Raw genomic sequence first — 144,179 nt, forward strand, 5'->3', positions numbered from 1 at the left:
GGTCAATCTCCTGGCAAAAGTGGTATGGTATGGTCATAAGGTCTCCTGGGTGGTAATCCTTTCGGTTCAGTAAAAAGCTCAGAGAACTCTTGCAGTAGTGCTGCTATAGCTGGTGGCATAGATATTGTTAAAGCTTCAAATTCCACACTGCATAGCTGGATCACCTTGCAAATGTCCTCTCTGTGTTCTAGGTTGTATAGCTCACTAGCAATCACCATGCTACAGTCTGAAGACCCATATTGAATTCCACTTAGAGTGACCAATTTCCCTTGATGCTCAAAGTTTGTGTCTCTAATGGACTATCATTGGACTATGAGCTTTAAGCCAATCCATACCCAATATGACATCATAGCCACCCACCACTCACAGTTTGCCATCTCTTGATTATATGTTAGAGTTCGACCATTAGCTATTATCACTGTTAGTGGTGTATAGGTTCTGCAGATCCCTAACAAATGGACGGCACAATTCTTGTTGACAAAGTTGTGTGAGCTTCCAAAGTCTATCAGGGTCAAAACTTCTCTATTCTTAATCATACCCTTCAGCCTGATTGCAAGTCCACTAACAGCAGCAACAGAAATTAACGACATGTCCCCTTCAGTTTCAGTCAACTGTTCTTCTTCTGGCAATTGAGTTGCTCCTATCCACTAAAGAAATCCAGTATCTCCACAACATGTAGTTGCACTATCTGGACACAATGATGGTCTCGAGACCACTTTTCACCACACTTCATGCACAAGCCTTACACTCTTTGGTGTGCCCTCAGCACGGCCCGACGATCTTCAGTGACTGCAGTGTGAGCACTCTCGACACCTTGACGGTCATTCAGCTGATTTAGTGCTGGCATGTGGGTTCTGGTTTGTCCTCATCGTCGTCGATAGCTCGTCGTCGATTCAAAAAGCAATAGCGGTATCCAGTTCAGTCGGCCGATACAAAATAGCAAGCGCAGGAATCTCCTCTCTGAGCCCATCCATGAATTGTGTAACAAAAAACTAGGATTAGGTTACTTAATTTTTTAGCGTATTGTGCTACACTGTCGGTTTGTCGGAGATGTGAGAACTGACACGACACTCTTTGGAACACCTCCTTACCAAACTTTACGATGAGTATATGCACATACCCCTTCCAATTGGCCTGATGCGCTGCCGAATTGGACCGCAACCAGAGTGCAGCTTTTCCCACTAAATGCAATGTAGAAATACCTACCCACAAATCCTCTAGAACACTAACAACTCTGAAATATGCTTCACACCTCATATTCCATGCTCTAGAATTGTCCCCATCGAATTAGGAGAAATCCATCTGAGGAAGAAAGGATGATTGATGATGGGGTTGATGCCTCATGATCTACTACAACTCTCGAACTTAACCTCAGCCAGTTTGAAGGATTTTGGATAATTGAACATACCCTTGTTTAGAGGTGTAATTGGGAAGGATTTTTCCCCAACTACCATCCCCCGGTTCCAGTTGTCCACCCAGTGGCCATCCACCCTGAGTGCGGTGTTGATCCTCAATGAGAACTAGTCGCACTCCTTCTTCCACCCATCAGGCGGTGTGAGATGCAGTGCTACTAAGGGTGGCAGACTCAGCATCAGCAACAGAGGAGGCAAGTTTGTCGGCTTGATGGACAAGATTGGGTTCTTCACGATTTGCTCCACCTGTTGCCGCAACTCTCCCATCTCCTCATGAACTTCCTCTATTGCGAGCTTGATATTCAGCTTCCAGCTTGCAAGGTCCGACATGGTTTCTATGATCACCTTGTTCGATTCCTGAACAACCGCCAATGCCTTCATGATCTCACCCAGTTGCTTGTCCATGTCCATCACTTTGATCTGCTCATAGGTCCAGTACTGCAGCTTCTAAAGATAATTAGGAGCATCCAGGACGGCAGGCTCTGGTACCAGCTTGTTAGATTCTGATCGATCGAGAGAGCAACGGGGAGGGAGTTTGGAGAAGAAGATTCAAAGATTTGGGGGAAGAATGGTTATGTCTTTTTCTCCAAGAATAGAAGGTGACGGTGAGTTAGTTGTTTACATCTTTCTTGTCCCCCTCTCAGCTCTCCCTCTCTGTCTTAAACTAGCGCACTCATGCCTCACCTACACGGCCCACTCGGCCTCTGGGTATCAGATACTAGGCTTCCAGGCCCATGAGTTGTCTTGCACGTCAATTGGCCCATTCCTTAGTCGTGCCATGCTCATGCTCTTTCTCTCACCCATCTGATCATCTTCAGTACAAACTCTAGCTTTAGGCTTGCTGACAATGGAGAAGAACTCCCATGATGCAAACGGGGCATGAGTCAATGGTTGCACATGAGGTTGCACGGGCCGACCTCTTTGGCATGTTGGTCCCCATTTTCGTGGGCTTACGCGCTGACACGCTCGCCTAGGTCAGTTCCTCCCCTGCCGCCGGTGAGGTCATTGCGCAAGCTAAAGGAAGAACATCGTTGTTTTCTCTTTCTTTCCGCTTTCAAATATGGTTCAAGCCTTACAACGGTAGGGACAGCACTCGGGCCGTGCGAAGAGGCGAAATTCCTATGTATCAGTGAATCAAGAGGGAGTTCCAAAGTCGGTCGATGACATGGTTTCGTGCCATTGGTTGGGTGGGATGTGTGGTGGTATGAGATTTGGTTATTTTTTTACTTCAAAACACTTATCTCCTAAACCTGATATTCGTTTTGAAAACCATTTGAAGCGTGATGTTGTTTTCAATTAGTGCAACAAAACATGATACAAATATGGTATGTTTGATTTTGTAAAAAACAATATTTTGAATAAACTATTTTAACAATTCAAATAAACTATTTCAACAAATTACATAAAAAATTGAACGCATTATCATATAACAAACTGTTGAAATTGGTCTCATAAAATGCTGAAGATGGATGTAACAAAAAGTTGAATTAGTTCTTCAAAATAGTTGAATTAAGTTTCTCAAATTATTGAATCAGATCTTTTAAATTGTTGAACGTGGATGAGAGACGAAAACTTACAAAATGTCACACAATAGATCAAAGTATGAAGTTGTGAACTGAGGATAGCTCAAGTGTGACAGTGCGCGAGCGGTGGTGGCACTGATTTTCTACGTGCAGCTGTGCAAGTGGCAAGACGAAGACCTGATTTCTCTGGCCGTCGTCGCTTGGTTGAGTAGCTAGGTTCTTCATTTTCTTCTGCCCATCGGACACGGTTCGGTTGTGGCCAAATTTTCGTTCCGCCAGTCTTGACTAACCGGAGAAAGTGAGCAACTACATTGCCCATGAACACGAGTCACGGTCGTCTTTACGAGAAAATTAAGGCACTAACGCGCTGGCTGCCAAACTTGCTAGTTATCACCACATCTTCATCTGTCATACTCATAATTGTGAAGTTGTGATGGACAAGCATGCATTTTCGACTTGAACTCTTTGCCCGTGCGACGCCTATAAATACGACGTCCATGATCCACAAAGTTTCACCCACAAGCAGCAGCTAGCATAACTCGAACTCACAGGTTGCAAGCGAGGGATCGGACGAGCTGCCAGCCAAAGAGCAGCGGATGGCGTCCTTCAGCCGAGCCGCCCGTCTCCGCGTGCTCCTGCAGGTCGCGCTTCTCGTCGTCTCCGCGGTGCTCATGGGCAGCTCCGTTTGCCACGGTGCCCGCGATGGCGGTTAGTTCTCTTCCAAACTGCTCCTCCTCCCTTCGTCTTGCAGCAGCATTTGGTTGCGTTGCTGGATTACTAAGTACCAAGGAACCATGCGTGCTTGTGTGCATTTCCAGGGTTAATTGCTGGCACCCGCTGCGTGTGGTCTCCGTGGGCTGGATGGCCCAGTCGAGGACATGGTAGGGGTGGTGGTGGTCTTCGTCCCTGTGGTGGCGTCCCGATAGCAGCCACTCCACCAGCACCAATTGGAGAGATCCCTCGGCCCTGATGACCGCCTGATCACAGTCGCAGAGCTCCGAGGTGCACGACTCCAGTAATTGTAAAATAAAACGGATGAGACCGTCCCATCTCCTCTCCCATGCACTAGTCTTTAGCGTGAATAAACCTGGTGTCAGTGCAAATGGCCGGCGGCACTGCTGCTAGGTGCCGTGACATTGATATAGGGTGTACAACATTCAGTTCACAAGAAAGATCGACAGTGAGAACTGTTTTTCTTTCTCAAATATATAGAAGAGCTACGTGTTATTATATTAAGAAAAAAATAATTTTATTTATAAAGAAAATCAAGCTCGAAAACCTAACGAGCATTGCATTACAACACACGGAGCCCAGCACACACGCAAAACAAAGGGAGAAAGAAACGAAGGAATCCCCACCCCTAAATGATCAGACAACAAAGCACTGCTAAGTAGCCACAAGATGGCAAACACAACAAACAACATACAACTCGGCACTCCTGAACAACCAATGGCACCCGCACCAAACGATGCTACCCAGCCAGCAACAAAGCCCAGCTAGCACCTCAATCAGAACACCCTGACAACTCAACAAGAAGAGCCCTGCTCCCACGCCTGCGTAGGGAATCAAGGACGTCCTAAGAGGGATTAAATTAGGACACTTAAAACTATTAGCTCTAAAACTTTCACAAGATAAGTCTATCTCAATTTCTATCTAAATGTGCTCTAGTCTTATCTATGTGTTTACTCTACCGCTTAAGAGAATTGCAAGGTAAATTGCAATTATGTAAATACGAAAACATAAATGAGGTAGAGAGACAAACTTTGCATAAGAGATTTTTATCCCGTGGTAACGGTGGCACATAAGCCACCCCTAGTCTACGTTGGAGCTCCACAAAGGATATGCTCTCAGTCGCTAAATCTCTTCCGGTCACGGCTCTTGAGATACCAAGTCACCAAGACAAAGCCTCAAGCACGATGAGCCACCAAGCCACCAATACGAGGTCTCACCACTAACCTCTCTTCCGGACACTTTAACGCGTATTCACTTCAGAGCTTTATTCACAAAGACAAGGCCTCTGCGTCCCCGTATAATCCTCTTGTCGCTATTCTACACCAAGTCGGAAGGTCAACAAGTTACCGACGAGTCACAAAGACTCCAAGGTGCTAGCGTACCTCTTGGAACACGTTTGGATCACTCATTGATCCGCACTCTAGGTTACAGCACCTAGCAACTCTTCTCTTTAGGCATATAAACACTAATCACTCACTAATGCTGTGCTTAATCGCATTGGATGAACACTTTATGCTCTTAGATGGCTTGAATGTCTTCTTAGGTTACAAGAGTTTCTTTGGACTCCAGCAGCTCCAAATGAATAAGTGGAAGGGTATTTATACGATCAACCCTGCGGACTAGCCGTTATCCCAACGGCTCAAATATTCTGTGAACACCGGATGATCCGGCGTTAATAGAGGTACAAGCACTAGACCATTCGGTGTGTACATTCTCATAAACTAGCCATTGGAACTCCACGTAGCTCTTCTTCTGAAGAGGATGTATACACCGGAGTATCCGGTGAGTTATCCTAAGCCAGACCGCACCAAACTTCTTCTATGCACAAAATACTCCAGCGTGCACTGTCTTCATCACCGGACCTTTCGGTATGTTGAACTTCTCTTTTTCTGGAACTTCCACACCTTCTGTTAAATGCTTCGGTGAAGCCTCCGATGTGTTATCCATCTCATCACCGGATCATCCGGTTCCTTATAATCCATTTCTTCCAAAAGTACCAAACTTTTGTTAATTAGTCTGGTGTACATCTCTTCTGATCGCCGGACCTTCTGGTGAGTGCAATCCACTCTGACTCCTTCTGACAGAATTGCTCCGGCGTGTACACTCTATATCATGGGATCTTCCGGTGAGGCAAACTGCCTCTGGACATAATGCTCCGTTGAGTGCAATTCTTCCAGCGCCGGACCTTCAGGTGAGAACAAATTCTTTGGGACTTTTTCCAATTCAATCAAATTTTATTCCGGCTGCGGTGGCTTCTTGATGTATTGTATCCATGAGACCTACTAACATATATTCTTGACAAACATGTTAGTCTCAATGACTATATTGTCATTAATCACCAAAATCGTAATCATGGCCTAATAGACTATTTTTGTTACAACCTCATGACAACTCGATCGGCGGCTCGCACTCCAAACAACAAGCAACAGATGGGTCCTGGGACGTCGGAGCATGTCCACTGCTGTGAAGCACCAAAAGGTGACGGGAAGCCCAGCCGAACAGGAGAACGACAAACAATTGGGGTTGGAGAGCCCTACAAGAAGTGTCGCTGCTTGTAGCATCAAAAGCCAGAGGGATTCACCCGAAGAAATCTCGAGGGGAAGCTTCAACACAACACCTCTAGGGAGGTAATGACGCCCTCGGGTGTCACAGTCGTCGGCAATGGCGTGAAGCCTGCCAGGGCTTTCGCCCATATTTCTCCAACCACGGCATCGACAGATCGACCAGAGCTGCAAGTGCAGCAAGCAGACTACACCTGCAAGAGCAGCAAGCAGGAACACACAGCACAACGGGTCAATGGAAAGGCTCGAGCAACTCATCCAACAACAGGCAACGATTGGGGGTAGCGCAGCCGGCCCAACATCAACGACCACGTGACGCCAAGAAGAGACAAGGCGCCGAGCAGGCCGGCCAAGCCGCCGAGCGCCATAAGCCACGCGACGTCGAGAAGAGAGGAGCACAATCTGTAGGTGGCAGCTGCAGATGCTGCCGTCGGCGAGGCTCGGAAAAAGGCCAGAGGCACACGCGCCCATGGCGTTGATGAGGAATGTCAAGCCGACGCTGCCGGAGACCAGCCCACGATCAGGCGAGACAGCCTGGGGAGTGAGGGATGAAACAACGGGCAGGGTGGATGACCGCCAGACTGCAAAGAGCGGATTCGGCCCCAACAGAAGCGGATCCAGCCCTGAGACGCCTGGATCCGACCGACCGGAGACGACGGTGGCCGGATTTGCCGGCACAATGAACAACCAAGGGGGTGGGGGAGGAGAAAGAAGGGAAGAACGGTGGGGGAGAGAAAGGAAACGCGGCTGTGATTCCTGGCTTCGGGCCGTCGTAGGCCGCCGCCAACGACGACTGGATCTAGCTAGATGTGGGGGGGGAGTTGGGCTGAGATAGGAGTCGCCCCCGAATCGCTAGAGCGGGCGACGCGGGAGGAGGTATGATGCAGTGAGAACTGTGGTAACAAATCTCACCTTCAGCTTCACTGCACAAGCCCCCTTGTGAATTCTGGCAGCTCTTTTGTTTTCATGCGATGCGACGCTAGTAACACGATCCGATGAAATATGATGCCGTTTAATCATGGTGAAGTTAAAGTTGCAAAAGAAACATCCTCACACGTTACATTACACAAAAACTCTGAAGCAGAATAAACACATCCAAATAAGCTAGATTTATCCAGTTTTGAGTACGCTCCCTGCTCAAGAGTGGCTATACGCATACAAGAGTCAGCGCAATTGTTTCTTTGAATGCCCAGATGGTTTAATCTCCATTGTACATGAGTTTCTGTAATGGCGGAGGAGATAAAAGGGCTGTATAATATTTTATTCAGATGCCACGGTTTCTAGCTCAAAGCTTGAATCATTTCTCAGCCGGCTTACTGGTTGAATGTTTGCAGGTTACTCCCTGGCCTTGCCTTGTCATCTCATTACCAGCAACAAGGAAGTACGCAGTGTGCCTGGAGAAAGAAAACAATATTAATACAGTACTGGTTACTTGTGTAATATATTGATACAGGAGCCAGTAAGAATTCAATCTTAATACAGACCTAAAGAAGTTCATCATTTTTGGTTTTGTGTCTGCGTCTATGCTTGCAGTAGTGTCCAAAGCTTGCTGCATGTGGTGTAACCATCTCTCTGCAGCTTGGTGAGTAACCGGGAATGGTCGATGCCGTGCTATAAGGGCAGGATGTCCTACAAGAAAATTAGAAAAAAAACAGACAGTGGGATTTTACGAGTCCAAATGACCAAATCCACAATACAAACTCAAAGTAACAGAGCATTGACATTAGGTCAATATGGCATAATATTAACCACAACAAAATGGATTGACAACCAAAAGTGACATGCAACCGGGAAATATTCATTTCTTCAGTCATTCTGTGTAGATCATCAAACAAAGGGAAATACAAAAGCATGAGATGATGAGACAAAACTTATTCAATCTATTAGTGGATACAAAATACAAAAATCATCCTTAATGGGGAATTTTTAACTTATATACTTTCAATGAAGCAAGTGTGTCTAGCAACCGGATAAAGCCAGTCCTCTTACAAAACCAAGCCAAAGCTCTAAGAGCAACTTGTCGACTAGAATCAGGAGAGCTGTGCTAAACAGACCCTTAATATATACTCTCCCCATATGAGTTGACTAACGAACAGATCATTGGATCAGTGGACAGCCAGTTGACCACCCAACAGAGCACTAGATCATTGCCGCGTGCTCCAGGGATGAAGCACTCCAACAAGCAATACTGCGGTCAAGGAGATATGCTGCTGGCTAACACGAAAAAACAACGGGGTTGCGGTCTTGCGGATGGGATAATATTACTGAGAATGTAAATATACATAGCAGAATTACATACCCTGCCTTCTCGCCTAAATGGCTAGGCTTAGCAAGGAACACTTCTTCGTATCAATTTCATTTCATTCTAGACGTGAAAGCTATGAAGGACCAGTGAGCGTTTCTACTTATATACTAGCTGTAGGACATCCATATATGACTTTATGTAACCATCATCTTTAATAAGAGTGGAGAATCAGCTGAAAGAACAGCATGGATGCTCCTCTGCGCTAAACCCAAACAAGAAATTCCCCCAAGATCTAACCAACACCACAGAAAATGAATCGTCCCCCATTTCCTCATTTTACCCAATTCAGAAATTGGTTTCTTTTCAATTGGAAATTCAGAAATTGGTTGATGCGCTCAACTATCACTTGTCCCTCAAACACCCGAGGACCACCATCACCACACGCCCTGGAACAAATAAATTACAGGAGCCTTACAGTTCCAGACAGACTCCAGAGACGAAGAGTGGCAAGCTAGATCAGATACCTCTCCTCTGGGAGAAGAGCGGCGGGCCGCCCATGCGCTGCACCAGGAACTCGTACTGGTTCCGGATGGCGTCCTCCTTCTTTGACACCGCAAATATCTCCCGGAACCACTCCTCCTCGTCCTCGTAGACCCTGTTCGATAGACAGCAACCTAGATCGGATCGAATCAAAGCAGAGGGGAGGAACAGGGGGCCCGGCGGACGGACCTGGTGTAGAAGTTGGTGTAGAGGTCGACGAAGGGCTGCGGGGTGCCGCCGAGCGCCTCGAAGACGTTGCCGTCGTCGATGGCGAAGGCGTCGCCGACCGCCACGCCGCTCCACTCCGACGCCTTCTCCTGCAGTGACTGCATCCCGCCGCAGCGCTCGTTGGCCGAGTTGACTTGGCTGGAGCACGAGGACAAGTGAAGCGAGGCGATGTGTGGCCGTGTTGCTCACGCGACGCGCTCCTCGCTTTATAGCGGCCACGCTCCCGCGGCCAATCGGGTGGCGCGCGCGCGGTCCAGGTTTATGCGGGGCCCAGGTGTCGGTGAGCGAGTGCCCTGCGCGGCCATGTCGACATGCTGTGTCATGCATGCCGGCATTTGGCGGCGGTATCTGAGGGCTGACTACCCACAGGATTACAGACGCCCGCGGTTACAAGCAGCTGGTTTGTCATTTTTTTCACCTCGGCTTACAAGTTCCAATTAGATTCTTCTTAAAATGTCGGCTTTGGCCTATAAATTAACAAGTATTCTAGATTGTTGAGGTGTCTTGTTCCCAAAATGCTCTGATTAGATAAAAACAACCAGCTCATTAGACTTGCTTTTTCTAATGTATCAGCACTGGGTGCACATATTGCTAGGGTTTTGCATGACAAGGGGCAAGAGTACGTGCGCATGGGTTATTAAGTGGCGCAATGCCCACATAATGTGTCACGTAAAGCGGCATTAAAATTTGATGGTACTTGATGTTGCGTAGAAATGCTTCTCCAATATCACTAAAAGAAGCGGTAATATCTTTTCTTCATAGTGACTCTAAGTTTAGTTCAACTAGCAAGATAGCATACGTTAATAGTATGGCTAGTCTCCAAGTAATATTTTTGTCACAATAACCTTTAATTAATTGTATTTTTTATTTAGGTGTTTATTTTTTAATAATTTGATTCTTTTTTTCAAAGACAATTTTTATATGGATCTTTCCTTTTATTTTAACCCTAATTTTAATTATTATTTATTTTATTTGATTTGATTTTTATTTAGATATTTTATTTTATTTTATTTTATTTAGACTCTTTATTTAGATATTTAGAAATCTTGCTGGAGGTTAAGGTAATAAAAGTCGGTGTGTCATGATATCGCGTGGCCAGTGAGATTTTACACGGGGAGGCCACGTTGCAGGCTCGGACATGCACAATTTTAGACCTTCGGCAGCGCTGTGCAAGAGAAAAAGAGTAGAGATGGGTGTGGAGTGATTGTAAATCTATTTTAGTGTAACTCAATCAACTAGCTAGTTATTTTGATTAGATCAAAATAATTAGATAATTAATTAAATTATACTAATATAGATTTGTGGATATTTATTGGTGATTCACGTCAATACTAAAAGAGAGTAGGGAGAAGAGGAAGAGAAAGACCACGACTCGGTGGGAGGCAGTGGTGGCAGTGGCAAGGGCCGTGGGGTAGCTGGATAGTGAGGCAAGCGAGTAGGAGCGTCGAATCAAATATAGACGGATATAGCTCATCTTATTTTATATTATATTTTTTTTTATAGTCAAAGCTATCATCAAAGTGAGTATACAGAGTGATCGCTGAGATATAAAAACTAAAAGTGTTTAATATTATCTATCTACAGATATATAACAATCTATCTATATATTATTATATTTTAAAATAAAATTATAATAAAACTATCCAATAACACCAAACATTCGCATAATTCGAGCCTATTTCCACCAGTACTAGCCTGGTGCGAAGCTCAGACCCACAGCGGAGCAGGGCCTGTGGTGCTAGGGCCGGGGCGGCACGACACGCTACGTGGGTGCTTCGGCGAGGCGTGTCACGTTGAAATCAGAGTCACTCGTGCTGAAAGCTCCATATAAAATATTTGCTCCCTCTAAAGATAATCATTCAAGATTTCAAGTCTTCCTTTGATTCAACGAATCAACGTCATCCTATCGACGCGCAAGGGGGACAACCAGGGTTAACGACAGATTTAAAAACAGTTTTAATGGTTAGAGCTACTAGCTTTAACTATTAAAGCTCTAACTATTAAAGTACATTTTTTAAAATTATATAAAATTTATTATTTTTAATTTTGCATACCTTTTAAAGAAGGATAATACTGAAATAAAGTTTGTTTTGTACTCAGAGCTATCTCTTAAAGATATCTCATTAAGATTATCCTCCATATCTGCAAAATAAAGACTAACAGCTAGCTCTTATCTTCTGCTCTACTTCCTTCTTTTCGCTCCACATATGTAAAATTAAAACTAACAACTAGCAATTATCTTCACCTCTACTTATATCTCTCGTCTTTACGTTAGAGCTGTCTTAACCATTGAAGCTATCCTAATGATGATTTAGTTTTCTCTTTTTTTACACGAGGAAGTCACCCCACACGTGATGGTCGACGTGCCACGCATCAGGAGTCAGGATTGACAAAAGTGCGACGATGTCTGTCGGCGTCGGTGATCCTAGTGTGCGCTTCGGCGTCCTTGTCAATTTGGTTTTGGTTAGGGCAGTGAGGCGACGGTTTAGTAGTTCTAGCCAGTTTCTCAGTTGGGATTGTAGCAACTAAATTAGTGGCACCTGTGACCTGACGGCAGTTATTCCGAAAATTCTTCTCTGCGCGTGCGCTTTGCGTGGGTCCAAGTAATTTTTTTTAATTACTTTCTCAAACTTCTGAGCTAAAATTTTCTCGTAAATTTTTTAATCAAAATTTTCTCATTTAAATTTTTTTCACAATATTTATTTAGCTAAAAAAAATTGATAAAAAATAGGAAGAAAAAAATTAAAAAGAAAAGAACGAGAGGCTGCGGAAAGTGCGAGAGGAGGTCTGCCAGGGCATGCGTGCGAAATAGCAGGTCCCAGTTGTACTCAACTGATCAACCAGGCTATAAAAAAAAACCAACGCAACCAAGCCAAACAACATCAGACCGTACCGCGCTGGCTCGCTGACCTTGACCCTCGCACGATTTATTTTTTGCAGCCCTGACACGATGACATCACAACTCACGAGCCGCGGCTGCATGCACAAGAGGGCCGGGGTGCACTGCCACGAATTAAACGCTAGAGATAGACTGTGCAGGAGCAGGACGGCATCGACGTGGTTGCGCGCGCGAGATAGACTGCACGAGGCCTGCATCCGGCCGGCGGCCCCCATTTGGACATCCGGCCGTGCCCCACGTACGGTTTTGCTACGTCTGGCCGGCGGGCGGCAGGGGACGCTCGTTTAAATCTCACGAGTCACGGACCCGCTCGCCTTCTCTCCTCACAGTCACACGTCGCGCCCGTGCACGTACGGGAGGAGAGGCAAGCGGGTGTGTAGAGGGAGAGGGAGGGAGAGAGGCACCGAGCGGCGCGGCGGCCATGGCGAGCGGGCGCAATGGCGGCGGCAGCAAGGAGCGGCCGGACGAGAACGGCGGGGGGCTCTTCGAGATGCCGGAGATCAAGTTCACCATGCTCTTCATCAGCGGCCGCTTCGTCGACGCCATCTCAGGTGCTTACGCTTTTGCTTCTTGCTCCTCTTGTGGATTGTCCTTAATCGACTCAAAGGGTAAGGGCAAGCTAATGTCCGCAGTTTTTACAAGTCAAATCATATCCATGCCTCGCACAAAACGTGCGCGCTTGCTGCTCCGATCCGCACATGGATTCGTCCGCGCCACCCGGCGAAGTCCTACAATTTGCATACACAGTTACGTACACGATGTGTGAGTTGTGACGGATATGCCAAGTGTGAAACTCAGGGGCTCGATCTGCCTCGTTAAAATGGCATGATGAAAGGAATCTCCCTCCATAGCGAACCACGACGGTGCATGGAAACCTGACGGGATCCGCAGGGCTTCACGTCCTTGCCCACGCGAGGGCGCGCGTGTCCGCCGGTTCGTTGGGGCATGTGATATCCGTGGTCCGATGGGATCCGGTACGAGCATGCATCTGTGAGATGCAACGATTCGTATCAAGGCTAATGCCAAATGACTAGTCCTTTCCACTTCTGGCGCAATTTTGGGACTCTGCAACAGAAGAAACATACACCATCTCTCTCTTTCTCTGTTCGTTTGCCCAGCTCCAGTGTAGTTGCTTGGCCTGCACATAGCTTTCTCGTAGATATAAGGTCATTTGGATTCCTTCCCTGCATCTACCAAACGCAAAATGACAGCGAGAACACGACCTGCAGCCCGCCCGTAACCTTCCTTACATGCTTCGGTGATGTTCGCACCTTGATATGATCGAATGACACAAAGTTATTTGCTAGCGAACTAATATCAACATGGCATGGTGATTGGATGAATGCGCACAGTTTATTCCACTAGGCTAGGTGAGACTGAGACTTGGGTAGAGCCGACCAGCTCAGCCCGCTCTGCTTGCCTCTTCGTACGTGGAAACGAGGGGTAGTTCGCGAATAGAGTCTCGTATGCCTTACACCCTTTGAGTCGATTAAGGACAGACATTGTTACCGTTCGCTTAAATATTTTTCCGTACTTTTTATGTATCTAAATAACTTAAGGAGATGAGTCGATTACTTTACACCGTTGTGGTTATTTGACCGTAGTGGTTATTTGGCTTGTGAATCTTTGATGTGAGTGGTATATAACTGACGAGGTGCCTAGGGTTGTCGGAGCGTGGACCTAGGTAACCTCCACGCCGATAACCATAAGAACAAACGATCGGGCGGGTTTGAGAATTAAAGGTTCTCATGGTGCCAAGAGATTGGGTTTATGTCATATAGGTAAAGAATGTAAATCTGTAGAGTTAAAAAAATATTCGAATAGTCACGATGTCAGTTATAAGCATACTTATTGTTTCATTGGATATCATAGTAGAGTTCGATATAAAATATGGCGTTTGGCATGTATAGGCTGTCGCAATGTGTTCTGTTGGTAGAGCATAAAAAGCCCAGCCCTATAAAAACCAAGGCCAGTCCGATTTTGGTCTGCCCATGTTGGACCATTGACTGTTGTGGGTCGAGCATGGGCAGCAAGCTGCAGCCCAAAATGAATCGGGCCTAGCTTGAAACATTAAATTTAAATGTTTTGTGTGTAAAGTAATAAGTGACGGGTTATTTGTTACCCGTTACTTATGACTTAATAACTAATTATAATACTTATATATACTTAGTTCACTAATATTTTTTATTTTTCTTATTTTTTATCACTAAGCAGTATTAGAATAGGAAATATATATAATTTTTGCTCAAGTTTAATGTAAGGGGTGGTGGCTATGGATACAAACGCGCGTTCTGAAAATGGTGCAGAAACTTCGGGGGAGGGGCGAGAACTCAATCTTCCAAGCCATAGTTGGCCTCGAAAAATTCACCGAACCGGATAAAGTTGAGGAGAAACGGATGTAACTTTTTCTGTAGATGTCTCTAGAGTAAAAAATTTAAAATCCAAGTTCGTATGTAAAAGTTATGCCCATTTTACCAGATGTACTCTGGAACACCTATCAAATTGCGATCGTTTGCATGAGACATTCAGAAATTCATAAAATATTAATACAATTTTATAGGTAAATTATAACTAGTCACCTATCAAATTTTATATATAAATATTAATATATATTTTATATGTAAAATAAAAAAATCAATCATTAGTGACAGGTCAAGATTACGACCCGCCACCTATAATCTTCGTGACCGTCACTTATGACCTTCGGCAAAAAAGGTAAAAGGATAAAATATCCGATGTCTATCACAAACACACGATAGCTGAGGTGGTAACACGCACACGTGAGAGGAGGTGGTGGGTTCGATTCCCACTTGACGTAAAGACAGAAAATAGTGCTAAAAAATAGAAATGACCCATGGTCAATGGTGATAGGCATGTGTTGGAATGGCTCGGCTGAAAAAGTATCTTTTTTTAACTTTTTTTGGTCAAAAAACACGAAAACGTAAATCAATGATGCGTTTAGGTGACACCCATAACGATTGTGAGCCGTTATTTTTGAGCTTTTTTCGCGTAGTGATTCAAAGTGTGATATCTTGTTCGATGTTTAGATTTATTTGGGTTAAAACTTGTTGATTTCACATTCAAAACTTGTGACATATTGTCGAATGTTTGTATTTATTTGAGTAGAAAATTGAACTATTTTTATTTTCAGAAGTTGTGTACCTCGACATTAAAATCCCTTCTTAACCAGTATGCGGCCGTAGGCGGGGGGGGGGGGGGGCTGTGAGGTGACACTAGTAAAACACCGTCCAGTAGAATCGGTAACACGGCACAAGCAGAAGCGTCACCCGTTAGAAAGTTTGCAAAGTAGTAATGTAGCAAACCCTATTTTAGGCCCGTTTGAAACACGAGAATATTTTTACTTTCTAGAATTGAATTGTCTAGTTTATAGGAGCGAGGGGCAGCACCCGGAAGTTGAACGTTTTTATTATATATTTTTAAATAAAAAATGTTAATATATGTGTCTGTTTTGAAAAATTGCAAATCTAGAGTTACGTCTCCCATTAAAAGTGTGACATATTTAAAAATAAAAAATATTGTGTTCTAATGATCTCAAAATTGATAACACTATTGAAATAGTCATAAAAAATCTGAAAAAAAAATCTATGGTGTAGAGGACAAAGTCTATATTTGCAATTTTTCAAAACGGGTGCACATATTTGCAAATTTTGATTTAACAAATATAAAAAAATCTCTAGAAGTGCTTAGAAGAAGTCAACATGCATCAACTTATACTAGATGGTCTGGCTCGGCGGAAACGGCCCAGTCCGACACAGCCAGTCCAAAAATGCTCCAGTCCAATAGTCACTATCCAGTACAGTACTCCTAGTGGTCGGGCCGGCATCTGGATCAAGCGCCGCCATGGCAACGTCGTCTTGCCAACAAGACTATTCCTCTACTACAGTAGAGAGCAAGCAAAAAAAGACGTTTCAGTCGGCACCGCCATTTCTAGTTGCTTCCCCCTCCTCTCCAGCTGCCTCTCCGACGCCAGAGAGGGAGGGGAAACATGTTATGTTGCTTCTTATGTATATATTTTCCTAGTTTGTTAGATCTGAGTAGTTAGATGCTAGATTTGCCCATGGTTGGGTGTTTGTTATGGGCTTTTGTCTCCCTCTTTCTCTTCCCTGGTGATGGTAGCCTCAGTGGTGCTATCGTGTTGCAGGGGCTCATCGCCAGTGCTGTAGTCTAGGTGGAGGGTTTCTTCCTAGGCTTTTGGTCCCGATAGTCTTCTTCGTCCGCTCCGGCAATGGTCTGCGGAATTGTTTCCTCCTTGACTTCTCCGACAACGGCGACGGCGACGACGTCTTCTCCAGCGAGGGTCGAGGGAGTATGTCTGCTGGTTGCGATTGGGGGGAAGTTCTTCATCCCCTTTGCTACAGTGTGTTGTTCTGTTGGTCATTTTGGCGCGCGGTCCGATGGCATTGATGCTTGTTCTAGGCCTCCATCTTTGTTGAGGGTGGAGGTGCTAGTGGTCGTCTGCCTCTCCCAGATTGGGCATGGAGGTGCCTTTGTTCATTCATCGGGAATATGTGCTTCGAGCAGTGGCTCTAGGGTACTGGATACTGTGCCCTCTTCGTTAATGCCGGGAGGAAGAGAATGGAGAGTGTTCCCTGCTGTGGTCGACCTGGGCTATTCTATGCTTGCTCGGCTACTGGCGGACCATACGGTCGACAGGCGGTGGCCTTTGGAGTGGAGGGTGAATGCGAGGAGGCCCCTGTTGTCTCTTCTGTATTTTCTTTCTTTTACAGGGTGCTGCATGTAATTTGGGGATGTACTGTCTTGTCTTTTTAATATACAACGACGCTGTCGTGGCCTGCGCGCGCAAGATGTCCAGCTTCGGGCTCGTGTCGTCGCAGACACAATACTTCCTAGCTAAGATGCTCTCGGACGGGGAGTTGGTGCGCACCGTGTGCTAGGAAAGATCAATCAGCATGATTTGGGGATCGTAACCGGAAGTAGGTTCACTTCATTTTTTAATCGATGAAGTCTTTTCTCCCTCCTAAAAATGAAAGATCCAGGTTAAATTGGCCTTCCAAAAAAAGCGCCGCCACGGCATTTCCCCGACACGGTCAGCTGCTCGATTCCACCCCTAGAAAATTATGCGGTTCACGGTTTGCCGATTCAAGTCGTAGGCGAGTCGTCAGCGGAGTGTGCTCGTTTTGACTCCTGGCGTCTTTCGGAATCAAACGAGGCGGCTGGTGCGCCGCCTTCAGCGCGCCTGTTCGATATATATACACCTCGCCGCGCCGCTCCCTGCTTCATCACCTCGCAGCTGCACACGAGGTCTACACACGCCCACAGCTAGCTCACCACGGCTACTCTTTTCACGTTTTCCATCAATGGCGGGAGCGTGATCCAGCTCGGTCAGGTCCCTGGCGGCTCTCCTCTCGGCGTTCTTCTTCCTGCCGGGGCCGATGCAACCCGCACGCGGCCGGCACGAGGGGGCGCCGGCGAGCAGGATCGACGGCCGGGCCGTCGACCAGGGGGTCGCCTACGCGCTCATGCTCGTCGCGCTCCTTGTCACCTACATCCTCCACTAGGCTTATTTATTTCGCTGCGGGCTCCATCTTGAGTAACGTATATTCTGTCGCAGAGTAAGTGTAAATTGGTCGATTGGAGCTCTTAGCCTTGCATTTTTTTTTCCCGCTTTCCTTCTTTCGATGCATGTATGCATGTAGCCTGGAGAAAAAAGCCTAGTGCGTCACTCCGCTGTGCATGGGCTCGTGTTGCGGATATCGAGGATCTGTTCTGTTGTAACCTTTATGTTTCAGTCCATGGGGCTTCCAGTTGCATGTGGCTGAGAAGTTTGAGCCCTCTATCGACAAAATTGTGAATGGTATTCGTCTCACCCATGTGGCTGGTCTAGACCGTGACTTTGTAAAAGTTGATTCTCCCAAAATTGATTATGGATTGGATTTTGATATACGTGATACCCTAGTGGATAGTCTTAAAATATCATCCATCAGAATGCACAAAAGCCGATCTAAATTAGCTAGTGGATTTTAACATAAATATATCGGTTTTCAAGATAGGCTATTTCTTTCAACTTCTTGATTCTAGGTGAAGGAATCCAGAATCAAAAGCTATAACAAATATCCTCATTGAGGCCTATTTGGTTACTGCCTTTGAAACACCAAACCAATTCACAGGCAATGTCAATTTACGAGCAAATTAAAATTGGATTATGTCAATTTACATGGAAACCTAAATTCTGGTAATGAGAAAATGTTCTTTGAATTGTGGCAAACCAATTGGACTTTGTAAAAGTTGATTCTCCCAAAATTGATTATAGATTGGATTTTGATATACGTGATACCCTAGTGGATAGCCTTAAAATATCATCCATCAGAATCCACAAAACAGATCTAGATCAGCGAGTGGATTCTAACAAAATATATCGGTTTTCAAGGTAGGCTTATTTCTTTCAACTTCTTGATTCTAGGTGAAGGTATCTAGAATCAAAAGCTACAACAAACATGTCCTCGTTGACGCTATTTGGTTACTGCCCTTGAAACACCAAACCAATTCACGGGCAATGTCAATTTACGAGCAAATCAAAATTGGATTATGTCAATTTACATGGAAACCTAAATTCTGGTAATGAGAAAATGTTCTTTGAATTGTGGCAAACCAAGCTTTGGCTGAGGAAATTTGTGGGCGAGCACTCCGATTGCCTACGTTGGTGTCGGATTTTATTGGGTCAACGTGGGTGCAGCCAAATTCCATTCGCAGTACCACGAGCCCCCGGTTCAGACACCTTCAGTAACCAAGACTGAATTCAATTCATAGATAACTATAGCAGTCACAAGCGGATAAAAGTGTCTGAACATGTCTGATCGCTCGAACTCTGTACTTGTCGATCACCTTCTTCAGTGAAATATAATAGCAGCAGCATTCCAACGAATCCCCTGGAAAACAACTGGACGAAAGCTGGTACGCAAAGAAGCAACCCAAATTTTTTTTTAGAGAAAACGTTTCATCAAAATTGCTACCGTAAAGACGGGTAACCAGCAGAGGCAGTAAATCAGAGAACTCGTAATCAGGGCAAGCAAAGAGTATGAAATCTGGAACCAGGTGTACCAAATCTTGACTACTTGTCATTACCATGAGACTTTGCAACAAATCCGCACGAAGTTTCTAGAAATCACTGCACATGCCCTACAGATTCACATCCCCATCTATGATCCAAAATCAGTGACCACAACACAAACTACACATTTGATTGACCACCGATTCACACAAACTAAGCCGCCAGGATTCAAATCAGCGCCGATCATCACTTGCCGCCGGCCGCCAGGGGCGCGCCGACCGCCTTGCCGCGGAGCTTGACCTCGAGCGCGCGCTCCATCTTGGCGAGCACGGCCTGCACGGGCGCGGCCTTGCCGCTGTCGTACTCCTGCACTACCTGCGCGCGCTCGTTGATGCGCTTCGCCAGCTCCGCCTGGCTCCACCCCTTCGCCACGCGCGCCTTCTGGATCGCCGCTCGCACCTCCGCCGCCACCCGCTCCACCGCCGCCGGTTCCGTCGTCTCGTCCAGCTTCCTCGCGGGCGCGGACGCCGCCGCCGCCGCGGAGGAGTGCTTGTTCGTGCCCGCCGCCGCCTTCCGCACCGTCTCCACGGGCGCTCCCGAGCGAAGCGCCTGGTTCACCGCCTTCGTCGACTTGAGGTCGGAGGCCTTCGGCTTCGTCCGCCGCAGCACCACCGGCTCCCAGTCCTGGGTGATGTTGCCACTCAGCCTCCCCGTCGGCATCTCTCTCTCTCTCTCGTATTTGTGATATTTCTGGCGGGCGAGAGGGGGTGGAGCCTTGGAGCCTTGGAGGCATATATTTATTGACTAGAGGGTGGTAATGGCGGTCGGGAAGGTTCCTGAAAGGGGAGGCTCGTGTGTTCTAGAAGGTCCCGTAGGGGTACGGCTGCATCTGAGCCGTTGGGTTTTTGCAGGACAGGGCTGCGGATGGGTTACAGAGACTTGGGTGCCACGGAAAACGGAATCTCTTCCCCGGTCGAAGTATCGGCGCCCACGGAAAGGCGAGGATATTTGAAGACTACTTTTGCTGCTCACGCGCTCTTGGATTACTATGACCAGAAATGCTTCATCGGGAACTAAGGTATGAGCGATTGCAAGGACACCAAAACGGGTTTTCCTGACTTTTGCAAGATCGTTTGCACGTTTTTCGACATCAAATTGGTTTATAAATTTGTGTTATAACCTTTTTTTTTGCGACGAATCGTATTATAACTTGTATCAGTGATTTTGAATTTTATTAGGAACTTTTTCTAGGTTCATACAATACATACTAGTCAAAAAACACTTATAAATGGTTTGATTCTATATTATTGATTTTTTTAACATCGGATCTTCTTTTCGAAGCCAGGATGTGTGAGACGAGAGGCTCAGCCTCCGATCGGCTTCCTTCATTTTTGGAGGTTTGTCCTTAGGCTACAGAACCATTCACCTGTATTATTGATTTAATTACACTTTCGATGCACGCCATAGCTTTTATGTTAATTAGTCTTATAAATTTGTTCTAAAAATATTAATTATTCCTACACTGTCAAATGGAAAACACATACAATAAGCGTAATATGTAGTTTTCTTAGTTACCACAATATTAAAGTGTTTCTTAAATTCCCACAATGGGTGCTAAGAAAGCTTAGGCAAATGTACCCTGGAAAATAAGTGTGTTCTATATCCATGTAAAATTTCAAGAATAAATTCAATTCAATACCATCAAGAATAAAAGACAAATTGTTAGTGTAACAATGTACATGTACCGTTGCATTTACAATTCTTCTCTACAAATATTTTGCACAATAGTTTAAAAAAACTAGTACATATATTTTTTCTATCTTATAATCTTTGCGTGAGTGTTTGCGCGCTCCGCCTTGCTAAGTTCACGTGTGAACTGTTTATAAAACTTAATTCATCATTTTCAGTATAATAACACCTAGTTCTCCTATGTATTAAAGAAAAGCAAGCGAGATTGAATTTGTTTCTCAAACTTTGCGAGCATATATACCATGCACTAACATCGTTAAAATACGTTTCAAAAACTGTACAGCTATTTTTAAAAATACTTTTGAAGAACTTGTACATATGTCTTGGAGATTTTGCACAATTTTGAAAAGTTAACTCGTAGTGTTGCTACAGTAACTTAGCAACCAGGTCATCTAAAGTCAAACACAGACCCACCAATCCTCGTCAGAACCCCGCCCGCTTCCCGAGACCCGTTTACCCGCAAGTTCGTTACCTGTCTTCTCCTTCCCTCTCTCCCACTGTCCCACAGTCCCACTCGCGATCCTGCGCGCCCCTCCCTTCCCTCCGCCACACTCCCCGTTCTCACATCCGCGCCGTCACCGCCGCCTCCGACGTCGCAATGGTAAGGCCCCTTCCCCTCGCCACCAGCCACCCCGCGCGCTTGGCCCGCCTCAGCGCCTGGTCTGGCTCGCTTCGCGTGAAATGCTAGATCCGGATGCAAGCCTGTCCCGTATGGCCTAGCTGGATCCCGCTACTGTTCGCCGAGCCGAGATCCGCGGCTGGACCAATGGATTCATGCGTGGATCTAGGGCTCTGACGTGTTCTGTGCTTGTGCGTATACTGACCGGTTCATTTCATTTGTGTTTGTTTTTGTCGGTTGTTGTTGATGGGCATGATGAGGCAGCCGCTCCGCTTAGAGATTAAGGTAATTTCGGGATTGCCTGGTTAGGTCCGGTTAATTTTGCATTGTTTCTGTTGTAATTGTTGGCGTTGTTTCTCTGACGGGTTTGTGTTTGACTGGATCAGAGGAAGCTCGCACAGAGGTCGGAGAGGGTCAAGTCCGTGGATTTGCATCCCACGGAACCATGGTAAGTCTGCTGGGTGTTTGTTGTCTTAGCCGTGAAGATGTACTGGTTTTTTTTTAAAGATGGATGTACTGTGCATTTGAGCTACCGGAATGTTGGATTCTTTGACTAATGGGTTTCTGTTCAATTCAGGATCATGTCAAGTCTTTATTCTGGCAGCGTCTGCATCTGGAACTACCAAACACAGGTAGGCCGCTCTTATAATTCTCAAAATTAGTTGTTTGTGTGGTCTGGCTAGTAAGATGAAGCTCTTCACCAACTAGTTAATTCGATGCATTTGTTAGTTCATGAGTGGACGTTTGCTATCTACAATATATCTAAGGAAAAGATCAGATGTTGTGCAGTGCTTAGTGAGAACTTAAGAATAATAAATTGTCAGCCTCTTATCAGCCTTTCATATATACTTTGATAGTGGATAATTTTGTGATATGTCAATAATAATGAACTGTCATGTAAGAAATCACCGTAAATTCTAGATGGCAAACAAAATGAAGTCCTTTAATCTTTTTACATGCTGCACACAACCCAATTAGGAAGATCATACTTGTTACTTGTATTTGTGGGTCTAAAGACTGTAGTAATGTTCTCCTTAAGATGAGAACTACTTGCATGCAAGGAATTTGTGAGGAAGTTCTAAACAGAAGGTAAGGCCTAACAATTCATTTTGAGAAATAGAAACATAGGGTTATTGCCTATTGGTTCTGTAGCAACTTATCAGTTACTTCCTATGATTCCAAATGTAAGTTGTTTAGGACATTGACATGGTCTCCAATGTGACATTTTGACTAGTGATTTCTATGAAAATATATTATTTCAAATAAAAAGAATTATATAACGTGAAAGTATTTTTTATGATGAATCCAGTAATATCAATTTTATGTTCTCAATCTACATACTTATTTATATACTACAACAACAACAACAACAATAACAACAACAACAACAAAGCCTTTTAGTCCCCAACAAGTTGGGGTAGGCTACAATTATTTATATACTGATGGTCAAATTTTAAAAAAGTTTGACCAACACATATCCAAAAGCGACTTACATTTGGAATTAGAGGGAATATCATGGATGTACAAATGCATGCAAAACCAACTCAGCTAGTATAGCCGGGTCCGGTTGGGTTGTTTGTTTTGGGTGTATTAGTTCTTTAGTGGGTGCTGAATGGACTGATACTGTTTAGGTAGTGTTACCATAGGATACAACTCGCGATATCCGAAGGGATTTAGGGAATTCTGAGGTGGTTCATCAGTGATCAGTCAAAGCTGGGAAACTCTACCAGATACTGGGTGATGTCCGGTGCCCTTTAGCAGTGATCAGATGATCTCTTCTGGTGGCTGACAGAGATGTGGTGAATTTTCAATGCAAGTATTGTGGAGTAGAATACTATATGTGAATGCAGAGATGGGCTCGTTGAGTCAACAAGACAGCCTTGCACATAGTTTTTGTTTTGGTCACACCATCCAGTAGAAAAGGAGTTTGATAACGGAATTTCAATGTCTACTTTTCAGTCTTTTTCTCGCAGCTGTCAAGCTGAAATATTATATGGTTTTGCACATATGATGTAAAATTTGAACTAATTAAGCTGTGTTATTTTATTGCCAGACAATGGTGAAATCATTTGAAGTCAGTGAGTTACCAGGCAAGCTTTCTCACTTTACTGTTTACATTTCATCGTGTATGCCATTGTGCCATTATGCTAATGTGACCATGTTAATTGCAGTTCGTTCTTCTAAATTCATTGCACGGAAGCAATGGGTTGTGGCTGGTGCTGATGACATGTTTATCCGTGTGTATAACTATAATACAATGGATAAGGTCAAGGTGTTCGAAGCTCACACTGATTACATCAGGTGTGTGGCTGTTCACCCAACCCTGCCTTATGTGTTGTCATCGTCAGATGACATGCTGATAAAACTTTGGGACTGGGATAAGGGCTGGATGTGTACCCACATCTTTGAGGGGCACTCTCACTATGTCATGCAAGTCACCTTTAACCCAAAGGACACAAATACTTTTGCCAGTGCTTCTCTTGATCGTACTGTAAAGGTATACCTCTTTCCGTTTGATTTTTGTTTCACTTTCCTCTTTCATGAGCCATAGCAAGCAGTTTCCTGTACTTGAATTTTCAGATCTGGAGTCTTGGTTCTCCTGATCCGAACTTCACATTGGATGGTCATTCAAAAGGCGTGAACTGTGTCGATTACTTCACTGGTGGTGATCGGCCATATCTAATTACAGGCTCTGATGATCAAACTGCGAAGGTGTGGCATCCTCATTTAGCGATGCACCTCTGAGCATTTAGGAGTTAGGATATTGTTATCATGCATTAATTCTTTTATTTGAAACAGGTTTGGGATTACCAAACAAAGAGCTGTGTTCAGACACTTGAAGGCCATGCCCATAATGTGTCTGCTGTATGTTTCCATCCCGAGCTTCCAATAATAATGACAGGTTCAGAGGACGGAACTGTTCGCCTATGGCACTCCACTACCTACAGGTACTTCTGTTGGTTCTGTTGGTCTTGTGATACTCCATCTATGTGTTTACTTCTTCATATAAACGGTGTTCTTGCATTCTCATCTCTATCCAGAAGTTGTGGCCAAACTGAATCTAACCAAAACTCTCCTGGTCAGGCTCAGCAAAGTGTTGTCATTAAATAAACAGGCTAGTATAATGCTACTTGTGTAATACATCAGTTCATAATTTGAAGAAAAACCACCTTGTCCCTTTCTGACCATGGAATGCAGTTAGAATTTCTCAGCCACATTGAAAACTGCAACCAAACATTAGAAAATAGAGTGAACTTTGGTATGTACAAATGATAATAGTTGATCTATAGTAACAAGCAGAGTCACAGATTTAGATTTGTAAAATTTCTGGGACATTCACAGGTTTCAATAACTGGGTTGGGCACCCCTTACCAGTCCGGTTTTCTTGATTTCAAGTTTTCTCCATGTTTGCTAGGAATTTTCTATAAATTGTGTCTAAAATAACATATCTTGCCAAATACTTCTCAGATCATACAGAACAACAAAAAATGACACTTTTGTTGGGGGGCTAAAAGATAAGCGAGTGTTAACTGGCCGCCTGGCCGGTTCCTGCCAGTTTTTATACCCTGATTACAAGTATACTTGCCATTTAACTTTTCTTATGTATGTTTAAGGATGTTTTTGTCATTGCTGGTATGAAGAGTGATCGTCGTATTGTTACAGTACGTGATATTTGCCCCCCTGATGATTTTCCATGCTATCTAAGATCAGATGCAATATTAGAAAACTTATTTGCACCTGGTAGTTGTTTAGTCTGTAAGGTTCAATCAATCATCAATCACAGTTTGTTAAACTCGTTTGCAACTTCTGCGTAGCGGAACGATATCACATTTTGATTCCTTTTGAAATCAGAGGGGAAACTTGTTAACAAGAGTATTTGATGTGACTACAATATTTAAAGGTCTATGATGACACTCTCCCTTGTCTTGTGACCTTGTTCTTCCCATGTCTGGATTCTGGCCCTGTGAATATCATAACATGCAATTTGTGGCAGACCTTGAATTTGAACTCACTCTATGTTTTTGTTGTTCTTAGGTTATGAATTTAGCTTTTCTATTCATATAAACTAGATAGTAAATTGCGGTTGGTGCTCTTGCAGGCTCGAGAACACACTTAACTATGGCCTTGAAAGAGTTTGGGCATTAGGTTATATGAAGGGCTCCAGAAGGTAATGAAGTTTTTCTTTCTACTTTTGTTCTTTTTTTCTCCGAATTCAGAATTGGGCTCTCGATTATATTCAATTTCTGCAGAGTTGTGATTGGATATGATGAAGGAACAATAATGATAAAGATTGGCCGTGAAGAACCTGTTGCTAGCATGGATAGCAGTGGCAAAATCATATGGGCGAAGCACAATGAAATTCAAACTGTTAATATCAAGGCAGTTGGTGCAGACACTGAGGTTGTCTTTGTAAACTGTGTTATGCTGTAAAATGGCTGCTTTCATGAACTAATATATCTACTCTTTAATTTGCTTTTTTTTTGTCAGATCGCAGATGGAGAACGTTTACCACTGGCTGTGAAGGAGCTAGGAAGTTGTGATCTTTACCCACAAGTAGGTTTCTGTTCAATAATAATTGAATTCCTTGTTGAATCACCATTTTTTTGCCCATGGTACAGTAGTTTCGAATAAAGGAGCTTCCTATGTTTCTGCATGGTTTTCCATTGAAGCTAAATACTTTAATGCAGTGAAATGTGTCAATACCTAAGTGAAATTGAACATTTTTTAGCATTTGACTGTTTTTTCTGTTTAGGCTCTGCTTTTCTCTGGAAACTAGATTTTTCTTACCTATTGCTGATTAGTAAAGTTCCTATTATTTATATTGGTGTTCCTGAACCATCCCAAGCAATCAAGGGTATGGAAGTCAGAACTCATATGTTACTTATGAAATTTGGCTTGACGGGGCTAAAAATTGCGCATGATGCTTCTAACAAATATTGGATACTTTGGGTATGTAAGCTTCCTTTTTTATGGAAGCGAGAAGGCATAGGTTTGCACTGAAAACTTTATTTGCTTCTAAATTCCGTTAGCAAAGTAAAAGAATATTGGGAACTAATCCTTTGTGTTCTTTTAGAGTTTACGGCACAATCCAAATGGGAGATTTGTTGTTGTATGTGGAGATGGAGAGTATATAATCTACACAGCGCTGGCATGGAGAAATAGATCCTTTGGGTCTGCTCTTGAAATTGTCTGGTCAATTGACGGAGAATATGCTGTCAGGGAAAGCACGTCAAAAATTAAGTTCTACAGTAAAAATTTTCAGGTTTGCTTTCTATGTAACATGTTTTATGACTGGTTATTTTTATTCTCTTTGTTACTAGTCAGTTCTAGTTTATACTCGAAATTTAGAATGTTTAACCACACTTGAGATATCATAAAAGAGTGCTCTCGGTACTCCGATGCGTTGGGATTGCTGAGTGCCTGAACCTTGTAAACACTCCCATTTTTTATGCCTCGAGAGACTAGATACTATAGACAGCATTGAGTATATGTAATCTGTTTGAAGAATAGCAATTGAGTTGTCATGTGCTGTTACTTATATAGTGAACTCCAAGTTTCGAACTAGGAAAATTTTGTGACTAACATGGAAGAAGAAGAAGAAGCACCCAAAGCCCTTTTTTTATGAAACAATGACACCTAAAACAGAGGCAGCATGCATTTTGATTGAGCGCAGCTGAAGCTAAATGTCAGTTTGGAACACCTTATAGTGCCTATTATATCACATGTGTCTAAATTTTATTATTGTTTCTCAAACATAATCTGATAGGAGAAGTTGTAATTTCAGGAGAGGAAAAGTATAAGACCCACATTCTCTGCAGAACGTATATATGGGGGAGTATTGCTTGCTATGTGTACGAATGACTTCATTTGCTTCTATGACTGGGCAGAGTGCAGGTTGATACGCCGAATTGATGTGATTGTAAAAGTGAGTTGTTTCTTTGCTTAAAGAATGGATATCCATGATGTGTTTTTGTTCTTGTTATGTTGTACACTGCTGGAATTAATTACTTTGCATGTTGCAGAAACTATATTGGGCTGACAGTGGCGATTTGGTAACAATAGCAAGTGATTCATCATTCTACATTTTGAAGTACAATGTGAGTTGATGTTATCACGTGCAGTATATAAATAACTGTTTTTCATTCTTTTGGCCCAGCACATCTTGTATTGTCCCATTTGGGCATATGACAATTTTATCTTTGTAACCTTGTTTATAATTTACTAACACAACTGCAACATGATAACTTCCAGAGGGATTTAGTTTCTTCTCATCTAGATGGAGGGGGCTCAGTTGGTGAGGAAGGTGTGGAAGATGCCTTTGAATTGCTTCATGAGATAAATGAGCGTGTCCGTACCGGGTTATGGGTCGGAGATTGTTTTATATACAATAATTCTTCATGGCGGCTAAATTACTGTGTGGGAGGAGAGGTGAGCACTTAATTTCACCATATCAGTATAATCTTGTGTTTATAACCTTTTTGGTGATTTGGTTTTATGTGCTATCTATTTACCATTCCATTCCATGTGTTACAGGTTACTACAATGTTTCACTTGGATCGGCCGATGTATTTGTTAGGATATCTTGCTAACCAAAGTCGTGTCTATCTTATCGACAAGGAGTTCAAGTAAGTGGTATCCTTATTTACTCTTAATGTTCCTTCATGATGCCCTTTCGTGATGAACTTTTTTGACTAACAATTTTGGTTATTGCAGTGTGGTGGGTTATAGTTTACTACTCAGTTTGATTGAGTACAAAACACTCGTGATGCGTGGAGATTTGGAACGTGCAAATTCTGTTTTACCATCAATACGAAAGGAACAACACAACAGGTGTGCCCCATCCGTCAATTGATTGTAATGGGTGTTACATTGTAGTAACATGATTTACTTATTGTGCCCCAGTTTTTACATGATTTACTTTTGGCTTGCAGTGTGGCACATTTCCTTGAATCACGTGGCATGTTAGAGGAAGCCCTTGAAATAGCAACTGACCCTAATTACAGATTTGACCTAGCTGTGCAGCTTGGTAGTCTGGAAGTTGCAAAGGCATGGTGCAATTTTATTGTTTATCTCTACACCATTGAGGATACATCATCCAAGAAATTATTTCCTTTCATGTGTACCCTCAACTATTTGCGTTGCAGGAAATTGCTGTTGAGGCGCGAAGTGAGTCGAAGTGGAAGCAGTTGGGTGAACTAGCTATGTCCACTGGAAAGGTATATTTGTGCTTAATGCGTATTGTTTACTACATTACTCAATATGCATATTTTTAACGACTATTATGGTCTGATCTGATATATGAGTTGTACTAGTTATTAGTGATGAAGAAAATGAGTAGTAGCAAATACAAGGCAATCTTGATGATTTGTTTGTAGCCTTAAAAATATTTCTCAATAAATCTTGTCTTGAATCAGAATTTTCTGTTAGGTTCAGCTTGTCTTGTTTGTTCTATGGACTAGTATCTTTATAGTTATATGTTTTTTCCCCTTTCTCTAGAATGCAAACATGTGGACTTATACAACTACCTTACATGCCATGTACTGCAGCTCGAGATGGCAGAGGACTGTCTGCTTCAAGCTACAGACCTTAGCGGCTTGCTGCTTCTATATTCATCTCTTGGAGATGCTGAAGGGATCACGAAACTAGCATCCATGGCTAAAGAGAAAGGAAAGAACAATGTTGCTTTTCTTTGCTTGTTTATGCTAGGCAAATTGGAAGAATGCCTTCAATTGTTGGTTGATAGGTATACTTCTGCAATGCATATTGTGCTGTTTAATAAAATCTTGTTTTGGACAACTCTTTCTCACTGCATGCTGACAATTTGGTCATTCCTTGTACAGCAACCGTATTCCGGAAGCAGCATTGATGGCACGATCCTATCTACCAAGCAAAGTTTCTGATATTGTATCAGCATGGAAAAAGGACCTTCAAAAGGTAACTTCCTAATAAATTATTACTTTGCTCATGTTCCTGGTTCCATTACACTCCACATCTTCCCGTAACATTGAAGACTTAAAATGGTGTTGCTTCGTTGTTCTCTTAAGCATAAAAATGTTACCTCAATTTGTAAGAACATATATCTGCATGTTATTTGATATGCATTAGATTGGTGTGATCTGTTCTCCTGGTTTCTGGCTGTTGTTAGTGCCACTTCCTTTCTTATAATATGTACCCTCTGCGATACTGTCAACAACAGGAGTTTTGGGAAACTAAAGCCGTGGGTAGTTTTGTATTAAAGATCGATTTCTGGGTAATGATCACCCTATTTGAGGTGGTAACTGACCGCTTTGGGGTTGTCGAGTATGTAAAATTAGTTGTGAAGACTGAAGACAAAGCAGTATTGTTAAAGTTGTGAAGATAAAGCAACATTATTAAAAGAAAATAGGTCGTACTTGGAGTACTCCTGTATGTATCATACTGTCTTTGATATCACCAAAGACCAATATTGAGATGTAAAAAGAAAAATCAATTTTGGGCTTTGAAATTTCCTAGTACTACACTGACCAGTTTTGGGAAACCTGGTTTGCATTGTTATGGGATGCTGAGAAATCATGCATCATGTTTATGTTCATCAAATCTAATAATTGAGATCCAACATCTATGACACTGAATTCAAAATGGTCGATGTGTTTTCTGCAACTGTGTTCATACAAAAAAGGATATTGCTTCATGGTTTCTTTATTGTGTCAATGCATACACTCTGCTGTCGTTATTCTAGCTATTAGCAACTGTTAGTCCATTAGTTTTTTATTGGTGTTTGTTTATTAGGTGAACTCCAATGCTGCAGAATCTCTGGCAGATCCTGCTGAGTACCCAAACCTGTTTGAAGACTGGCAAATTGCTCTCAATGTAGAAGCTACCCTTGCTCCCAAAAGGTACTTATTCTCCCTTGCAGGAGATAGAGCTTAAATTAATGTATCAAGTTTTCCCTAATATCCTCCCATGCTCCTTCCATATAGATAGACAATCATTAATAATATGCAGTAACAATATAAGGTAAAGGATGGGGTCTCCTCCCCTCCCCTCCCACCCAAGCGGTGGCCCTCTCCCTCCCCACCTTGGTGGCGCCGCCCTCCACAACCTCACGCTAGACTCCACTCTGGACCTAGCGGCCATCTCCCTGACGCCCTCTCCCCTTTCGAAGCTGGCGTCTCCCCTGCTCTCTCCTGTTGCGGAGCCTTTTGTTTCGGCAGGGCGCTCCAAGGAGTTGCGGTGGTTGGACGTCACACCCCTATCCGATGGTCGTAGCCAAGCTCGCTCCCTCGGCCTGGGCTCCTACCGGGACGTCATGGTCACCTCTCCTCCTCGGAAGGCTTTGGCTCCCCCCTCCCCCTCCCCCAACGATGCACACGGCGCCGGCACCAGCGCTTGATTGGCGCGTTGCCACCCCAAAGAAGGCTTGTCCAGTTATCCGCTTCGAGGTTCGCCGTGTTCCTTCGTCGGAGCGTGGTCCAGACGTGGATGGCTGGACCAAGGTGGTGCCTTGGAAGTCTCGCCGGGTTCAAAGTGCTCGGTCGTCGAGGTCGGTTTCGGCGGACCTCAGGGGAAAGTGTTTCAATTGCTTCGCCCTGGATCACCGTGCGGCTGTCTGCCGTTGCCACACCCGCTTCTTCCGCTACCGTGGCCTAGGCCACAAGCCCTGGTGTGCCCCCGGTCTCGCTCTTTGTCGCGTTCCTCGGCTTCAACCATGGAACCTGATGTTGTCTAGGGCGAGCGGCGCTCGGTGTGGCACCATATCTCCCCCCTCGGTGTGGGTACGAGTTCCTCGTCTCAGGCAGATGCGAGCCAAGTTGCACCGGCAGGGATGAAATGTGCCAACAATGAAGATCGTGGGAGAAGGCCGCGTCGGCACCCGCGTCGTCGTCTGGCTTCCTTAGTGGCTGGTGGTTCTGTTCCTCCGGCCCCCTCAGACTCGGATGTGGCTACTGGTGCCTTTTCGGCCTTGGACTGATGCGTGATTGACTGCTCTGATTGCATCGCCCAAGCGGAGGTGTCTCTCAGCAGGGCCGTGTTCTTAACCATCATTGGCTCACGGCTGACAATGTCTTCGCGCGAGGCGGCAGAGGCCATTGCTAACTGCTTTGAGCTTGACGTCAGCTCGCTCTCGATCCATCGCACAAGGCCGAGGACTTCCTCCTCCTGCCAGATGAGCAGACGGTGGGGCGTGTGATCAACTGAGGGTAACCGGTTCATTCTCCGAGCTTCAGCATGATGATTAAGCCTTGGACACGTCCCACCCATGCGACTGGCATCTCTTTGCCATTGCGGGTTGACCTATCCGTAACTGGTGTACTGGCCCATGCATGGGAGCTCTCGACGGCGGAGCAGTTGCTGAGTTCCTGTTGCTGGATTCAAGGCCTCCACCCGACCACGGCCGATTGTTCAGATCTTTCTGTGTTTCGGCTCACTGCATGGACCTCCGACTTGGAGTGCATCCCATCCCAGAAGCAGCTTAGCATCATCGAGCCGGATTTTCAGGGATTCGTGGAGGGTCCTCCGGTGAAGAGGTCCTTGGCATACAACATCGTCATCCTCATAATAGATGTGATGGATTTTTCTTTGCCGTTAGAACCACCGTCATCGTCGGAGGCTGAGGACGACCGTAGAATTCGACGTCGTGTCCAGCATGCAAGCGAGTCCCATTCTTCCGGGGGAGGTGCAGCCAATTCTGCTGACAAAGGAGTCGTTGCTCCCGGCAGTGATGCTCAAGGCAGCCATGGGGGGGCCCTTGCGGGGTTTTGTCTTGGACGTTGGCAGACACGGCACAGACAGGGCCCACTGCTTCGCCGGCTCCCATGCCCATACATGGCTTCGGGACCATAACAGTTCAAGTTTCCCAAGGCGATTTACTGTCGGTGGTGGTCGAAGTGCTCCCAGTCTCTACTCACGAGGGGCTGGTGGTTCTCGATTAACCCTCGTTGCTACCACAAGTTGGTGATGGCGCACCTTCCCCGATGGTGGGCGCCGACCTCCTAGTTAATGCACACGATGAACTCGAGAGTTCTCTTTCCTGGACGCCAGCACGCGTGGGGGATCTTTTGGCTCCCAGTCCGCAGGTTCGAGAGGCGGCCGAGGTCATAGTGATCGATGGGGATGTGGCCTTAGCTATCAACCAAGTTCTGGCTCCCTCGTCTCTCGTGCGCGCAACTGCCCTCAGCTAGAAGTCAACACACCGATTCATTTTTCTACTACTGGGCGGGACTCTGGGCTTTCTATAGTCCCTCGCTCGGCTGGGCCTGCTGAATTTGACCGCTTCTGTCTCGAGATGTGCTCGGTGGTCTACTCGCGCCAGGCCAGCAAACAAAAAACGTCGAAGCCTCTACGCCATCATCTCCTACGATGTTCATGAACAATCACTAAACCAATGGAGGCGGTGCTGGTAGCCCCAGCCATTCGCAAGAGACGGGCTAAGGTGCTCCCACAGGATTTTGTTCCTAGACAGAGCGGCCGTATCGCCAACAGGAACTCGGCCGCTCCCAGTGACCAGCAAGCTACTTCCTAAGTCATGTGCCCTCTTGGTTTCTTAGATGCCTCAACGACGAAGCTCTGGAAAATTATGCACAGGTGTTCCGTGACGCCTCAACGACGAAGCTCTGGAAAATTATGCACGGGTGTTCCGCACGCTGCTGAGTCATGTTCACATTGAAGTACTAGCGGCACTGTTTGGATGGACTACTGCTCCCGTAGCTTAGGCGTAGTTGGCCGAGGCCGCCGTTGCCGCTATCTAGTCAGAGGTAGTTCTTGGTCGTTTCCTTCTAGAGTGTATCAACGAATAGTGCTAAAGTTCTCATTTGGAATGCTTGTGGCCTGAACTATAAAGCAAGGCAGGACGTGGTGCGTGGTGTTGTGGATTCTTGCCGCATGGACATTGTATGTATATAGGAAACTAAATTGGCCTATATCTCTGTGCGTGATGCCCTCTCTATTCTAGGCTCCACCTTCGACAGCTTTGCTTTCCTTCTGGTGGCCGAAACAAGGGGAGGTATTCTTGTGGTATCGAAAGGAGACTCTTATGTGGCTGAAGCTCATCGTGTTGAGGCACTCGATGTCTGTCAAGTTCAATTTGGTGGTCGATGATCCCGCTTGGTGGTTCACGGGCGTGTATGGTCTGCAACATGATGATGAAAAATTGGTTTTCTGCAGGAGATGAGGGACATTCAAGCTCTCTGCGCTGGTCCTTGGATTCTCGTCAGGGATTTCAATTTGATTTATCAAGTTGAGGACAAGAACAACACAAACATCAACAGAGCAATGATGGGTCGTTTCTGCCGTGTTGTCAATGATCTTGAGCTGAAAGAATCACTCTAATTGGTCGCCGGTATACATGGTCAAACAAACGCGAAGCTCCCACTCTGGTCAAGCTTGATAGAGTGCTTTGTACGGCTGATTGGGAATTAATTTACCCGGATTGCTTTTTGCAAAGCCATGCAGCTGAAATGTCTGACCAATGCCCTCTAATTTTTGGTCTCAGAGGTGGGGTGCGAGGGAAACGGAGATTTCACTTTGAGAGTTTTTGGACTAAGTTGGAGGGTTTTCACGAAGCGGTCGCTGCTTGTTGGGAGGAGCCGATGGATGCTACTTGCCCGGTTGAGAGGCTCTCGATTAAGTTCAAGAGACTTTCTCGGGCCTTGCAATCCGCTGGTCACCGGCGAGTTGGACTTGTAAAACAACAACTAATGCTCGTTAGAGAGGTGCTGCACCGCATTGAGATTGCGCAAGACTCGTCCACTCACTAGTGATGAAGCTTGGCTTAGGGGTGAGCTAGGACGTCATTGTCTTGTGCTCGTTTCTCTCAAGCAGACAATCGCTCGCCTACGCTCTCGCATTGGTTGGTTGGCGGAAGGCGATGCTAACACCTCCTTGTTCCATCTCCAAGCTAGTTTTCGGAAGAGGAAAATTTTCATTGTCAAGCTCCAAAAGGGAGACCATATCATGACTGCTCAAGAGGACAAGCAGCAAGTGGTTCTTGATTTTTATGAAGCCCTTCTTGGTACAGCTAAACCAAGAACATATACTCTTTATCTCAATTTTTTTCACGGGATGCTATGGATCTCTCTTCCTTGGACACCCCTCACCGAAGATGAAGTGTGGGCTTCTATCTTGGACCTACCTTGTGATAAGGCTCACAGTCCTGATGGCTACATGGGTCGCTTTTATCGCTCATGTTGGAATGTGATCAAGTTCGACATTATGGCAACTCTTCTCACTTTACAAATTGGAGATGGGAGAAAGATGGGGCTTCTCAATTCAGCTTTTCTGACCTTATTGCCCAAGAAGGTGGATGCTATTCATGCTAAGGACTTCTGGTCGATAAGCCTTATCCATAGCTTCGCTGAACTTGTGGCTAAAATTATGGCTAATCGGCTTGCACCACGGCTAGCCATTATTGTTTCCTCTAACCAGAGTGCGTTTGTTCGGGGGAGGTGTATTCATGATAATTACATTTTGGTGCAGCAAACGGTGAAGCTTCTCCACCGCCAACGTGAGTCTCGATTATTCTTCAAACTTGATATCTCGAAGGCTTTTGACACAGTTTCTTGGGCTTTTCTTATGGAGGTTCTTTCTCATTTGGGATTCGGTCGTATGTGGTGCAACCTAGTTTGCATTTTGCTCTCTTTGGCAACCACCCGTGTGCTATTAAACGGTGAGCCCGGGGAAGTGATAAAGCATCGGCGAGGCTCATGGCAAGGGGGCCTCCCCCCCCCCCCCTGTTCCTATTGGTGATGGATGTGTTTAACATCTTCTTGAAAGCAAGTGAATTGGGTCTCTTGCAGCCTATCACCACCCGTGTGTCAAGCCAGCAGATGTCATTATATGCGGATGAGGTTGTCCTGTTTCTTCGTCCAACACACAATGAGCTGTAGCTCACCAAAGACATTCTTTCTCATTTCGAGGATGCGTTGGGGCTCCGCACCAACTTGCAAAAATGTTTTACGGTTTCTATCCGCTGTCAAGATCGGGAACTTTGAAGTGATTGATGCATCCTTGCCTTGTGGGAAGTCTGAGCTCCCCTATAATTATCTGGGACTACTCGTCTCGGATAAGAAGCTCCGTAAGGCTAATTTGCTACCATGGATTGATAAGGTGTCGGACAAACTGCCTAGTTGGAAAGCGGTGCTCATGAACAGGGTTGGGCGCACCATTTTAGTTCGATTTGTGCTTACTGCCATTCCGGTATACATCTTGATCGCTTTGGATATGCCAAAGTGGGCCATTAGAGCTATCAACAAGATTCGTCGCGGTTTTCTTTGGAATGGGAGAAAACATGCCAATGGTGGAAATTGTCTTGTTGCATGGACTAAGTATGTCGTCCGCTGGAGTTAGGAGGGGTGGGCATTCATAACTTGGAAATGCTAGGCTGGGCGCTTCGTATGAGGTGGCTTTGGTTCATGAAAACACAACCGGATCGTCCATGGGCCGGTCTCCAGCTACCGGTTCACATCAGTTCCACTGCCATGTTTGCCATTTCGGTTACTACTTAGGTCGGGAATGGCCACAATATGTTGTTCTGGTCGGATCGTTGGGTTCACTATCACCCGCTGTTGGAGATGGCGTCGACCTTGGTTGCTGCAGTACCTAAGTGCATCACCAACATGCGGACGGTGGTCCAAGCCCTGCACGATCGCCGGTGGGTGCAGGATATCTGTGGCGGTCTATCATCGAGTCCTTGCAGGTTTGGGATGCCATGGAGGTCGATTTGCTACCAGATGAGGATGATCTCCAGGTTTGGACGCACAGGCACGGGACAATTCTCCACAAGGTCTGCCTACAAGGCATTCTTCTCGGGTTCGATCGGCTCCGAACCTTGGAAGAGATTGTGGCGATTGTGGGCTCCGCTGAAGTGCAAGATTTTCTTATGGCTTGCAGTCCGCAACCGGTGCTGGACCTTCGACCGCTTAGCTCGTCGCAGTCTGCCCCACTCGGATCGCTGACCGCTTTGTGATCAAGAGGATGAGACCGTTCAGCACCTACTTACTAACTGCATGTTTGCAAGAGAAATTTGGTTGAGGATTCTTTCCAGAGTTGGCCTGGCCTCACTCACACCAAACCAGGAGGATACGATGTTTGCGGAATGGTAGCGTAAGGCCCACCGGCAACTGGAGAAACAACACCGGAAAGGGTTCAACTCCCTTGTCATCTTAGGTGTGTGATGAATTTGGAAACACCGTAACGATTGTGTTTTCAGTGGAGAAGCTCCAAGAGTTTAAGTGGCCCTCCAGGAGATTGCTAATGAGATTAATCTTTGGTGTTTAGCAGGCGTGGGGGCTCAGAGCCCAATGGCCGGTTTAGGGTCAAGTGTTGGTCGAGTTTTTTGTTCAGTGGCGTGTTTGTAATCGTTGCACGCTATTAGGGGGGGGGGGGGTTGTGTTGTGTTCGGGTGGTGTTGGGTCCCGTAACGGGGGTACGTCTGTACTAGTCTGCTTCTTTTCTCTTTAATACAAAGATACGCAGCTCTCCTGCATGTTCGAGAAAAAAATATAAGGTAATCCGGCAATCTGCAATGTTGTTTTGTACTATTTTGTTATTTGCTTTGATATGTATTCATGCTTGCTATGCTGGAGAGCAAAGTAATAGATTAGCATAAACTCATGCAAGAATTATGCTTTGTTAGTTAAAATCCTTAAGATTGATCCTTCAGCATTGTTTACCACACTCATTGCCGCTTCCTTTGGTGATTATTCTCATGCTGAATTGCAATATTTGGAATGAAGATTAGTATTTAACGGTTAAAAAGCAATTTTAGTTGGACACTATTTGAATTTTTCTACCAAAGATTGTTGACTGATTACTGAAGAATTAGATTCACTGTTAAATCGTCCGTGGAAGAGCGTGCCAAAGGCTGATTTAAGAACAGACTTCTTGATCTTGGAGTAAATTTGACAACATGTATAACAACTTGTAAGATGGGTTTAGCTAGGTAAAAAACTTGACAATCACTCAAATGAGTCATAAAAAATATTTAAGTAGTGCATGTTGAGTAAAAAGCGCACAATATGGCACATCCACACACGCATGGTACTGATTTGAAGTCCACCACAACATTAGACGTGGAAGGCTACTCCCACCTGACCTCTCCAGTCTCCCCCATCATCCTCCATGGTTCCCTTGGATATTGTAGCTTCGGTGCTTAGTTATTGGGATCGTGGAACGATGCAGCCATCCTTGTCCTGTGAACTTTGTCCCAGAACGCGGGTCAAGGTCGATGTGAGACACAGATTGGGTTGCCGCCGGGTTGCCGCCGGGACATGAATGGTACGCAAGTTAGAAGGCAACAACGTAGCTTGCGTGGGAGAGGAGCATAGCTTTGGTTGCACAGTCCGCATTCTCCGGCAAAATTGAGGGCAACACAGAGATGATGCTGACGAGGGCTTCCCAAATTGCTAGCCGCTGGTGCAAGGTGGTGGCTCGTGGTAAGCGATCTGTGTTAGCGGTAGAGGTTCTCTGGGGCTGTTTGGTTGCTGCCCTCGTCGAGAGGTGCCTGAGCCTGAGCAAGCCGGAGAGGTGCCTGAGAGGTGTTTGGTTGCTACCTTGAGCACCTCTCAGGCTCAGGCTCAGGCGTCCGATTTTGGACGCTTGAGACTCGCGTCTCTGAAGCGCTCCATGCCTGGGTCAATGCGGCGCTGCTTCCATTGCTGCCTCCGTCGACGGCACAACGAGAGGTCGCTACTGCATCACCACGCAGTTGCCTGAGTCTCCATGATGTCGCGACGACACAACGAGAGCTTGCGGAGGTGCCTGAGCCCGACGCTGTAGGGTGCTGCGTTGCTCGCCAATGATGACCCCACGACCAACCGCCCCAAAGGTGATCCCCAGCTCCTGCAGCTCCTTAGCCTCCCTGTTGGCCGACCTCACCACCGGCGAGCTCCAATTCATAGGCAACCGCTGCCACCACCAAGAAGAAGAGGCCCCAACTCGTCCGGTCCGCCGCCACCACCAAGAAGCAACCCCATCCATCGGCGTCCTGGTCGCAAGCCTCCTCACCGGTGACGGCAGCTATTGGAGTCATTGAGATCCAAATCGTGGTACTATTCCCCTTTCCCAAACCGCCCCCAATCCGTGAAATCGGCCACCAAAATCCCGTAGTATCTCTCAAATTGATCATTCCATAACCTTCTTCACCTCCTAGCAGTTCCGTTTTGGTGCTCTCCGCCTCCTCTCTGGCCCAGCCTCGCCGCCGGCGTGCTCCTCCGAACAGGTCTGAGCTAACAGTGAAAACATGTTTGGTCCTTCCGCGTATTCTCAACCACAAAGCGCATTTTCAGTTTTCCGCTTTGTTCTCAGGCACAAGATAGCAATCAAACAAGAAGGGGTTATCCATGCTTGAGCAGGCAGATGCATCGCACGTCTCAGGAATGGTTCAGGCAGCTACTTTCATCAGGCATGGAGCCGAGGGCAGCAACCAAACATGCCCTCTGTGCCTTAGTGGGAGAAGAGGGGGAAAGGCAGACGTGGGCAGGCGGCGGCGTGGCGACTTGTGCTTGAGTTCAGTCGTGGAGGGTTAGGGCATGATAAGTGAATGTGGGCTTTGGGCTTTGGCAGTGGGAAGAGAGAAGGGATTGTTCCATCCTTGTTCGGTTAGGCTGGGCCAAAACAATCCATTGCCCTTTTTCTTTTTCTTCTTTTTTTTTAGTTTTCTGCAGCTTTTGTGTAGTTTATCAAATTTTTTTTTGTTTGGGCTGAGTGGGGTAGTGGCTCAATTATCCTCATATTCCTTCTTTTTTTACATATACGCGCTATATTTCCAACATATGTACTACAACCTATTGTAGCATCCCGGGTCATCGTCCCAAAAAATCTTGGTTCACGTTCCACGTTCCGTACCATCATCCCCAAGAGGTATACTCCCCATTGTATCGCATTTTTTGGTATGTGGCGTACCGCCTTTGGCGTCCCCATTCCTCGACCCCATGGTCCCTGGAACCTGGTGACTAAGCTTTGGTGCAGTCACCGTGGCACCTCATCTTAGCCACTTACCCAGCCAGGGTTCTCATGGACAGGGAGATCTAGGCAGGGTGGCTGGCAAGGTGATGTATGGAGAGGATGCACAGGTGAAGCGCTGACAGTGGCAGCAACAAATTAAGTCACCAATGCTTTTGTGGTAGGCAGAGAGGAGAATGGGAGAGATGGAGAGAGCTGGAGGAATGAGAGTAGTTTTTGTTCCTTTCCTTTTTCTTTTTGTAAAAGGATAGACTGAGCACAACCATGTTGCATCTCATTTAGTTCCATGCTTGCCTTCCTCTTCTATGGTGTGCGATTTTGAATCATCTTGTACCACTTAAACTAGTTTTATTATTCATTTGAGCAAAGTTTTATGACTTGCACACAATCACCCCTCAAGTTTTTTTACCTGTGGTGCAATTTACTCAAATGTAATATGGGTTACGGGAACATTTGGACAAATGCTTTGTTAGATATACTTCTTTCCTTCTAATTTTTATCCTGACAATTATTGAATAGGGGTATCTATCCACCTGCTGAGGAATACATAACTTACACGGAGAGGTCCAATGAAAGCCTTGTGGAAGCTTTCAAAAGTATGAATGTACAAGAAGAGGTACCAAGTGAGAATGGAGATCCTGCTCATGAGGTATTACACTTAAACAGGATGTTTTAGCTGTTGATTCTTCCCATAGTTGATAGCATCATCTATGTTAGACATGATCTCATAATTATATTTTTTGGGTGTGGTGGTGGTGAGGGAGGGGGGTTGACAATGGTTTTGGATGGGTTCCAATCTTTTGATTATCCCCCTAGAATGATAGGAGCAACAGGTACCAATATAGAAACATATATGCATAAACTTTCTGCTGTCTTTTATCATTTGTACTGCTTCTGGTATTGCTCCTCTGGTTTTATTGCATGACTTTGACACCAAATGAACTTCAACAGGTTATTGAGGATGATGGAGTTGAGGAAAGTCAAGAGGATGCCGTTGAAGTTGAAGCCGATGATTCAACAGATGGTGTTCTTGTGAATGGGAATGATGGTGAGGAACACTGGGGTATGAACAATGAAGGAACTTCATCAGCATAAAAGCAGTAGTTATGCAAGTGTACAGTCCAAAATCTTCTTAGTCTAGTCTTTTTTATCCTAAACCTACCAAAAATATTTAGATTAACTATCTGGAGAATGGTGCTAGTGTCTCCATTCTGCACACAGTAGTATCCTGAGTCACTTGACCACGGGCGGATCCAGGAGGGGTGCTGGGGGAGGGGGGGCTGCCGCACCCCCTGCCAGCATGCTGCCAGCATGCAGCTCCTTTAGGGAGAGAAGGTGATGTAGGAGGAGAGGGAAGAAGGAGAGGAAAAAAGAGCAAAGGAAGGAGAGGAAAAAGAGCAAAGGAGGTGGATGAAGGAGATCAGCACCCCCCTTGAGCCTCCGCTGGCTCCACCCCTGCTTGACCACACCCTTTATCACTAGACTGCGTACATACTAGGGCACATATGGGTTAGAAATCCTATTCACGAGAAGAACTTGATATAGATATTTTGATACCTGATATAATAATTCAAAACATGGGTTGGAAATCTTATTTTTATAATGATATCAATATTTAGGTACCTGGTATGAATATTCATAAAAATCATTCTACGGCAGTGAATTGATTTATCAGCTGGGCCCAGTATCAAGTAATTAGTAATCTAGTTGATTTTGGGAAGAGGTGTATAGTTCTTTTCACTAGGTTAGTCCTAGATATGTGCACTTCTTGATGATCCCACCGTGATCTGCACTAATTTTAGAGAAAGCACAAGGTTTCAATCTGTTTTTTTGAAGCCAACACAAACTCAGCGAGTTTCATTGAAAACTGAATGTTGACAATGGTTATGTTAGGTTTGTTTCTAGACAGGATGCTGCATGGCTTCACTCATTTTGAAAATCCAAAAGGGATGGTCTACCCGGCTCTATAACGATCAACCTTGCCACTAAAAATTGGTGCATTAAGAATATTGAAATATTGAATTAGATTTTACAAGGTTGTAATGTTATATTCATTGGAGTTATTATATTGAAAAGATAGTGTTTTGTATATGACTATATTTGCTGTAAAAAAAACTGTGCTCAATCATGGATAGTAGACACTAAGATGAACTCAATTAAACAAATGTAATATTTACACAGTGAATCATTTCATTCTTTTTAATTATTCCTTGTCGACTCTGAGCAATTTGAGTTGTTGATGCAAATAATTTGATTCGTCTCAAAGCCTTTTGTCAACTAATGGTTAACCTTTCTCTCTTTTTTTTTTCTTACTGCTACTTTGATTTTTTTTCAGTGCTAACTCCTGATCAATAGCAGAGGTATTACGACAGCTTCCTGCAGCAGCAGCAGTTTTTTTTTTTTTTTTTTGTAAAGGTTAGTATCAACATTATACAAGTCACAGAAAAATTAAATGATTAGAGAATATTGGTTCTCATATCCTTAAATGAATTCAAGTAGTATGATGTTTTTGTATATTCGTTTGGTATGCCCATGATCCTTGTATTCGAAACGAAATTTCTATCCCCAAGCCAGGGTGGACATTCATAACAGTTTTTCCCGGCATAAATTGTGGATTAAAAATATTATTCTCACTATTGTAGGTTACCACCTGTTGTTCAGACACGAGACAGACATGTAAAAGCAGTTCCTCTCCATTTGTACCGAGGATTTAGGAACAGTCTTGGACGATTAATCAGCACTTGGTCAAGTGTCATATAACAAATTTTGCAATTCGATTCTTTTGGGGGGCTTTTGGAAGCTTTACAGCTTTGTAGATTCGGGGTATGTTATAGATGGTCCTACCCTTTATATGTTTACTGTATGTGAAGATACTGCATTCTTTGAGGTTGGAATTCGTTTGTGGACGGAATTTCTGTACCCAGTGGTACATGTAATAGTTGTGTTTTGGTTCAATAATCGTCTCATATTTGTTCCCCCACAGTCAGTGACCTGTACAATTTGTTACATTTTTCTTCAATATTGGAAGTAGTTACTCGGTAACTTTGTTTTGTATGTAAAGGTTTGGCTGTATAGACTAGTTTTATATCCCCAAGCAATGTGCCCCTCGAATTCTGACATCATACTTTTGTTGTATTTTGCTCCTTAGCTGCAGATGCATTATGTACTGGCGAATGGTGCCATAGAATCTGCAGAATGTGCTGTCCCCATGGGTAAACCAACATGCTTCGTGAATGAATTTAAAAAAACGCGCACCTCTCGGGATGCCTGTTTACTTGTAGATAAAACTTGCTTAAGGAAAACACCGTCTGTTATTCAAGAGAACAAGTGCGGTGAGGGAATCATGACAAAAAAGTTGTTGAACAACGCATGCAACACAAGCACCCTGGACTTATCCCTTTTGAAATAGTTTTGGATCTGGGCAGAAAGAGCACGATTTCTAGCTACAAATTGGTAGACCAAGACAGGGAGGGGTGTCGTAGCATCTAGATCTTTAGATAAATAGTAAGTATTTTAGTAATTAATGATAATTATACTATTGTGACTAAAAACTTAGTTCATAATGATAATTGAGTATTTTTAGCCCCTAAGTTGATTATGTGGACGATAATTATACTATTGTGACTAAAAACTTAGTTCATAATGATAATTGAGTATTTTTAGCCCCTAAGTTGATTATATGGACGATCAAAGGATTTGTGCATCAAAATTAAGGATTTTCTAGTTTAGAGTAGTGTAGGTTATTTTTACTTAGTTTTTTGACTGTACTATAAAGAGGGGCTAAAAGTAGTAGCTTGACCCAGTGAGTCTACACTTGGTTTGATGCACACGTGTGAAATTCTAGTACTATGTAGCTCATAGAAGCTCATAGGTGACATGTCGAGAAGCTAGAACTCAAGAAACTTTGAATTGGACGAGCTCAGAGAAAATTTACCCTACCTGATGATCTGATCTATGTGAAGTAATCTCACTGGAGCATATGGTTATCTCAAGACAGAAAACACTCTAGATGCACCGGATGCTCCGATAAACAAAGTGATGTAATCACCAGATGATTTTCTAGGTGACACGTGGCCAAAATTGTTAGAAGTGTTACACCAGATAGTCTGGTGTTAATGTGGTGACAACACCAGTCTGTTTTTAGCAGAAAGGGCATTGCCAGGAAACAGTTCACCGGATTATCCGGTGATGCAATGATGATTGCATCGGACTAATTATTCCAGAGGCAATTTCAAGGCAAGAATTTTGAACCTCAGATCACTAGAGGGTCCGGTGAAGATGGTGTGTATACCAGACCAATTCTTACAGAGAACAATTTCTTGTGGCAGAACAAATTTCACTCACCGGATGGTCCAGTGAAGGCAAGAATGGATCACCGGAGTAATATTTTCAAAGAGGGTTGTTTCTGTTGGATTGAAGGAGTTCTGCTCACTGGATAGTCAGGTGATAAACAAATATGCACACCAGAGCTTTTCTACGAGAGAAGATTTTGAGGCCAAAAGAAGTTTAACCCACAGGATAGTCTGGTGATGGTAATGAAATCATCACCGGAGCATATTTTCCAAAAAGGGTTGCAATGGGCAATTTAGCTAGTTTGTACTAACAGGATGGTTCGGTGTTAGGTCGGTGTTCACCGGATGATGGCACAAGACTATTTCTCAGCAGTAACGGCTAATGACAGCTGGTATTGTGGCAATGGAAGTTTGTACTCACCGGATTGTTTGGCGTGAGTAAGGAGATACTCACCAGATCATCATGTGTTAACAAAAAAGTGGGTGGTTAGGCAATGACTATAATTTGGATCTCTATCCTATAAATACTCCTCTACTTGGTTTCATTTGGCTCTCTTGTGACTCAGAGGAGTTCATATACTGTGTGTATCATCAAGAAGCAAGAGAGAGCACTTGAGTTAATTTCCAAGTTACTAATTGAAGATTAAGGATATTATTAGTGTTTGAAGAGTAGCAAGTGTGCATCTAGCTATAGTCTAGGCTTGATCTTGACCAAGTGAAGCTATTAGCTTGTTACTCTTGGTGGTTGGCAACAACTAGCCGATCTTTGGTGATTGGTGATGTCTCGGTGAGCTCTTGGAGTTCTTGCGGGAGCCCTGGAAAGAGCTATGTACTTGGTTTGATGCCCGCCAATTTGAAGATGGAGAAGTGAAAATCATGAGGGAACATTTGAGTCTTGGTGACTCAATGAGGAGCAATATACTTGGTGGATGCTCCAACAAGGACTAGGAGGAGTGCCAACTCCTTGATACCTCGAGAAAAAAATCCGGTGTTCTCTTGTCCATTTCCTTAGTATTCCGTAATTTGATTTGAGCATTTACATTCTTGCAAGCTTTCAATTCTGCATTTTTTTAGTGTCTTTGCTTGCTTGTTTAGTTGACTTCTCCTAACTTGTTCGTGTAGTCGCATTTCTTTTTATCTAGGCTAAGGTTGTTATTTGTTATAGTTTTCGGTAGAAGTTTTTAATTGCCCAATTCACTCCTCCTCTTAGGCCATTTGATACATTCAATTGGTATTAGAGCCTCGCGCTCTTGATAGTCTTAAAATCCTAAAGCAATGACCCTAGGGAGTGGAAGTAGCGTACCAAAGTTCAAGGGAAAGAACTTCGCATATTGAAAAGTTCGCATGGTGAGCTATCTTGAGACTATTTCCCTCGAAGTTTGGCTAGCCGTCTCCATTAGGTTTGATCAATATTTTACCGACCAACAAGTTAGGTGAAATGGTAAGGCTAAGAATGCTATATTTGAGGGAATTAGTGAAGAGGTCTTTTCTAGAGTTAGGAGCAATAAATTTGTTAATGAGATATGGACCACTCTTTGTGAAATTCATGATAGGTCTAGAAAAATTTATGAGGAAAGATATCATGTGCTTATGAATGCTCTTAATCAATTCAAGATGCTTCCTATTGAGTATGCAATGATATGTATTCTCGCATGAATATGCTTGTGAAAGAACTCAATTCTCTTAAACTCACTCAATTATCTCAATGAGACGTTATTCGTAGAATCTTGATGGTGCTTCCCAAGCCGTAATACAACATTGTTATCTCTCTTCTTCATGAAAGGGACATCAATGACATGACCATCACCGATACCGTTGGGAAGATATATACTCATAAGATGTTCTTGTTTGGAGATCATGAGTCTTCATCCAAGAAGAATCTTGCTCTCAAGTTAAATATAGTTGACAAGAAGAAGAAGAAGATAAAGCTCCCATCATCAAGTGAAAGCGTGAAGATGATGATGATGATGATGACTCCGATGCTGAGCTTTCTCTTCTCATGAGAAGAACTATAAGGATGATCTCTAAGTTTCAAAAGAAGAGCTACAACTATGATCCTAAGAAGAAAAAAATTTCGCCCAAAAAAATTGATAAGTTCAGTGACAGAGATAAGAAGAAGTGCTATAATTGTGATAACCTTGGTCAAATATCATACGATTGCCCTCATCTCGACAAGAGAAATAAGAATAAGTCCAAGAAGATTAATGCAATTGAGAATCAGGACAAGAACAAGAAGAAGGATCAAGATAAGAGTAAGAAGAAGATATTCAACAAGAACGGTGGATGCCAAAAGACCTACATTGTTGGTGAATAGATCTCCGGCGAAAGCTCAAGTGATGATTCAAGCGATGATGAAGACAAAACTTGAGCATATTGATTTGAAATACAAATATCAAGAACTTGAGTTAGCTTATGATGACATTGATCCTAGCATGAATGAATTGCCTACTATTGATATTATTAAGGTCAATACATCTACTTCTTGTGATGATCTTTTTGATGTACCATGCTCCTTTTCATGTGATAATATATCATCTTCTAAGACTAACCATGCAAGAGAGTAAGAGATTGAGTATGAGATTGCAAGTCTAAAGTCATGTGTGGCCCAATTGACTAAGGGGGAGAGTATAAGCACAAGAAAATTCTCATGAAGAATGCATTGTACTACAACAAGAGAGGCCTTGGATGCTTTCCAACTCGGTAAAAAAGGTCATCAAGACATCAGAGATAGAGAATTGCTTCATCAAGGAAGTTGGTTCATATTGCCAATATTGTCAAGTCATTGGTCACCACACAAGGGTGTGTCTAATTCCTACTAAATCCCTTCCTACTTTACCTTTCAAGTACAAGTCTATTTTCAATGATTACCATTTTCTATTGCATAAACTTAAAAGTGATAAAATCATGGCTAAATTCATTGGAACTCAAGCTAAGGGAAAGCTTCCTATGAAAATTTGGGCGTCTAAATCTCTTGTGTCTCACTTAAAAGGTACCAAACTTGGTTGGGTACCTAAACAAAAAGTTTGATTTTATGTGTGTAGGTGAACTACAAAGCCGGTGACAAGTATTGGGTGCTTGATAGTGGATATACACAACATATGACCGGCGATATAAAGATGTTCACCTAACTAGAAGATGATGTGGGAGATCATGACAAAATCACCTTTAGTGATAACTCTAAGGCAAATATGGTAGGTTTAGGTAAAATAACAATCTTCAATGATCTCTCTATTTTCAATGTTCTTTTAGTAGAGTCGTTTAGCTCTAATTTGCTTTATGTAGCTCAACTATGTGTTTTAAGCTTCACATGCTTATTTAGTGATGTTGATGTTATCATAACTAGCAAGAAACATAATTATCTAATATTTAAAGGCTTTAGACATGGACATATATATCTTGTGGATTTATTCTCTAATGAAGTTAGCTTGACTACATGTCTCTTCATCAAGATGTCTATGGGTTGGCTTTGGCATCATCGACTTGCACACATTGGAATGAGCCAACTCAAGAAGGCGTTCAAGAACGGAATGATAGTTGGTTTGAAGAATGTTGTATTTAAGAAGGACAAGTTATGTAGCGCTTGCCAAGCGGGAAAGCAAGTTACAAACTCGCATCCATATAAGTCCATGATATCTACATCAAGATCCTTGGAGCTACTGCAAATGGACCTCTTCGGACCAACTACCTATAAAAGTCTTGGTGTTAATCTTTATTGCCTTGTCATTGTTGATGATTATTCGAGATACACTTGGACTTTCTTTTTAGATAGAAAGGACAAGACTATTAGGATCTTCAAGAAGTTCGTAAAGAGGGGTCAAAATAATTTTGAGGCCACAATTGCGAAGATCCGGAGTGACAATAGCACGGAGTTCAAGAACACATATATTGAAGAATTTTGTGATGATAGAGGCATCAAGTATGAGTTCTCATTAACCTATACCCCTCAACAAAATGGCATGGTGAAAAGGAAGAACAGGACCTTGATCACTCTTGTAAGAGCAATATTGGATGAGTATGGTACGCCAGAGAAGTTTTTGGCGGAAGTAATCAATACGGCGTGTCATGCATCCAATCGAATGTACCTCCACCGACTCTTGAAGAAGACACCATACGAGCTTTTCATTATGAGGGAACTAAATATCTCATACTTTCGGGTGTTCGGGTGTAAGTGTTTTATCTTCAAGAAAAGATAACCCTAAGAAAGTTTAAAAAATGTTGCGATATTGGTTTTCTTGTTGGTTATACATCTAACTCCAAAGCATATCGAGTATTCAACAATGTCACCGGTCTTGTTAAAGAAACATATGATGTGGAGTTTGATAAATCTAATGGCCCCCAAGGAGAAGGTGTTTCTTGTGATGATGTAGGTGATGAACCCTTGAGAGATGCAATAAAGAATATGGCAATTAGAGATATTAAGCCTAAGGAGGATGATGAAAATGTACCTTCTACTTCAGTTTCACACACCTCCATAGCGCCTCAAGTTGATGAAGATGAGGATAAGGATGATCGACCACTTCCATCACATGATGTCTATATCTCTCAAGAAGAAGCTCAAGCTAAACTTAAGATGTTGGACCATCACAGGACACATCTTAAGAACCACAAGTGAAGCACTCACATATTTCCAATGATCACCCAATCGACTTGATCATTGGGAGTCCATTAAGGGGGGTAAGAATTTGCTCTCGTCAATATGCTTCATTTTGTGAATATTACTCATTTGTCTCTTGTTTGGAACCTACATATGTAGATGAGACTCTTAAGGATCTGCATTGGATGATGGTAATGTAAGAGGAACTCAACAACTTCACCCACAACGAAGTATGGATTCTTGAAGAGAGGTCTCAAGACAAGAATGTGATTGGAACCAAGTGGGTCTTCCGCAACAAACAAGATGAACATGGTGTGGTGGTACACAACAAGGCAAAACTACTCGTGCAAGACTTTGCATAAGTTGAAGGTTTGGATTTTGGTGAAACATTCACTCCCGTGGTAAGCCATCCGTATCTTTCTTGCATTTGCTTCATATCATAACATTAAGCTTTATCAAATAGATGTGAAGAGTGCATTCTTAAATATCTTCATTAATGAACTTGTCTATGTTGAACAACCCCCTCCCCTTCCGGTTTAGAATATCCTAATCATGTCTATAGGTTGCACAATAAACTTTATGAACTCAAGCAAGCTCCAAGAGCTTGGTATGAATGTCTACGTGACTTCCTCATCAACCAAGGATTCAAGATCAGGAGGGTGGACACTATATTATTCATAAAAATCATTGATAATGAACTCTTCTTATGTCAAATTTATGTTGATGATATAATATTTTATTCAACTAATAAAGAGTTTGACAAGGAATTTGGTGATATGATGTCGAGATATCAATGATTGGCGAGCCCAACTACTTCCTTGGTTTTCAAATCAAGCAATTAAAAGAAGGAACATTCATTTATTAAGAGAAGTACACGAGGGTCATCCTCAAAAAGTTCAAGATGGATGATTGCAAGCCAATCAAGACCCTCATACCTACTAATGGACATCTCGATTTGGATGAAACGGGTAAACCGGTTGATCAAAAGCTTTATTATTCTAGTGTTAGGGGGAGTTTTGGAGAGTGATAGTTAGTCTTGAGTGTCTAGAGAGCTTGCTAGTTTTAGGGAGAGTCTAGTTTAGCTTTTGGGTAGCTAGGTTCGGCTTGTTAGATCTTATGAATTTTGATGTAATGACAGGTCATTTAGTTCTTAATTGATGTGCTTAGCTTGTTTTCACATTGTGTTTTATTTCATACGTGTTTAATTCTATTTATACTAGCATGATAGGTTGTTCTAGTGCTAGATTTTCTCTTACTTCTTTAGTTATATGTTGTCAATTGCATAGTATGATATGGTGTATTTCAATTTATATCTATATCTTCTCATATGTATTGTTATTAATCACCAAAAAGGGGGAGATTGTAGCATCTAGGTCCTTAGGTAAGTGATAAGTGTTTCATTGATTAATGATAACCGTATCATTGTGACTAACAATTTGTTTTGAAGAGAATCAAAAATTTAGTTCACAATGATAATTGGGTATTCTTGGTCCCTAAGGCGATTATGTGAACGATCAAAGGACTTGCGCATCAATATTAAGGATTTTCTAGTTCTAAGTGTCGCAAAGGAGATAAATGACATTTAGAGTAGTATAGGTCGTTTTTACTTAGTTTTTTTACCATACTATAAAGAGGGGCTAAGATTAGTAGTTTGACCTAGTGAGTCCACACTTGGTTTGATGCACACTTGTGAAATTCTAGCACTAGGTAGCTCATAGAAGCTTATGGTTGACATGTCAAGAAGCAAAAGCTCAAAGAAAATTTTTCACACCGGATGATCCGGTCTATGTGAAGTGATCTCACCGGAGCATATGGTTATCTTAAGACAGAAAACACTATAGATGCATCGGATGCTCCGATAAACAAAGTGATGTAATCATCGGATGATTTTCTGGGTGACACGTGGCCAAACTTGTTAGAAGTGTTACACTGGATAGTCCGGTGTTAGTGTGGTAAGAGCACCAGTCTATTTTCAACAGAAGGGGCATTGCCAGGAAATAGTTCACCGGATTATCCGGTAATGCAATGATGACTGCATCGGACTAATTATTCCAGAGGCGATTCCAAGGCAACAATTTTGAAGCTCATTTCACTGGATGGTCCGGTGAAGATGGTGTGTACACCAGACCAATTCTTGCAGAGAACAATTTCTTGTGGCAGAACAAACTTCACTCATTGGATGGTCTGATGAAGGTAATAATGGATCACTGGAGTAATATTTTTAGAGAGGGTTGTTTCGGTTGGATTGAAAGAGTTCTACTAACCGGACAGTCAGGTGATAAACAAATATGCACACCGGAGCTTTTCTACGAGAGAAGATTTTGAGGGCAAAAGAAGTTTAACTCACCGGATAGTCCGATGATGGTAATGAAATCATCACCAGAGCATATTTTCCAAAAAGGGTTGCAATGGGCAATTTAGCTGGTTTGTACTAACAGGATGGTTCGGTGTTAGATCGGTGTTCACTGGATGATGGCACAAGACTATTTCTCAGCAGTAACGGCTAATGACAGCTGGCATAGTGGCAATGAAAGTTTGTACTCACCGGATTGTCCGACGTGAGTAAGGAGACACTCACCGGATCATCCGGTGTTAACAAAAATGTAGGTGGTTAGTCAACGACTATAATTTAGATCTCTAGCCTATAAATACCCCTCCACTTGGTTTCATTTGGCTCTCTTGCGACTCAGAGGATTTCATACACTGTGTATGTCATCAAGAGCACTTTAGTTGATTTTAAAGTCCCTAATTGAAGATTAAGAACATCATTAATGCTTGGAGAGTAGCAAGTGTGCATCTAGCTATAGTCTAGGCTTGATCTTGATCAAGTGAAGCTCTTGGCTTGTTATTCTTAGTGGTTGGTGATGTCTCGGTGAGCTCTTGAAGTTTTTGTGGGAGCCCTGAAAAAAGCTATGTACTTGGTTTGATGCCTGTCAATTCGGAGATTGAGAAGTGATAATCATGAGGGAGCACTTGAGTCTTGGTGACTCAAGAAGGAGTAATATCTTTGGTGAATGCTCCAACGAGGACTAGAGGAGAGTGTCAACTCCTCGATACCTCGGGAAAAAAATACAGTGTTCTCTTGTCTATTTCTTTACTATTCCGTAATTTAATTTGAGAATTTACATTATTGCAAGATTTAAATTCCGTATTTTTTTAGTGTCTTTGCTTGCTTGTTTAGTTATCTTCTCGTAGCTTATTCGTGTAGTCGTATTTTTTTTCAACTAGCCTAATGTTGCTATTTATTCTAGTTTTCGGTAAAAGTTTTTAATTGCCCAATATACTCCACTCTTGAGCTATTCAATCCTTTCAAATGTAAATTGATGAATCTAATGATATCTACTAACCCTCTTTACATTATTTTTCTAAAAAATCTCAACTTAAAAAAATTAATATTATTAGTTAAACTAATAAGAATCGATGATTATCTTTAAATTAATTAATTTACATCTAAGGACAACCGAGTGGGCGCTGTGGAGGTGCGGCTTGGCTCCTGAACACTGCACGGCTCCGTGGTGCCAGGCGCGGTGTGCGGTGGTGGATGTGGCTGGGCCCGTCCGGTCCTGCGTGGGCTCTGGCCTACGGACGTGGTGCCTCCTGGTTGGACTGCGTGCGTGTGCTCCGTCTGCATGGTGTTGTTCCCTGGACCACGGCGGCCGGTGCTTGGAGCGAACATTCATGCGAGTAAGCCCTTTGTTTGTTTCTGCATCTTTGTTTTGGGTCCATGTCCGTGAACCACCCTCTTGTGGGCCCAGTTGACAGTCTTACACCTTGTTGCACGATGTGGTTCTGACAATCCTAGGGATGCTTGGTGCAATTGGGCCCTGCTCGCGGCCCCGGTCACGGTGCGCATGGACGTCTTGCGTTGGGCCCTTCTAAAGGGATGCTACCCGCTACACCCTAGGTCCCATGCACAATGACAGTAGAGGGAGTTAATATTGCCTCTTCGTTCTCTAGTCAACAGACGCTCCCCAAGCCTATTTCACAACAATTCGTTAGTCCGCTCTGCACACACCATGCCTGCCAAGCAGTGGCAGGCCTAGCATTTTAATAATAGATATACATAGTTAAGAACATTGTTTTGCGACTAAGGTATTTGCACATTTAGGCCACCCAAAGCTAAGGATAAAAATCGAACAAATAGTTTTCAATCCGATCCTTCTGGATACAGATATGGGTACAAGAAGCCTTTTTAGAAATCCATATAAATACAGATGTGGAAATAGATAGTTTTGTACATATGCAGATACGGGTATGATATTGTAAAAATCTGACGGATACGGATTATCCGATTTTTATATCAGACTATCCATATATTTACTAGGTCCATTGCCTTTGGCTTAGATCAATACTATATATGAAACATAGTATGGATTATATCTATCAATGCAATGTAATATTTTGAATTATGATATTAGCTATTGCTTGCTATGTTATGCTCATTTGATGAAATTTTTAGTATTTCTATGTGCTAGTTTGCATATCTCTTGCGTGCATGGAAGAAATAGAAATAGTTATCTTTTTTTTTTCCTGGTAACCGACCTCTATGATATGCATATCTTGTTTTATATTTACTTGACTAGAAGCTAGATATGCTTGGACTCCTTTAGACTTTCATTGCTTCCTGAAAAAATAGTGGTGACTGGTGATAGTACTCTGAGTGAGTTTTTCTATGCATGTGAATCTGTATGGTCGTAAAAGTTTATCCTAGTGAAGATGATAGATGACTTTGGAATGTAGATGAAACCCACATAATCTTAACGTTAACAGGAATCTTATCCTAGTGAAGATGATAGATGACTTTGGAATGATTGCTATCACGGTACCTGTTGCTTACATGATCGTTTACGTAAGTAATATCAGACTATTTTAGTCTGTTTCTGGTCTGACGCTAACTCTGAAACAATCCATATTCGAATTTGTATCTATAATATCTACTCATGAATCTGAATCTGACAAAAAAAGGTGCGGATATAGTAAGAGCATTATCCATTTAAAATTGATCTGTTTTCATCTTATCGGGAGCTAATTAGGCTTTGAGATAGTAGATTACGATAGTAAGAAAAGGTTCAAAAGAGTATGAATGGTTTGTTGAGTTAAGATACAACACATAGTTATTAAATTTTAAAAACTACTTGTATCAACAGCTATGACATATAATATATAGTCAACTTTTTATAAAAAAAAAATAATTATACATTTGTACACCCATGTTCCAAGGTGTGCCGCCCCATATGCCAAAGCCAGCTCGGGAAGGGTAGCAATATGCATCACTCTTCCTAACAACGAGAGCAATGTTGAGAAAGAGCGCATCGATAAGGATGACCCAAACATCTTGTCCAACCCCCGAGGCTGACTTAGACTCCCCGATTGATGAGGGTGACCCTCGTCTGTAGGCCGAGAATCTGACGGACATCAACGAGAACTAGGATGAGGAGGAAAGCAACAAGACGACGAAGAGTATGAGAAAGAGGATCCACCTACCAATAGCTCCAACGATGACAACGACACTAGTTGGTGTGATAAGTGGCAGAGCTAGCCTTTTTATCGGGTTAGCCAATCCTAACAGAATTCTATAATTTCTTAATAAATTACTATTCATCATTAAGCTTGACCTTGTTTAATGGAACTGACCTGATGTTGTTCTCGGCTGACTTTACCCATAGGTGTGATCAGTCATGGTAGTACTCTCGGGAAGCGTCCTAGGACCAGCATTGGCAATGCATGTAGCTATTCCTTCAAGAAGCACTGTGGCGGCTGAGGTCACCGGAGTGTTAGGCCCTCTCTAACTATTTTCCTTCATTTCATTTTCTTACTAATTCTCTTCTCTATTCTTATTTTTTTATTTTCTCTCATCTCCAACAAATTTCTTTCGAATGGATTCATAAAAGAAAAATAGAGAGAATCCTATCATAAAAAGAATGACTTTAAGAATCTCTTCGTAAAAGAAACTATGAAGTAAAATAGTTGTAGCATTGAAAAGAAAAAAATCCCTTTATAAAGAGATTTTGAATCGGAAAGGAATCCATTAAACATGATCTTACCCGTCCATTTCTTTCCCATGTTTTTTTTAACTGCCGGTGATAATCACTTGCAATAACATGTATATTATTGCTACTACATTTTGTGCTACTGTGCACTTTAATGTTCTCCGGTGTGCAAATTAGCCTGGTGCAACGGCCGAACAACGTCGACACACGCCGTGGCGTCTTCTGGTTGGCCATGCCACCATGTCTGCCCTATTCTTGCAAGGCAGGTCATCGGATTCCGTGCGTGGTGCCCGTTACAGGCGGTCCATCTTCAGTTTGTCTCGATTTGGGCGTTAGATCATCTCTAACTATATTCTTTTTATTTCATTTTTTTTAATTTTCTTCCTTGTTCTCATTCTTTTTATTTCCTCTCATCTTCAACAACTTTCATTTGAGAGAATCGCGAAGGGAAATGAAAAAATCTCGTCCTGAAAGGAATGATCCTGGAAATCCCTTCGTGACGGGAACTGTGAAGGGAAACCGTTGGAGCGCTGAAGAGAACGAAAATTTCGTCGTGAAAGAATTCTGGACCCTGAAAAGAAACCGTTGGAGATGGTCTTAGCCCCCTTCGCCGAGTCTTTCGGCCCTATAATTCAGCATGTCGCACGCGTCCGTTTTGTAGCCCACTTGTCGACGCACGGCACAACTCACAACCCTTTCAGCCTAGGATCTGGCCGCTCTGTGCCCCATTTTTTTTAATAGTGGAATAATTTTAAAACATCATAGCCTCAACATCTGAGGATACATGTGGCCGATTATTATTATAACATTTTTCTATGATATAAAATAAACTCCTTCTACCACAGAGTTTACTCACATACTTATTATAAAAGAAAAATTATGATGTACATTCTATCTATACATAGCCACAAAACACCTATGTTATAGGAGAGATAGGAACGACCATAACAGTTCATCATAATTCTAACCTATTACTAAACCTCTACACGCAGGGTCCCATCTAGGGATTCGCATCCTCTGATTTTGCTTCGGCAAAGTAAGAGATGCTATAGTAAATCATGAATACGCGGACAGTGTAGTGCAGTTTATTACTGTACCAAAAGGACTGTAACAGCTACTGTTGAAAATGGTACTGTAGCGCTAAAATCCGAACTGTTTATTTGCGATCGGACGGACGTGAAAGTACCAACTGCATGTACTGTAGCACCTCTGACTTTGCTTCGGTAAAATCAGAGGATGCGAATCCCCCACCTAGTGCAAATGACTGTGGGAGCAATCACAATCTTCATTTCTTGAAGGGATAAATGCAAAACCCCCCCCAAAAGTCACTTGTATTTTGACTTTCCCCCCCAAAAGTTATTTTGTTGCAAAAAACCCCCCAAATGTTTGATTTTGTTGCAAAAACACTCCCAAAAATTCAAAAAAAAATTTAAAAAATCACAAAAAAAATCTAAAACAAACTAGAGACAATTATAAGACCTTTTGTGAAATTTGTTTTAAAAAATAATATCCTTTGCATCATATTTCATGGAGAGTAAGTTTGAAAAAAAAAAGAAAAACGTGCAACTCATTTATTAATTCGAGTTAAATGCATAGTTAATTATTTACTAATCCAAAAATCATGAAACAAAATTTTTTAGTCTTCTTACATGATCCTCTATCTTGTAAAAATACATAAAATCTTGAAATAGTTATTGTAACGTGCAGGATTGAGTAAATGTGTTACAGATAGATTAATTCATAACTAATCCATAACACCTCCAAAATTAGTGAAACCACTTTTATTAGTTTACTTAAACAATTATTTGTGTAGGAAAAATAATGGTAGACATGAAAAAGTTAAAATAACATGAGTTAATAAATGAGTTGCACATTTATCTTTTTTTTTCCAAACTTCCTCTCCGTGAAATATGATGCAAAAGATATTATTTTTGAAAACAAATTTCACAGAAGGTCTTAGAATTGTCTCTAGTTTTTTTTAGATTTTTTTAATGATTTTTTAGTTTTTTGAATTTTTAGGGGTTTTTTGCAACAAAGTCAAATTTTTGGGGGGTTTTTTTGCAACAAAACAACTTTTGGGGGGAAAAGTCAAAATCCAATTTGAGGGGGTTTTTGCAGTTTTCCCTTTCTTGAATCTCAAAACATGTGAACGTGCGCACAAACAACAAGCTTCTTTTCTTCCACCAGCCACTATGGGATGGCAACGACGATTCCCTGCAAGGAGGGGTGAAACGAAACAGAAGTCACAGGAACAGTAAGTGCAGAATTTCCTTCTGCTACAGTAATGAATAGTAGTTATAGTAATCCTGCTACAGCCTTCTTGCCATAGTGAAATCGATACAATAAATTGCTACAATCTCTAGCTATAGAAAAAGAAGTTTCAGAACTGTCCATCGCCTCACCAAAATTACTGTTTATCCGTGACTTCAAAATTACTGTTTATCCGTGACTTTTGATCTCCAAGTTAGAGGATCCATTTCTGGGGTGGGAGGGTCCCTCCCCTGTCTTCACGGGCAATTTGCCTTCATCCTCGCTCCTTACTTGAAAATGGGTCGCTGACGGGTCTCCATCCCCAATAGTAAGTAATATATTGGTATTCACGATAATAAAAATTGATATAAATTGTTTTATGAATACATTTAAAATTAATTAACATATAATGAAAGATCCTATCAATCATATAAGTATAGGAAAATATTTAACTGTGCATCATCTCTTATTCTCTTGTAGTATTTATTTATAGGTTCACTTGTCATACTATTTTATGAGGCCCATGTAGGGGACGGCGAGGGGTAGAGGAATGTCCCCACCTCTGCTCTACCCAATAAAAAACTTCTTCCATAATACTCCACAGGTGAACCATTCCTGTCCTGGAATTCTCCGACTAGAAGAGGAACAAGGCCATTGCCATCTCATCCCTAGCCACTGCTCCCTCCATTTCGTAATATTTATTCACACCCACCATTACCATTACGTATAAATTAAGAAATACTGAAATCGAGTGAAAAAATACATAGAGATGACCATGCTACCCCTAATAAATGCAAGAATGAGAGCAAATAACTCAACAACATTAGAGTAAATGCATACATGCACTCAAGGGTATAGTAGGAAAATGGACCATAAAGCATCCTTGGTTACTGTAATAGACAAACAATTTGAGACAGATACTCCTGAGGCTATGGACAAATATTGTGAAACAGAGGAAGTAGTGTGGATTAGTTCCTCCTATCCGCCCTTGTCGAAACTAGCCTAGCGGCCTGGCCAGCCCAGCCTTCTTATAACAACTAATGTCCAAACAACAACCCAGCCCAACAAACTTATCAGTTCTAGCCCAGTCCAAGGTCCGATGGGACATGCACGCTTGGGTTGTCTCCCTTCGAATTTTTATATTGCAATGAGTCTAATTTACTCTATCGAACTATCACGTTTGTTCGGATAATTCTGAACTTTTAAACCGTCTATTTTATTTCTTCGAACTATTAATACCGTCCATTTTACTTTATAGTGTGGTTTTTCTCGGTAGTTTTGATAACGTGGTGGCGGTTTCGCCACGTAGCAGTCCTACTCAACGTGTCCAGTCAGCGTTGCACAGTAATTCGATTTTTCTTTAGAAAAATAATTTATTAAAATAGATTATTCCGAAAAATAGGTTTTATGCATAGAAAAAAATCCAAAAAAATGAAAATAATTTAGATAAATGTTTTAATATGTTTTTAAGCTCTGTTTTTATTTCTGTAAATATTATTAAATGTTTTTCTAGTGTAAAATTATTCCAAAATATTAGAATAAATGTTTTAATTTGGAAAATAGTTTTATAAAATATAGATTAATTATGATAAAGTTTAAAAATATTTTCTTTTATAAAATAAATGTTTTTAATATGTTTTGTTGCATATAAAATTAGTTTTAATTATAGAAAAAATAGGATTAAATCCAGAAAAATAGTTTTCATCATTTTTAGTCGTAGTTTCGCGTTGTTTCTAGCCGTTTAAAATTCGTTTAGCCGTACTTTTATGCATATTTTGGGTATATTTGAGCATATTTGAGCACAATTTTTTATATTTTGGGCACATTTACCACATTTTGATCTCATTTGGGTCCATTTTGATCATATTTGGTCATATTTAGTTATATATTGGTCATATTTGGGCACATTTGACCATATTTTAGATATATTTGAGCACATTTGGGTATATTTTAGCATATTTGGCCATATTTTGTCCAAATGTGTCCAAAATATGCTCAAAATGTATCCAAATATGCTCAAAATATACTCAAAATGTGCCTAAATATGGCTAAAATATGACAAATGTGACCAAATATGCTTAAAATATGCCCAAATGTGACCAAATGTGCCTAAATTTAGTAAAAATGTATCAAAAATGTGCTCAAAATATGTTTAAAACTGGTCCAAATGTGTCCAAAATGTACCCAAATGTGATCAAAATGTGGCTAAAATATGTCAAAATGTAGCCAAATGTGCCCCAAATGTGCCCAAATGTGATCAAATCTGTCAAAATATGCCAAAATGTGCTCAAATGTGCTCAAAATGTGTCCAAAAAGTATGGCTAAACTAATTTTAAACGGCTAGAAACGACGCGAAAACTACGGCTAATAATGACGTAAACTATTTTTCTGAAACTAAACCTAATTTTTCTAGAATTAAAACTAATTTTATATACAATAAGCATATTAAAAACATTTATTTTATCAAAGAAAATATTTTAAACTTAATCAGAATTAATCTTTATTTTCTAAAACTATTTTCCAAATTAAAACATTTATTCTAACATTTTTGGAATAATTTTTTACACTAGAAAACATTAAATAATATTTACATAAATAAAAATAGAGCTAAAAACATATTAAAACATTTATCAAAATCATTTTATATTTTTTGGATTTTTTTCTAAACGTAAAACCTATTTTTCGGAATAATCTATTTTCAGAATTATTTTTCTAAAGAAAAATCGAATTACTGCGCAACGCTGATGTCAGCACACTGATTGGACACGCTGACTAGGACTGCCACGTGGCGAAACCACTACCATGTCATCAAAACCACTGAGAAAAACCACTCTAGGGGTAAAATGGAAGATATTAATAGTTTGGAGCAGTAAAATTGACGGTTTAAAAGTTCAGTAGGTTATCCGGATAAGCGTGATAGTTCGAGGGAGTAAAATGGACTTATTCCTTTTATGTTTATATAATTTTTAATTTTTAATATTTATAAAAATACACATCTATTTTAAAATATTGTATACCTATTTTAACGTTGCTTGTTGGAAGGGTGACAACTCCTTTTCCTACACATACACATCCATACGCATGCTATCAGCTGTGCGGCGATGTTTACTGTACGGCCCAGACGACTGCAACTCGTGGAGGCAGGGCACGTGGCCTAGTCAGATTGTAGGCTGAGGAGGCTGTTGGTGGCGTGTAAGCACGTGACCTAGTCGGATGGAGGTTGACACACTTGTGTGTGACGTGCTCATACCAAATGGCAAGGTGTCACAAAAGCGTTGAGGTATCGCCCTCCGATGGGGTAACATCTTTTGTGCAGGCCATAAGGTCATCACATTTGTCGGTGAATCAGGAACCAGGGGTCCCCGAGTCCCGAGGTCAGATCAACAATTTGTCACGTGGCGCCCTCCCGTAGGGATCACCTCCGCGAGGTATGAGAAGACTAAGTCCCGAGAGAGGGTGCTCGAGGCCATAAACAGTGGTCATCGAGTACCCGAGTTCCCCGATGATCCGCGAAAACCAAGTGCTGGGAAGAGAGTGTTCAGGGCCGTGAACAGTGGCTCCCGAGCACCCAAGTTCTTCGACGACCAAAAAAGCCGAGTACCGGGAAGGGTGTGCTCGGGGCTGCGAACAGCGGCCCTCGAGCACCCGAGTACCCCGAGGACCCAAGGAAGTTTGTTCTGGGAGAGAGTGTTCGGGGCCGTGAACAGTGGCCCCCGAGCAATCGGTTCCCTGAGGATCTGAATAGTCAATTCTGGGAGAGAGTGCTCGGGGCCGTGAACAGTGGCCCCTGAGCACTCGGTTTCCCGAGGACCAAGAAAGGGCATATCCGGGAGAGAGTGCTCGAGGATGTGAACAGTGATCCCCGAGCACACAGTTCCCCGGCGGCCTAAGAAATCCTTCACTGGTGGCCCCCACAGAGGTCCAGCGGTGAGGTGTCAACCAGTGAAAGGTCCGATGCCGCATTTAAGAGGGCGCGTGGCCTGTCACTTCCAACTGCTCCTGCCACGCTCGGTGTTAGTCCCTGCCACATTCTGGCAGGAGGGCTTGGGATATTTAATGCACAGATCCCATCCCGCGTCATCCGGCATGCCTCGAGATAACATCGCGAGGCCCAAGGTGCCCCGCCTGTCGCCCTGCTGTGTCAGGCATACAAGACCGGGCGAGCACGCCGGGCTGCTCGGTGGCTGCCCGGTGGGCCCTCTCCATGGCGCCCGTTGCAGAACGACATCATGACGATCAAGACCGGACGGGGGCACGTTTTCAACCCCCCGTTACTTCGCGTAGCAGCCCATGATGGTTGCTTTTCTATTTATGGTGCATTGGAACCCGTGCCCTCCCTTTCGGGGCACACTACCGCCGGCGAGTATTTAAGAGGAGCCGGTGGACACGGAAAAACCTCTCCCAGATTCGAACACTCAGAGCCAAGGAACAAGATAGAGGTTCAGTACAAGCACAGAAGCTGAGATCACCGAAGAACAAGGAGCTCGAAGCTCTAGAATAGACAAACATTCTTGTAACCAGCAACATCCCTGACAGACTTTCTCAGTGCATTTATAGCATCCACACAGTAGTAGTGTATTACGCTCAGTGCGGCCCAAACCTGTCTAAAAATCTCCAGTGCATTTACTGCATTCTGCATCCGATAATTCCATTCCACCTGCCGTCGCATTTACGCTCATTTATTTTACCCGCAAAACAGATTCAGAATCATCCCCGACCGAATCTCAAAGGGTCCCTCCGGGTCCCTACTTTAAGAGTTCATCCTCCGATAATATTGGTTTGTCATATTAAGATGTCGCTTATTAGATAGATGTTATTTTGATATCGCTCTACCAACGAGCCACAGTAGATTAGATACGAAATATTTTGAAATAAATATGTATTTCCGCGTCATCGAGCCAATCGGCGTCCCTCCTGGCACCGATCTCCCAATCACCGCACGCCACGTCACCACTCTGACGCGCGCCTCCCTTTCCCACGGTTACGGCCCCACCCCTATAACACGGCAACACGCGCTCCCGCTTCCTCCGACCGCGCATCAACCCCCTCCTCGACGTGATTCTACTGACCCTTGCCGTCGCCGGCCGGCGAACCGACACCATGGTATCCGCGCGAAGGGGGCGCGGCAGCGGCGATGGCGGCGTCCGACCCCGCCCCCGGGACCGCGGCGATGACGGCGCTAGAGTTGCGGCGCGCGTGGCCGTGCTCGCCTTCTGCGTCGCCGGGATCTGGTCGGCCTACATCACGCAGGGCGTCCTCCAGGAGACTCTGTAAGCACCCCCTCCCCCGGCTCCCTCGCCACGCCCCCTCGAATGCTGTCCGAAACGGAGAGAAACCGTAACCGATTCCGCTGCTTTGCTTGTTCCGCGGCTCAGGTCGACGAAGCGGTTCGGGCCGGAGGCGCGGCGGTTCGAGCACCTCGCGTTCCTCAACTTCGCGCAGAATATCGTCTGCTTCGTCTGGTCCTTCATAAGTGAGCGCCCTCTCCCTCCCTCCCTCCCCATCGCGCCGCGTGCGTTGCATAATTGCATTTCGCGCGACGTCGTGTGCTGATCGATTCCGCCGCTTTGGGTGGCGATTGCGTATGAAGGGTTCGTGACTGTTGGTTGGTATGCGCAGTGATTAAGCTGTGGTCGGGTGGCAGTAGCTCCACTGGCCGCGCGCCGCTGTGGAAGTACTGGGGCGTCAGCATCACCAACACCATTGGGCCGACCATGGGGATCGAGGCGCTCAAGTACATCAGCTACCCGGCTCAGGTGTGGTTCCGGCTGCCTTTTCCGTCTCATCTTCATTAAACGCCGTGGCCATTGTGTTCTTAATTAGGTTACCGTTGGGTTAATCAGTAACGTAGCTACTGGCGTTATGGATTGGATTGTTCTAATGCTGGAAATAATGAACTGCGCTGAAGAAAATGGGAATGGAGGTACTGTAGGCTGCTGTGTGGTAGTGCCGCCTTAAGTGGATGGTTAGGGCAGAATTTATGACTTGCTTGGCAATGCTAGATGCGGGCATGTTCGTGGGTGTTGAGTTTGATTTTGTGCAATTGCGGGTTCAGATTCTGTGGTTCTGCAATTGGTAATGTAGTAAGTTGGGAGTTTAGGTTCAATCCGGTCATATCCTATCACATTCTACAGGGATGATGTACTCTTCTATTAATGTGAAATTTGCCACAGATCAAGTCAGATGATTCTTTCAACATATTTATATTGAAGGACATCTCTGATATACTAACTTCATGATAAATATGGTATTAGAACTCATGTGCATGATGTACTAATACAAAATGATACAATTCATTTATACTATGGATGACTAAACAACGGATTTCACGAGCAAGTACAGGATTCCAGCCATACACCCAATATGGTCCAGCGTTGAACTGCATACAGTTGCAGTGCACTCCATAAATTTGATTTACCAAATTTATTGGAACAACAGTAACAAGCCTATCTTTACTTTCCGAATACCAACCTCTTTAATGCCTCCCTTCATGTGAAATTACTTTTTTTCTGTTTTAGCTTTTTAATTAAATATGTATAGAAGTGATTAAAGGAGAAGAATTATAATTAACTCCTATTTATGTGATGATGTGAACAAATTCTGGAAGATCGAGATGAATTCTGACTGGTTTTTTGTTGGTGTTAAACAGGTTCTGGCAAAATCTTCAAAGATGATTCCAGGTGAGCATATATTGATTTATGCAGACTGCACAATGTTTCTCTGTATTTGCAAGTGCATAACACATCCCCTGAACACTTTTTTTGAGGGGGAAACAATAGGGGAATCCCCTACTGTGGTAAAATATATTAATATAGAAAAAAGACGACACTGTACAAAGTTGCACCCAAGGAGGGGACAAGAACAGAGAAAAACAAACAAAGAAGAAGACTTGTGCTTGGATAGTGAAATTTACGATATTTTTCTGAGTACAGAAGAGTACAAAAGGTGGACGAAAAAAATATAATCAAAGATGATAACCTTTTCGTAAACTTAGAAATCCTTACTCTGCTCAACAAATTTCACTTATTGAATAGGTGACAATAACTTATGTGTGAATTATAATCAGGGTGAGAAGGTGTTATCCCTGTTGGTTCACTGTGTCCAATAGGAATTACAGGAGTCTGATGCATGAACTTCTACTGCCATTGTCCCCAAAGTCTAAGCCTAACAAGTTGTCTAGGCAGAATGACTACTCAAGTACTCATCCAGATAAACCTCTACCACCAATGAAACTCGTGGAAATTTTATATTACTTTGCCACCATGGTGTAAATGTCTTAGTTGCCAGTACACTTGTTGTGCATGACTAGATGTACACTTACTGTTTACAAAACTATACTAGTCTCAAGGCATGCATAGTTTTTTTTTTTGGTATTTGGTTGAGAATCAGTAGTGATATCTGTGTAATTAAGTGATTTGTGTTAAGAACTTTATTCTTTTTCAGCCTTGCATGCTTCATAGCTTGTATAGTTGTATTATACACTTTACATCTTTGCTGACTATTGACTTAATTTATACAGTAATGTTAATGGGGACCCTACTCTATGGTGTGAAGTATACATTTCCAGAGTATCTTGGCACCCTTCTTGTTGCTGGTGGTGTATCGTCCTTTGCATTGTTGAAGGTCAGATGGTCTTCATTGGTTTATTCATTTGAATCTGATTGTGAATGAAAGAATGAGCATTTTTAACTCATCACTATTTACACCTCATCTTGATGAAACTGGAATGGGTCCAAATTTTGAGCTTCTCATGTACAGCATCTTGAAAACTTATTTAGCTGGCCTGTTTTATGTCAAAGCCTTTGGGAATTTTTCTTCATTATGTGGTACTAATCCCAGAAAAGAATAACTTAATGATTTCCGCTCCTTCTGCTTAGGGTTTCAAAATGCGACGGTTACCGCTCAAAAATCGTGGTTACCGACCTTATCGCTTCGCTTCGGTTTCAAAATGCGAACGGTTTTCGAATTTGAATTGGAATTCAAAAAATTAAAAAAAATCCTAAAAAAAAAAAATTAGAGATAGTTCTTAGACCTTCTGTGAATTTTTTTTTTTCAAAATAATGTCGTTTGCATCATATTCTATAGGGAGGAAGTTTGAAAAAAAAAAGTAAAAAGTTGAAGCGTGCAACTCATTTATTAACTCATGTTAAGTAAAAGCTTAACATACAAACACATATTTTTTTGTGTAGAGCGTATCTTAAGAGGATTTTTAAAATTGGTTTCACTTCATTTAGAGTTTTATTAATTTCTCCATGATTTTTACAAAGTTCACAAGCATATGTTAAGAAACATTACTGTAATTAAAATTTTCATGTCTATCATTATTTTTCCTACATATAGCATAATATAAGTAGACTACTAAAAGTGGTTTCACTAATTTTGGAGATGTGATGGGTTAGTTATGAATTAATCTAGTTGTAATACATTTACACAATTCTGCATGTTACAATAACTAATTCATGAGTTCATGTATTTTTAAAACATAGGATCATGTAAGAAGACTAACAAAATTGGTTTCATGATTTTTCGATTAGCAAAGAGTAAACTATGTATGTATTTAACTTGTTTAGCAAATACATTTTCTCATAGAAAATATTCAACTTTTTTATGAGTATAAATACTTTTATCATGTAGATCATGTTACAAGAAACCAACAAAATTTGTTTCACTTGATTTGAAGCACAGATAAATTAGTTATTTATTTTACAAGGTTGAGCTTTTTTTTATTTTTTTGTTGAACTTCACTGAATTCGAGAAAACCGCTCGATAAATCGTTGAAACCGAGCGGTTACCGACAATGCGGAAAATGTGCTCGATAAATCGGTGAAACTGCTCAGTAACCGGTGCAAACCGAGCGGTTACCGTTCGGTCGATTCAGTCTGAATTCTCACCAAATTTCAAATTTGACCGAGTGAATTTTAAGCGAATTCTCGTCGAATTTTTAGCGGTTATCGCGATAACTGCGATTTTTCGGTTACCGTCGGGTCTCGATTTTCGTGCCCCAAACGGTTTTGTAAACCCTTCTTCTGCATCCTTTATTCTGATCAAACATGACTGGCAGGCCATGTCAAATTCATTAGAACAAGGACTCTGTGCGGTTATTTGTTATGGTGACATCCAAAAGAAGTAACAAAAATCTAAGTTAATGCCACGCAAATGTTTCATTTGGATAACTGTTAGTTTTATTAGATCTGTAGCTATTTGACTCTGCACAACTGCTCTGTAAGTGTTGATCTGAATTGCATTTCCAGTTCTGAAGTCTGTTTTCTGCTACTGTATCAGACAAGCTCCAAGACAATTAAGAAGCTTGCCAACCCTAATGCACCTCTTGGCTATACATTGTGCTTCCTCAACTTAGCCTTTGATGGTTACACTAACTCCACCCAAGATTTAATAAAGTCCAGGTAACTATATCGTGTCCATTTCATATCAAACCATTCTTAAAAGTTGGGATCTTCCTTCTAAATGAAAGAAATGTTGTGTTACTGCAGGTACCCAAAGACTAACCCATGGGACATAATGCTTGGCATGAACCTCTGGGGGACCATATATAACGCTGTGATCATGTTTGCTGCGCCATTACTATTCAGTAATTGGCCTTTTGCAAATGGTTTTGAGGCAGTGAGATTTTGCCAGGAGAACCCAGAGGTGGCTTGGGATATTTTCCTGTTCTGCCTATGCGGTGCTGTGGGGCAGAATTTCATCTTCTTAACCATCAGCCGGTTTGGCTCTCTTACTAACACAACAATCACTACCACCCGCAAATTCATGAGCATCGTGGTTTCTTCCGTCATCAGTGGCAACCCATTGTCTTTGAAGCAATGGGGAAGTGTTGTGCTGGTCTTCTCTGGCCTTTCTCTCCAAATCTATCTCAAATGGAAGAGAAAGAAGGGCAGAGACCACAAGGAATAATTCATTCCGATTTGTAACTTTGATTTAACAGATTTATTGTGAGGTTGATTGGGAGATCATTAATGTTGCCCATCGAAAATTTAGGAAAGTTTTACATGGATTATAATGTGTGATACTGATGGTAAATTTCTATAGTGTTAGCTATTGGAAACGGCTGGTAGTTTCTGTTCTACAGGGAGAAGATGCAACGAATTGTGCTGCATTGAGCGCAAAATTGTATGTTGACAGTGTATTTTTGTTTTACTTTCTCAAAAGTAATCACTAATATTAAATGACAACGTATCCTGGTTTTGAAGTTTATTTACCTCTTATGGGGGTGTTCGGAAGAGCAGGGTTGATCTAGGTATTTTTGAGATTTAGTTTAAATTTGAACTATATCACATGGGTAATTTTAATGAGAAGGATTGGTCTACAAATGTTTAGAAAAGAATTGGATCATAATCCAAACAAATATTTATTGTCGGAAGACTTGGTAACAGGTAACAGGGGGACAAGCTCTCCAGACCCATATCTGCTATCGGTGGCCGGGCAGTGTGCAGTTGCAAGAGTGAGTCCTAAGTAGGTGGTGGTGTGCGATGAGCCAGGACTACATAGGCTGGAGGCAAGCGTCACACAAGAGCCGAAGTCGAAGGTGGCAATTCTCGTCTCGAGGGGAGAGCGGCCATAACGGAGAGGGGTGCACCTGGATGGTAGGAGCAGATCCAAATCGTAGGCAGCGGCGATGCCAAGGGGATGTGAGTAGTATATTGAAGTTGGATTGGTGATGGAGAAGGGTGGATTTAGCCAGATCAAATTCTGATTCGATGTTGATGTCAGAGCACGATGGCAGAGCTCCAACGAGAAATGATTGGGCACCGCATCCAAGTTTCATATTCCAACCAAACCCATCTCCCCCGCTGGTGGCAGATTCGACGTTGATGTCAAAGCATGGTGGCGGTTCTTATAAGCAGCGATTAGACAACTACATCCAAGTTTCATATCCGAGTCAAACTCACCTCTCGTATTATATGAAACTTACTTGATGAGATATGAGCTCCTCGTTTCTCTTTCCCTAACCCAGCTCTTGTCGCATCCCATCCGAACAAACATGGCTTTTAGATGCATCCCAATGCTTATAAGACCATTTATAATCATATTCTCTTCATTTTGTTACCTTTCCGATTCCCCTCCCTGTTCTTATTCTCTTTATTTTCTCTTGTCTCCAACAGCTTTACTTCGAAGGGATTCGTGAAGGGAAAGAATAGATAATCCCGTTCTAAAAGTAATATCTTTGTAACGGAAACCGTAAAGAAAAACCATCAAAACATTAAATAAACGAAAATCACTTTATAAAGATATTTTAGACCCAAACAAAAATCAGTTGGGATGATCTAACCCTTTCCCACCCCTCTCCCTATATTCAAAACATCACTATGCGAACTCTCCTCTCCCGCACCCACCCTCCCGCGCCCATCTCTACCACATCCTTCCTCATCTCCTCCACCGCCACCTCCGCCGCCGCCTCCAAAACCCTAGCCCCGAGCCCCAGCATTGCCTCCCTCCTCCTCGTCTGCCGCTTCGTCGCCATGGCCGCCGCCACCGCGGAGGAGTTCGTGAAGGGCCGCATCTTCCCCAATGGCGTCGCCGTCATCACGCTCGACCGCCCCAAGGCTCTCAATGCCATGAACCTCGGTAAGGACCACTCTCCCCACCTCCTCTTTGACCTCCGCGATTGGGTGAGGTGTGATTTGAGTCGGAGTACCTAGATTTAGCGGAGATTTCGACAGGTTGGGGATCGTTGATGTGATTCGGGTTCTCTGCTTTATGGGATCCATGCTAGTTTGGTAATAGGTGAAGTTTGTGTTGCGCGGTTGGTGAAGTAGCCTATGAAGCACCTGTTCAACTGGTACGAGATTTTAGTTGGGTTGTACGCCCGAAGCAGCAACTAGTGACCAGATAGCAGTCAAAACAATACGTTGCTAACTAGCAGAGAGCTAAGTGAAGCTTGAGACTGGGGTGTTACTTTGGTAAAAAATTATGTCGATTTTGTCACAGTGTTCCCAAGTTATATTTGTGTTATTGGGAATCTGGTTGCACTAAGATTGGGATGGCGTGATCACGGTGATACTAGCATATGCTCATCTGAAAATTTTGATAATTAACACTAACATCAAATTTGAGACTGTCATTGACCTAAGTCCTTGTTCTGAATGTTGCAGTTTTGTAGGATGCCTGTGAGAAATGTGTTATGTCCTGCAAAACTCTTGCATTCAAAACAGCCCTAAATTGTGTGGTCAAGGCGCATTGTTCTATACAACTATAGATAGTTGTAACATTCTTAATTGCAGGAACGCAGATTGCATATCTGAATATGAACAAAGAAAACATGATTTTAAGTTTTTAACTAACATCCTAGTTTTTCAATCAATCCCAACTTTTTTTGTGTCATTAAGTAAACTTAACCTTGACGAGAGCTGATTTGTGCAAACTAAGTACACTGACATTAATTCCCTTAACCCTGCATAAGAAGTAAACTGATATCTTATGGAAGTTTGAAGTGCTGTCTAATTGTCTTAACGGAACTGAAATGTGTTGGTTCTACTGATCAGAATACTGACAAAACATTTTTGTTAGATTAACTCCTTTCTGGACATGTTCTACAGTAAAAGTTAACAGAAAGGAAAATCACCTGTCCTAGAGTCAGTGCAATAGAACCTGAACTTAGTGGTCCTCAACAGATGATTAGGGGCTGCAACGTGTTGCCATGGCCTTCTCTGATCTAAGATTCTTGTTGAGGATGGGTCATACTTTGTAGATACGAAGGTGGAGGGCATATGATTTAGCGGCCACTGGGAGTTACACTCAAAGCATGTGTACAGCTATATTAGTTGTTGATAATAGAAATCCGGATGATGTGTCCTGTTACTCCTGTAGATGCCCGTTTTACATCTTTCTCCACTTAGAACTTTTATTTATTTGCTTATTGAGGTCCACTAACTTATTTCTAATCTCACATTATTGCAGAAATGGACCTTAGATACAAGGCACTTCTTGATGAGTGGGAAACAAATCCAAGTGTCAAGTGTGTTCTTGTGGAAAGCAGCTCCCCCCCCCCCCCTGCCTTCTCAGCTGGTGATTAATCTTTTTATTTTTTATTTATTTTATGAGTATGCTAGGCAATGGATGTTGAACACAGTGTTTTGTCTTTTCATTTTCGGAGCATTGGAGTTGTTTTCAAATATGATTCATGGCCAATGCAGGGATGGATATTAAGGGTGTTGCTGCGGAAATACAAAAGGACAAAAGCACACCACATGTGCAAAAGGTCTTTGCTGTTTTCATGTGTGTATATTGATCTGATTTTACTTTGAAAACTCATGGCTGTTTCATTGCTTCTTTTTGTACAAAAGTTTATGTCACACTATTTTATGTTATTTATTGTACCTTTGCTCAAACGTGCACATATAGTGACTACTTCTTAGTGTAAACTGCAGGTGGGATGTGAAGAGACTCGCTAATGATTGCACAATGCCAGAGATAATAGAGGTCTAACTATAGCATGATAATGCCTTCCTGGACATAGCTTTCCATTGCTAAATTTGAAACGTTTTGGTGATTTGGCCATTTTTGCTACCATCTCAAAATTTTATAAGGCCCTACTTGTATCCGAGAAGTTGGATGTAGAATGTTGGCTGAACAGAGTTAGAATTTGAATTTCACAACCAACTTTAAAGAAATGTGATATGACTGTAAGTGTGCAGTTATTTAAATTTTCAGTTTAACTTTTGTCCATGGATACATCCGAACCTTGAACTGAGATTTAATTTAGAATTGAATTTCAACCATTAATTCTACCATATACAAACAAATGAATTCAACCTCCTATCAAGATGGAAGAGTTAGGATCAAATTTGAGGAGAGTTAAACAAAATTTCAATTCTGGGATCTTAACCTCTGGCATCATGTTACTGTATTGTGTTGCTGGATAAAGGTTTTGCATTGATGGCTGAAAGTAGTTGATGGTGTTATATCCTCCTTTACCCAAAATATTGTTATCACCTAAGTCACTAAGAAGTACCCTAATCCCTTTTCAGGTCTTCACAGCAGAGTACTCGTTGATTTGTAAGATACACGAGTATGCAAAACCGTATATATGCTTGATGGATCTAGTGACGATGGGATTTGGAATTGGACTATCAGGACATGGCTGCTACCGCATTATTACCGAGGCAAACTCGACTTTATGTTTGTTTTAATGAATTTCATTTTAGGTATTTTAATTCTGAAGACTTAACTTGCTTGATGTGCTATTATTACAGAGAACACTCCTAGCCATGCCTGAAAATGGTATTGGCCTGGTCCCAGATGTTGGCTTTGCTTACATTGGTGCAAAAGCCCCAGGAGGGGGTGCAGTTGGTATGCTCCTTGTATGTCTTGTCCTTGTTGCGTTAATTCATAAATAATGCCTTCTGCTACTGATTTCCCTGTCAATATATCATTTTCTAATATGATAGCATAAAATGCATAGTATTTAGCCTTTGATATTCCACCTTTCTTCCTCATGCATTCCTTGTATGCATCTTGATCTTTTCACCACTTTGCTCTGTTTGCTCTGTCTTCGTTTTGCTCTAAATTTGTTTTGAGAAGACTACTTTTTGGGGAGCATAATTAAGTCAAGATTTAGGAAATGTTCCATACTTTGGATAGGGAAGTGTTCTACAGTTCTAAGCTCCGAGTCTTGCATGTTATGCTATTCTTATTCAATCACATTAATATGTAAAACCGAAATTATATTTTTTTTTATTGATCTTCCTACTAATAATGAGTCATGACATTGTTGTGGCCTTGTCTACTCTTCTAAATTATGGAACAAGCTAGCTGTTCTCGAACGTGTACAATTGTTGGTATCAGATAGTGAACTTTTTTGTTTTCCTTCTCATCATAGACCACTTTCGCTTCTTTCAGGAACTTACCTTGGAATTACAGGAAAAAGGATATCATCACCTGCTGATGCTCTGTTCATAGGCTTTGGCACTCACTATGTACCTTCCGGAAACTTGGGAGTCACTCAAGGAATCCCTCTTGAGTGCTAACTTGTATGTTCCTAATAATTTCTTGGTGAAAACATATTGAATAGTAAATACTATCAAAATCAATATACGATATCGGTTATTCTTCCATATTTTTTTCTGTTTCCTTGTCCATGTAACTTATAGCTTATCTTTCACGACGCAATAACTGCTTGTTGTCTCATCTGTATCTTTTAATGGTACCTTGGTATCTGATGTTCTTCCTTTGCAGCACCAAAGATCCTTACAGCGATGTTGAGTCAGTCCTGACAGGATACAAGAAAGAACCAGAGTCTGAGACCCAACTGGAAAAGCTTTTACCACATATAATTTCTTCTTTCAGTCCTGATAAATCAATTGCTGAATCTGTGGAAGAGCTAAAGAAGTGTACTCAAAATGGTGATGCTGCAGGTAACCTGATATGCAGCATTCCCTTTCAATGCACTGAGACAATACTGATATATTAAACATACAAATGCCAACTGCACTTTGATTTGAAAATGACCCTACTAACTGTGTGCTATACTGCTACTTAAGAATTAAATTTCATGCTAACTAGAGAAGGGATGGTTGTATTTACATGCTTACTCGTTCCTTTGGTGGCTGCAGTGGCAGAATGGGCTAATGATGCTTTAGCAGGAATTAAGAAAGGTGCTCCATTTTCTCTTTGTTTAACACAGAAGCATTTCTCTCGAGTTGCATCTGCGTATGGGAACAGGGAACACTATCTATCTAAGGTATGAATCTAGTATCGTGTACAATTGAACATTTTTTAATGTTAGTCAACCATTTCTCTACATATTGTTAATTCTGGTGTTTGGTGCGTTTCAGCTGGCTGGTGTTATGAAAGTGGAATATCACATTGCCTTGAGGTTGTCGGTTCGAGATGATTTTGTGGGAGGTGTAGGTGCTGTTTTAGTTGACAAGGATCAGGCAAGTTATCCATATGACTTTACTTTTCATAAATTGTTTCATCGAGAAGGATTTGGTAGCAACTGGCCATGTGTTGTGCATGTGTTAAGCATCACCTTCCATAGGTCAATGGGCCTCCCATCTACTGATCTAAGCCCTGAACCTAGATAAGGTTCAACCAGTTAGAACACACTGCTGTCCACTACAACTGGTGGGGTCATAAATGCTCCCGAGTCCAGAAATTTGTAATGAAGGTCGACAGTAAGCCATCAAGTTCCCTCACTTGAGGAGTTGAGGGTAAGTTGATTGATTTAGAGGGTCTGGGATAAGATGAAAGTTGTCCTAAGCTTATACTTCCCAAATTGGCCCTATTAGTCTATTACCATCGCTAAGCTTGGCCTTATGCTTTAATTCACAAGCCAGCTTATTCAACTTATAAAACAAATTAGCTAGCTAATTAAGTAAGCTTAATAAGCAGTTTGGCGACTCCAGCTGATAAGACCTTGAGCTACTTCATCTGACTTAGGCTTCTATTTGGAAGTTGGGCCTAGGATTTTTAAAGGCCCAATAAGTCAGCTGTTTTGGCCCTAGTTTAAGTTTTGTAGCTTTGTAAACCTGGGGTCAAGCTAGGCCAAACATTACCCTCACAGAAGCTTAGGCTTTTTACTAATAGCTTTTGCCCCTCCAAACATGAATACATGGACTAATTAAACTTTTTCAAATAACTTAAATGAATCAATCACTAAGTCATGTGCACATTAGGGCCCATTGGATCACATGGTTTAAGTTGGTTTACATTGCTTAGATTGCATAAGAGAGATGTCATTTAGTTTCATGTGTTTTCTCGGAAAATATACGTCATTTAGTTAGATATTGGTTTGAATTTGATTTCTTCTTATCTTTAGTTGGTTTAGTTTGGTTTATCTCTAGATTCAATTTGTTAGGAGCCTCTTCTAGATAAGGAGGCATTTCCATCCTTTGGAATTTAGCAAGTTCTATCACCCTAGTAGCCCAGTCTATGGTGTCTTCATCCCTCTTTTTCAGCCGTCCCCTCCCAGCTCAATTCGTTACTGTGGTTATCCCCATTATGGTCAAATGTAAACTAGTAGAGAGAGTAGAGATAATTTACCACACACGAATAACCATAGCATTGCCTTCTGTTTATATAGCCATATCTGAGTGCATGAGTTGATAACTAACCCAAGAAAGAATTGGGCATGATCAATGCATGTGTGCAGTAGTTTTTTTTTGTGTGTGTGCCGGGGGGGGGGGGGGTATTTGCCAGTAAGAGCCCTAGTCTAACACTAAGGTAGATGACACACTACATTTTTAATCATTGTGTGTAGATATCACATTGGGTAGTATTTTTGAGAAATGAGTACCCTGGGTTGGTTTTGAAATTATAATGACTTCTCTCTGCATACAGATTGAAAGTTCTCGGTAAAATTATGTAGAACATCCTGTACTATTTAACAAGCTTTTCCTGGGGTGTTTGCAGTAAGAGCCTTAGTTTAACACTAAGGTAGATTACACACTACATTTTTAATCATTGCGTGTAGATATCACATTGGGTAGTATTTTTGAGAAATGAGTACCCTAGGTTGGTTTTGAAATTATAATGACTTCTCTCCGCATACAGATTGAAAGTTCTCGGTAAATTTATGTAGAACATCCTGTACTATTTAACAAGCTTTTCCTGAATTTGAGCATTTTTGAGCTGTTGATCAGAAAAACTGAAGTAATAGATCATGCTATTCATTCATGCCTTGCAAACTCTGTGCCATTGCTGGCAAAAAGGATAATTACATGAAATCATGTGCAAGTTGGATTGATATTTGTTTGTCTTGTAAGATGAAGTAGCTTCATTTCTACATGGCAACTGGCAAGTAATAGAATTCGGGCCCTAAATGTATGATGTGCTTTTCACTCGTGATAATATATGTATCTGCATTTATTTATGGAGTGGTATTGCATAAAATATTCATGCTCGGGAAGGTTATGCAAATCTAATGTGGTGGCGGCACACTTATTAACTAAAAGATTAAATGAAAAGGACCTGGACTTCTGATCGAATTTTCTTGTCACCTTGCAGAATCCGAAGTGGAATCCACCCACTCTGGAAGATGTAAACATTGGTGAGGTTGAATCTGTTTCTAAGCCATTAGCTGCTGAGGCTGAGTTGAGTGTGTGATTTTTTCCATGGCGACATGTAATACTATGGCTACCTGAACATCCGTTTTCCTATTGATGGTGCAATAAGAAAGTACAAAACATTAATGCGATGCCCATTGAGCCAATAAATACCGTGTTTTTGGAAACCAATTGAATTAGCACATAAGAATCTAGGGCTCCACCTGCCCTTGCGCACCATTGTGTTTTCCTGTCTTCCACTTTGATAGGATATTCCAGCCATGGTGCAACCGTAAGACCATGTTGCCAAAATGTTCTAGAAGTGCTTGCCACTGGGCAGCGCTTTATAACTATACATGTCATTTTCTGTGGTGTGTTTGAAAACTGGAATACAAAAATCATGGTTTCCCCAGCAGGTTTTTAAGTCATCTCTAGTGGTAGTATATAAAAATACAACTGATGTGTATGGGTATCATATCAATATGCCAATATGGCATCAGCGCTTCTCGAAGAGCTTGCAATACGTGACTGGTGCTGATAACAGCAGTGCTGCAGGGGTCGTCTGCTGATGGGAAAGGTGCGTTCTTTCGTTTTCAACTCTTCAATTAATTGATGCCTGTTTTGCTAAACAACATGCCCTGCCTATTGTTTCGATATAATAATCCGATGGCCATCAATTTTATCTATTCTGTTTGACGGATGGCAAGCATGGAGTTGATATTTTCTACGAACAAGCGGTGTCCCATGCCTGGCGCTTGGATGCATTTTCTTAGCGTCCGACGGACACAGCAAATCATGCTTGCGATCAATGAAATTTGGCATTTGTTTGGATGGAGTGGAGTGGTATGGGCGTCATTTCAATCGAATTTTACTCTGTTGGATGGCTAAGTCGGCGACCAAAAGAGGGGGCTAGCGAACCAGTTGGTTCCTTGCATTGGCCCTCGGGTTCGATCCCCGGTGGCTGTCTCCCAAGGCACTCGCTCAGTACCTCTGTTGTTGGGTGGGTGTGAGTCTTCATATTGAAAAAAAAAAGTCAACGACCAAAAAGAGTCTCTCCGGTTTATGCTCTACTCCGATTTTCTTATTCTTCTCCTGATTCTCAAGCTCTCACTGCCAATTGGCAACAATTGGGCTGGCAGTTGTCTAGTTCGATACTCGACACCGATGAAGTTTTTACAGAATGAGACCAAAGACGTTGACCAGGCTCTAAAGGGTTTGTTTAGTAGATCTCTCTAATCTAAATTTTTTAGGAGAAACAATTTTTTGTGAAAAATGATTTTGTAATTGAAAGTAATTTTCTAGGTAAATAAAGTAAGTGATTTTATGTAATCGAAGCTATTTTTTCAGCTATCAACATCTAGTTTATTTAAAAAAATCATTCTTACAGTATCACTCTGGGTACAAAGTTGTACGCTTCCGTATGATAGAATTCTCACTGATTCCCTCCACTCTAAAAGGTGGTCTATATCTGTCAAATAGACTGTTAGTTTCACTGAAACGTGCAGAGCTGCTGAGCCTATCTCCAATGTTATCCATATGATGGATTCTTATGCTTGTTGTTCAAGCTAAATAATCGCCAATCAGTTACTCTCCCTGAGCGGCTGAGTAGAAAGCCACCTCTAGTTGCTAAGCGATAGGCCGATCCTGAACGGGTGCTGCCTGACGGACAGATAAGAAGCAACTTCTGCTATGGACAAAATTGAAGAACCTTCGGCTTTAGCTCACCCATCGAGCTCCTGTCAGAAACAGAGGGAAAAGTCTCATCCACTAGTGCGTCATCAACTTGCTGCTAGCTGGTCCAACTTGAAGCGGAGCAAGAGCGCCGCGTCATCGCTTGCTTCACCGCAAGGCGCCAACACGACAGGGATGTCGCGCCGCTGGGTTTCCGTCACCGCGCGCAAAAGGGTGTGCTATTCGGCCTCTGCGCTCGGATAAAAGGCGGCGGCGAGCGCGAGGGGATCAGCGGGATGATTGGGACTTGGACGCAAGGCAACGCGAGACGGCGGGCCCCCCGGCAAGATGATAGGATTACGGGTTAGACCGTCTCCGATCATATTCATTTCATTTTATTTTCTTACTGATTTTCTTTCTTGTTTTTATTTTTTTATTTTTTTATCTTCAATAGCTTTCTTTTGAAAGGAATCTTGAAAAAAAAAAAAGAGAGAATCTCGTTCTGAAGGGAATAACCTTAGAAATCTATTCATGACGGAAACCGAAAAGAAAAATCATTAGAGCGCTAAAGAGAACAAAATCCCTTTACGACGAAAATCTGAGCCGTGAAGGGATTCCCTTGGACAGTCTTACCGCCTGCCGATGGAGCGTTCCCATCTACTGTGGCATCAGCAGCCTACTCGCAATCGGATCCGCCAGTCCACGGCGATATTAGCTGACTCGGACCCGCCCCGGCTATCTCAAATTTTACGAATTATAGATGAGAACGAAATATCTAATTTTATAATTTTCTTTCGCTGACACGTGAAACTCGCAGAGGAGAGTATGAAAATGACTAATATTTTGATAAAATTTTATGAATTTTAATCTTTTTGCCGATAAGCGAAAAAGATTGTAAAACAAAATTTGAAATTCCTGATTTTGGGGTTGGCGCGCCATGTGGTACTGGACTAGTAGTACAGTAGTGTATCGGCACAACCGGTTCCGTAGAATTCTACATCGTTTCCTTATGTGAGCGACCGAGCCCACCTGTTCGAAGCCGGGCTTCAACGCGGGTGCTCACTAGGGTTTTAACTCCCACTTGCTGAACTAAGGGTCTATTTGTTTCAGCTAGAGATTCTGAAAAGCAGCTTATAGAAGCTGAATTGTGAAAAGCTGGATTGTAAAAAGCTGTATTGTGAAAAGTTTTTAGTTTGTAGATTCTAAAAAACTTTGATGAACAGTTTAGTAAAATGGACTTTCACAATCTATCAAAAGCTGAGAAAAACCAACTTCTCATATTCCCACAATCCAACCAGCAGATTTTAAAAAGCTATAACCAAAAGCTATCTGTTTGTTTCAGCTTTGGATTGTAAAGAGGTATGCACAGGTGTACATGTTAAATAAAATATAAGTGTTCGCACACTGTGAGTTTTAGCGTGAGCGTTTGCATGCGTAGGAGGTATGTGCGACTCGTATGTGTTGTGGATTGTACCCTAATAAAAAATGCCGGTCGGCCGGCGATGAAACGACATCCCTCGGGGCTCAGCGCCTCAGCCTAGGCTAGTACCGGCAGCCACGTACGGGGCTCAGATGAATCGATAACGGTTTCACTTGAAAAACCGTGAAGGGAGAGCTGGTGTGCTCCGAGCTCCAATGAAATGACTACACCTATCCACCGCGTCTCTATTCTTGTTAACTCCACGGCATGTTCTTCGGCGGACCTCACACGTGTGGACGTGTGCGATCTCGTGGAGTCTCGTACAGACAGTACTATAGCTATTCCTATAGTACACGGTTTTCGAACTCCAAATTCTCTTTTTTTTCTCGTTTCTCAAGGCAGTCGAGCTCCCAGAAGCCCTCCTCCAGATTGGATATAGGGATGCTAATGGGGCTAATATCACCGGAAACGTTTTTTTATTCCTGTTCCTATTTAGTTATCAAAATTTTCTTCTATCTTCATTTTTATAGAAAATTTTATAAAGATCAAGTTTCTAATATATAATATTTCTCCTAAATAATATAATATTTGTTCATATATATATATACATATATATATATCTCGAAATATAATAGGAAGCAGAGATGAGGAGCGTCCTCACCCCAATATTTGTTCATTTATATATATATATATATATATATATATATAGTGTATATATATATATACATGTGATATTGAAATATAATAGGGAGCAGGAGCATCCTCACTCCATATAAGTTTATGGGGTTAATTTTTCCTATATCCATTCTTTAATAATAGAATTTCTCGTAAATTACCGGGGAACCAAGCCCTATTGCCGTACCTAATTGCAGATATTCGATCAGCTGCAGCTTGGCGGCGGAGAGTGTGAGCTGCTGCTGATTCGGACGCGGAATCATCCGCTCGGATGAGGACACGGGCACCACGTCCAGGCGCCCTGATTCGGTTGGACATGTGGGCCCGCCTTCTTGTGGTCCCCGGCGCCGCGGCTCGGCAACGGAGAGGTCCACAGTGTCCGTGTCTCACGAGTTGGCCCTTTGCTGTGTCTCTTCTTCCGCCGCTGTTCATGAATTGGGAGCTTAAGCTTAATTTAAGAACCGCTCGTAATTCTTTTTCAGTTTGCTATGTGCTTAAAGCAGGTAATAAAATGGGGTTTTTAACTAGTGACACGTTCGCTAGATCAATATCTGGTCACCATTTTTTTGCAACTTTCCTATCGAGGAATTTTCTTTTTTAAAAAGTTTTTCTAGAACTTTTTACTGTGTTGATTCAACATTTTTAAAATGTTTATTAAATATTTTTTTGAATCAACATTTTTTGTTACATGCTGACTCGATGTTTTTTTTTGGTTGATTCATCAGTTTTTTTTCATACTTTCAACTCAAGATTTTTTTTTAGATTTAGTGCTTTAGCAGTTTCTTCTGACTTAGGGTCTGTTTGTTTGAGCTTTTGTGAAAAACTATGTTTTTGGCTTTTCTAAAAAGCTGCTTTTTGAAGTAAGTTGTTAATTTTTACAATAATTTTTTGGCTTCTCGGCACATAACTTTTCACAAAAGTTACTTTCAACGAACTTCTCAGCTTCTAGTTTATTTTTCCTCAGAAGCAGTTTTTGACTTCTACAGAAATCACTTCTCAGCAAACTCGTTTGTTCTGATTTCTGGTTTCTGAGCTTCTGACAGAAGCAGAAGCCAAAAACAGTTGAAAACAAACAGACCCTCAACATTTTGTATAGATTCAACATTTTTTAAATAACTGATTCAACTTTTTTTATTGATCCAATATTTTTTACCAATTGAACATTTTTTTTCATCGAAACACTTCTAAAAGATGTGGACAAAAAATATTTAAAAATGTGGATGAATTTTTTTTTTTGAAAAAAAATGTGCTTCAACTCTCTCGTCATCCTAGGGATCTACAAGATAACAAGATTTGAAAAGAGCAGAATGCAAGGATATTTGACACCAAATCTAGTTCATCACTTACTTCCCTGATACCATGAATATACTTTATGCTGTCATACTGTCATAGTATCGTACCAAAGATCTAATATGGGACTCTTACCTCTAACAAAACCTATCTACATGCCCCATTATATCCAACTCGTCACAGGTTGTGTCATATCCAAAACTTTATAAAGTTTGTATTGTTTTTTTATTGTTTCTATAAAGTTTGACACACAAAGAATTTATATTTCGCGTCATAGGGATATCAAAGATATGATGTGGCGCTGTTACCTCTAACAAAAACTATTAACATGTCATATGTATGTCATTTTGTCAGCAAGAAAGTAGCATGATGATCAACTCATCTTCGTATCTATCGCAACACCACCATAAAGATTCTAGAAGAAGCCACCGCGACATATACAAAATATAAACACATAACTCTGGAAACAACTGGACCCACATAACCCAAAATATCACACGCCTGCTCTGTTTCCTAAACCTCCCCAGCCTCCATCTCCATATAAGTAGCGCACTCTGCTCCCGCTCCTCGCCTCACTCAAACGCATCAAACACACAGCTCAAACAAGCCAAGAACATCTCTCGTTTCTTGTTCAAATCCAGCTTCCATACATCACACAGACGCGTGCAGTTGATCAAGGCATCTGCAATGGGCGAACTCATCCCAGGGTTGCCGGAGGAGGTGGCGAGGGAGTGCCTCGTCCGGGTGGGCTTCGACCAGCTGCCGGTGGTCCGACGCATCTCGCGGCAGTGGAAGTCGGAGGTGGAGTCGCCAGACTACCACCGCCAGCGCAGAGCGGAGGGGCTGACGCGGCCCGTGCTCGCCCTCGTCCAGGCCCAGCCAACGGCGCCGGCTGATGCCTCAGGCCCAGTGCACAAGCACTCGTCGGCGGCCGCTTCAGGAGGCGCGGAGAACTCCTACCGGGTGGTGCTGCTTGATCCAGTGGAGGGACGGTGGGTGCCGCTGCCGACCCTGCCCGGCCCGAAGGAGAACCTACCTCTGTTCTGCCAGGTCGCCGCCGTGGACGGCGGGCAGGGCAGGAAGCGGCTCGTGGTCGTCGGCGGCTGGGACCCGGAGACGTGGGCGCCCATGAACTCGGTGTTCGTCTACGACTTCTTGACGGGCGCGTGGCGGCGCGGGGCGCCCATGCCCGGCCCGCGCCGGTCGTTCTTCGCCTGCGCGGCCGTCGGCAGGGCCGTGTACGTCGCCGGCGGCCACGACGAGGAGAAGAACGCGTTGCGGTCGGCGCTGGCGTACGCCCCGGACGCTGACGCGTGGACCCAGCTCCCGGACATGGAGGCGGAGCGCGACGAACCGCGCGGGCTCTGCGTCGGCGGTAGGTTCCTGGTCGTCGGCGGGTACCCGACGGAAGCCCAGGGGCGGTTCACCAGCTCCGCCGAGGCGTTCGATCTGGAGACCTCGACCTGGGCCCTCCAGGAAGGCCTGCTCGAGGACGGCGCGTGCCCCAGGACCTGCTGCGCCGCGCCAGGGACAGAGCGCATGTACATGCTCCGCGACGGGCACCTCGTGGCGCGCGACGGCGGTGCAGCGTGGCGACCGGTGGCGCAGGTGCCGGAGGACGCCCGCACCGCGGCGGTCGTCTCTGCCATCCCTGACGGCCGTCTCGTGGTCATCGGCTCCGGGTGCCACGGCGGCGACCAGACCGTGTACGTGCTTCGCGAGGAGGCAGGGAAGGGCGCGTCCTGGGCGCGCGGACCGGCGCCGCCCGAGTTCTCCGGGCACGTTCAGGCCTCCTGCTTCCTCGAAATCTGAACTTTACATATCCATATAACAAGAACTACATATTTAATGGAGTAATGTGCTACAAATGTATGAGAAGTGAGTAAAGAATCAATGGTGGTTTTCATGGTTTTTGTTTAACCAGACGATGGTATTATCATTTCCTTTTGATGTGATTATCATTTTGCTACAAGAGCCAAACGATGGGGAAAATTTGCATGGAATTGCTTCGCGCGCAACGTTTTGTCTGTTCAGTTCAGTTGGAGCGGTGTGAGCTTCTAGAACATTTCGTTGGAAAAGTTTCCAGGACAAGAAAGTTTCTATTTTGGGACCTCAGCGTTCAGATGCTTCTGCAACGGCCGACAGCATAAAAAAGGGTGTGCATGGGCATTTACCGGACATTGTAGATTACCGGACAATAAATTACTGTTTATTGTAACTATAGTAAATTACTGTTTATAGCTGTTTTTAGTAGTGATTTTAGATAGGGTTGTCTGTGCACCCTCCTATAAGGTAGCGTCATCCCTAGGCTGACTTCGTGTGATGATGAATCCTGTTGTCTTTATATGATCTCTCTAGCCATGTCGTCATGATATTGCATTACAGAGATTTCAAATTCGTTTTATAATTTTTTTTACCAGCGAAAAAACAAACATTCATGAAATTTTATCGAAATTTTTTATATTTTCATCCTCTGCTATGTGGTTCTCACATGTTAATGGATTTTTTTAAAAAATTAGATATTTCGTTATCATTCAAAATTCACGAAATTTTTAAACCGTCGTTCCTATTTTGAAACGTTCGATGGTAACCTACGGTTGAATCTCCAGTATCCAGGTCCCCAGAAGAGCAGGAGGCTCGCCATTGAGCTGAACCAGTATCTTTGCATTGAAAAGGAAAATGATCGATTTAGCTCAATCAGTTAACCGCTGAATAACGACTCATCTGGAATTTATAACACTAGCACCGGTCAGCATCGGTCTCCAACGCTAAACACAAACCAACTGTACTAGTGGAGCAAAAGTCTTCCCCGCCAAATTCATTGTACCATCACAGATTCGATTCAGATTCACGGTGGTGAATGCGAGGAACCAGCGAAACGAAACTTGAGCCTAAACCGGGAGCTGCAAGTGGCAAGTTGATCGATCTTCGGCAGACTCGGCGCGCGGCCTTGAGGCTGAGAGTGAACACGAAAATTCTATTAAAACATGTGAACCTATGTCTTATCAAGATCGTTAATTTATATAAAAATTTGTATCAAAGTGATAGATAGACGAAAGAATCAACATATATTAGATAAAAATAATGAACCATTAAGATAAACCGTGTGCATAATAACTACATTTCCCATCGAGAGCGAATGATGCAGACGTCACCAGCACGGCGACAGCTTTGAAACCGCGGCGTGCCCACGCTGTCACAGACGTGGACCCGCACTTACTCGGCGGCCCGGCCAGCGGCGGCGGCGGAACGGGGCGTCGCGCTCGCGCCCATGCCGCGGTTCTGATACTTCCTGGAGCAGCAAGCGCACATGCATGGAGTATGGACACCTGTCGTCGGCGGCTCGGGGCTGCGCCCAACGATCTCGATTGTGAGCTCGATCGATCGATCAGATGCCTGCGTGCGATCCTGGTTGATGAGTGGGTCGGTTTCGGGAGCTGGGGATCGGATCGACGTCGTTTTCCGTCGCTCTCGCCGCCGGACCGGATTGGATCAGGTTCGCGTCGGGTAAGGTGATGCTGGGTTGGCCCGGTAGTGTCGGCACTTTGACTCGTCTCGGTCAGGGCCGGGGTATTTCGGATTGGGTTTGGACCGGCCCAGCGAGATGGAGTAGTGGATCGAGTAAAAATGTCATACATGCCGATATAGTGCTGGAATTTTTATTTTGGAGCCCCTTTTGAAAACATATTTTACAAATAGATCTTTTAGTAAAAGATGTTCAGAAATGGATCCTTCGCACGGCGCTATCACATGGTTGAATCGGTTGGATGATGTAGCAAAGCACGGTGCCAAATAGGTGTCATAGTTAAATAGGTGCCATTGCCATACCGTTTGGCGCTATGCTATGGGAGTATGGCCGCCAACGAGTCGGCGTCGTATCTCAGTAACTATACACCTCACTGACAAGCCTCCAGATGGGTCAAACGGAGGACTGGATGGGCTAGACTTTGCAACTAAATTAGTCTTGACCGGGCATCATCCTCGTGCAGATGGCTTCTAGATCTTATCTAGATGATCATGATCATGCCTACCATTCATTTCATGACCCCATTCAACACAAAAGGCCAGATAGGGTAGGACGTGAAGGAGGGGGAACCTGGTGACCAAAAGAGAAGGCCAAAGAAACAGAGGGTGTTCAGTATACTGCCCCATCCTGTACGTACGTCCAATGGGGCAGCCACAACATCATTACATGATCACACATCCGGCCGACACTCATCTGAGCCTGCTGCAGAGCACATAATTTCAGATTCATCGTGAGGCGAAAGACATTGAGCAAGTCCAAAGGTTTTACTAGTAACATAAAAACTGTAAAAGTCACAAGTCGTACCATTTTACCTTAACTCGTATACACACTGTGAAGACCAGGTATAAAGTTGGCAGATGCTGGAGAACGTACGACTCGATCAGAGATTGTCGAAAAGACACATTCCAAGGTGTCACTCATCCCCTCCCAAGCATGCGCCATGATCAGAAGAGCTCCAGTGCTCGAAAGCCCAAGCTAGGCACGCATGGCATGCAATCGATCGAATCCAATAGGAACACTGCCCCGTTTTCTTCGAGGACAAGAATTTATCGAGCATGATTCAGGCCGCTATCCATGCAGGACAGCCATAATGGTGCCTGTCTCAAGCATGCTCAGAAATAAATTTGTCTCTTTACTCTTAAATTTTTTTACTTTTATAGTACGATGTCAAATATCATGATATCACGCTATTTAACTACGGTGTCATGACATTCGATACTATACTATTTATATTACTATGACGCCATAGTATTTAGCACTATACTATTTAACTACGGCACTATAATATTTGACTATGCCATCCAACCTATTCAGCCTATATCCTACATGGCATATCAAAACACCTTGTAGTGACCGGACCAATAGCGCCACAAGTGATGGCGTCGTGCAAAGGATTTATTTCTAGATATTTTTTTAAATGTTCATTTGTAAAATATGTTTTTTAAAAAACTAAAAAATTAAAATTCCTACATGCCATGCACCATCAAGGATGCTGCTATATTTGCTGGGAATACAGATACAGCTGACTAGCTGTTGAGAGTATATACGCTGCATGCAATGATCATCGTGGTAAAGTCTGTTACCGCGTGTTTTGCATGGAATCCAGCGACGCCATTTCTTACCTCTTATTTTAGGGGTGTTGCCATGGCGCTTCAGCTGCTGCAGCGGAAGTATATCATCGATCCGGCTTGCCATGCAGATACTGTAGCACACTTGGGAAAAAAAGGCAAATATTGTATCATACTCTAAAGCAACAGAGATGTTCCAGTGTAAAGCCCGCGTTTTTGCACCGGATTGCCAAACCCAGGTTGTGCCGACCACCAGGCCACCACATCTCAGCCCAGTTAGAGCAGCCCACATCGGACAGCCGAACCATGATTTTTTATATATTTTTTATTTCTTTAATATTTTCAAAATACACGACCATTAAAAAAAATCGCAAGTCTAACATACCGTAGCCCATTCAACGGGTGATAACAAAGCCTCGCTTGTTGAACATGTGAGATGTTATAGGCCCTGACTGTCAGCGAATTAAATAACCGGAGGGAGAAAGATCTCGTCTGTTCGGCGGACGAGATCAAGTTCTCGCCCGCTGAACGGGCGAGGCCTTCGTGGCATCTCCACCGTGCAGGCTCAACCAAAAAGTCTCGCTCGTTGAGAGAATGAGATCTTTTGAGTATTAAAATCGGCACGGCCGACCCTGCTACCTTATTTGTTTCCCATTGAGCCGAGAGGAGAGGAGAGGAGAGGAGAGAAGAGGGGATGTGAGGGTAGGAAAAATTACGTGGTGAAGCTTTACGGGAGAAAAGAGGTATATTTTTTTTGTTTTTTTATAAATTTGGTAGGATAGTCAGTAGTGTTAGGTTTTGATATAGGTTAGATGTTTGATTTAGAATTTTTTTACACATCCTGTAGGATAGTCACTAGATGTAGGTTAGAATGTAGATCTAATTTTAGAATTAGAGTTTGATATAGTTTAGCAATTAGATCATTTTTACACGCATATTTTAGTAATTATGTAGTATTTAGATATATATTGGATATTAAATGTAGGTTTTAGACATAGCGTAGTGATAACTGATGTAGTAGTTGTAGATTTAGAGGTGTTTGATGTACGACTCAGTAATATTTTGTTGCAGTATAGATTACATGTTGGGTTATATTTGTAATGAATTTTTCATTCTAGATGTAGTTTTACATAATTATTTATATTCTGTTACAATAATGTTAGAGTTTTTATCGATGGTTGCCAGCACTACGTGAAAAAAAATCATATTGACGGGTGATAACCGGTATTAATGACGGGTCCTGTACCAGTCACTCTTCGCGTCACTAATAATAAGTTTAGTGACGGGTGATGACCTATCATTAATGAGGTCACTAATGTTTAATCATTATTCACGGGTCGTAACCGCGACCCCTCAATATTAACTAAATATTAGCGATAGGTTGTAATGATGAATATTTTTTGTATTTTTTTGACACAAAAAGTCAAAAAAATTCACCCAAGACATCCCAACATAGGCCCGTCTTATATACCTTACAAGCCACACTTTTTTCACATTGTTTTCAAGTTTGCGTTCTATGAGAATCGAACCCGTGACCTCCTCTTCGCACGTGTAGACATCTTACCACCTCTGCTATCACGTAATTATAATAGAAACCAGATATTTTATCTTTTAACCTTATTTGCCAAAGGTCATTAGTAACGCGTTATAAACATGACCCGTCACTAATGACTAATTTTGCCAAATTTTATCAAGGGTTATAATTTTGCTAAATGATCTTAAATGAAAATTTTGTCAACTACAAAGTTGTAGATCTCACTGAGTTCTACAATATTCATATAAAATTTGTCTCCGTCCGACTCCGTATGAAAAAGTTTGTATCCAATCTATGCAGTGTTCAGTAAAATAGCCATAACTTTTGTATGCAGAGTCCGATTTCAACGTTGGATCTATACTTTCGAAGCAAACGAGGAGGCGCATCCGAAAAAAATATAGGTCTTTATACCTGTACCTTTTTTGACCCCCAAAAAGGCTCGTAAACCCTCGACGGGACCTCTAAAGTTTTTTTTATCGAAAATTAACCTTCTCCGATTTGCTTGAAAATTTTTGGAGACATAGTGCTACATCTGAAAGTTAGTGCTGCGCAGACGTTTTATCAATATGAGGTACCAAACTCACAATATTTTTTTTTTGAATTTGCAAGTTTCAACTTTGTGACCTTATGCGTGTCTTTTTAAATGATTCCTACTAGTTTTACACTAGATCCAACACTTTAGTTTATGACACTGTGTGTGGTTCATTTGATAGTCTTTATATATTTATTTGTGCATTTATATGACTTCAAATAAAAAAGTAATCAACTACAAAGTTGTAGACCTCATAGAGAGCTAACATTTTTATATAAAGTTTTTCCCCGTCTGAGTTAGTATAAAAAAGTTATGAATTTTCTACCCGACTAGCAATGACTCGGGATCCAACTAGTCATTAGTGATGGGTCACCTAAAGGCTTATCACTAATGAGTCAACTAAGACACCGTGACTAATGAGCGTGCACTCTGTATCCGTCACTAATTACTGATTCATTAGTAACGGGCTTTTAGGTAACCCGTCACTAATGAGTATGCTCTCTCTATCCGTCACTAATGACTCCATCATTAGTGACAAGTTTTGAGGTCACCCGTCACTAATTAGTGTACTCTCTCTACCCATCACTAATGACTCCATCATTAATGACGAGTTTTGAGGTCACACGTCACTAATGAGCTTTTGAGGTGACCCGTCACTACTATATTTAGTGACGGGTTGTTCCCTCGCCGTCACTAATGACCCCTCATTAGTGACGGGTCTTGGCCGAGTCCCAACCCGGGTCACATATTAGTGATATGTCATCATTTAACCCGTCACTAATAGTGCATTAGTGACACGTACTGAGCAGCCGTCACTAATGACTTGTCGCCTTTGATGGTTTCTTACGTAGTGCAGGTATGTTGGATATGTGGTGGTTTAGGATTTTTTTTATGGGGAAGATGAAATATTATATTGTTAGGAATGTGTAGTATTGTATGCATTTTAGTCAATAGACAAGAGTATCTCTAGACTTATGCACAAAAATATTAGACACTTGTATGTCTGATTGATGCGAGGTTTCCAAATAGGCCCCAAGATTCAAGAGATGACCATTAGTATTATGAGCAACTGTTACAAAAAAGGTGTGTACTGGGAGGTGTTCCTGCTTTGGAAAGATGAAGTGTGGAAGAGCTACTTGTAGAATGTTGTGTACAGAGGTTGGCCTTCTATGTTGCTTGTGCATTAAAAGAATAAGGAGGCAGTTAGGGAGATGCAGGATGGGGGTACGCGGACGCGGAGGGTGCTGAGAAAGAGTATGAGGAGGATGTTGATCCAGATGATGCACATTCATTGGATTATTCGAATGAACCTACCGGTGAGGCAAACAAAGGGGGAACGAATCCCTTCTCTAATTGAATAGATGGAGCGGGATGATCATGTGCCTAACGAATCCCCTGAGAACATCTCAGATGATGAGGACGATACTCCGGTTCTCGTAGACTAAAACAATCCTAATTTTAACAACCTTGTGGTGAATGAGGGGAATCAAGTGGCCTGAGAGTATACGTAGAATGAGGTGACTCAAGGTGCTAGGTATCCTACCAGTCAGGCCATGAAGGTTGCTGTGACTCAATGAGTGACATCGCTTCGATGTCAGTTTTATGTTGTCAAGTCATGTAAGAAGGAATATGATGTCAAGTCTATGAAATGACCACACCAAAGTAACAACTTTTACAAAAAATCTCTGTTAAGCATCAATGTCATAACTTTTTCAGCTTTCACAATAAATTCTATGCTCCAACCCCCATGCATGCCCATGCACCAGCCCCCAACCACTATAAATAACTCCACCCTCATCCATTGATACATCACTCATCACTCATCTCTCCCAACTATAATGTCTTTCTCAGCTCCATCAAACTTACCCAAGAAATATTGGGGGATTTGTATCCCCTAGGGGGCCAAATCGTCGATGTGCTTCTATAACAACTCTTGTAGACTTCGCGAGTTCCAGGACATCTGCTACACATATGGCCTACGCTTGTTCATGTGTGCCAACTACTGGTACAACAAGCCTCAACATGGACCATACGAGTACTCACCAGCATAGGGACATAGATCACTCATGTGACAGTTTTTATATAATTTCAAGCAATGTCTTACTAATCTCCCGTCATTTTTTATTTATCCAGTCTCCTCCACCTATCTTTGACTTCATGGAATGGTTCGATATGGAGCAAAATGAGCACTAGAAGCGGTGGGTCGATATGAGCATGTGGTGGAGGAGGGAAGCGTACGAACGCCAGGAGTACGAGCATCGTCAGGAGGAACTACGATTAAAGTGTCAGGAGGAGTATCTCATGAGGAAGACAACGGAGGAGAACGCCACGACTGAAGCACACAAATTAGCAATGAAAAGGAAGCGGGAGAGGACCCATTACGCTAAGGCGCAGGGCTTTGAAGCCCTGCGAAATGGCAAATATTCTAGGTGCATTTAGTAGAGACCATTTATTGTAACTCAACATTTTTGCATTCCCTAAGATATGTTAGGATTATCAGCGGCATGCTATTAAGTTAGTATTTAGACGTACTGTACATGCCAACGTTTGTTATCATTAACTCTTTATGGTTATGGTCCTTTCGTGCAGCGATGATAATCCTATGTCGCATGTAATATTTGCTAACGTATGTAAACTCCGTGCCGGGTTCTATGTTAATAGTGCTTCACAACTACAATTGTTAAAAAAATAGAATTTGTATTCTCCCAACACTACTTCACTAAAAAATTACTCATACAATTTTACATCAAATAAATAAACAAATATCGATAAATTTTCATGGAACCAAAATTTTTTAAACAATAACCATTATCACCAACTATTTGTATAACCAACATTTCTCGTCGAATGAATGTGCACTATTTTTTAAATTGTCATATAAAAAAGTTAAAGTTAAAAAAATAAAATTCTATATATGCACATATCGTTCATTCAGTGGGCGAGTACAACATGTCGTTCGCTGAACGAGCAACATGAAAGTCTCGGTCGTTCATCGGGCGAGAACTTGATCTCGACTGTTGAACGGGTGAGATCTTCCTCTCTCTGGTTATTTAATTCGCTGACACCGGAGCCCACAAGATCTCACTAAGGTCTCACCTGTTGAACGGACGATAATAGATTAGACCTACGATTTTTTAAAACGGCAACATATTCTCGAAAATATTAAAGAAATAAAAAATATAAAAAAAATTCGCGGATCCATCCTTCCCTGGGCCGTTTGGTTGGTTCCTCTCTGTCCTATCATAGATCATCACCACAACGCTGAACCCAGAGTGTGGGCCGTACCGTGAGGTTCGCAGGCTCATGAGAACTCCAGAATTTTTATTTTTTATATATTTTATTTTTCAATTTGCAAAATTATAAGAGTAATCTACCGTCGCCCGTTCATTGAGCGAGATCAAAATCTTACCCGTTCATCGGGCTAGACCAACGGTCTAGACCTTGTGATGAGCCCTGCAAAACAGAAGATTAAAAAGTATGAAAAATACGATCAGGCCACGTCTCACCTGCTGAGACCTTTCTCTTGCTCCCTGAGACCTTTCTCTTGCCTACTGAACGGGCGAGCGGCACATCCGTGCATGATGCCTTGTGCTTGTTTGTACATGTGTATTTCTTTTTTTATTTAACTCTTAATTTTATCTAAGATTGCATGAGTGGTCTAAAAATTCTAAACGTTTTTATGAGAAAACTAGAGCTTACTAAGGACCTATTTTAATTGATTTAATCCAAAAATCTAAGCCAATATTTAAATTAAATTCTCCAAAGAAGTCTACATTTATAACTTCTAGAAATTTTTAATGCCTCAAATAAATTCCCAAAAATTAGAAAAAAATTCACCAATATTCTTCTCATGTGATGTACTAATTTATAAAAAATGTTCCAACCCTAGGTTATTTGGTGAAAAAGTGAGTTCCTCTGTAATGCTCTATTTATATGTATTTTTATCATTTCATGTGATATTCTTTTTTTAATTCAATTTGAATTCAATCATACACAAATTCATCCAAATGCTGCAAATCAAGGGATAAGTTCACTAGAAGATTATCATAAAAAATTGCACAAATAATATTAGGTAAGTTCACTAAAAGATCATCGATGCAATGCGGTATAAACTGATAAACAGTTGAGATAGATACTTAATATACATACATTTAGAAAGTATAATCATGAAAGATAATTGATATGGCTTAAAAATAACAAATTTACAATGTATGATAGGGGTAACTTATACCTATAATTTACATAAATAACTGAAAGGACAAAGCTAAACAAAGTAACAATAAAATAACTGAAAGAATTTGGATTCAATGTCTAACCTATAGTTAGACTAAAACAATTGAGACAGATATATAATACATGATAAGCTGTAAATATAATTACATAAATAATAAGTAAGCTCCTTGCCATTATGAAGAGCAATCTCACTACTTACAAAGCTATGTTTGAATCATAGCTAAAGTTTAACTAATAACTTAAAGCTTGTACGAGCCATTATTATACTAATGGAGGCACATGTCGTTGTTCTTTTTTTTTTTTCACGGGAAGAGATCAAGTCGTGAGGATCTTTTTTATGATGATAAAATAACCTAGAGTAAGTTCACTAAAAGAATATCATGAAATGATAAAAAATACATATAAATAGAGCATTATAAAGTAACTAACTTTTTCACCAAATAACCTAGGTTGAAAATATTTTTATAAATTAGTATATCACATGAGAAGAAGATTAGTGATTATTTTTCTAATTTTTAGGAATTTATTTGATGTATTAAAAACTATTAGAAGTTATAAAAGTAGACTTTTTAGATATTTTTATTAAATATTGGCTTAGATTTTTTAGATCAAATCAATTAAAATGAGTTGCTTGTGAGCTCTAGATTGCTAATAAAAACGTTTAGAATTTTTGAATCACATATGTTATTAATAAAATCAAGAATTAAATGAAAAAATAAATACACACGTGCAAACAAACGCAAGGCAGGAGACACGGACATGCCGCTCGTCCGTTGAGTGGGCGCGAGCAAGATCTCGTCCGTGACGTGATCGGACCATATTTTTCGTATTTTTTAATCTTATACTCGGTGGGGTCCATAAAGTCTCGCTCGTTCATCGATAAACCAGCGACGGTAGCCTCTTACTTCCTCTGTTTCACAATATTTATCCATAGTTTCGAGAGTATCTATCTCAAATTATTTGTCTATTGTAGTAACTAATGATGCTTTATGGTTTATTTTTCTGCTATACCATTGAGTGTATGCATGTATTTACTCCAACGCTGGTAAGTTATTTGCTCTCATGCTTGTATTGATTAGGGGTAGCATGGTCATATCACTGTATTTTTCACTCGATTTTAGTATTTCTTGTTTTATACGCAATAGTGGATATAGACAAACATTGCCAAACAGAGAGAATATTATAATTTATTTAAATGACACGTAATTTTACAAATATTAAAAAAATAAAATTTATAAAAAATAAAAATTCGAGAACTCCGCCCGACGCTGCGCGGGAACCCTGAAGGCGCAAAACTTAAGCCCAGAAAGTCTCGCAGCCCACCACCACCGCAAGCGTTGCCACTGCTAAGTGCCAATCTGCGCTCGTGACCACCGTTTCAGCCTTTCAGGGACAATAATAGGCCTAAAACCTGCCGACCCAACGGTCTGCCGCTGTCCTCAGGTTCGCGCGCAGCCCACGCACGAAGACAGGCTCCAGTCGCAGAAGCTACACCGCCGCGCGGGCGCTCGGGGCCACGGATCACATGCGGCGGCCGAGACTCGCGTAGTTTTTTTTTTTCCTTTTTGGGTAGCTAGATGGGCTAGATTTGGGTTTTGCACGAGGGAGAAAAAAACAAAGCCATGAGAAAAAAAAAAAAAAAACCTAGAGCATCCATGATGCTAACCCTTTCTTGAGAACAAGACAAGAGGGAAAAATGGTGTGGAATTGTTTGCACGCTCGTACAAGCAGATAATGAAATATCTAAGCGATCACTTTGCAGCTAGTTGCGGCCGGTAATGGAGCACTACTTACTAATGGGAGCATTACGTATTATAGATATATATCCATTGATCATGAGATCATCCATTATACCAACGAGTGTTGGGGACCATCACATGTTTCTTGCTCTCTTTTGTGCTTAAAAACAAGAAAAAAAGACAGACTTTGATGCCCCATGTTTTAGCTAGTCTGTTAAGTGCTGAATGGGACGTTACGCATTGATGTGAACGTGTTGAACATGCAGCGATTCCAGCAGTAGCCTAGTAGGGTTTTCACACTATTGTTAGTCGGTTGCAGCTCTTAGTTGGACATAGACCATCGGACTCTTGTGCTCACAACATTCATTTCATTTCATTTTCATTCCTATCATATGTTTATGTTTACATACGTATACATGTTCCATACATACAATCCTTGATCCTTACATTGGTATTGTCATACATACATGCATACATACAAGAATGCACCGAGGAGTGATATTTGTAAGGAAATGTCTGCTTCTCTGTAGAGAGCGTTTTTTTAGAGGCTAAGTATGGTAAAACCCATTGTCCTATCATTACCCAAATTTCCTATGGTTATTTACTTGTGATTATTTTTTCCAGCTCACAAATAAATGATCATGGCATTTATAAAATCCAACCAAAGAGCCAAAAATCTAGAAATTCAAAGTCATGACCTTTTGTAGAAAAGCCCCTAAACTTATAGAAAATAGCAAATCAAATAAGCCACAGTGAGAAAAGCCCAAACCAACTTACCTAGGGTCCTTATGCAATATCAGATAATTGCCAAGGATCCAAAAGCAAGAATACCATAATTTTCAATATAATAATAATTCATTAATTAATTATTTCCTTCACACGTAGCCTCCATTTTCACCCAAATTACCAAATGCCACAACCAAAATTACCAAAATAGCCCAATTGACATATAACCAGTTAGGTGTTGTCAAGGAATTGTACCCGACTGCCAATATTTATAATGTAAATATAGAAATACATGCATGGTCATATAAGAATATCACAAAGAGGGACACGTTGTTTTATAAAGGTTCGGACTTCCGAATGGATAATAACCCTATGCCCTATCTTGTCTTGATTAATTTTAGGATCATAGTTTACAATAGGGAGTGTGTATGGATCTAGTCCTAAGAAATTATGCAGATTTTTTGTGTTCCTACTGCTAAAGCCCTAACTGGATGAGGATTTCTTCTGTTGGGGATCTTTGATGGGTGTTGATGTTTCTACCCGACTAGGCTTGCTCTGGGTTCTCGTGGCTTCATAGATATGAAGGTGTGAGTTGCTATGGGGCTTGTGCTCCTATGAATTATTGAGTGTTGGCCCTTCTGCTACTGTTCTAGTTGCTTGAGCCTGACTCGACAGTTTTCCAAGTCACGAGTGTTTGATTTGTGGATGGAACACCATCTCTTCTTTGAATTATCCCTGGATGAAGGTTTCTTTCCCTTATAAGGGGTCTTCTAGGATGTGTAGATCTTTTCATGGGACATGACCATGACAATATGGTTGTCGGTCTTCTTCCTCTTCTTGGCCTTGTCCACTTTCTTGCTGGACTTGTGATTCTTAGTCGACTTGGAGCACTCAGCCTTCTTGCTAGACTGAGGTAACTTATCACCCTTGTCCATCGACTGGTTCTAGGCGATAGCCTCTTGATAGATGAACAATCAGCCAGCTCGAAGCGTTCTATGTACGGGATTTCAACTAGGAACTTGCACATGCCATCTCGAGGAGGTTGCATTGCCATGTTTTTGGTTAACATTTGATCTTGTATGCCCTGTCTGAAAGAGCAAATGATTGAGGGATCAGTAATCTCCAGGATTATGTTTCTTATGTTATTGAATCACTTGATGACTGGATGTCCATGTTGGAGCCGATTGAGATAGTCTTCCTTCCTAGGGCACTTGTACATCCCCTGTAAATTCACATAGATGTGCCCAGAAAGTGATCTGGAGGTAGATTGGCCAACCATGTCTTGACTAACCCTTCAAGAGCAGTGGGAAGGTAGTTGGCCTTGACTTGATCATCTCCCTTAGTGGCTTGGATTGTAGTTGTGTAGATACGAATAAACTCCATTGGGTTAGCATTTCCATTATATTTCTCAATGTTTCCAGGTCAGAATCTACTCGGCCAGCGCACTGATTTGAGTTTGGGGGGGGGGGGGAGGGGTTGAAAGCTCAACACCCGGTAACCACAAAAGTTCTCAGTCTGCTATAATCGTCTTCCCGACCCTCAAAATCTAGCTAAGCCTGGATCCTAGAAACCTGGCGAGGTCTTCCAAAGGATTTCGCATGATCCCCCATCTTGCTGCATCGACTTCTGTCTTTGCGACGTTAGTCTCCTCTTGAATCCTTAGTGAAGGTCTTAGAATGGAGATCCCTTTGAGCATGAGAGGGACTGTTCTCTAGAGCACGCCTCTGCTGGTTTCCTCAATTCACGGACTGGTTATGGCTAACATGAGGCATGTTGCTCTTTTGAACATGTTGGGCCGATGCCTCCGCTGCTGCTAGGCCCTGGCGATGCATCATGTGATCTCTTGCATCCAGTAGGCACTGACTGGTCTTTCAAGGCCTTCTTTTAGGATGTTGAAGAGGAGGGACCTAGCATGCTCGAGTTGTCGGGCTATGGTGGAGACAAGATGAGCACTATTGAACTGGCCGGACATGTTTTGGTTATTTAGAGTGTTCTTGTTACCTTGACCTTGTCCAAGGTTAGCATTCACAGGGGCTCGAGACTAGGATTCATGGGCACTCCCCCTTGCGGAGGAGTGTCTGTAGGTAAGCCGTTCTTGCCAACAGGGTTGGCAGGACTCTTGGGAGCGTCTCTGACTTGATGGCTCCCAACTGTAAGAATGAGAGGAAGATGATGGGGAAGAAGAATCAAACTCTGATCCCTCGATTCTTCAGTAGCTAACACCATAGAGAGGGGGAACATGATTGGTAGTCGGGTGATCCAAACCCTTTTTCATACAATCGCTTTGGTGACTGTCTTGACCAATGGACTTGGAAGTCAACCTGTTGCAGGTTGCCTTTGAAGGTCGACTGATCTCCGGTAACTCGTCTGGCTTGGCATAGATGTTAAGTTCGAAGTCACAATAGGACCCCAGATCCATGTCAGCCATGACATGAGACGTGATATCTTCTGACGTCGATTGATCTACTTGTTTCCCCATGGACGGTGCCAGCTGTCGAGGAATTGTACACGACTGCTAATATTTGTAATGTAACTACAGGGATACATGCATGGTCATAGAAGAATATTACAATGAAGGACATGGGGTTTTATACAGGTTTAGGCCTCTGAGTGGATAACAACCCTACGTCATGTCTTGCCTTGATGAATCTCAGGGTTAGAGTTTACAACAGGGGGTGTGTATGAATCTAGTCCTAAGAAACTGGGCATATTTCTCTATGTTCCTACTACTAAAGACGTAGTCAAAAGTGGATTTTTCTGCCATGGTTTTTCAATGGGTGTTGATGTTTCTACCTGACTAGGCTTGCTCTGGAGTCTCGCGGCTTTGTAGATCTGAAGGTGCAAGTTTCTATGGGGCTTGTACCCCTACCCTCTTTTTATAGTCTGGGTAACTCGAGCGTACCATACACATACTCCTTTAGGCATAATCTTTCAAAACTGTCGATATCCCAGATATCTAGGAGCCCATAAGAAATAGGGATAACTTCCCTATATTTTTTACGACACCTTGTATCTTATCTCTATGCCTTTCTCCGTGGTGGTTACGATATGCACCGAATCGAGTAAGGTATGCAGGATCATCATATACCTCTTAGATATATTGTATTTATAGAATATAATAATAATAATAATAATAATAAAATATATATATCCTTGTCAAGTTTAATCACATAGAGATCATGCAACTTAAGCTCTAATCATCAAGCATCACACCATCATGGCAACAACCAACAATTAATCAGCATCACAGAGTAGAATAAAGCACTAGAGTCATGCATCATATAGCATTTCAGTGTAGATTAAACCAAACCATGGGGGATTAGCACAATGATTAGGCCTAGAGAGAAGGGCCAAGGTGGCCAGAGTAGCATAGGGCAAAGTCCACTATGTCTCATGATCACCAGTAGACTGACGTGCAGCCACTAGCAGTGACAAACGCCGCAAGTCACAGCGGCGACGGTCGGGCCCTGGGGCTAGACCCTACCTCAAGACAAGGGAAGGTAGAGAAGGAGCTCAGGGTAGAAAATGTCAACGTCGAAGAAGCCGAGGAGGACCAGCATGATGGTGATGCCGTCGAGGACTGCCATGGCCATCGAGTGGGCTAGGCTAGGGTTAAACCATAACTCCCTAATAAACCGAGCAACGATAGAGAGGAGGAATTAGAAGGTGTTAGAGGATTCATAGGATGTCACCCACACGACAGCGAGCTGATGAGTTTGCCATGGATGGAAAATTTGGGCCGACTAGGGTTAAATCCTAGCTCCCTAATCAGCTATGGCATCCGTAGGATAGAGGCTTGATCGAGAGGAATTGGTCAAAGAGGAGGCAGTCGAGTCACTAGAGCTGAACCATAGAGGAGGAGGAGGAGGCAGAATGGCCAATGGCGGGGCCAAGGAGACTGTTAGGTGGAGGAGCCAAGAAGAGAAAGGGGGATGAATAGAAAGGAGAGAAGAAATTGGGCGTGGCCTATTGACCCAACTCGATCAGTCGGGGGAGGTCAAGGCAAGGGCTAGCCAGTCACCTGGGCCTTTGGGGCTAGGTTGAGTTGGGCTGAGCCAGGATTGGGCTAGGTTAGGGCTGGGCTGGGATTGATCTGGGCTAGGGCTCTACCATAGCTAGGGCCAGGGCTAGGCTTATTTGGGCTTTACGATATTCTTGGCCTAATTTTCTTTTTACCTAGGTTTCCCCATAATATCTTTATTCTTGAAATTCAAGCAAACTGATTAACAACTTATGTACCTTTTTTAGACATTAATGAAATGTTAGATAGTAGAAAATATAATCTGAATTGTTCAAATTTTTTTCAACTAACCAAAAACAACCACAACCTCTACCAAAGTAAGGGGGCAGTTAAGAGCAACCGACGTGCATCTGGGTTATGGTTTCCAACCATATGATCATAAACGCTAGATCCTTAAGGGTTACCTCAAGTGAGCATTCTTCTAATTGAATATGCTAATTCGTTTTTTTCACACGTTGAACTAGCCCCAAAGTTTGAGGTTATAAATACCCATCCACTCAGTCTTTTGAAGGTGTGGCATGCTGCTGGAGTCTAGAGGAAGCTCATACATACTTGAAAAGACATCTAAACTACCTAAGTGCTTAAATCTAAGGCATTTAAGCACAACAATTAGTGAGTGATTAATGCTTATAGGTCTAGAAAGAGTATTGCTAGGTGATAGCTGTCTAGAGAGTGGATTAAGAAGTGATCCTAACTTGTACCAAGAGATACGCCAACACCTTGCAATGTTGGTGACTCGCTGGCAAGCTTGTTGACCCTTCGATTTAGTGTGGAGCGGCGGCAAGACGATTGTATGGGGATGCGGAGACCCTTACCTTTGTGGCTCAAGCTCCAAAGTGATAACTGCGGTAAATGACTGGAAAAGAGGTTAGTGATGAGACCTTGACTTGGTGTCTTGGTGGCTCATCTAGTTTGAGGCCTTGTTTTGGTGGCTTGGTGACTCAAGAGCCGTGATCAAGTGCCGACTAGAAGCATATCCTTTATGGAGCTCCAACGTGGACTAGAAGTGGTATTCATGCCATTGGTACCATAGGATAAAAATCCTTTGTACCGAGTTTACTCTCTCTACCATATTTACATATTTGCAATCTACATTTGTGCATTTATCTTTCTAGAGTAGTTTGCTAGGATTGACTATTGGTTGCAAAACTCTTTTGAGCGGTAGAGTATACACACTAGATAAAACTAGAACACATTTAGATAGAAATTAAGATAAATTTATCTTTTGAAGTTTTTAGAGCCAGTTAGGTTTCTAAATATCTTAATTTACCCTCTTCTTAGGATGTCACCGTTCCTCTCAACACTATTCAAAACATGCATCATGTTATCCCTTGAGTAACCTTGAGTATTTATTGATAACATTGAGAATATCCCTTATTTATGTTGTTTGCTGAGTGCTATTATGGTTCTTGCTAAGTACCTTTGTACTCATATTTATAAACCTTCTTGCTATAGAGGGATAAGATGTAAACCTCAACTTCGTCTACCAAACAAATGGAATTGAAGACTACTTCGAGCCGGAGGTCATGAACCATGAAAAAGATGTTAAATATGAAGTCAAATACCAGGAAGACCATCCGGAAGAAAAAGTTTAAGGTTCAAGAATAGATTGGGATATGATGGGCAGGCTTTTGAGCTACCCGAGTGGCATGGAACTTGTATCTTGCTTTTTATTGTATTATCTAGTATACCTAATAAATCATATTTATCGGTGATTTCTCATAAATTTTATTTAGCGGTAAAAAAACACGGCCAGGACGAACGTGTGCTAGAAAGTTGTCACCTCTTTCCGGGGCATCTGCAAATCATTCTACACCCTGGCGTTTGTTGCAAGAAAGAAAGCAAGCTTTCCCTCGGTGTACTGTTATGCAGATTGCTGCACCAGTACGTTCGTAGGTAGAGAGATTTAATCATGAACTTATTGTCAACATCATTCTCCGAGGAAGACCTTGTGAAGTTGTCGTAGGGAAGCAAATGAACGAAAGCGGCATGAAAACTGCAGGAAGGTACATAACTTATAATGTTCGTTGTTAACAAGAACGGGAACATGTATTTACACTTCAACTACTCTAGCACGCTAATACTAGTGATTTTGTGACACACGATTTTGAGTACTCTCCTTTTTTTTTTCTCCCTATTTGATCTTTTTGACTTTTTGCCGTCTTTGACCACTATTTTTTATAATTTTATATCAATAAATAGTAATAAATTATACTTTTACCAAAACATTTTCAAATACAAATTTAGTCATAAGATTCTAGAACGCCAAGCAAAATAGGAGGGAGGATTTGACTACCTCACGGAATTATCCAGCCCACAAATAGTTTATGTACACACTGAATTTATTACATTGTTACACAAAATCATCGACTCAAATACATACAACATGTATAGTTGACTTTGCAGTAACCAATAAATAGCGTGTTGCTAAGTGTACGAACAAAACTTGCACGAAACTAGCTTCTGTTTTCAGCACTGACTGATGCAAGCTGTTTCGTCCCTCAGCGTTCAGCAACATGAAAATTTGTTCGTACATGTAGCGCCATCTCATTCACAGGAAATATATACAATATATAATTACCATGCATATTCATAGCGCGCATATCTCTGATACGTACGTACGGTCGACTTCGTTCAATTCTTGGGAGCATGCGTGCACGCTCAGACGAGGTCCATCCTCATCCTGCGGGCGAAGTCGTCGGCGTGCTCCTTGGTGACGCAGCTCGCCAGCAGCCGCGTCCCCGCGAGCGGCGCCGGCGCCTTCATGACGATGACCGACGCGATGAGGTCGCAGTTCACCAGCGGGCCGGCCGCCATCGGCATGCCGTACCCGTAGTCCACGTCGGAGAACCCGAGCTTGCTCCAGTCCGACACGTACACCGACTCGTAGTTGAACGTCATCTGGAACGGGTCGTGGCCGCCGTTGCGGCCCTCGGCCCAGCTCAGGCAGTCCTCGGCCATCCGCCGCTTCGCCTCCCGCACCATGCCGACGATCTCGATCACCGACGAGCCCGCAACCTTCTCCGCCGGCGCCGACACCTTCACGGGGAAGATGGCGTTGCCGTAGTAGCCCGGCTCCAGCTTCAGCACGTGGCGGACGCTGGCGAAGAAGCAGAGCTTGACGTCCGCTCCGGGGGCGGGCTCGATGGCCCGTGTCCGGCACTGCCAGAGCTTGGCGATGACGATGTCGAAGCCGGAACAGAGCTTGCCGCCGGTGAACGCCGCGTACTGCGACTTGAGCTTGTCAAGGTAGCCGGTCGGGAAGTCGAACGCGATGTACTCGAGAGCCAGAACGGGCAGCTCTGGGAGCGGGCCGGGCTTGATGTCCGGGTCAGGGAAGATGTCCCGGCCCCAGACGGGCTTGACGAGGGGCTCCGGCAGCCCGCGGGCTAGGTCCCCGACGGCGTTCAGGAACTGGGCTGCGCCCGTGCCGTCCGCCACCGCGTGGTTGGTGCGCAGGCCGACCACGAAGCCGCCGCAGGTGAACGTAGTGACCTAATCACGGCATCAAATACACACAAGGTGTGTGGGTCAGGCTCGGTCATGCAGCCATGCTCTTGTTGCTTGTTTTAGTTGTTTACGACCATCACTAGCTAATATAATTGACTTACCAGTAGTATTCTGTTAGGGGTCTTAGCTGTCAGATTTCAAAGTAATTCTTTGGGCAGAATCACTACTATAGAAACGTCAAATCGCAACCACCCCAAATATTTTCGGTTCCTTAAAAACAAACCAACCACAGCTCATATAGGATTCGGGACTGATTATCAAAATCAGTTTATGCTATAAAACCGGTGATGCGATGACTATCACTATCGATTTCGCAGTATCAATTTAAAAACGGGTAATGATTTACTGCCACTAACAATGAGTTCTGTTTTGTTCAAAGCTAGTGTATATGCAAATGCATGGTCATCGAAGAGATACCAAAGACCTCGATATTGTTTTGCGTACACTCCTGCAAATAACACAGGAGCAACTAACACACCTGTATTTACTTCCGTGCCAATATGTAGTTCGCTTTGCACAAAATTAATTTTTTTGTACTTTTTAATTTCCTGCGGTCCAACTGCTTCTCTCTTGTGTCTTCTCACGCGTGCCAAGAGCCCAAGACACATGAAAAGAAGAAGGAAGCATGGTGCAATGCAAAGCGTGAACAATTAATAAGTAACCCCACGCACCTGTATCATGGCGAGGCTGTTGTGCGGCTCGACGGGCCAGAGCTCCGGCGATGGGCACGGCACGAGCTGCTCCTTGCCGAGCAGCAGCGGCCTCTCCAGGAAGTTCACGTCGGCTAGGGTGCAGTTCGCGGCGGCCTCCACGAAGTAGACGCCCTCGGCCGAGCACAGGACGGCGGGACGGCCCGGCACGTCCTCCACGATCCGCCCCGCGAACGGGTAGTAGTGCACCAGTGCGTCCGCGAGTGCGCCGCGCACGACCGCGCCCGGGGACTTCTGCTTCTTCGCCGCCTCCTTCGCGTCGGCCTCGGCCTCCCCGTTCGCGGCCGGGGCCAGCCGCGGGCGCGGGACGGCGCGGTACACGTGCGCAGACTCGACGAGGCCGCGGTGCGTCGGGTACCTGTCGACCCAGGCCAGGGGCAGCGTCTCCGACGGCGTGGCGGCGGACGGCCGCACGGGGCCCTCGGACAGCTTGGTCACGGAGAAGACGCCCATGGCTTTCTTGATCTTGGTGCGTCGTGAAGGGCGCAGGAAGCCAACAGAGGCAGACGGCTCGATCGGTGTGGGTGGGGTTACACGGCGAAGAGTTCAGGGTTTTTATAGGGGCGGGAACGGTAGTTGTGCGCCAACTTCCTACTGCACTTTTTATAACGACGCCCCTAGCACCCCAACCTTCCATCCGGGCCGTAGCACCAGACGATTCCACGTCTTCGGATCAGACTACTTAAACTACCTCATAGCCGCATGATTCAAAGCGAAAAATTCTCACCGCAACATGTTGATACATTACACGCAACATCTCGTGGACGGCCGATTCATCATCTGATTCAATTAATAGTCCGTTGCAACATCTAAAAATAGCGTTTGCAACATTTGAAGTTAACGTTTGTAACATAAAAAAATATACCAAAATAGCTTATTGTATGTATTCGATTTCGAGAGAAAAATTTTCTCCGCAACATTCCGTCATATTGCATGCAACATTTCAAGCAAAAACCTATGTGGTGTAGAATTGAGTGCAACATACGAAAATAACTATGACAATAAATTTTCATAACGTCTGAAACATTAAATTTGAACATTTGAAACATTGGAGATACGAAAATATAGAAATTAACTCAAATGGATAATTTTTACGGGTTCAAATCTGTATGCAAGAGATTCCGAGATGCAACATACGAAAATAACTATGACAATAAATTTCATAACATCTGAAATATTAAATTTGAACATCTAAAATATTTATAGAAGCATTAAATTTAAATATCTGAAACATTAGAGATACGAAAATATAGGAACTAACTCAAATAGATAATTTTTCGGGTCCGAATTTGTACGCAAGAGATTCCGATATGCAATATACGAAAATAACTATGAAAATAAATTTCCATAACGAATGAAACATTAAATTTGAACATCTAAAATATTTGTACATATAGCCTGCAATACAGCAAAATACAAATTGCAACAAAATATCATACGAAAATGTCCACATAATATTTTATAATTTTTTACTTGTTGGATTGAGGGTCCGATGCATGAGCGTAAAAAGAGTAGCATTATCGTTTTTATAATTGTGATTACTGTGGATGAAAAGGTTGGGAGATATTGCGCGCAGAACTCAATACTTTCGATCCAACTGCAGTGTGGTGCACACTCCACAGCTTCCATTAATGTCACTTGCCGTTGTTCGTCCTCTTTCATCGCAATTACACCTATTGAAATCTGTTGAAGTATGTGCATGCAACCTAATATGTTGGTACGAGAGTAAAGTTATTGAATTCGAGTATGGCTAATGACACAAATTGTGCTCTACTTCGAATCGACCATATTGACCTGGGCAATCCTATAAGTGGGATAGAGTGTTAGAGTATATTGTCGAGATTTTCTACTCATCTTAAGCTCTTTAATAAACTAGTTGGCGTGTATAGTTCAATTTAATATTGTAGCAGGTTCTATTTAAGACATTCACAGGCACTATCAATTTTATGCTACCCTTAAGATGGACTATGTATTCGCCTAAAAAATGACACAACCAACCTTTTTTTCTTTTTATTCTTTTATTTTTTAGACGAGGGCACACTTACCTAGTTTCATTGGAGCCACGTGTGTAGGACGGGATCCAAGCTAGTCCGCCCGAACTCACCTTGAGTCTTTGCCACTGGACTACAATTTTTGTACTTAGATGGATTTATATATAATTACACCAACTCTCCAATATAGATTTATATATATGGCGCGTTTGGTTCCGTTGCTGCGGCTTGTCTTGCCAGGCTAGGCAAGATTTCGCACGTTTTGTTCCGTTTCACGGTGCCTTGTTGCCTGCGCTCGTTTACCAGCTTCGCTCTCCAGCACTGGCAAGGCTCGCCTTGCCGAACGAGACAAGTCGGCAACGGAGCCAAACACACCCATAATTTCTACCTGCCATCTTAATTACACCAACTCTCCAATAACATCTGGCACCGTCTTCGTGGTTATTGATCTTTTGCCATCACATATGAAGCTCGTCCTCCCGGTACTCTTTCTAACAAGATCTATTGTCACCGTCCTTCAAATTGGCTCTGATGGCGTTAGTTTTTTTAAAATATTGCAGCTCACTTTTAATCCACACCATAGGTCTGGAGGAAGGCTTACCTGAGGGAGATTGTTGAAGTTTATTGCACGCTTTTCTTTAACAGTTTTAACCTTTTTGGGAAGTTTTTTTAAAATATTGCAGCTCACTTTTAATCCACACCATAGGTCTGGAGGAAGGCTTACCTGAGGGAGATTGTTGAAGTTTATTGCACGCTTTTCTTTAACAGTTTTAACCTTTTTGGGTATACTTGTTGTTGCATTTATCTCTATATATATATTTATCTCTATATATATCTTAAGCTTCTGTGTGAATCCATGCATGCCACGCAATAGTTTCGATTTACAAAACTGATGATTGATCTCGGTTAGACAGGAGATCATTTCCACATGCCTTATAGTGCAACGTCTTAATTTGATTTCAAAATTGAACACTCAGCCCTCCGTGGACTTTCCTCCATACATATTGCATGTGGCATTAGTCTACACTTGTAAAATTATCAGGAGCCATACCAATCGTGCAGGAAAAAAGGGTACGCGCGTGGCTAGGATTTTTATTAAAATAATATTATATTATTGAAAAATTGCAAAAATAATATATAAAATCTGATATTTATAGAAATAAGACATGTAAGCACACCGCATACTATGGTACGTGGCAGTGGACCCTAAACCCTATCGGCACTCCGTGTGCCGATATGTTCTGTGTCCCACAGATGATATTTAAAGAAAAATTTATAACTTTTTCATATGATTTCAGTTGGAGATTATCTTTATATAAAAATTATATATATCGACGATATCTATAACTTTGTGATTGAACGCTTTTCCATTTGAATCCATTTAGATGTCCAAAAATGGTTATAAATTTCAGATATGGAAAAATAGATCCAGAATTTTTTGTCACTTTTTGGGTATATAAACAGATTCAAATAGAAAGTGTTCAATTATAAAGTTATAGATATTATCGATAGGAACAATTTTCGTATAAAGATAATCTCAATATGAGATCATATGAAAAATTTATTAACTTTTCTTTAAATATCGTCTACTGGACACAGGACCTGTCGGCATGCTGACAATCCCTAGGGCCCATTGCCATGTAGCATGTCAGCACGTGGTGTATCGATAGGCCCTTCAACAACTACAGAATCTATTTAGTAGGATGCCTCTATATAAACGTATCTATAGAGCCACATGTACAAAGGGTACCACAGACGGCTCCAAACTAGAACTATCTGAGAAAATAACAACGAGCAGTTGCAATAAAGTGGGATACTACAGTACAGACAGTTCTAAACTAAAACCGTTATACTATTAATATAGACGGTTATAGTTTATAATCGTCCATACTATTCCTTTTTATCTAAACGATTGTAATTTGAAATCGTCAGTACTATTGACATTAATAGACGGTTCTAAGTTTAGAACTGTCTATACTAATTAGTACATATGATCAAGTTTAGAACTGTCTGTACTAATAGTGTCCTACTTATTTTGAGCATATAAGTTATATAGATTATTTTTATACAATGGCCAGCAATGAACGATAGGTCAGACGGTAAGGAATGTTCGCACGAGGTTAGAGGTTGTGGGTTTAACTCCTAGAAAATGCACTCGTGGTATTTCGTGTAAAAAATTGTTGACTAGCAATCACGCCTACATAATAATATAAGGGACTGGTGTTGGAAGGAAAAATATATTTTTAGATTTTTTTAGGATCAGAATACTTAGTACAAACTGTTTTAATAATAAGTTATCTGTACAAATGATTTATACAGACGGTTCAAAAACTGTATGTATAAATCTGGTTTGTATAGACTCTTTTATACAAATGGTTTAAACAAGTGTCATGTACGGAGTTTTTGAACCGTCTATCCAAATCATTTTTTCTACTAGTATTAGTTGGCACTTCGTGTGCTGATAGGTATCTATTTATATAAATATCAGATTTTGAGTATTAGTTTTGTAATTTTTCAAAAAATATTATTTAAAAAAGTCCCGTGGTAAAGTACAGACGAAGTGGAAGCAGATAGCTACGTGTGACTGTGTGAGTGGTGTTACACAGTGAGCAGCGCATGGTTTTGTAGGAACAGGATCTGTGGTTGTGTGCCAACTTCCTACTACATTTCTTTTATTTCACAGATTATTGGAGGAAAGGTAGGGATGGTTGCGCTTAGAACTCCAGATTCTTTACTGCACCATGGTGCAAAGCTCACCGACTCCCTTTACTTTGATCTATCGCTGTTTCGTCCTGCATAGCGATTGCACCGACTAATTTAGATCTACAAACCTGACGGTTGAGCTTGGTTAAAAAAATAAGACACCACGCTACAACTTGGCTTATAAAGTAATGTCCCAACTTGATTTCATAATTCAACACTGGCCTCGTATGAGCTAAGATCGACGGACCATATGGTGACATAAGCATATGCATGGCAATGTGTCAAGACACACGATTATATGTTGATGAAAAGGCAGACGGATATTGCGCTTCGAACTTCAGTGCTGCCAGTGCACATTTTTGCTTTACTGCACTATGGTGCCAGGGTCACAGCTCGGGCACTCCTGCTTTTTTTAAAGACCTGAAAACACCGATTTATATATTAACTAGCTAAGTATTTACGTGTTACAATAAAAATAATATTAGATAGGATAACATTAAGTACAAACTTAATATATGGAGATGTGGATGAGTCATAGGAGTGTCGCTAAATGAATATGTTAATAGCGATGCCGTAATTTAATTTTAGATGAGATACGAAAAGGAGGAGAAGATTATTTGCTAATTTTTTTCAAAATTTTTTATTTATTTTTATTAGTAAAATGAGTTCTATATCCGTAGCCAGTAACTAGAAAGGGAGGCTGAAGGACATGTGGTAAAAGCGGGTAATTATTCAAATTTTAGAGGTTTTTATTAGATAAGAGGAAAGTAGAGTAACAAGTGATGAGAGAACCTATTCATATTTTATACAGTAGAGACTAGCTAAATGCTCGTGTGTTACAATAAAAATTATAAATATTAGACGTAATAATATTAAGCATAAATTTAATATATAGGACACATTTGGAGGAAGCGGCGTCCTGTACATCTTCAGGTAAGACCTGAATGGCCTCATCTCCAGTTGGTCGCCGGGGTTGATCAGGTCTTGCTGGACTAAGCGGTGTTGCGCCCTTTGTGAGACCGGCACCGAGGACGGTCTTGCCGCCTGTCGATTACTGCGCCGTTGTGGGGCACCCCTACTTTCAGTTTCAGGGTTCCTCTTCTGCACATCAAGCAGAAGCTCTGTCCCTTCGGCTGTCCATCTGCCTATTCCAATGACAAATTTTTTGCAGGTGCAGTTTCCTCTCTGATTTCCAGGTCTTGATGGAATCTCCCAACTCTTCAGATCGAATCTCTCAACTATCAGACAGGTAACCATTCAAATCCACGAATTTTCTACTTGGCTTGCATCAAACTTCGAACATCTCATATTATTGATAGCTTAGCAAAAGAAGCTTCCATGCTTCTCTTTAAGAGCCCTAGCATTTAAAAGAACTGAGAATTAAAGGTCCACTACTCAAATCTCGTTTGCATGAACATTCTGTAATCAAACACTGCCTTAAACATATAGTGGAACGCCCGTCTATTTTGCAAAACAAAATAGTTATTTTTTGGGTGTGTCTAGTTTTCAGTAGACTGAAAACAGAAGGTGTTTCTCTAACTTTTCACTTTTTCAGTGCTATAAGGCATCTGAAATTTACTTGTCATTTCCTGTCGTCAACCTCTATATATCGAGAAAGAACTCTTCAGTGAAGGCAGCTCCCTGACGGTATTTAAGCTAATAAATAATTTGCACAGGGCAAATAATAATACGAAGTTCCACATTTCTGGATGCGATCAAGTAAAAATAATTGATTTCTGTTTCTGTTGATCAGCTTTTACCACATGCATGGTTGGAGTGTGAACGAAATGCTTTAGTGGCGCCTAGAACTATCCCCGGCTAGAATGTAGAACCAAATTATTCTCGGGTTTTCTATTTTTCAAGCGTTTGAAACAAAATTATTTTCAATCATCATTCTATGGCCTTAAAAAAGTCACAATAGTATATTTTTTCCTACCATCAATTGGATGTATGGTATGACTTTGTTCCATGAAAGCATGATAACCAACTACGCCTTGAGTTGACCCTATGGTGCCAAACAGTGATACAAGGTGGTCCAAGGGTCCATACGCAAAAGTCCCAAACTACTATGCCACGACGCGATCTCGACCCTGCGAGGGTGTGGGGCCTCCACCAATGAATATATATATACACACGCTTCCGTTCGTCGGTGCCGTACAGCATAATCTTCACCTGTAGGCTGCCGTAGTATAGGTACAATTCTATGTGCTGGGACATTTAATTAACTATATTATCAGTTTATCATCCATGAGATTAGTTACTAGTATATTTTAGGACCTATTTCATTTCATATTAATCAGTATTACAGCGAAACCAGACTGTTCTGCACAAATTACTGATCCGTTTTTGTCAACTGCACTTCCAGTTCGCCTGATCCTCAGTGTTAGACATGTAATCGTGCATGTGCACGTTACTGTCTCAAGTCCGCAGGACTTCACGCGCCTACGCGCATCGCCGGATAGGCAACGGTGCCCGGATATCTCGGCTCCAGATATGGCTAGTTAGCTATCTCTTTGGCATGACCAGGATTAGATAGAATCTCCTGATTTCTCTCCCTCGGTTGTACTCTAAAACATATATATGCCTAACTGGCCAATCGATTTTGCATCGCGTGAAATATCATACGCTTTCATGGTATCAGCGAGCGTAGCTCCTGTGACCAAATCGCTTCCGCACTTACCCTAGCCGCCGCTCTGTCGCACGCGTCTCCATGACCGGCGATACGGCTGAGCTCGAACGTCTCCGTAAGGAGATCGCGGAGCTCCGCGAGGAAGCCAACCGGCGTGCCCAGGAAGACCAGCGCCGCGCCGACGAACTCATCACCGCCGAACGCCTTCGCCAGGAGGCTGCTGATGCCGAGGACCAACGTCGTCGCCAAGCTGCCGAAGCCGACGCCATCCTCGTCTCCAACCTCCATGCCCAGGCGGTCTCCGTCATGAACATCAAGGCCCTCGTCCCTGTTGTTCTTGAGATCGGCTCCACCTCCTACCCGAAGTGGCGTGGTCTCCACCTCATCACCCTCGGCAAGTACGCGCTCACTGATCATGTCCTCTCCGACGCCATCTACCCCGACGTCGCGCCGTGGCATCGCATGGACTGTGTCGTGATCTCTTGGATTTTTGGCACCATCTCCGCCAATCTCCTTGAGAGCGTCATGACCCCCTACGACACCAACCGGCAAGCCACCAGCCACGAGGTCTGGCTTGCTCTCGAGGACATGTTCGTCGGCAACAAGGAGACACGCGCCATGATCCTCGACACGGAGTTCCGTACTTTCATTCAAGGTGATCTCAATATTTCTGATTACTGTCGCAAGCTTAAAACAATGGCAGATCAGCTCGGCAGCTTGGGTGAACCCGTCCTTGACCGAACCTTGGTGCTGGCTACACTGCGTGGTCTCAACGAGCGATTCACCCATATGGCGGCCCTCCTCAAGCGCCAGAAGCCGTTCCCGTCCTTCGACGATGTCCGCAACGATCTTCTCCTCGAGGAGATTACGCTCAACGACAAGGCCTCCACACCATCGACAGCTCTCCTCTCCACCGGCAACACGGGCGCTCGCCCTTCCTCCAGTGGTGCACCGGGCTCCAACATTGGCGGCGCGTCCAGCACACAGGGTGGCGTGCGTGTGCCTCCTCCTAGCAGCAACAGTGGCTCGTCCACGGCTGGTGGGAACCGGCCGAACAATCGTCGCCGCCGCAACAGCGGTGGCAATGGGAAGTCCAGCACACAGCAAGGCGGCTGGCCGCCGTCCTTCTTCAACCCATGGTCGGGCACCGTGCAAGTCTGGCCCAACCATGGCGCTTCACGCTCTTCTGGTGGCCAGGCGCCACGCCCCTCGTCGCAGCAGCAGGCGCCGCATGCGTTCACTGCGAACGCCGGATACGCCTCCATGCCGCCTGGCTACGGCATCCCGCCCCACGGCATTCCCTACGGGCCTGGTGCGACACCACAGGGGGCTATGCATGGGATGCCCACATATGTTCCTGGTGTCCCTAGTGCGCCCCAGTACACCGCCCCTGCCATAGGCGGCCTCGGTGGCCACGGCGGATGGGAACAAGCAGCTCTCGCCAATGCATTTAGCACCATGCAGTTGACGCCGCCTCCGTCTACAAACTGGTACATGGATTCGGGTGCTAGCGACCACATGACATCGGACGCCGGTAATCTTTCCACCAACCATACTCCGTCCACCGTTTTTCCTTCCAGTATAATCGTTGGCAATGGGTCCTTGCTTCCTATTACATCTGTTGGCTCCACACATTTTCCTGCCGCGCATGGTCCTTTCACTCTTCGGAACGTGCTAGTTACACCACAAATCATCAAAAACTTAATTTCTGTTCGACGTTTCACCATTGACAATAACTGTTCCGTCGAGTTTGACCCATATGGCCTTTCTGTGAAGGATCTTCGCACCAGGAAAGTGATCGCCAGGTGCAATAGCTCTGGAGATCTTTACCCGCTGCTGCCGCCGTCACCCAATCCGCAGGTCTTGGTCGCTACCAGCCCCACCCTTTGGCACCGTCGTCTCGGTCACCTCGGCGCCGAAGCCCTTCATCATTTAGCACGTTCCACGTCTATTTCTTGTAATAATGGCAACATGGACCAAATTTGTCATGCTTGTCAACTAGGTCGACATATTCGTTTGCCTTTCTCTTCTTCCAGTTCACGTGCCACAAAGAACTTCGATTTAATACATTGTGACCTTTGGACCTCCCCTGTCGCCAGTGTCTCAGGTTACAAGTATTACTTAGTAATCCTTGACGATTGCTCACATTTCTTTTGGACGTTTCCCCTGCGCTTAAAGTCAGAAACCTTCTCCACAATTTCTCACTTTTTTGCGTACGTCCACACCCAATTCGGCACAACAGTTAAATCCATTCAGTGCGACAATGGCCGCGAGTTCGATAATCTATCCACTCGCACTTTTTTTCTTACCCATGGCGTTATTCTCCGTATGTCCTGTCCATACACATCTCAACAAAATGGCAAAGCTGAGCGTGCTATCCGGACTACCAATAATATTGTTCGCACTCTTCTTATTGAAGCCAGCATGCCACCCCAATATTGGGTTGAGGCCCTTCGTACAGCCACCTATCTCATCAACCGACACCCTACAAAAACCCTACAGCTTTCCACCCCCTTCCATGCCTTGTATGGTTCGCCACCTTCATATGATCATCTTCGGGTTTTCGGTTGCCGATGCTACCCTAACCTTTCTGCCACCGTTGCCAACAAACTCTCACCTCGCTCTACGCTGTGCGCGTTCCTTGGCTACTCTTCCGAGCACAAAGGTTACCGGTGTCTAGATATGCACTCCAATAGAGTCATTATTTCTCGTCATGTTACTTTTGACGAGAACTCTTTTCCCTTTGCTGAATCAGAGGCCAGATCCTCTCCTGTTGACACTAACCTCGACTTTTTATTGGAGACGGATTGTTTTCCGCTTCCCATTGGGCAGCGGACTTCTGCAGGTACCTCCCGGTCCGGCCCTGCTGCCCCTGTTGGTTCTCCTCCACAGGTTGTTGCCAGCGGTGCCGGCCCGGCCACTCCCCAGGATCCTCCAGCCGTGACCAGCCCGCGCTCGCCTGTTGTGCGCATGCCGGAGCTTTGGTCCCGTCACGGTACTGGGCCTGGGACAGTCCCTGCTGGTGGCCTGGGCACTACTCCTGTTGGTGGCCTAGACGCCACCTCTTCTGGTGCAGCGCCAAGCTCTCCCGTGCCAGCAACTTCGATCGCTGGCTCTTCTGGCGCCGCGCCTCCAGCTAATGCTAAGGACCCCACACCGGTCCATGCACTAGCCCCGGCTGCTCGCAGCCACACCACCGCACCTCCTGTGGTGGTTCCGATTCCTCCCGTCGTCAACGCGCATCGCATGACTACACGAGGAAAGACAGGTTTCCGGTTACCAAAAGACAGGATGAATCTCACTGCTACAGTGCTTTCACCCATTCCGAAGACATATCGTGGGGCTCTTGCCGATCCCAATTGGCGATCTGCCATGACTGAGGAGTTCAATGCCCTTCAGGTGAATGATACTTGGGACCTTCTACCTCGACCACCCGGTGTCAACATTGTCACTGGCAAATGGGTCTTTCGCCATAAGCTTCATCCTGATGGGTCTCTCGATCGCTACAAGGCTCGGTGGGTACTTCGTGGTTTCACGCAACGCCCCGGCATTGACTTCGACGAGACTTTCAGCCCTGTCGTGAAACCAGCTACTATCAGGACTGTTTTGACTCTGGCACTCTCACAAGACTGGCCCGTCCATCAACTTGACGTGAAGAATGCTTTCCTTCATGGGACTCTCTCCGAGACAGTTTATTGTGTGCAACCCTCTGGATTTGTTGACTCGGCTCATCCTGATTATGTATGCCGTCTCAATAAATCTCTCTACGGGCTCAAGCAGGCTCCACGTGCATGGTACAGTCGCTTTGCCACACATCTTCTCTCTCTGGGTTTTATTGAGGCGAAGTCAGATACATCATTGTTCATTTTTCGTCAAGGATCCGACATGGTTTACTTGCTTCTCTATGTGGATGACATCGTGCTTACGGCCTCCTCGAATGTTCTTCTTCGTCGGACCATCACTGCCCTTCAGAATGAATTTTCTATGAAAGACCTCGGGCCACTTCACCATTTTCTCGGACTGTCAGTGACCAGGCAGCATGATGCTATGCTTCTCTCTCAGCGTCACTACATTCTTGAGATTCTTGAGCGAGCTGGCATGTCCGAGTGCAAGCCGTGCAGTACTCCAGTTGACACACATTCGAAGCTGTCTGGAGACGGTGATCCAGTTGATGACGCCACTCATTTTCGCAGTCTCGCCGGTGCTTTGCAGTACTTGACTTTCACTCGGCCTGACATTGCTTATGCCGTTCAGCAGGTCTGTCTGTTTATGCATGATCCGAGGGTGCCTCATCTTGCACTAGTGAAGCGTATTCTCCGCTATCTTCGTGGCACACTTGATCACGGCCTTCTGCTGCAGAAAACTTCTCCTGAGAGTTTGGTTGTTTACACCGATGCTGATTGGGCTGGTTGCCCCGATACACGGCGATCCACTTCAGGCTACGGTGTTTTTCTTGGTGACAACCTCGTCTCATGGTCCTCTAAGCGGCAGCACACCGTGTCACGTTCTAGTGCCGAGGCCGAATATCGTGCCGTCGCCAACGGCGTTGCCGAGGCAACATGGCTCCGTCAACTCCTCATCGAGCTTCACTCTCCAGTGCTCCGGACTACTCTTGTTTACTGCGACAACATCAGTGCCGTATATCTTTCCACCAATCCGGTCCAACATCAACGGACCAAACATGTGGAGATCGATTTGCACTTCGTTCGTGAGCGTGTCGCTCTTGGCCAGGTTCGTGTTCTTCATGTACCGACCTCTACGCAGTACGCGGACATCTTCACTAAGGGGCTGCCGACGTCTGTCTTCATGGAATTTCGCTCCAGCCTCAACGTTCGTCCTTCTGCCGTTTCGACTGCGGGGGAGTGTTAGACATGTAATCGTGCATGTGCACGTTACTGTCTCAAGTCCGCAGGACTTCACGCGCCTACGCGCATCGCCGGATAGGCAACGGTGCCCGGATATCTCGGCTCCAGATATGGCTAGTTAGCTATCTCTTTGGCATGACCAGGATTAGATAGAATCTCCTGATTTCTCTCCCTCGGTTGTACTCTAAAACATATATATGCCTAACTGGCCAATCGATTTTGCATCGCGTGAAATATCATACGCTTTCACTCAGATTACTACGTGAATTTGACCCGCAGCAAATGAACACATGCGGTAAGGCCTAACGCAAGTACAGTATAAAACAAGTGCAAGCAACCAGCACGGCGATGCCAACGTACTATCGAGGCATAGTAACCCAATGATATATCGAGGCATCCCCTAACAACCTCACAGCGACTTGTGAAGAAAGCAAACTGCAATTTCAACGGGCTGAGATCGAAGGACACCATGGAATTGCAATTATTGCATGGCAAGCTCAACAGTCGAAGAGCTAAAGCTACCAGCTCAAAGTCCGTACGAAGGTTGCTATTAATGCTATAATACTGGGGCTGTTTGGTAATATTTGTAATTGCATTTTTTGGAGGAACTTTATAATTGCATCTGGTTAGTGCGTCGACATCATCTTAGTACGACACAACAACCCACGGTTGACGTCACGGTACTTCTATTGCCTATGTAGTCTTAGTAGGGCACAACTTACAACCAATGTAAGTAGTTGGTCCAGAATATGCACGGCTTGTCGGCAATTTGAAGTGTAATTAGCTATCAGAGTTTTTTTACCTTCCCTGATTGTTTCTCTATGCCTCATCTTCCCGGTTCGGTTTTATCTTCATTGTACCAGATACATTCCACCCGGTTTGGTGAAAGAACGCACTGGGTTCCACTGCCTTGTTAGATCCATAGCATTGCTGTCTTTTCCGCCTTTTACCTATCTCAGATCTCAATGATCTTGAGAACCCATTGCTTGTAGCCGTGCCCAGAATGCCGCCCTATCGGTGTCCCCAACAAGGGCCTCCTCCACACTTCCTCGTCATTGATGTGTTTGCTTGTTCAAAGGGGATGTGATCCCCATATATGAGAGCTCCAAAATTAAATTGAAAATTTGACTTTATTTGATGTGGATGTCTAAACTTACTAGTTAAAGCCATTTGAAATATTCGGGTCTAAAGTTTAATTCTTAGTCGTTGGTATTTCGAGCTGAAAGTTGAAACATAAAATATTTGAGCTGAAAGTCGTATTTCTTAAATGAAAGTTCTTCGTGTTGAAACGACTGAATTAAGATTTGATATGAGAAAATTTGTATATTCAGTGCCAACAGTTCGAATAGATCAACGTATGCCCGCAGTCCCATCGTGCGTTAAATAGTCAAAAGTTCGACATTGGTAGCTCTACCCATTGCTATAATAACCAAAGATTCCTAATCACACGTCTCATTCTCTACTGCCCATGTAGTCTCTAGTACAGCCAATGTAGCAGTTGGGGTTACCCCGGAATATGCACGATCTGTGTAAGCTGTTCGATCGGTGAACGATCACATCGCAATCGTGTTTCCTGCCGTATCGCAAGGACGTCTGTTGCAAAAAGCAACTCCTACCCGGTACTACCCCTCGTCATGGAACTTAAAGTCTTGACACCACGTTGCTGGAGTCGTTTAATTCTGTTGGGTTGCAGCAAAGCCAGTGAGCTCACTGGCCGGCGTGCTTCCGGAGCTGATTGCAACCGATGGTGCAATCATCGACCGATTCAACAGTTCAGTTTTGTTGGGAGATGGAGATGGATCGGCGGGGCAAGTCACCGTCGATTGAAATGTGAGCAGTTGCGTGCGCACGCAAATGATGGAGTAGCCGTCCGTAGCTGGGGCTAGCTCTTCGTTGGTTAGGTAGGACTCGAACAGGAATCACGATACTCGGTCCCAAGCCTCCCTCAAGGGCATGGTTCCTTTCCTTCTCTTTGAATTTGAAGCAAACAACACGATTGGGGTTTTCTTTGTACGACGCTTGTGCTGCCATTTCGATAGGGGACTTGTCACCTGACTGTTTGATCCGGCGGCCACATGATCGAGATCGTTGATCAAGAGGGGGCAACTAGAAATCAGCGACTGCCCGGGGCGCAAATCCTATGGACAACAGCCGGCAAAACCTCGCTTAATTAGGCTAGCTTCCGGAAGTGAGATACGACGACGGTACACACGACAGCCAAGCCGGCGCCGCTCCGCCACCGACGTGAGAAACGACGACGGTTCCCAGGAAGGCAGCAGGACGTCCACTTTCGCTCACCCTATATATCATTCCGGCCGGCAAACTGATCATCAGCCCGTTCATTCTATTCGCGGCCGTTCTTTCTCGCATCTAGGGCGTTAGCCCCGGCACTATCGTTAATTGAGACGTCTGTGTTGCGACAGATTTCCGTCGTTTTTCTTCGTCGTCTCGACCGATGTATTTTTGTGTGTGTGCAGAGTAGGTATCAGTTCACCGATCGACATACCGACTCATTGAAATAACCGTAGGTAAATTATTATACCCGGTAGCTCCATCTCCCGTATTACCGATGATCACGTTGACTCCATAGGAAACATCTCAAAAGTTTGATTAAAAGTATTATGTATATCCTTAATAGAAAACATGCTCTAAAGGAAAATAGCACCTTGAGACTTCATCATTATGTTGACAAGCATGTCAATTATCTCATATTTAACTACTAAAAACTTATAAGCAATATTTCAATAAGCATATCTAAAAAGATATAATCCATTGTTTAGGTTCTAGTTTACGCTTTTTAGTTATTTGTATATTGACTTTTACCAAACACCTTAAATGCATAAATAAGAAAGTGATAGCTGTCTACCTTCCCGTTCTTTGGAATTTTCCTCTTGTTCTTAATAGAAACTCTATTTAGAATATAATACAAGATCAACAAGATGTTCCTCACCATAACTTATATAATCTTGCAGTTTCTAATATGACATTAAACAAGTCAATTAGGGTGCAGCTCTTACTTTTGGCAACCTCGTTTGATTGGGGCAAATAAAGAGATGTCCTCTCATGAATAATATCATGTTGCTTCCAAAATAAGTCGAAATCATTAGAGAAATACTCTTCACCATGATCCAACCTAAATCTTTTATTTTTTATTTTTAACTTCTTCCTTATAGATTTTAACGTAGTCTAGAGCCTCATCTTTTATTTTCAACAAATATACACAACAAAATCTAGAAATATCATCAATTAACATCATAAAATATCTTTTTCCATTCTTCATCAATACACCATTCTAGTGGTGCCAAATTTATCTAAGTTGTCATATGAGACTTACGAGGTTATTTGAATTACACACAACTTTGACATCTTTTCACATAGCAAAAGAATGAAAATTGTAAAAGAATGTTGCACCTACACAAACTACTGGACCGATTATGACGGATCATTTACGCATATGTTGTACGCCTGCACCCTTCGCTCCGGCGAGATGAACAAGTGTGCGCGTATATTCTTCTAATCGGTCTCTTCATAACTCCAATAGTAAGATGTGACTAAAGAATTATACATTCATTTCATTTGTTGAACCTTAAAGATTTAGTAAAAATTATTTTTAAATATAATAGGTCAAACCTATATATTCTAACATGTATGTCGGTTTAAATTTGGAACCAACCCTAATAAAGGTTGCTAATCTTGTATTACGTCGGTTCTTTTAACGGACACTGAACTGTGTGTGGAGTGCTTGGTAGTGTTCCTGCTTAGCATGACCGCAGTTTTCTTCGGATTTATTTGCAGTATTGAAGTTATATCGCTCATACTGCTACTCTTGTTGGAAGCTTTTTATGTACGTCATTGCACGAGTGGATACCACTGATCGATGATGAGAGCAACCAATCCGATCGGCGATCGTCATCCTTACTAGCCGTCAGGGAAAGCGGATCCCAGAACCATCGTTTAGGAGCTTAAGGTAACTAATAGAGTGAAATTAGAAGCAAGAAAATTTAAACATATATAAAAATATAAACTTTATTATAGCAGATGTTAGCCTATTCTAGATGGATTATAAAAAAAAATTCTTGTAAAACTTTCACATAATACATAGACTCAGCATTCATTTTTCCCTCTCTAAAACTCTAATATAAGGCTCTCATATGGATGACATACGAGGTTTAAAATGGATAGTTCAAATCCTCTCATAGCTCCATCTCTTTATTTATAGGGTAGAAAATTTGACTCATAAGTTTCTTAACTTTTTTCCAAAATACCTTTTTTTATACACTCCTACCTACCATCAAAGGTATTTTGATTTATTATCTTCTCCATTCATCGGATGACTGTGACGCCTTTACAACTTAGCTTATTATCGACACAAGCTTCACGATGGTACCACATACTCCTCTAGTCCTCCCATGATTTTAAGATCTAACTGTGAAACCCTTAATATACTTCTCAACTTAGTTTCTCAAGAAGCAACACCAGAAGCCCTGTGTTGGTAAAGCCTTCGGTTGAGAGGCTGCTCATTTAGGCTAGAATCAAGTGTTCACAATTTGTATGAATACCTTTCTAAAGTGTTCGATACTTCTCTCTTTTATTTACTTTACTTTTATAAAATGAACGAGTTGTGATAGCGTTCATCCGAGTTGATCAAACGATCACCGTATAAAGTTAGATCCCGTTCTTTCTTCCAAAATTACCTTCAATCTCCCCACCCACGAATCAACAAATTGATAGTGATTGTGCTCTTTTTTTTGGTAACCACGAACGTGTGTTTTTGAAAAGTCCAATATGCAAACTCTCTTTTGTAATGTTATACCTTTTTTACTTCTTCAAATTGTTATATCCTGGATTGATTTCACATATGTATAGTTGCTAGTAAGACAAAACTAGAGAGATGTCTTTTCCCATTCTTCTAGAAAGTAAATTCGGAAAACTACATATATCTCATGAGAAGACCGGTCAAGTTTTTTTTTTCTGATAAGAAGCAACAAATAGCAATATGTCAGCATGATGAACTACATATCTCTATAACCTAATTCGCGTAAGAAATCTCAAACCGCGTCATTCTACGTCGGTAGAAAAACGTACACCGTCGGATGAATTTAGCAAGGAAGGAGAGCCATCCAATCTTGGACTATCAACGGTAGCGTCCAGAGTCTTTACGAGTTCTGCTAGAGCACGCTGCTCATCATCCTTTCTTCCTCGATGTGGCTGATGTGTTCTCCTTCCCCGCCCACGACGGCAATCTCCACTGCTGTCGTCACCTTTTCCTTCCCCGCACGCGATGGTCGTCTCCAGCGCCACATGCTTCTTCTCCCCTCACACCACTTGGGTCCATCCGCTTCCCCTATCACGCCCAGCGTGGCATCCATGAGGATCTGTCTGAGCTCACTGGAGCCCTAGAAAACCACTTCCAGGGCTTCCCCTCCTTCCTCGCACCCATTGCCCCAGGTGACTCTCTACACAGTACGAAACTAGCTGAGATCGTAGGTTGCTTCCGTGCTAGCTTCACGCGGCTCCCTGCTACTGGAGCTTGATGAGACGGAAGCTGCCGGGGTCATGGAGGAGGTGGTCGCCTTCACGCGGGACACCGCCCTATGGCCCAAGCTTTGGCTCGACTTCCCGCTCCTCCCCAATGATGTGGGCTCAGCTGGGCGAGAGCCTACAGCTTGTGCAAGAGGTCTGGATGCGTTCACTGGTGGTGTTACTCCTGTCGGCTTCGGCGGCGAAGGAGGTAAGAAATCTTTCCCTTTTCAACTACTTCTATTGATCATGTTCTCTTCGTTGATTGAATGGTATGAATCAATCTCCCCGGTTTCTCTCCCCTTCAGTCCCCAACAAATCTATCATTTTCTTGGAATTAATATGGGTACTTCCTCCCCCCTCATCCACCACTGCCGCTTCACACCTCAAGCTTGCGTCCCTCTTCCCATCCCCTTCTCTTTCCCATAGTAAGAAAGAAAGAGACGCACACGAGGGATAACATAGTTGCACGGAGCCATCCTGATCTCACTATTTTCCTTCCTAGTGTCGAATGTGGTGTTGAGGTGCAGAACTAGCGCCACCACTTGAGCATGCATAGGTGGACCTGCGGTCCTCCCGCCACCACGGCCGAGGCTGACCACCATGGAGCCGTTGACAAGTCTAAATAACTTTTGAACTTATAGGTATGATGCACTTTGAGCTGCAAGACCCTCAGCTCGACCTCAAGCACCGTTCCTACCTGGCCGCCGTGCAGGCTGAAAGCTCCCGGTATTATGACCCCATGTGCCAGATGAGCTCATGAGGGCTAACGCTCGTTGGCTCTCAAGGTGTGCATAACTTCAATCTAACATCGTATACGCCTTATTGTCGAAAGTCTTCATTGAACATATTCTGTTTGTAGGTTGCGTGTTGCTAGGATTCTTCCACTGTATAGGATGGTGGAGGTGGACGCGCTGCTGGGGGGTCAAGTCATCGACACGCTTCAGCTATGACAGGGCCCTCCTCACAGCCCTCGTGAACATGTGGTGTCCTGAGATGCACACATTCCACCTCCCATGTGGTGAGATGGCGCCCACGCTTGAGAACATCTCCCTGGTGCTGGGACTGCCTTGCGCGGATGATGCAATTGGCACGAGAGACGTGGGCATGACATGGCATAACAACTTCCTTGCCCGATTCTCCATTGTTGTCCGAAGCGACAGCCTAACCCCTTTCAGGTGATTCCAGGGCCAGAGGAGCACGACCCGACGAAGGCCTTCCTCGTATAGTTTGTGGTACGTCATTCGTGTAATGTTGTTTAATGTAGTTCATGTTACTAAACCAATGAACTTATTTTTGTCATTTTGTAATTGACAGTCATACAACATCCACCCACTAGAAGAGGATGACGACGTCTCCCACAACTTGGAGGTGTACTTGTTGTAGTTGTTCGATTGGATCACCAAGAACCAATGCAACTCAGTCCCGTGGAGCATGATTTCATACACCAGAAAGATTGTGGACGTTGGTCCTAGGGAGGTCCTCCAGTACAGTTGGGCTCAAGCTGTGCTGGCTGCTAAGTATAGGGGCCTGTGTGATGCATGCACGAAGGTCTATTCGAACGCGATCTTCACCGAGTGTCTGCTACTGCTGCAATTGTGGTCGTACAAGAGGTTCACCATCAGCCAAGCCATTATTGACCACAATGCGTACCAGTTTCCAGCTGATGGCATCGATGAGCCGACCGTGGGCTCTTTGTGGTGCCTTCGTCAGGTAAGAGCTACGAGCTCTGCACATATTCATCAAATCCTTCCATTACTCTATTTGTTTAACTTAGTTTTGTTGCATAGCCAAATTGATCTAGTGTGTAAACCCATCATGCCTACCCAGACTTCATTCACCAGTTCGATGAGCTGACGGTGAACAACGTCAGGTGGAGGCCATACACCGATGAGGTACAGACACGTGCCCCCTTGGACTTTATGTCATGTGCACACGGGATCAAGAGTACTGGTTGATGTGGAGCACCCTCGTGTTTGACATCTACGTTGAGGAGTACTTCTTGCATCGTATGAGGCGGCAGTTTGGGCGATTCTAGGTGTTCCTGCTCCCACCCACTAGGATGGTGCCCAGTAACGTCCACAGGTGCATACGTTTTAATTACCCCTTCAACTTCATCATTGTCCAACCACATGTCATGTGCTTACATTTATGCAGGTTGACACGCAATGGGGCTCATACCACGAGCACATTTGTGTCATGTGTACAGACGTGGGTCCTCAAATGGGACCAGGCTGTTGAGGGCATTGTGGATGAGGACTAGCCGCACTTAGATGAGGCTTATGTAGAGTACCTGGCTTGGTTCATGGCTCGAATCCTGATCTGGGTCACGTATACACCAACCGTGCCTCTGTCCCACGTGGCGCACGTGTGCAGGACGTACTCAATGCATAGGAACCAAGCGCGTTAGCTAGGGGTACGTAGAACATTACGCGACTTGTCTTTTACTACAATTTAAGGTTACAGAAAATTTGTCTAATCCAATGAAACTTTTATTTGCAGAAGGACATACTAAACCAGATAGGGGTCGAGGCATGGACGAACCAGGAGTGATTGGATAGTCGCCTCGACATCTCTAGGAGCGAGTTGAGTGCGGCGTTAGGTTGGATCTATCAGAAGGTCCAGAAGGTGATCAAGATCGCCAGGTGCAGGTCCTCCATGGACATTTCGATGAGACCACAAGCACCAGCTCCTCTTCCGCCAAGCTTCTCGGCCATGTTCACTGCCCTGTTGCAAGCACCGGTACGTCCGACGTATGCTACCGAGCCCTTGAGGTCATCTTTCACCCAGTTTGTTGACCCCTACTAAAGTGTCGGCTCAGCGAGGCAATCCTTCGGCGCTGGTGGTGACCCGCACTACAGCGGTGGCTCGGTGAGGCATTCTTTCTTGGGTTGGTCAACCCCACTATGTCGTCGTAGCATCGAGGCTAGTGTTTATTGATGTTGGTGACCACTACTACGACAACAGTGGGTCGAGGAAGCCTTCTGTCGCGGACCCAGGTCCCTCCTCTTCTCACGTCCCTACCTCAGGTATAACAACCACTTCATGACTAAGTACTTATTACATATCTCAAGCTTTATTGGTGCTAACATATTTTCTTTGTTCTTCTGTATGTAGAGATCGAGGATCTCGGGGACGTAGATGCGCATGTTAGCTACGTGGAGCAGCTCATCAGGGATGGTACTCATGTCCCTAGCTACAACTACATCTTCAGCCATGTGGATGAGATCAGTACTCCGTAGCTACCTAGCACACCAGAGACTGGGATACAAACCAACAGGGATGACTATGCAATGCCACCCCTCGTCAGATGGTCTACGCAACCGATCGTTCCACCCGACCCGCTGACATACTCTACTCACCACATTAGAGAGGCATAGAGAACGGGGTTGTCCCCAAGAGGGGCCAATTTTAGGTCATTGTAGTGATGTATGTAGTTATCAGTTATGACTTTGTAGTACCTTATTTATCTATCTTCTTGCTACTTATTGTTAGTGTCATATTATCTTTTATCTACTATGTTTTTTGTTTGTGCTGCTATTTGGACCATAGTGTCATACCCAATCGTTCTATAACAAACATAATAAACACGTCAACCTAAGTTACAACGGCATGTACGATACACCTAGTGGCATACCAGAGTTTCGCCTAACATGTCTTAGGGAATGCAAACACGTCAACGATACACTACACAAATTGCAATAGCATCCTGATAGTGGTTCTAATCATATTGACTTAGAGAGAACTATGAAGAGACTCTTAAGTCCCAATATTCTCCACCACCATATTGCGCTAGTGGAGGAGGAGTTGTCGCTTTGTGGCATGTGTAGGGGCACCATGGATCGATGCATACAGTAAGGTCCTTGAGGTGTATTGCAGGAGGACTTGGCATAACATCCACTTTCCTCTGCAAGTCAAAGATGTGGTCTCACAAGTGATGGATGTAATCTTTGATATGCTACAGAATAGGAGGATCGACCCATCTCGTGTATTGGCAATTGTTGGGATCGTCGTCTGAGGCCTGCAGAAATGTGGAGGTCATAGTCTATATTGGTTTCAAAAATATGATATTGACGTTCAATCTGATATTGTTCTCACCCTCCCAATAGGACATCGAAAGAATTAACACCCTCCATGAATGCTCCCATCGTACAACTGGATGACACAGTCCTAGCCATGGAAGCACTTGGGCCACGCCTTATTCAGGTGATCGTAAATCCTTAGGTGACTTGGAGGACGAAAATCACTCTTATCTTGCAAAGGAAAGTTGTGGAGAGGCTCATCGTACTCTGTTGGACCAAACAAACCTTCCCTTCTCACAGTCCCCCCCCCCCTCTTCCTCAGCCCCTCCCTCCGCTAGCCTTCATCGATCTTTGTGGGTTCAGTTTGAAGATACATGAGCCTTTTATAGATGTGTGGTACAAACATAGCCCCTTTTACTGCACCATAATTGTTTTTTGTTGCGCCAAATAGGAATTACCTCTTCATCCGAAAGAACTTGGCATACTGCTGTGCTTATCATGAATAGCAGACACCACGTAGAATCACTTGTCCAACTGAAATAACTCCACAAAGCGGCATAAAAACGACATAACAAATATGCATACATCTGCAACTATTTTTCTATCGCACATTCCTTGCTTTGGCTTGCTAATTGTTTACGTCCGCCGTGTCATGGATTCCTGGAGGAACCACCCCATGGGAGTGCCACAATGGCATGAGCGTCCATTGTGCAGGTGTGGCAATCGAATTTGAATGTCAACATCTTTCGAGGTCGAGACTTTTGGTAGGAGGTTCTTCATGTTCCTAGAGCTTGATGATGATTTCATGGTGTGTCCCTCTTTTGCCCTCCGTTCACACCTCCCAACTATGTATTAGGCAGAGCACTTCTAACATTGGGTTTATTGTCATATGCTATGTCGTTTTAAGGAATGGATCAACCTTGTCAGTCCATCACAATGGGAGCTACATTAGAGAGGCTGAAACCAAACATGAGTACGAGATTATGATCACTACAACAATTCTGCTAATCTATGATGAAAACTATATGACAATGTTGTGAACCATCATTGATTTATGACGTTTTTTCTAGAAAGTGTCATAAGAATTAATTCGGGGCTGTAACCCTGTGTTTTAGTGACAAATCGTCGTACAACCATAACTAAGGCCAAATAAAAATTGTCACAGACCAATACACCAAACTGTTGTGATAGCACCTGTGGCAAAGTTCTATTGTCATAAAATTCTGGCGTGGATAAAGAAAGTATGGCCCACCAGTCAGCCAGGGTCCCACATGTAAGTATGAGGTGAAAAATAGGGAGGCATAATAAAAATAAACAACCCATCCCAAGGTTCGAACCTGGGACCGATCAGATGAGGAGGGTTAGCACTACCACTGAGCTATGGAGGGAGTTTGAGTCCTTGACATCTAAAATTTTATATATACAAAAATATGTGGCCTACCTTTCAGTTGCAGGCTAGAGCAACAAGTCTGTTTTGGGACTTGGCGAGAAAGCAGATCGCACCCCTAGCGCTGAGACAGTGATGCACCCCCCTAAAAAAAAGAGACAATGGCACACTCTAGTGGCACAGACTAGAGGCGACAGTGCGCACCTTGCAGGAAGATCTGTGGCGCCTCATGGCTGTGCAGCCAGGCTACGCATCTCGATGGAGACGGCGTCACCCCAGTGGTGCTGCATTGTGTTGTAGGCCGGCACAGCAGCCACGCCTCTGGGGCAACGATGTTTGCCCATGCGACCCACCATCCAGCTACAGAAGGTATGGATGCCCTCTAGTCGGTATTAGTTTCAGTAATATCCCTTGCTTCTCAGTTCCTAGATTTTGCTTGAATAATGGTGATATTCTAGATTGTTGCACATGTCTATGCCATTTCAGATAGTACATTGTTTAATTTGAGTATATTCTAGTAAATAACTGAATTGAGATTGTGTTTGTGGATTTTATGATTTCTTCTGTCATGGAACCATTTTTTTGTTGATTTATGTTGCACGGTACAAAGATTTATAAAGCATGCATGGTAATGTTGATTTATTCTAGGCAATGTAATGAGTTGTTAATTTTTCCTTATTTGAATGTTTGACAGATGGACAGAAGTTGTATAAATAATAGACGATTTAGCAAGGCACATATCGACCTCAAGGACATGTGGAGGATCACTTATATATTTATGGGATGGCAAGCACATACAATAGGTGGATCCATCATGGAGAACTATTTGATGCTGGAGTTCATGAAAATGCACACCATCAGGATGAACATATTAGTGGTCAAGAGGATGTTGGTTTCAATGAGGATGAAGACACCGATGATAGAATTTCCGATATGATAGAGGATATGTACACGGCTGAAGGCTATGATGGCGGGCAAACAATGTTTGCAAGTGTAATAGAAGAGTTAAAGCGTGAACTTTACCCTGGATGTGCTGGTTTTACTACATTTTCATTTGTTGTGAAGTTACTTCATATTAAGTCATTCTATCGAATCAACAATGTTGCATTTACTGCACTACTGAAGTTGTTATCCTTAGCATTCCCGGCTTGCTCTCTTCCAACATCTTACAATGAAGCAAAAACTTTATTCATTCCATTGGACTTGGATATGATTCAATCCATGTGTGCAAGAATAATTATATCTTGTTTCGAAAGGAGTATGCAAAAAAATGATGAATGCCCAATATGTAGTGCATCAAGATGGAAAGATGCAGATGGAAGCAAGCACATTCCTAAGAAGGTATTGAGACATTTTTGGTTGAAGATGATGTTTCCTTCTAAGAAAGTAGCAGAGGAGGCACAATGGCACAAGTTGAAGCGACAACCAGTGGAGAACGAACTTGGCCATCCAGCTGATGGTGAGGCATGGAAAGACTTCGATAGAAAATTTGGGTGATTTGAAGAAGATGCTGGGAACTTGACACTTGTCCTTGCGACTAATGGTTTTAATCCATTTGGCAACATGACCTCCTCATACAACATGTCGCTAGTATTTGTTGTGCCTTACAACCTATCACCATAGGAATGTATGGAACAATCCAACTTAATGATGGCCTTACTCATCCCTGGTCCGAGTTCTCCAGGAAAGGATTTTGATGTGTTCTTGGAGACTCTCATTGAAGAATTACTTGAGCTTTGGAAGGGTGGCCATACTTACGATGCGTTTAGTGGTAGAATGTTTGATCTACATGCTGCAATTATATGATGCATTTATGATTATCCAACATTGAGCACATTGTCGGGGCAAGTCACAAAAGGTTATTATGCTTATGTGCGTTGTGACAAAGATACTTGCTCAAAGAAAATAAGGAACAAAATATGTTATATTGAGCACTATCATTTCCTTCCACGGGACCATCCATGGAGAAGAAGAAAAGTTTTTAATGATCAAATTGAAACACGTGAGAAGCCAGGAGAATTTAGTACATAGGAGCGACTGAGCAACTGGATAAAGTCAGATATGTTAGACCAGGAAATCATTCTGGAGGCAAGAAAATGACGCGGGGAGTTGATTACCAATGGTGGAGCCAGAGAGTTTGTTTGTTTGACTTGCCATATTGGACAAGTTTGAAGCTGCAGCATAATCTTGATGTCATGCATATTGAAAAAAAAATATGTGAAAACCTTCTTTGAACATTTCTAAACATTTTTGGGAAGACAAAGGACAGGCTTAATGCTAGGCTTGATTTGGAAGACATAGGCATAAGATCAGAGTATCATTTGAAGTCTAATGGAGATTCATAAAGTGCGCCAAAAGCCTGGTATACAATGAGTAAAAACCAATAGAAGGCATTTTGTGAATTTATAAGAGAGATCAAATTTCCAGATGGATATTCTTCTAACTTAGCAAGATGTATTGTTGCTGATGGATGCAAGCTCCAAAGACTGAAAACTCAAGATTTTCATATCCTTCTCCAAAGGATTTTGCCTACTGCCGTCCGAGGAATCATGGATAAGGAGATATATGAAGCAATTGCTGAATTGGGAAACTTCTTTTCGCAAATATGTTGTAAAACTCTGAAGTTAGATGTTTTGTATAAATTGAAAGCTGAGATCCCAATCATTTTATGCAAGCTTAAGAAAATTTTCCCTCCTGCCTTATTTGATGTTATGGTGCACTTGGTTGTTCATTTACCTGATGATGCAATCCTTAGAGGCCCAATACAATATGGATGGATGTATCCTGTCGAAAGAAGGTTATGTACATTGAAGCGTTTTGTGAGAAACAAGGCAAGACCTAAAGGATTCATTGTAGAAGCATATGTTGCTAATGAGTGCTTAACATATTGCTCAAGGTACTTTGTTGATGTTGAGACACGATTCAAACAGGAGGGCAGGAATAGAGAGCATGTTGATTTAAGAAAAGGTGATCTATCTGTTTTCCAGTATGATGTTGGTTTACTTGGAGCCTCAAGGGTTTCATATCTTGGAGCTGATTATGACAAGATGGTTTGGTATGTGCTAAACAATTGTCCTGAGGTTGAGCCATATATGGAGTATGCAATCCCTTGTACACTTCTGAATTTTTTTATACAACCTATTATTTAGGTCTAATTTTGAATTAACTATGGTATTGCAGGCTATGTAGGCAAGAGTTAGTGAAAGATGGTACTCAAGATCTTGAAATAAGGCTTGAGAAGGAATTTGCCACATGGTTTAAGAAGCATGTGATTTTTTCTGCACAAATTTTGATGAAACCACGATCGGCTGTATATAGGTGTTCACCATGTTGCATATTTTTGTTGTACAGATTGCAACACTACATTACATGAAGGAAGAAGAGGTTAGTGATGCCCTATATGCATTGGCATGCGAACCAGATTTGCGAGTTCAAGTATATTCAGCATCTATTGTTAACGGTGTTCGGTACCACACATTTGACCGTGAGAAAAATAGAAAGACACAAAATAGTGGAGTTATGATTGATGGTACACATAATGGAGAAAATATTGATTTTTATGGTGGTCTTAAAGAAATTATTCAGTTGTAGTATAACTCAAGTTTGGATATCAATCGGTTAATTGTTTTATTTCAGTGTGACTGGTTTGATCCGGAAGGAAAAAAAACAAGGATTAAATATGATGGATACTTCAAAAGCATTAACAATGGGATTTACTGGTACAAAAATATTCCTTTCATTCTAGCACAACAAGCACAAAAGGTATTTTACTTGCCAGACACCAAGTATGGTGGAAACTGGAGAGTTGTGCAAAATTTTGAGCATAGACATGTGTAGAGTGTCACCAAAACCGACATGGAGTCAGGACCCAATGGTAGTGGACTTGCATACCAAGATGATGACTTTGATATATGTCAAGTACAAGTTAATGTAGATAGTTTGGAGAATCCGAGTTGGGCTGATGAGTAGTGTAGTATCGTTCCTGCAAGTGTAGTTGATGACCTTCGCAAATTAAGCGAGGACGCATTGGATGAAAGCGACTCTGATGATGAGGACGAAAATGACTAGCAGTACACTAGTGAGAATGGAAGTCCCATTATTCCTAATGTTGATAGTGATGACGAGTAGCTTGTGATGTGGTAGTTTGTTCAGGATATGTATTAGTAATGTTGGTGTCCTGAATTTTTTATTTATGAATTTTAACTCTATGTTAACTAAGATGTGAAAAGCCATTTGTAACTGAGATGTGAACTCAGTTTTATGTTTTAGTGGATGAGATATGAACTCATTTGTGCTGCAGTATCAGTGAATGCAAATTGTTTCTGAGATGTGAACTCAGTTTTATGTTTCTGAATGCAAACTGTTTCTAAATGCAAATTGTTTTTTCATAAACAACTGATCTCAAATTCTCATTCTTGTGTCCAATGAGTACTGGAAGCAAGGCTGCGTCATATCTGCAGTACTGCATGCCTATGCAAAAGGATGGTGGATGGTCTACCGAGACATGGACAACTCAGTTGACTATATTTTTGTAGATTCCATAATACTATCAACTTCATCTTTAGCAGATCATCCAGTATTAAGCATCTTAAATAGTTCAAAATCCATCTTTCCCGTTCCTTTGTCTGGTGAAGTCTATTTCAAATCAACAGATCTTCCGGTGTTCTCCTTTATCCGGAGATTTGTTCGTTGAACACATCGTATCATCCGGTGTTAGTATCGCTTGCAGTGCCATTTGGCTCTATTGTGTCTTTATTCAGTGCTTTATCTGGTGTTACTCAGCAGGCAATCCAGTGTTGTCATTGTTTTGTGCATTGTATTTGGATTCTATGCATTTGTCCGTCGTTTATTTTTCAAAATGAGTGGAATGTCTGTTGCGTAGAACCCTGTTTTCAGTGCCTTTATCTGGCGATTTGTCTGGAGCTTACATCCTATCGTTTGGTGTTCATCATCTCATTTGAGCACTATTCCCCAAGCTCTCTAACTCTTTGTCTGGCGTTTTCTCCGGTGCGGTCAGCGGACCTTAAGGTCTTAGCGTTTTTCATGGCCCCACATGTCATACCATTTGACTCATCTTTACCAGTCATTCCACATTTCATTCGAGCGCCCGTACGCCGCTGCTCATCCGTGTTGTCCTGCACCTCTCGCCGTCCTACACTGATCCTGGCCACCGGGGGGTCCGCCTCGCCACCCTCTCTCAGCTCTGACTGTCCTCGCCGCCAAGAAACGCCTCCAACGTGCGGAATCGCCACCATCGCTGCCACCTAACCCTAGCCCTAGGGTTTCACCGCCGTCGGCGACCTCCATTGGGCCTCACCACCATCTCCCTCTTCATCTTGTGCAGTGGTTGAGACCCCAATTTTGTTTCCCTGTGAAATTCATACAAAATCCGAGGCAAATGCATGGAAATTTCTTACAATTTGTTGCAATTAGATCCAATTCCATGCAATTAGCGATCAATTTCATCGAATTGGATGCAATGTGCCTTGTTCTCAACTCTAATTCATGCTTTTTGCTCAATTGTGTCTCATACTTATCCTTAGTTACATTTCATATATGTGTACTAGGTCTCACCTATTTTTCTCAACCTTCTACCGTATCTCCTGCAGATGGTTCATGATCCGTGAAAGAGAAAGGGAAAGGACATTGAGGTGCCTAAGGCAAGGAAAACAAAGGCACATGCACTGGGTGGTGGTGCCTTTCGGATTTGAGAGTCTCAGGTGACTCCTACAGCCACAACTAATGTTTAGAGGAGCCAAAGATCCAGGGGGAGTACACAACAGTCAGAGGGTTAGACACCTCCCTTAGCTCCTTGTCGTTCTAGCCATGTGCGTACACGGGGTGGGTTGACTTCTCCTTCTTCCAGTCACCAGTCTAGCCGGAAGTGGGCTCGCCCACCTGAGCCTACTACAGAGGAGGGAAGTGAGGAGGTGTAGAAGGCAGCACAACCAGATGACTCAGAGGTCCTGTTGAGTGATCTGAGGGGATATACCTCAAAGAGGATCAAGAGGCTTCTACTTGTGCCAGTTGATGAGTGATTTCCACAGGGTCATGATACTCGGGCAAATCTGAGGTGTTGGACTCTAGTTCAGGAGAGTTTCTATACCTCATATAAGTTGATGCACATCAAGTTGTTTGACAACAAGACATTGCACTAGGGTGGTCTGCACAGAGCCTCGGGGGTGTGAACATACACGGATACTTTGATCGCTTCCCTGGATTAACTGCTTTGCTTTCAGAGCATGACAAATTTGTTGAGGATTGGGTCAGAGTTTTTTATGCTACAGTCTGGATTCGTGAGGGCCGAGATTATATTCAGTTCATGTTTGATGACCGGTAGTTTAGACTCGACAGATCCCAACTAGGTCAGATGCTTAGAGTTCAGGAGAGCGACAGGTCTCTACACAACATAGTCTATGAGGATGCTAACCCACCTCGCCATGCTTTGGTTGGTGGTAACTTCCCTACAGATGATCACATGTGTCCACTTTTTCAGCAGCAACTCCGTGCTGGATCGAACCGCTCGCCTGACTTGGTTATTCCTAAGGCAAAGGTGGTTCTCCTGGCATTGAGGAGGAGCTTGTTGCCATGGATTGGCAATGCTGAGGCCATCACTAGTCTTTAGTAGTGGCTTCTTCTGTCCATCCTCAGTCACGATCGGTTTGATATTTTGGACTTTCTTATTTATGAGATTGAGGACGTGATCTTCGATGGGATGGCCCTGGCCCGACACCAGCCATACTCTCACTTCATCTCCTACATTCTGAGCTAGCTTCACCACCTATAGTATGTGCAGGTGTACCAGTCGTCCTGGACACATTTCTACCCGTACACGCCATCTGCACCAAGAAACAGACGTCATGGCCAGAGGGCCATGAGGCGGGCCCAAGAGCAGCTCGCTGAGGCAAAGTGTGAGGCAGCTTCTTAAGAGGACTAGGCACTTGCAGAGGTAGAGGCACAATTGCCTATTTACTTTGATGTGGATCTTCATAGTGATAGTGACGGTGATGACATTGAGTATCTACCTCCTGTCAAAGGCACACACGACCATGAAGCCAGTGGCTCGGACTCCACAACACTAGTTTCAACACCGCCACCTCCTCCAGTCACTGCTGCCACATCTAGTCAGCCGTTAGAGCTTTTTGCTTTTCTTCAGAGACTGGTTGAGGGTCAGCAGTAGTAGGTTGAGCACACCCGACATTTGGAGGAGTGATAGGCATATCAGAGGAGCGACAGATAGCTTTGCTAAAGCAGTTAACGCAGTGACACGAAGCATCACTTGCCATAGTTCAGTAGTCCATGATCAATATGTTCTCAATCTTCTCCAGCTGCATCAGTCATGTGCACCAGCAAATCAGATTACCACCACCTCAGTTTGTAGTGCTAGCACCTGGTCCAGCTCCAGCTTTGACTCCACCACCGACCAGTGTTGACGGGTCAGTCCCCACACCCCTATCTTCGGTCCCACTGTCTCCATTTCTTCAGACAAAGCCATTGCCTCGACCAGGTGCACCCTTTTCCCTGCCAGTTACCTCTCAGGTGTCCTCTCCATTGTCTACAGCTCCACTCACTTTTGAGGAGAACACCTCGACCGACTCTGCTGGTCTGAGTGCCACAGTTGGTCCCACACCTGCAGTTCAGCATCCTAAGTTTGTACTTAGCTCAACAGAATCAGCACTTAGGGCTATGAACGCTCAGATAGCCGAGGAGATGGCCGCGCAGGGTGTTGTGGTTTCTAGCTCCGAGTCACCTGCTGCTCTAGTACCTGAGGTCTCTGTCTCAATGGCTCCTGATGTTTGCACTTCTACTTCTGTCTCAGCGATCGCATCCACTCCTGCACCTGTTGTCAGTGCACCTAGTCCAAAGGATCCTGTTGCGACCACATCTACTCCTTCTCCTGGTGTTAGTGCACCTGCTCCAGAGGATCCTATTGTGGTGACCGCACCTTCTCCTACTCCTGCTGTCAGTGCGCCTACTTCGAAGAATCTTGTTGTGGCGACTGCACCTGCTTCCTCTGCAAGACCTTCGTCTCCTGACTTTGACACCCTTTCTACTTCTAACGAGGCTAAGCACAACTCCGGCTCTTGCTCCGGTACCAGGTTCGAGGTTCATCCTTCTACCGCCACAACGACGCCTCTTTCTTCTCTGGGGCCAGATGCTAAAGAGGTAGATATTTAGGGGAACAGAGGAAGTAGAGTGCTAGATATGTGATATCTTATGTGGTTTTCATGCATGTACAGGTTATTTGTATGTGTGGATAAGTAATGCAATGTGTCTTGTACTGATTTGGCCCGGTCTTTGTGCTCAGGTGCTAACTTTAGGCCTCTTGACCTCGGAGGCGAGGCCGAAGGTGGGACCATAGAGCATCAGCTTTGACCTGCTTTTTGCATTAGTACCATCAGATGACTCTTCGATAGAATTGCCTTACAACCATGATGCGAAGGAGGAGCAAGAAGTAGCGATCTGTAAGCGTGCCCAGGAGGAGGAGGATCAGAGGCTTCCCTGTCAGTGGTGCACTGTGAAGGAGCAAGAAGCAGCATCCCGCAAGCGTGCCCAAGAGGAGGAGGACGAGAGGGTGACCCATCAGTGCATTGTGGATGAGCATGAGAGGGTGGCTTGTCAGTGTGCTGTAGAGGAGGCGGAAGGCTCAAACCATAGTGGTGTTCAGGCGTCAGACTTCGATGTCTTTGACATGCTGTCGAGCCTAGAGCATAGGTGACACTACGGTCGATCAGGCATGGCCGAGTCCTCCGCTCCACCACCATCGGCTCCCCAGCATCCCCGAATATACACACGCCATCAGTCGTCCATGTGGAGACCCGATGCTCATCGCGGGAGAGGTAGAGGGATTTTGTACTGGCTCAACTTGATCAACTTTTCTGGAGGTGACCTATGAGAACTATTATGTATATATATGTGTGTTTGTCAATGCCTATGACTTGTAATATGTGTTCACTCGAATATGGCAAAGAATGTGGGGAGTGTATCTAAGTCAAGGGAAAGAACTTTGCCTATTGCAAAGTTCGTATGGTGAGCTACCTAGAGGCTCTTTCCCCTGAAGTTTGGGTCGTCGCTTCCGAAGGATTTGAAAACCTCTTAGTGAGATTCAAGTTAAATGGAATGCTAGGGCTAGGAAGACCTCTTAGTGAGCTTCAACTTAGTCTCTCTCAAATGTCTCAAGGTGACATCATTCGCAAGATCTTGATGGTGCTCCCCAAGCTCAAGTATTGCATCGTCGTCTCACTTCTTCATTAGAAAGACCTTGGTGAAATGGAGGTTCATGAAGTGGTGGGGAGTATATTATGGTGCGTTGGGGAGTATATTATGACCTCAAATAATTAGGGAAAAAAGGTGAACGAAAAGAAAACTTGTATTGATAAGAGATCGATTGCGTGTTGTTTCAATCGGTCCTTACCCCTTTAGCTATTTATGAGGGGCGGCATGGACTTCTCCATCAAGGAGTGGACTCTATCTCGTCCTTAAACCAAGTATCTAGCTATTTCCTAAAATAATTCATCCAAAACATCACAAACATGCGGGATTATCCAACCCAACAAGCCTCCCATGTAGGGGACGTGTTTATGTGCCATAAACAAGTTGTATTCGGCCAAGAATATGAAAGAGTCTGAATAGAACATAGAAACCAAACTAGTCCAAATCAAAATGTGCACACCGGATAAATCGGTGTGAACAAAATGCTATCACCGGACTATCTGGTGAATGCAATCTTCAGAAACCCTAGATTTCAAGCTTTGTTCTCACCGGATAAATTGATGTGAACAAAATGCTAGTGCCAAAGATTTATGTTTACGCCGTACAATTACTCAGAAGTGTTTTTGGAAGTCCTTCTTAACTCTGGATGTTTCGATGACCTACCAAAGTTTTGCTCTTTGTCCGGTGTTCATAATCTTCCATTGCAACTCCTCTCCTCCATCTTCTATACACCGGATGATCTGGTGATGACACCGGAGTATTCACCAGACTAAAAGTCATAGAGTAAACTCTAATTTGAACTCACTAGATGATCATGTGTTAAAACAAGCTATCACCAGATTATCCAATGTTCGCATTAATTTTGACACGAGACAAATTTGAGTGTCAACACTAGTTTATAATCCCTAATCCTCTAATTCCGTAGTTCATACGATTTACAAGTGCATAGCTTCACGCTCTGCCACTGCACCCCAAGCGCAAAAACTAGTTGGTGCGCGTGACACTTACAAAATTTTGTGCGCCAAAAGCCATCCAAAATGATATGCAAAATATCTATTTTGTGCCTGCCTTCCCAAAATCTTCCCTGGACGTGCCACACCACAGCAAGGGTGTTTTGGTACAACTGAGGGCAACTGGCAAAATATCCCCAATCTTCCCCTCTCTGTCATCCCCAATCTTCCTCTCGCCGTTCCCTACCCCATCTCCAATCTTCCCCTTGTCGTCATCCCTAATATTCCCCTCACTGTTCCCTGCCCGTCCCCTTCTCCCTCCCAAGACCCCGATGGCACTAGGGCGGAAGGTGGCACCAATTCAACGGAAGATGGCAGAAACTTCGTTTCCCACGTTTTGTAAGCATCAGTCAACGGAAGACGCGAGCGAGTAGGTGGTGGATATGGATCTGGTGGGCAAGAAGCCACCATCGAAGGAGGAGGGGGCGGTTGGGATGGCACTTGTGTTGGGGTTTTGGTGGCCTCCTCTAGCAGGTGTTGGGGTTTCGGCAGCAGCGAAGCCACCCGAGAAGGAGGAGGTGAGCGGGTGTTGGCCATTAATCCGGTGGCGGGAAAGCCGCTGGATACGGATGAGTTGGGCGGGGATTATGAGGGAAGGGGGCAGGGAGGGGGGTGCGCGCAGTAGGCGGGGAGCAGTGAGGTAATTGCTTGTAGGTTGTAGGTTGATGGAAGACTGAGGCCGTTGGTTTTTATTCTTGCTTTATTTTTTAATCTTGTTTGCTTGCTCGATTTGGCCGTTCACATGTTGAAGAATGTTAAATTCATATGTTTGTAGCTTATTTATTTGACCCATCGATGAGGCCGCCAGCTAGTTAGCCATTAGGCCATAACCATCTCCAATTAGCATGTTCTATCTTAAATAGTTTATATCAATATTGTTGCATGCTTACATTAGTTACTGTGTAAATCATTATTAACTGCACTTGTGCCATTCTCTTCTCAATACTGAAACAGTGATGATTATGCATATGAAATTATTCATACTACTAAAATGCAAATAGAGCTTGGATGCACACACACAGTAGTGCTATATTAACTTGAAATTGTATTTAAAGCTTACTACACACACAATACTGCTATATACTTGGATGCTTACATTGAGTTGACTTGCTTCTACATGTATTCAAACAAACAATATTACACTTATTTGTTTTTTTATGAATGTATAGAAGCTCCACTTACCGAATATGACAAAACGAGGGCTCAAACTATGATGAGAAACAATCTAGTGTTGCAAAAACTTGGTGTCACTGCATTAGCATCAATAGTTAACAATACATTTCGAAAGAGCAAGGGTAGTGGTCCCGAAGATTCAAGTTCTTTGTATGACTCTCAAGAGAACGAGGACTCTGAACAAGAGGAAGTTGATACGGTATTAATTCTTCTTTGCATGTGCAAATTTGTGTTATCACTGTTGCAGTGTTATTTCTCATTAGCTTTGATTATGCAATTTGTTTAATTTGGATCTAATTCTTCTTGTATTCTGCCTATTGAGGCCTCACAGTCTTCTAAGGATCTACCTAACAAGAGTTCCAAGCAGATTGGCAGCATGTCTATTGGAGGAGCAAGAGCATCAAAGAGAGTGGTGGCACCTAGCAACAAGAGCAACCTATTAGAGTCACTAGGCAGAAGACAAGGGAATTGACATCAACTGAGGAAGTTTTCCATGGTATGAGTCCAAATCCATAAGAAGTGTCCACCCTAAGCCTATCTACTGCCACACACGATGAATTGGTATCTACTAATTCTCCAACCCAACATGAGGACCAGATCTAGATGAGCGATGAAGGCAAGTGGTTGTATCTCCTTTGTGCAAAGCAAATATTCTTTACACTATTGCAAATAGCAACTAAATGATTTACACTAACTCTATGAATGTAATTTTGTCAGGTGCACCAACTGTCAGTACACAACAAGGGCAAAGGGGAAGAATAATGGGGAAAAATCTCGATAGGATACGGAGAGGGTTATTCACTAAGATTGCAATCCATATTTCTGAAGGGAAGATACGGCCAAAGGTACCTATGCAAGCTGCAAAGCTTGCATCAGAGTGAGGGATCATACTTAGGTAGCATATAACAATCCTTCCACACTGGAAGGAGTATAAGAAGAATGAGTCTCATCTTACAAACTACATTAGAAAAATTGATGTAAGTATATCAACTCTTGGCCAAAAGTGAAGTCAAATTCTATTTTACTTGTTCTATCAAAGTTCATTGTATCCTTTGCATTCTCTTTTCCATCAGTAGTGCCATATGTAACTGCGATGTGAACTCAGTTTTATGCATCAGTTCAGTTCAGTTCTGGATAGCTTCATCAATTCAGTTTTGTACCTAAACAATTTATTTTACAGCCTTTAATAAACATGGTTGTAGAAAATTTATTTTTTTCACGATGCATTGTTATTAATTATTCCTTTGTTTTACATGGCATTAGTTCATCACAAGCGATATGTTACTATCATTGTGATATGTTACTATCATGTGTTATTGTCATGTAGTTCAGATTAGTCTTGTTCAACTCAGTTTTGGATTTGGATTCCTCCTATGTTATAAATGTTGTTTGTCTACCAGATAAAAAATGTGCAACCAAAAAACCATTTTACAGAACACTTGAATTTAGCACGAACCAAAACGTATGGATTAATGGTCAAGCAAGATATTTGCTACTAAACTGCACACTTTCTGTTTAATGAAGTTTGCATATTCTTGGGATGTCGCATGCATATATGGCACTATTGCTTCTAAATGTTGTACCGTATTTTCATGAAAATTGAATCCTTGGAGTATTTTTTAGTATTTGGTATTTTTATTAGTCTATCTTACACAAATATATCATCTGCAGGACAAGTGTATCAAAAACCAATTGAATCATGAGAAAGTCCGATTTCAACAGCGGACAGGCTCTTGGTGCTACATTGCACATGCCCATGTCATGGTAAGAAACTAAAATAATGATGTTTGTGATCACTACACATGAAATCCTAATCATGTTCCAAGCTATTAGTTTGAAATTGGTTGCACATCATTTTAGAAGCAAGACAAATATAAAGATGTAGAGCCCACCGTGATTGATCTTTTCAAGGACTGCCATTGCAGCAAGAATTTTGGTTTTAGTGAGCAAGTAAAGAAAGCTATTGTAAGTCCTTGTTTCCTCTTTTACCTTTTCTACATGAAGTACACTTGAAAAATCTGAGTACAAGATGAAAGTCTGAGTTGTAATCCTTCTATTGCTAGGCTGATATAGAAGCAATCACAGCTGAACCAATACAAGATGGACAGGAACCAAAGTATGCTACTGAAGCTATTTCTCAAGTTCTGCAATCAAGTACATTTCTTCAAAATGTGGGCCTTTAGCCAACCTCAAGAAAATGTCCAAAGGTGGTGTTTCTTCACAGGTAGAAGAGCTTCAGGCTAAACTTGAGACCGAGAAACAAGGAGTAGCAAAACTTTGACAATAAATTGATCCTCAGCAGCAATAGTTGGATACCTTGAAGAAGCAGGCACAAGAATCAGAAACAACAATGGAAAACTAGTCAAAAGAGATTGAGAATTTGAATAAGACAACACAAGAAACTAATGCCCTCCTTCGTCAACTGCTAAGCTTCAGTTAGGGTCAGGTCAACCTACTCCCTAAAATTTCTGGATTCTGCTTATCAGCTTGATGTAGCTCCAACTCTTGGTGAACTGTTGTGGTTTCTATTTCCATGATTTTGAGACCTAGGAGACAGTATATTCTGTGACCTTGTGGTTGTTTCATTATATCTAGGGTCTGTTAATATTATTATTGTATTTTGGTCTGTGGGAGGTCATATTTTGGTCCTAGAGACAATTATATTTTGCTTCTTGGGAGCTATCTATGAGCAATGTGAATTGTAGTATTTTTTATGTGAACTAGTATTATAAATTAGTTTATGTTTCTCTGCACATTTTGTGTTTTATGAATGTGTCTGATATATGCATATGTATGAGCTACCAACTAGGCCAAAAAAGATGGATTGGAGGCCAACTAGGCCAAAATTTTCAAGTAAAATAGGCTTAAGTTCATATATATGTACATATATGAAATGGGCTTGAAATTGTTATGAACGTTAGAATGGGCTTGGCCCATTGATAATTGGGCCCAAAATAGTATCATCTGTAAAATAGGCCCCACCCATAAATATTGTGCCTCAAAATGGGTTTAGCAAAAAACCGAATTAGGCCTCAAAATAGGTTCAGTCAAAATTGAATTGGGCCTCAAAATGGGATGAGCGCACATTACTTGGGCTCAACAATCAACATAGACTCAGCAATCACATGGGCATTTCGCTAAATCATGATGACAAAATTCGTCACAACATTTTGCCACGTCAGATCCATAATTCGTCACAACATTTTGCCACGTCAGATCCATAAGTCGTCACAACATTTTGCCACGTCAGATCCATGTCACTAGGTTGTAGAATTTATGATTATCGCTATTCACGTGGCAGCACTGTAGCCACCAACTTGTGATATTTTTTTAAAAGTGATAATGCATAACGTCATAAAAGTAATGATGATATAATTTTGTCATAAATTTCTATGACGAAAAAGCTTTCATTCGTCACTGAATTTGATTAGAGACGCAAGAAATGTGACAAACAAATTTTCATCATACGGCCATTACAAATTTCATGTCATGATAAATATTCAATAATCAGTGTCGGAAGCTTATGGTCACAGAATAGGAGATTTGTTGTAGTGGATGGAAGAAGCACGACTGCAGCAGGAGGCACAGCACGAGCGCCAACAGGAATGTCAATGTCGAGAACAAGAATGCAAGTGATAGTCCTAGGAACTTCAAAGGCACGAGGAGGAACACTGTCTTCGATAGGACATTATAAGAGGCAGGTGGTTGAGCTTCAAAGGCGAGAGGAACAACTACAAAGGCATGAAACGCTCCTGCATCGGCAAGAAGAGGATAAGCGCAAAATGACACGTCAAAGAAGGGGGAAACATCCCTGGTCCACCCAGTAGAAGCCTTTCTCAATCTGCATCAATGTAATATTAGTGTGAACTTTGTGTTACCTGCATACATCCAACAATGCCAATAAAATTGCCGGTTTATACTAGACTCGTCCAATTAATAAACTTGTACTCGTTTGAGTCGTAGACTTTTCAGAAGTAGCCTTTTTAGACCAAAACTTTTCTATAGAAGCCTTTTTAGACCTAGCCTTTTTAGAAATAGCTTTTTGAGACATCGCCTTTTTAGAATTAGTCTTTTCAGAATTAGCCTTTTCAGAAGTAGCTTTTTCATTTGACATAACCACTCCATATAGCAAAATCAATTACTTTCCCAGGTTCAATTTCCGTGGACTTAGTCCATGAACCAGCATGAAACTCAAGTATAAATAGAGGATCCTTGGCAACATCTAAAACCAAATCATTTGCCTCAACCTCCACAACTCCTACTACAATGTCATTTGATCCTCTCCTCACGAAATAGTTGTTGGATACAACACCTGCTGGGGTCGAAGTGCCCATGTGCTAGTACGGAGACATTTGTAGGGTGCTGAAGTCCTCTGAATTCTCTGACACCTATGCCAGGAGGTTCTGCATATGCCTGAACTACGAGTACGATCCACCCAGGGCAGCATCCATGTTGGCTACCACCGCCAGGTACACTCTTCTAGCCAAACTTCTCCAAATACAACCGAGATATACCACTAAACATTTTTGTCTCTATCACTGTCTCCGCCATGACTATGTGACTTTCGTACCATGACTTGATACTGAGCAGTCGTAATCAGATGTGTTCCTCCTACACACTCAGCACCAAGCCGCTTGGAGACGATTCCATGAAATAAAAGTTGACGAGAGGAGGGAAACTACGCACAAACGCATTCAGGAGGAGCAGCAGAAGATGTGGGAGGAGCAAAACCACATGAAGGCGGAGCTCCATGAGGTGGAGAGGTAGAGGAAGCACGAGCAGGCACGTCAGGTGTGTGAGGCAGTACCAGAAACTCCGAGGAAGTACCAACGTTGCACTTAGTAGAGTTGATATTGTAATCTTGTTGTTTACATTCCCTAAGGCATGTTAGGTTTAGAGGCGGTGCAATGAGGTTAGACTAATCGTGTACCGTACATGCCATCGTGTATGTTGCAGCTCTGACTAAAATCATCATGTTCAATCTTCATTTTTTGACAATTTCGCGTATCAAAATTATCTCTAAAACATCGAATGACAACGGACTTTAAAAAACTTGGACAATAATGAATGTCGAGGGATGGATAACGCTTATTCTACCACAAATCAAAGTGACCATGGACCGAATCCCTAATTCAGTAAGATGTCACCCGTTGGTTGGGCCCATCCAATGGGGACATCTTGGTGATGCCCTCTTATTGGGCAACATCAAGGTGTCACCCACTAGATGGGCGACAACAAGGTGTCACCCAACCAACGGGTAACACTTTCTGCGCCACATCAACGGGCTGCCAGGATGGCTTGCCACGTCAAGGTGTCACTCGTTGGATGGGCTTGTTGTCGCCCATCTACCAGGCGATGGTAGCCTATTCCTACTATTTTTTTGAAATGGCCGTGTATTTTTGGAAATATTAAAAAATTCCAACACTGAGATTGTGGACTGCACGCTAATATTCTAGTTCTGGCTAGGCCTCATTTCTGGTTAGCATTGGCCTGGGACAATTTTAACCGAGCCTTGTTTCTTAACTTAGCCCGACCTGATTGGATTAAGTCACACAAACTCAAGATGCAATGTCAGGTAGGGATGGTAACGGGTCGGGTCAAGGCCAGGTGGAGCAAAACCACACCCGACCCAAAATCCGCCACTTTCAACCCAACCTGAGCCCAAAATGACAAATGGACGAAAATTGTCACACGAACCTGCACCCATCGGGTGCCTGGTGGGTTTCAGGTGCCCGGGGGGGATTCCATCTCCTGGCTTTTAGTGAAGTAATGTTGGGATGATACAAAATCTATATTTTAAACAATTGTAGTTGTGAAGCACTATTAGCATAAAACCCGACACAGAGGTTACATACACCGACAAATATTACATGGGACATGGGGTTTATCATTGCTGCGTGAAATGACTCTAACCATAAAAAGATGACGACAACAAACGTTAGCATGTACGGTACGCCAAAAAACTAACCTAATAGCATACCACTGGTAATCCAAACATTCCTTAAGGAATGAAAAAATATCAGGTTACAATAGATACTCTCTACTGAGTGCACCTAATATATTTGTGCTTTCGCAGGGCTTTGGGGTCCTGTGCCTTAGCGTGATGGGTCATCTCCTGCTTCATTTCCATCTTTGATTCACGTGCTTCAGCCGCGGCGCGCTACTTCGCTGTCTTCCTCATGAGCTGCTCCTCTTGATGCTTTAGTTGTAGTTTCTCCTGCTGTTGCTCGTACTCTCGGCGTTCATACGCTTAATAGATAGGTGGAGGAGACTAGACAAACGAAAGAAGATAGAAGATTAGTAAGATATTGTATAAAATTATATTGAAAGTGCCATATGAGTGATCTATGTCGCTATACCGGTGGACACTCGTACGGTCCATATCGAGACTTGTCGTACTAGTAGTTGGCACACATGAAGAAGCATAGGCCATATGTGTAGAAAATGTCTTAGGACTCGCGAAGCCTACAAGGGTCACTACATAAGCACATAGGTGGTAAATCATACTAGCATTATTCAGCGTCGTGTGCACTACTGCATAGCAGTCTCTGAAATACTTGTATGTCCCTTAAAGTATTAACTCTACAATCCCCACCAGCAGCAACCCCCTCACACCTTTCATCACCTAGTTGTAAATCTCTACTAAATTTGTAGTCATAGTACTGTACCTAGCCCCATTTATGTCGTAGAGAAGAGCTCACTTCTCCTTTGGCTCATTCTCAATCCACTCGCTAAATGACCTGGTAGATGACCTGGTCCTCCGCGTGATGCCAGCTTCATTGTCCTTTGGCAGGGACTCAAGAGGTACTGGTTCATCCTTCGGCCCCCTCATGGGCCTCCCTGCATGCTCCTGTGTTTACTCTTCGTCAGCTCATCCAGTGTCTTTCAAAGAGCATCAAACTACCGCTGCTGGCTCTGACCTCACAACCGCTCAAACATGTTCATGAGGTTATTGTTCTTGAATTGGCGGAAGTAGTTTGCACTCAAATACCTCATGCACCACCTACTCTGCAGATTTGGCCACACAGGTCCAATCAAGCCATCGTTTGTTCCATTTTACAGATCCAGAATTTCCTTGAGCATCCCAGCATGCCGGTCAGGTATAATGCACACGTTCGGTCAAGCGCAAGCAATTATCATCCTCACACGGTACATAAACCAATACCAACTGTTGTTGTTCTCGCCCTCTACAAATGCAAAGGCCATCGATAGAACTTGATTGTTCACATCGACCCCAACAGCAGTTAGGATGTGTCCTATGAACTTGCTAGTAAGAAAAGTGTCGTCGATGCACAAGATATGCCGACAATGCTTGAAAGATTTGATACATTCTCCTATTGTGAAGAAACATCGTTTCAGGACGTAGTTGCAGGGTTTGGACAACAATGTGTACTTATCAATATCGTAATACGTCCCCGGGTTCCTTCGAGGAATGGTCTGCAGGAAATTGGTAGATTCTCATATGAAGCTTCGTAGGTCTCGAACCTCATCTCTATTGACTTCCTCTTCGCCCTCCATGCTTTGTTGTAGGTGATAGTGTACTTGTACTTCTCCTCAATTTGTCTGATTATAGACTCTGATTCGTAGTTCAGGTTGTTTATAATCTAGGCGTATATCACATTGGCAACAAGGGATGAGGTTATGTTCTTGTAGCTGAGCTCAAGTTCGTCCATCATGCAAATGTGCTTGACCACAATCAAAACCTCCAATAGTCAACCCACTTCCCCTTGAAGTCATGCACTGGCCACAGGCAACCCTCATTCATGCACTTGACATCATATTCCTTCTTGCTTGACTTCACAACATAAAACTAACATCGAAGCGATATCGCCCATTAAGTCATAGCATCGTTCATGGCTTGATTGGCAGGATGCTTAACACATTGAGTCACCTCATTCTGTGTAT

The 144,179-nt window shown here is 43.0% G+C and overlaps 7 protein-coding genes, 1 long non-coding RNA gene and 2 pseudogenes across 16 annotated transcripts; 7 read left to right on the top strand and 3 right to left on the bottom strand.

The window, feature by feature from the left end:
- The first annotated feature begins 3,443 nt into the window (after positions 1–3,443).
- Positions 3,444–4,182, top strand: LOC133926940 (uncharacterized). The gene is made up of 2 exons (XR_009911210.1): positions 3,444–3,643; positions 3,754–4,182. It is a non-coding gene; the product is annotated as an uncharacterized LOC133926940 (long non-coding RNA).
- Positions 4,183–7,224: 3,042 nt separating this feature from the next.
- Positions 7,225–9,435, bottom strand: LOC133926939 (two-on-two hemoglobin-3-like). Its single transcript, XM_062373118.1, has 4 exons — positions 9,203–9,435; positions 8,998–9,128; positions 7,713–7,857; positions 7,225–7,622 (listed from the first exon to the last, which is right to left on the bottom strand). Exons 1-4 carry the CDS (start codon positions 9,343–9,345, stop codon positions 7,526–7,528), a joined length of 516 nt encoding a protein of 171 aa, XP_062229102.1. The 5' UTR covers positions 9,346–9,435; the 3' UTR covers positions 7,225–7,525.
- A 9,782-nt stretch (positions 9,436–19,217) lies between these two features.
- On the bottom strand, positions 19,218–19,937 carry LOC133926941 (multiprotein-bridging factor 1c-like). Its single transcript, XM_062373119.1, has one exon. The coding sequence runs from the start codon at positions 19,888–19,890 to the stop codon at positions 19,417–19,419; it is 474 nt and encodes a 157-aa protein (XP_062229103.1). The 5' UTR covers positions 19,891–19,937; the 3' UTR covers positions 19,218–19,416.
- A 1,406-nt stretch (positions 19,938–21,343) lies between these two features.
- LOC133926943 (coatomer subunit beta'-2-like) lies at positions 21,344–42,538 on the top strand. 8 transcript variants are annotated; one of them, XM_062373121.1, is made up of 26 exons: positions 21,344–21,520; positions 21,803–21,823; positions 21,925–21,986; positions 22,116–22,170; positions 23,592–23,628; positions 23,710–24,035; positions 24,119–24,250; positions 24,338–24,486; positions 25,638–25,706; positions 25,789–25,939; positions 26,027–26,092; positions 26,613–26,801; positions 27,324–27,464; positions 27,562–27,636; positions 27,791–27,967; positions 28,073–28,164; positions 28,253–28,369; positions 28,471–28,585; positions 28,684–28,755; positions 29,086–29,282; positions 29,380–29,473; positions 30,308–30,414; positions 39,998–40,127; positions 40,430–40,541; positions 41,814–41,893; positions 42,121–42,538. In XM_062373121.1, the coding sequence occupies exons 1-25, from the start codon at positions 21,518–21,520 to the stop codon at positions 41,831–41,833; spliced, it is 2,709 nt and encodes a 902-aa protein (XP_062229105.1). In that variant the 5' UTR covers positions 21,344–21,517; the 3' UTR covers positions 41,834–41,893; positions 42,121–42,538. The 8 variants fall into 8 exon arrangements, with proteins under 8 accessions (XP_062229105.1, XP_062229106.1, XP_062229107.1 ...); XM_062373122.1 differs by having other exon boundaries at positions 40,430–40,526; XM_062373120.1 differs by having other exon boundaries at positions 21,349–21,520; positions 40,430–40,592.
- LOC133926944 (uncharacterized) lies at positions 37,625–39,351 on the top strand. Of its 2 annotated transcripts, none has more exons than XM_062373129.1 (4): positions 37,625–38,342; positions 38,416–38,562; positions 38,667–38,735; positions 38,822–39,351. In XM_062373129.1, exons 1-4 carry the CDS (start codon positions 38,313–38,315, stop codon positions 39,020–39,022), a joined length of 447 nt encoding a protein of 148 aa, XP_062229113.1. In that variant the 5' UTR covers positions 37,625–38,312; the 3' UTR covers positions 39,023–39,351. The 2 variants fall into 2 exon arrangements, with proteins under 2 accessions (XP_062229113.1, XP_062229114.1); XM_062373130.1 differs by having other exon boundaries at positions 38,670–38,735.
- A 19,079-nt stretch (positions 42,539–61,617) lies between the features above and the next one.
- On the top strand, positions 61,618–66,816 carry LOC133926945 (UDP-galactose/UDP-glucose transporter 3-like). The gene is made up of 7 exons (XM_062373131.1): positions 61,618–61,874; positions 61,980–62,077; positions 62,224–62,360; positions 63,254–63,284; positions 64,124–64,227; positions 65,887–66,008; positions 66,096–66,816. Exons 1-7 carry the CDS (start codon positions 61,705–61,707, stop codon positions 66,514–66,516), a joined length of 1,083 nt encoding a protein of 360 aa, XP_062229115.1. The 5' UTR covers positions 61,618–61,704; the 3' UTR covers positions 66,517–66,816.
- Positions 66,817–67,785: 969 nt separating this feature from the next.
- On the top strand, positions 67,786–75,543 carry LOC133926946 (3-hydroxyisobutyryl-CoA hydrolase-like protein 3, mitochondrial; annotated as a pseudogene).
- Positions 75,544–80,212: 4,669 nt separating this feature from the next.
- LOC133926948 (F-box/kelch-repeat protein At1g80440-like) lies at positions 80,213–81,582 on the top strand. The gene has a single exon (XM_062373133.1). The coding sequence runs from the start codon at positions 80,350–80,352 to the stop codon at positions 81,472–81,474; it is 1,125 nt and encodes a 374-aa protein (XP_062229117.1). The 5' UTR covers positions 80,213–80,349; the 3' UTR covers positions 81,475–81,582.
- An 18,325-nt stretch (positions 81,583–99,907) lies between these two features.
- On the bottom strand, positions 99,908–102,301 carry LOC133926949 (acyl transferase 10-like). Its single transcript, XM_062373134.1, has 2 exons — positions 101,723–102,301; positions 99,908–101,036 (listed from the first exon to the last, which is right to left on the bottom strand). The coding sequence occupies exons 1-2, from the start codon at positions 102,212–102,214 to the stop codon at positions 100,203–100,205; spliced, it is 1,326 nt and encodes a 441-aa protein (XP_062229118.1). The 5' UTR covers positions 102,215–102,301; the 3' UTR covers positions 99,908–100,202.
- Positions 102,302–132,564: 30,263 nt separating this feature from the next.
- Positions 132,565–138,765, top strand: LOC133927719 (uncharacterized; annotated as a pseudogene).
- Positions 138,766–144,179: the final 5,414 nt, after the last annotated feature.

The sequence above is a fragment of the Phragmites australis genome, chromosome 8, assembly GCF_958298935.1.
Source record: "Phragmites australis chromosome 8, lpPhrAust1.1, whole genome shotgun sequence".
Lineage (NCBI taxonomy): Eukaryota > Viridiplantae > Streptophyta > Magnoliopsida > Poales > Poaceae > Phragmites > Phragmites australis.

What these genes read in the sequence shown, in the direction of transcription:
- LOC133926945 (XM_062373131.1), top strand. Translation starts at nt 61,705, where the DNA reads ATGGTATCCGCGCGAAGGGGGCGCGGCAGCGGCGATGGCGGCGTCCGA. An exon ending in CTTCGTCTGGTCCTTCATAA is followed by an intron (nt 62,078 to 62,223) that starts GTGAGCGCCCTC and finishes TGGTATGCGCAG; the next exon opens with TGATTAAGCTGTGGTCGGGT. An exon ending in ATCTTCAAAGATGATTCCAG is followed by an intron (nt 63,285 to 64,123) that starts GTGAGCATATAT and finishes TAATTTATACAG; the next exon opens with TAATGTTAATGGGGACCCTA.
- LOC133926949 (XM_062373134.1), bottom strand. Translation starts at nt 102,214, where the DNA reads ATGGGCGTCTTCTCCGTGACCAAGCTGTCCGAGGGCCCCGTGCGGCCG. An exon ending in ACAGCCTCGCCATGATACAG is followed by an intron (nt 101,037 to 101,722) that starts GTGCGTGGGGTT and finishes TGCCGTGATTAG; the next exon opens with GTCACTACGTTCACCTGCGG.
- LOC133926943 (XM_062373120.1), top strand. An exon ending in TGGCACTCCACTACCTACAG is followed by an intron (nt 24,487 to 25,637) that starts GTACTTCTGTTG and finishes GTGCTCTTGCAG; the next exon opens with GCTCGAGAACACACTTAACT. An exon ending in TCTACATTTTGAAGTACAAT is followed by an intron (nt 27,637 to 27,790) that starts GTGAGTTGATGT and finishes GATAACTTCCAG; the next exon opens with AGGGATTTAGTTTCTTCTCA.
- LOC133926939 (XM_062373118.1), bottom strand. Translation starts at nt 9,345, where the DNA reads ATGCAGTCACTGCAGGAGAAGGCGTCGGAGTGGAGCGGCGTGGCGGTC. An exon ending in TACACCAACTTCTACACCAG is followed by an intron (nt 9,129 to 9,202) that starts GTCCGTCCGCCG and finishes TCTATCGAACAG; the next exon opens with GGTCTACGAGGACGAGGAGG. An exon ending in AAAATGATGAACTTCTTTAG is followed by an intron (nt 7,623 to 7,712) that starts GTCTGTATTAAG and finishes TTCTTTCTCCAG; the next exon opens with GCACACTGCGTACTTCCTTG.
- LOC133926944 (XM_062373129.1), top strand. Translation starts at nt 38,313, where the DNA reads ATGATGACCCCACGACCAACCGCCCCAAAG. An exon ending in CACGACCAACCGCCCCAAAG is followed by an intron (nt 38,343 to 38,415) that starts GTGATCCCCAGC and finishes TCCAATTCATAG; the next exon opens with GCAACCGCTGCCACCACCAA. An exon ending in TCATTGAGATCCAAATCGTG is followed by an intron (nt 38,563 to 38,666) that starts GTACTATTCCCC and finishes TTCACCTCCTAG; the next exon opens with CAGTTCCGTTTTGGTGCTCT.
- LOC133926948 (XM_062373133.1), top strand. Translation starts at nt 80,350, where the DNA reads ATGGGCGAACTCATCCCAGGGTTGCCGGAGGAGGTGGCGAGGGAGTGC.
- LOC133926941 (XM_062373119.1), bottom strand. Translation starts at nt 19,890, where the DNA reads ATGCCGACGGGGAGGCTGAGTGGCAACATCACCCAGGACTGGGAGCCG.